The 132,581-nt window shown below is 33.9% G+C and overlaps 10 protein-coding genes and 1 pseudogene across 17 annotated transcripts in view; 9 read left to right on the top strand and 2 right to left on the bottom strand.

Annotated features, from left to right (window-relative positions):
- LOC147385547 (nifU-like protein 4, mitochondrial) overlaps window positions 1–3,113 on the top strand; it is a 5,354-nt gene extending 2,241 nt beyond the window's left edge. Inside the window, exons 3-4 of one of the 3 annotated variants that reach the window (XM_086422670.1) lie at window positions 233–408; window positions 2,574–3,113. In XM_086422670.1, coding sequence (XP_086278796.1) covers window positions 233–408; window positions 2,574–2,636 — 239 coding nt within the window. In that variant the 3' untranslated portion in view covers window positions 2,637–3,113. Of the gene's footprint in view, window positions 1–232; window positions 409–940; window positions 1,870–2,573 lie in introns of those variants that run through there. The other 2 variants (XM_086422669.1, XM_086422671.1) reach the window with 2 other exon arrangements.
- An 8,205-nt stretch (window positions 3,114–11,318) lies between these two features.
- Window positions 11,319–17,478, top strand: LOC147385548 (uncharacterized). Its single transcript, XM_086423028.1, has 14 exons — window positions 11,319–11,530; window positions 11,970–12,081; window positions 13,420–13,532; window positions 13,624–13,746; window positions 13,828–14,000; window positions 14,202–14,277; window positions 14,801–14,887; window positions 15,986–16,066; window positions 16,155–16,187; window positions 16,288–16,341; window positions 16,479–16,520; window positions 16,688–16,766; window positions 16,917–16,987; window positions 17,116–17,478. Exons 1-14 carry the CDS (start codon window positions 11,351–11,353, stop codon window positions 17,215–17,217), a joined length of 1,326 nt encoding a protein of 441 aa, XP_086279154.1. The 5' UTR covers window positions 11,319–11,350; the 3' UTR covers window positions 17,218–17,478.
- A 10,117-nt stretch (window positions 17,479–27,595) lies between these two features.
- On the bottom strand, window positions 27,596–28,521 carry LOC147385549 (zinc finger A20 and AN1 domain-containing stress-associated protein 4 pseudogene; annotated as a pseudogene). 2 transcript variants are annotated; one of them, XR_015172025.1, is made up of 2 exons: window positions 28,371–28,502; window positions 27,596–28,177 (listed from the first exon to the last, which is right to left on the bottom strand). The product of XR_015172025.1 is annotated as a zinc finger A20 and AN1 domain-containing stress-associated protein 4 pseudogene, transcript variant X2 (transcript). The 2 variants fall into 2 exon arrangements; XR_015172024.1 differs by having other exon boundaries at window positions 27,598–28,223; window positions 28,371–28,521.
- Window positions 28,522–33,610: 5,089 nt separating this feature from the next.
- On the top strand, window positions 33,611–36,739 carry LOC147385550 (UDP-D-apiose/UDP-D-xylose synthase 2-like). 2 transcript variants are annotated; one of them, XM_086423539.1, is made up of 9 exons: window positions 33,611–34,213; window positions 34,309–34,401; window positions 34,486–34,593; window positions 35,320–35,464; window positions 35,554–35,687; window positions 35,775–35,876; window positions 35,962–36,054; window positions 36,140–36,275; window positions 36,355–36,739. In XM_086423539.1, exons 1-9 carry the CDS (start codon window positions 33,953–33,955, stop codon window positions 36,462–36,464), a joined length of 1,182 nt encoding a protein of 393 aa, XP_086279665.1. In that variant the 5' UTR covers window positions 33,611–33,952; the 3' UTR covers window positions 36,465–36,739. The 2 variants fall into 2 exon arrangements, with proteins under 2 accessions (XP_086279665.1, XP_086279667.1); XM_086423541.1 differs by having other exon boundaries at window positions 33,614–34,213; window positions 35,350–35,464.
- A 3,050-nt stretch (window positions 36,740–39,789) lies between these two features.
- Window positions 39,790–43,861, top strand: LOC147385551 (uncharacterized). 3 transcript variants are annotated; one of them, XM_086424063.1, is made up of 11 exons: window positions 39,790–40,030; window positions 40,181–40,275; window positions 40,684–40,741; window positions 40,961–41,152; window positions 41,464–41,540; window positions 41,834–41,916; window positions 42,068–42,119; window positions 42,790–42,858; window positions 43,078–43,161; window positions 43,239–43,303; window positions 43,417–43,861. In XM_086424063.1, the coding sequence occupies exons 1-11, from the start codon at window positions 39,913–39,915 to the stop codon at window positions 43,526–43,528; spliced, it is 1,005 nt and encodes a 334-aa protein (XP_086280189.1). In that variant the 5' UTR covers window positions 39,790–39,912; the 3' UTR covers window positions 43,529–43,861. The 3 variants fall into 3 exon arrangements, with proteins under 3 accessions (XP_086280189.1, XP_086280192.1, XP_086280190.1); XM_086424066.1 differs by lacking the exons at window positions 39,790–40,030; window positions 40,181–40,275 and adding an exon at window positions 40,399–40,421; XM_086424064.1 differs by lacking the exons at window positions 39,790–40,030; window positions 40,181–40,275 and adding an exon at window positions 40,473–40,566.
- A 1,077-nt stretch (window positions 43,862–44,938) lies between these two features.
- Window positions 44,939–51,736, bottom strand: SKD1 (AAA-type ATPase family protein). The gene is made up of 8 exons (XM_086422744.1): window positions 50,761–51,736; window positions 48,427–48,532; window positions 47,442–47,640; window positions 46,254–46,322; window positions 46,082–46,156; window positions 45,737–45,835; window positions 45,442–45,597; window positions 44,939–45,353 (listed from the first exon to the last, which is right to left on the bottom strand). Exons 1-8 carry the CDS (start codon window positions 51,239–51,241, stop codon window positions 45,228–45,230), a joined length of 1,311 nt encoding a protein of 436 aa, XP_086278870.1. The 5' UTR covers window positions 51,242–51,736; the 3' UTR covers window positions 44,939–45,227.
- Window positions 51,737–59,419: 7,683 nt separating this feature from the next.
- Window positions 59,420–63,114, top strand: LOC147385553 (GDSL esterase/lipase At5g03610-like). Its single transcript, XM_086424379.1, has 5 exons — window positions 59,420–59,576; window positions 59,658–59,885; window positions 60,068–60,339; window positions 61,759–62,065; window positions 62,779–63,114. The coding sequence occupies exons 1-5, from the start codon at window positions 59,516–59,518 to the stop codon at window positions 63,000–63,002; spliced, it is 1,092 nt and encodes a 363-aa protein (XP_086280505.1). The 5' UTR covers window positions 59,420–59,515; the 3' UTR covers window positions 63,003–63,114.
- Window positions 63,115–68,409: 5,295 nt separating this feature from the next.
- On the top strand, window positions 68,410–73,629 carry LOC147385554 (GDSL esterase/lipase At5g03610-like). The gene is made up of 5 exons (XM_086424102.1): window positions 68,410–68,571; window positions 68,668–68,931; window positions 70,390–70,661; window positions 72,524–72,830; window positions 73,197–73,629. The coding sequence occupies exons 1-5, from the start codon at window positions 68,514–68,516 to the stop codon at window positions 73,409–73,411; spliced, it is 1,116 nt and encodes a 371-aa protein (XP_086280228.1). The 5' UTR covers window positions 68,410–68,513; the 3' UTR covers window positions 73,412–73,629.
- A 9,132-nt stretch (window positions 73,630–82,761) lies between these two features.
- Window positions 82,762–91,503, top strand: LOC147385555 (fatty acyl-CoA reductase 1-like). Its single transcript, XM_086423609.1, has 10 exons — window positions 82,762–82,889; window positions 83,404–83,504; window positions 85,722–85,927; window positions 86,731–86,831; window positions 86,928–87,120; window positions 87,464–87,625; window positions 87,720–87,801; window positions 90,324–90,590; window positions 90,724–90,854; window positions 91,101–91,503. The coding sequence occupies exons 1-10, from the start codon at window positions 82,811–82,813 to the stop codon at window positions 91,249–91,251; spliced, it is 1,473 nt and encodes a 490-aa protein (XP_086279735.1). The 5' UTR covers window positions 82,762–82,810; the 3' UTR covers window positions 91,252–91,503.
- Window positions 91,504–99,685: 8,182 nt separating this feature from the next.
- On the top strand, window positions 99,686–108,220 carry LOC147385556 (putative fatty acyl-CoA reductase 5). Its single transcript, XM_086423309.1, has 10 exons — window positions 99,686–99,812; window positions 100,292–100,392; window positions 102,626–102,831; window positions 103,637–103,737; window positions 103,834–104,026; window positions 104,431–104,592; window positions 104,709–104,790; window positions 107,041–107,307; window positions 107,441–107,571; window positions 107,820–108,220. The coding sequence occupies exons 1-10, from the start codon at window positions 99,734–99,736 to the stop codon at window positions 107,968–107,970; spliced, it is 1,473 nt and encodes a 490-aa protein (XP_086279435.1). The 5' UTR covers window positions 99,686–99,733; the 3' UTR covers window positions 107,971–108,220.
- A 788-nt stretch (window positions 108,221–109,008) lies between these two features.
- LOC147385557 (uncharacterized) lies at window positions 109,009–109,625 on the top strand. Its single transcript, XM_086423161.1, has 2 exons — window positions 109,009–109,386; window positions 109,434–109,625. The coding sequence occupies exons 1-2, from the start codon at window positions 109,009–109,011 to the stop codon at window positions 109,623–109,625; spliced, it is 570 nt and encodes a 189-aa protein (XP_086279287.1).
- The last annotated feature ends 22,956 nt before the right edge of the window (window positions 109,626–132,581 follow it).

The raw sequence follows: 132,581 nt of genomic DNA on the forward strand, positions 1-132,581 counted from the left end.
AAAAATATGGGGAATCTATTTTCTATATTAACTTTCAAGATTCAGCAATTAAAGGGAACTTGATAGCCTTGCTATTGTCCTTGTAACACTACTCCAAACTGACGCTTTGGTCTTAAGTCGAAGGTACCCCACTTTTCATGCTTGTATTTAGTATTATTATTATTCTAGTTTATAATGGCAAGTTAATGATTGAGCATGTATGGTCTAAACCAATTTCCCGTGGCTAATACAGGAATTACTCGAGTGTTCTTTGAATCAGATTTTATAACTGTAACAAAGTCAGATGATGCTTCTTGGGATCTTGTAAAACCTGAAATTTTTTCAACGATAATGGACTTCTATTCATCTGGAAAGTCACTATTTCTGGATACCAATGCTGCAGCTTCCGAAGACACAGCAATTTCTGAGGTATTCTTAAGTTATGGTCATTTTTAGAGTCTCCTTTTCCTTCGTAAGTTGATCTTTCTCACTTAAAAGAAGACTGTATAGGAATTTCCCGAACTATATGGTAAAAAAAATGATTATTTGATGACTAGTGGATCTGAAGAATTATGAAGATCCATATTCACATGAGATGTCATGTAACAATGGAAGAGTAAAGTTTATAAATCTTATTTATGTTTAAAAGAGAATTCTGGTGTATATTGGTCTATCTCACAGATGGTAACCTCTATTTCTTCTCTTACACACTTTGACATCTTATTTCCCATCTCTCAACATTGTGACCCTCCTGCAATATGCAGTGTATCAAGTATGAAATATAGAGAAAATGCTCTCATCAAATTTCTGACATCTCTTTGCTTTCAGGAGAGAAATAACAATATCTTTGGAAAATAACTGGTTTAAGGATGACAGTTATAACACCCTCATGTATGGGTATGATAATTGGCTCATTGTAATTTTTTTAATGTAAATTTCAAAATTGTGGACAAAAATGCAGCCAAGGACTCGTAGATGATACTGAAAATGGGGAAGCATGTGTAAGGGAGATTGATCTTTTAAGGTCGAGATTGTTCAGGAAACGTGTTCATCAGGACAACTTCAACCGCAATTTTTGTGATGCATTCATATGTTTTTTTGTGGTTTGTTTGGTTTCATGCTTATAGGCTCTGCCCATTTTTCTGAAGATAATTTCTAAGGTCTTCGAATGGATATCATTTTTCACTTTCAAGTATTTAGTTCTCAAAATCCTTATCGAGCATGAAGTTCTGGCCATTGTATAGGTATCATCTTTCACATCCTAAGTGGAAATTCATTCCATTTTGTATGATAATGAGAATAGGGAACCACGTTTTTTGCCATTAAGACTTCATTGGGTAAATCCAGGCCAGGTTTTGAAATCATTAATAAAAGAAATAACATGTCCATTTCTAAGTATAAAATAGATGCATACAAGAACATGAATAGTAGCAAAAAGTGTAGCACACAATAACTACAAGGATGAATCATACTGATAACACGTTTCACTTTCAAGTTAATTTATCAATCAAGCAATCACTGACCTCAGAAGTAATATCTCATGAAGAACCAGGACGAAATTGGGAGGCATGAGATGCTTATTTAGTGTACGTTACTTTTCTTGAGAGGCCCAAGAAAAAGGTCCTCCCAAGGCAATTCATTTTGTATGTGACCTCTTTGGAATAGTTCTCAAAAACATGAACCATATTAATAGAAGATGGATTTGGTTGGCGTATGGAAGGTGGGCTGTGGCGGTGTCAGAGTGGATATAGAGGGATCTCATACGCTAATTGTAATCTGGCAGAGTGGTAGTTGTATCAGAATGAAGAAATTTAAGGTGCTTGTAATTTTTAAGTTTGAATATTGTGAATGGTTTATGTATGATCCCAAATGGGAGGGGAATTTAGGGGATCTGTTGTTATTTCATCCGTGCCATTTGTCATCCTTTTCTTTTTTCTTTTTCTGTGTGTACACCAATGAATTGTGAACCTAATAGCTCTGAGCCTGCTAAAAGGAAAACATGCTGATGAGCCCACTCTTCGAAACACTTTTGGTGGTGGTAATTTTTTTTTTTTTTTTTGTTGAGAAATGATGATGGTGCTCTCACCCTATGACACGTGTGGGCGACATATGCATTCATCCAAACCACTCTACTTGTAAGTCACCCTTTGGATGTCCTATCCCACAATTTCGAAGGTACCAGCTTTCAAAGTCAGTGAAATCTGCAAATGTTGATACCATGACCTAAATTAAGAGCCCAACTTCATCGACTAATTACAAACCACTGACCTAGTTGTGTAGACAATAAAAATAAAAATGTTCATGAGTTCTATTTGTCGACCAAACTTTATGATGTTCTCAACATCAGGATATATCTTATCTTGGCAAAATAATGGTCAAATTAAAATATTTATAAAAAAAAACTTTATTCCAAATTGAATTCACCGTTGTCAAAAAGATTCTATATAAGATTGAGAATTTCGTTTATAAATTTATTTTTATACTACAAAGTTCCAGTATGACACCAATCAGTTCCCTAAAAGAAATTATTGCTTCTCTGTTTTTCATTTTTCCTACATTTGTGATTTACTTCTGAAAACCAACTACATGTGCAGGTGAATGTTGAACAAGAACTAGATAATGAGCAAGGGGCGACACTAACGGGCCAGATGGGTTGACACCCATACTATAAAGGTATGTTTGAACTTCAGATCACTCCAGGTACTATCGGTGCACAATGTCTTATGTTTTTGTTCCAAGTACATAGCAACATTGATTCAGCCAAGTTTTTTTAAGCATAAGATGGTGAATTGATGTCCACTTCAAATACATTTTGTTTATTTCGTTTAATAGTATAATAAATTAGAAAATGATCCACTTTCCCTGTACTAATTTATTATACTATTAAACATAAATTACATAACCATGATTTGATATTCGATATGTACTTCCATCAAGTTAAAAATATCGTCATGACTCATGCCCTAACTAGTGAGGTAGTGTTATCAAATATTTTAATGATTTTCCGTGGACTAATCCCTATCAACAAACACTAATATCCAAGATAGGGTCATATTTTATTTTAATGATTATCAAGTGAAAAGGTCGTTGTAATCTTTTCGCCGTTATTAATTTAGAGTTGTGTTGGAGTGACGTCAAGATTGTACCTTATATCACACATCGTAGATGCTGTTGACTTGTATCTTGATGAAAAGCATATATGGTTCATGTCAGGATGTGCGATGTGAGGTACAATCTTGAGGCCACTTCAGCATTATTCATTAATTTATTATGTGTCGAACATAACCATTGGTCCGACTTTGGTTTTTGAGAGAATGTTGTTTGATTGTTTTGGATAATTGGATTTCCTGATGGTGGGAGTTGCTTGCATTTGCACTAAAGCGTTAAACACCGTTTTCTTGTGGTAAGTGAACCAGTGACACCTCACACCTTGGATTGCAAATAAGAATGTCATTGTGGGATATATTTGAAAAGAGATTATGTGAGGAGATTAATAAAGTTGGGTATGGAGAGAGTTCTCTCGATTTTAAAGGATTGGATATAAATAGAACATTCCTTTGGATCTGAAGATAAAATATTTTAAATGAAGGAAGCTTCCTTGGGCTGGTTTTGGTTAGATGCCCATTTGATGTGATCTCCTCGCATAAGAGCAACTCGAACAGCCTCTTTACATGTCAGAGAAATAAATAAACTTCAAGTTAAGGTAGGGTACACAAGAATCGAGAAGAAGACTAATTCTTAGATTTCATTCTCTAGAAGTCTCTGGCATCGGATCATATTTTTAGATTCCAAAATGTGAGTTCGCGACGCTTATTAAGATTTGAGTCAATTTTCAACAAATGAAAATTTTGTTAAGCCTATTGAAACACTCAAAAACATTTATACTAGTTAAAATAATATTTGTCAAATTTTAATAAAATATGTTCTTTATTTTAAAGAGCATTGTTGGAGATGCTCTAAGCGTATATGTCATTAGAACTTTAAGGGTATGTTTGATTGCATGGAAAGTCACTTTCCATGAAATTTGAAATTTATGGAAAAATTGTGATGAAAAATAGGTAAGGTTGAAAAATCAAATTCTAGTATTTGATTTTACTTGGATAAAATCATAGAAAAATTAAAAGAGGAAAAAGAAAAAGAAGGAGAGGAGGAGGAGGAGGAGGAGAAAGAAGATGAGGGGAGAATGTGGTGGTGGTGGTGGTAGTGGCGAAGGTGAGAAATGGAGAAGGAGAAGAAGAGAGAGAGAGAGAGAGAGAGAGAGAGAGAGAGAGAGAAAAGGTGATCGGAAATGGTGATGACGATGATGAGGTTAGTGTTATGGTAGTGGTGATGAAAAAGAAGATATGAGTATGAAAAAATTGGGGATAGAACATAAGGGTGGGAAAGTGAAATTCATGTTTGGTGGATTTTTTGATTGAGGTGGAAATGAATTTTCATTTTCATGTGTAATCAAATACTTAAAAAATGTCATTTTTCATTAAAATTGATTTTTTAACCTCTTTTTCATGTGCGATCAAACATACCCAAAAAGCATAAAATTGTTGTTTTATTGATTTAAAAATTTTAATGTCCTTTTGAAAATCCTTGGCATACTCAACGAGGTTCCACTAAATGGATATAATCGTTGGTGGATTCATGCATAAGCAATCTTTGGTGGATTGATTGTCAGCCATTAAATTTAGTAGTATTTCTTAAATATATATAACTTCTATGGATCATTGACCAAATTAATAATATATATTTTTTAGGTTTATAGGGTTATTAAAAGACAATAAGAATATTATTAGATGCCTCACAATGCATTTTTCATGCCTTTAAGTGGGCTCGAGATAGTGAGTGAAATTGATTTGGACAGTTAACAATATTGAAGGACCACTTGGTCAATTTACTATATAGAGGGAGAATTTTCAATATTGGCATTTAATTGACAGGACAACTAGATGTTATACAATTACCACTCAACCACCCGACGTAGACCTACGTCGGGTGGAGTCAAGATTTTCTATCAGTCAAGGTTAAGTGCTAACATCGACTGATACTCATGGGTATCTCTAATATCGATCAAAATTGAAGGGTGTATCTCTAATATTTATCAGAAGAATCGTGACAAAATGACTCCTTCATGTGACAGACTCAATCAGTTCTCCTAATGTGACATATGTTAAAACTGTAAATCTATAATGCTCGAGATACATATTTGCCCATAATTATGGGGATGTGTAGTCATGTATCCCGATGAGTACAGATCTATGATCCTTGTACGTCACGTTGTGAAGTTGATTGAATATGCCACATGGGCGAGTCATTAAAATTGAGAGGAGGCTACATTATTGATTACTTCTGGTGCGGGGCTCCGCCATTAGTTTGAAAAATACAGGCTATCTAATCAAAATAGAGCGGTTATTGGAAAAAATATTAGTGGGGTTTACAGCCCCCACTTGTCCTAATGTAGTTTCGTCGTACATCTGACATAAAATTTACAATTAATTAACATATTTTATATAGATTCGAGCCCATAACTCATCATCGCACTCGATGGAGATAAGCAAACTTGATTCAGCTGACATGTACATCACCCCACCCAAATCGGTTTAAACATGTTATTTGAACTTTGGAGATTAAAACGATACTTTTGAAAGTCTGGTGCTTAGCAGAGTTTATATGAGCCCAAAAATGCTAGGAAATGTAAAATTAGTAATTTTACATTCAAAAAATAAATGTATGACAAAGAGTACAGATGACAAAGAGAAAGATCCAAAAGAACGTAAACGAATACATTGAACATAAATATAAACCCTTAAAAACCTTGACTATTGACAGATATGAGTCTGACCCCCCGAATACATTGAACATAAATATAAACCCTTAAAAACCTTGACTATTGACAGATATGAGACTGACCCCCCAAATATCTAACACAACGCTTTAATTGTTTGTCGGACATTTAAAAGTGTAGCAAAATTTAAGTAAGAAAAAAAAAGATAACATCACCTAGTAATTTTAAGAAAAATAAAAATAAAATAACTGTCACCTACAAATCTTTTCCAATAATTTTTTACTATTTTTTCGTGGAAAAAACAACCTAAAATCCCTCAAAGAGGGATTTATTCTTAAATACTCTCTAATTTTTTTTTAGCAATGTCTTGAAAGTCCAGCCCACTCTAGCTAGTAAACTTTTTTGAATCATGATAATCTGATTACCCCACTTGACACACTCAATCGACTCTCTTGACGTGACAAATTTGAAAACTGTAAATCTGTATTCCTTAGAATAAAAAGCTGCACTTCCCCATAAAAATATGTATATCGAGAGAATCACGTATCTTGAAGAAATTGTGTATTCCAAGGCGTATGGATCAATGATTCCCAGAGTTGTCACGTCAGGAGAGTCGATTAGTGTGCCTATGTGGAGTAGTCAAATTACCACGACTCAACTTTTTTTCTTTCTTTTTTTATGCCCTGCACTCCCTTTTAAATCATTGAGATACAAATTCAAATTATAGAGAAGAATAGTTCAAATCATTGAGATCAACACTTTGTAACCTTCGAGATCAATGATTTTTGTGAATTCTTATTTTTTAATTCGTTCTTCCTTCATCTTGTAATCCAATTATTGGGGTGATTCTACCTATTAAAAATTCTCAGATGATCAAATCACTCTTCAAACCAGTGAAAATTCTTTAAGAGCAAGTTCACATCGAAAATTGAATACCTTTGCTTCATCCAATTGTATCTTTTTATATATTTCTTAATTTCTATCCATGATTCCTGAGTACACATTTATTATTAAAGATTTTTTGTGCTAAGCTGATGATCCAATGGCATTAGACCATGTGTATCGAAAAAGCACTTAAAATTCAAACTCCTAACCGTTCAAAAATTTTCTCTCTAAATTTTTTACCACCAACTAATCACGTTTGTTTTTTCACTACAAGTGGCGTCATGCCATTGGTTCATTAGAAAATCCTTAACAGCAAATGCGTACTCATCATCCTTCAATCAAGGGAGTAATGCGCCCTTCGATTGAGAAGTTGATTGGACAGTTACAGAACCATTTTCCACAATTGGGCAGTTATAGATCCACAGTCGATATTCTTTCAAGTTAATAACTGATCCTTTGCTCTCATGACATCTGTTCATTTAGTGTTCACAAATTCATAAATACACGCAAAATTTGGCATTTAATTTGGGCCACGTCATCATATGTAACATGTAATAAAGCCGTTCTACCTTATGCCATCTCTGAACCGTTTCGGCTTACAAATCATTTTCATCCACTCCCACCATTTATTGTTTTGTCATTTACATACCCACCAAACAGTCTCTTTGATGATCTGCCACGTGTACGGTTCTAATATGATGGTATATTGTGACCCACCTCCCCTATCACCATTTATTGTTTTGTCATTTAAATCCCTACCAAACAATCTCTTTGATGACCTGCCACGTGTATGATTCTGATGTGATGGGATATTGCGACCCCCACCCCCACAATTATAAATCGTTGACTTCAACATTTCAATTTAAATGATTGATATTAACAATCTAAATGTTTAGATTAACAATTTGAATTTCACGTTTGATAGGAAAATGAAAGATTTTTTTTTTCTTTATGATTGTTAAGATGATGATATAAAACTTAAGGTGCATTTAAAAAGACATTATTATAGGAGGGTTCATTAAGTATTTTTTTTTTTTTTTAAGATAGTCGACAACGAAAAATCAAAGAAAATAGTCACCTGAGGGAGACTTCTCTTCATTGTAAATTGACTATGGCTATAATTCAAAAGTGTTGATTATTATTTCAGCCACCCAATGAATTTGAATGACTGATTTGAATGGTTGATCTGATTGATGTTTAATTATTGAGTTAAACAATTTATAATTGTTGATCTCGATGATTTAAAAAAAAATCGATTTTGAAATTTTGATGGAAGGGTGATCTCAATGATGTGAATTATTAATCAGAATAGTTTTGACTGATTCAGCTCATCATTTGATCTAAAAATTAGATGGGATTTAGAAAGAAGTCACTCTCAAAAAATGCATTTAATAATTTTTCCTTAATTTATATAACTAATACTTTTAAAAAATAATTTAAAAAATAGATTGCTTTTTTTTTTTTTTTTCCCACAGATAATGATGATTGGTTTGAATGATTCAAACGTAGGATTGGATTTTATCCTAAATATCATCATCCATATGTTCCCACAACCAATAAAAAAATAATTTGTATTCAACCTAAGTTTGGTGGGGCCCATTTGAGTCAGCAAAGGTTCAGTCTTTTCATGATTACAAAAGACAGCCGTCGGACCAGTAAATGGTGCTCAGTGAAAACAGAAACTTTTTTTGGACTTATCCAACCTCAGCCGACAAAGTAGTTGAGGCTCCCCCCAAACAAAGGGATAAGACACCAAGGATGAGATGAGATGATAAATACAGATTTCGTCGAGATCAGCATTAGGCATTTAGAAATTAATTTAATTAATTTATTTTTTTTTTTCATAAAAATCCCTATCAACTCAACCTTCCGTTTTGTGAGGGTTTAGGATATTGTTTTGAGTCTTGATAATATGACTTGTGAGGTGGCATACTCATTTGATTCTCTGGCGTGGACAAGTTTGAGAATTATAGATTTGTACACCTTGGGATACACGGCTCCCTTGGGATATACTATTTTATGGGAATGTGCAATTATGTATCACAAGGCATATAGATCTGTGGTTCTCGAACTTGTTATGTTAAGAAGTCAATTGAGTATGTTACCCATTGAGTCATATTATCACGACTCTATCGTTTTTCATATTATTTTATATAGAAGCACGTCGAAACACAAACTTCTTATTAAAGGTTTGTTACATGCAGTACAAATTAATCATTTGCAAAAGTAATAATAAAAAAATAATAAGATATATTTTAGGCTTAATGACATAATACAAATGATTTGTATAGGAAAAAACTATTCAATTTTAATTCCGTATTCTCTCCTTGTCCTCTCAATACTTTTAAAAATTCATATTTAATTAAATGATTAAATTCATTCTATAATAACATTTTGTTAGATAGGATTAGGGGTGCAACTTGGTCTGATTCAAATCGAGAGCTTTGAATTGGTTTGATTTGATTTATAATGAATTTCGATTCGATTTCGGATTAATAACATAAAGAACCAACCAATTTGATTTGATTCTTGGTTCATGTTTTGTAAGAATCGAATCAAATCAAGAATCGAAGTGTAGAAGATTTTTAGCCAAAAGTTATAACCAACCATTCAAAAGATCCTTATATTAATAAAATTATAAATAAATATTATTAATCTATTTAATAAATTATATCCATTTTTTTTATGAATAAATTAATTATTTTTCTTTATAGATGGATTAATGACATTTTTTGGATGGATGGGATTAATGACTTTTTTTTATTGATGAAAAGACTATTGATTTTTTGTTTTGAATGGATCCATTAATGATTTTAATTTTTTCTTGATGGATAGATTAATGATTCATTATATGAGATTACATATTCATATCTATTTATTTTTATTAAAAATATGTTGACTCAATTAGGTTTTTAAGTTATTGGCAATCAATAGAATCGAATCGAACCGAACCAAATCAAACTGAGTGAATCGCTCAGTTTGATTCTATGGCAATTTGGTTTTGTCCCGATTCTCATTTAATGGAACCGACCTAGGTTGGTTCAGTTTCGATTTGGCCTAAAACTGAACCAAGTTGCATCCCTAGGTAGGATACCTTATATTTTTATTTGGATTTGGGCTTCAAGAGGCATGATCAAAGAGGACCTTTTCTCAAGTGTAGTGAGCTCGGGTAGATGGGTCATGTGGGATTTTGATACATTGCCCACGAGATGAATTTCTTCAAGGTATATGTATTCTTTAGGGGAAAGTTATCTAGAGTTTTCTTATTTAAGAAAAGAAATTTGTTTTTTGCTAGAGTTATCTGGGATTATAAACTTGAAAACAAATAGTACTATCGGATTTTGATTTAATGCATTCTATATGTGATTTTTCTACTCTTTACACTATACATTTAGTTGTCAAAAAATTACGATAGTTTCATTTACTTGGTAATTGATGAAGAATAGTATAAATACCTCATTTTTCAATTTATTTGTCAAATTTTGTAATGTTAAAGTAACATTGAAATGTACATTGATTCTGACATTTTGATGTGGTGGTGCAAACATAATCATAAATAACTTTTATTATCTTAATGAAAAGTATCTAGGATTATGTTTGCACCATCTCATCAAAATGTACAATGGATGTACATTTTAATATTACTTCAGCATGGTCCATATTTTTATTCACAACTTTGACTTTAAGCTTTAAAATTCTAAATCCTCTAATGTGTTCATACATTGAGAACAAGATCTGACAAGTTCAAGATTAAATTTAGTAATGATTGACAAGACATGTTGAATAAGTAAAAATATAAATGAGTCGTAACAATTTAACTACCACATGACACACTCAATCTACTCTCTTGACGTGATAAGTTCGTGAATTCTCTCGAGATATACATTTTTATGAATAAATATAATTTAGTATCCCAAGGTATATAAATTTATGGTTCCTGAGCTTGTCGAGTCAATAGAGTCGACTGAATGTGCAACATGGGGTGTAGCTAGATTATCATGATTCAAAATAAAGTCATATGATAATATGACTATGGCACGTGGCATATTCAATCCACTCCTTGACGTGGATAGTGAAAACTCTTCTTTGCGTGAAAAATTGACTTCCACTAACTGCCACATAAGTTTCTACCACGTCAGCCAATAAAACTTAGAAAAAAAAAGAGGAAAATGTTGGAATGACATAGAGTATTTAGTGTGATTCTCACAAGTCTGATGTGAGATATGCATATAATCATTAATGTGTTTCATCGTGATACGAGTAAAAATCATTTACGATTATGTACGCACCTCCACGACAGAATTTAAATCGTACGTCACCCCAGCACTACACAAATAGGAAAAAACAAAAACAAACAGAGCGTGTGTTGTTCAGATCTTAAACCCTTTCTTCCTCGTGCAAAGCAGAGTTTTAACTCTCCACGTCGGAGAGTCGATTGAGTATGCCACGTGGGGGCGTCCTGTTATCACGATAAAAAAACTCATTGAACTACCAGCAAACCGAACGACAACAGGAAGTCAAACTCGGCAACTGAAGGCTAAGTCCAATACGCACGTACGAGTGTCCAATAATCGACAAGTGAAGGCACGTGTGTTGAATGCATCCAGCTCACGTGAGATTCGGATGGATCAAGTTGCGCGCCCTTTACAGGAGTATAAATATTTGTCCTTCGTTCTGTTCGTCACTTTTTCATCTCTTACAGAGAAGAAAATGGACTGGAAAAGTTACAGAGAACTAAAGCCTCTAGTTCATCTCTTGGTTCCTCTCTTCTTCCATTGGATCGCAGAAGAGATGACTGTTTCGGTTCTCGTAGACGTTACGACCGGGGCTCTCTGTCCTGGAGAATCGACTTGTAGCGAAGCAATTTATCTCACTGGTTTCCAACAAACGGTAATTTAATCTCTTTAACACTCTGTATCTGTTTTTTATCTAAATCTGGAAGTTCAAGATGTTGATCTTGATCTCTGTTTGGATGTTTTGTTTTTCTTTAATTTGATTTCTTAGAGAGTTTGTGTTCTTCGATTGGTCCGTACTGTTTGATTATTTGAAGAAGTTGATTAGCACTAAATTGTTAGGTTTGTTGATCTTAATTTATCCTCTTAATTAATCTCAATCAATCAATTAATTGGCCTTAATTAGTTAATTGCTCTTAATTTTGTCTGTCTGTTGGGGATTGGAGTGTTTTTTTTATTATTTCCAATTATTTTCTTATGGTTGGAACATTTTTTTTGTTGTTGTAAATTTCAGTAATTGACCTAGTCTGAGTTCCTCAATTGTTTTTATTTTTTATTTTGCTAATTGAGACTGAGTCATATCGGTTCACTTGTAGGTTGTAGGTATTTTCAAGATGATAGTGCTTCCTGTTCTCGGTCAGCTAGCAGATGATTATGGACGAAAACCTTTGCTCCTTCTCACTACATCGACGACTATAGTCCCTTTCGGTATGAATTTTCTCTGGATAATTCCATTTTTTTTAAAAATTAATTATTTAAAAGTCACAATACACTATATTAGTTCTGCATAAGTGAATTTTAACCGAACTTCTGGGGGAAAAAAAAAAGCTAAGGTTCTGTAAGATATATATTGAAAAATGATTTTTTTGCTAAGCAAGCAAAGTGTATTAAATAAATATGAAAGCTGATTACAAATCTTCAAGGGAATAATCCTATAAAAACGAAAGGATTTCAAAAAGAAAGGAATCTAAAACAATCACTTGTAAAAACAGAAAATAGGGTACTGGAACTGTCCTTACAAGCTAAAAACTCTTCAATAAGTAGAAATTGAAGATTTGTCTTCATCATCTGTGACAAGATTTATCTTCTTGATCTGAATTTCGTGGTAATCCAAGGGCCTAGATAGGACCAAGATTTCTTTTAATCTCTATTTACCCTTTTTTGATATTTTTCGGGTTCAGATTCGATATCCCATTCATCCACTTCTTCACAACAAGCTATCCCTGTGAGATCACTGATCGTTTCCTTCAACGACTCTTGGACTTCTCCATATTAGTGTTGGGTGAATATATATGTAGGTCCAACTCATGAGGTATGCTCCCTCACAGGAGTTGTCTTAATTCACATATTGATGGGAAAACCGTGTTTCTCCAACAATGAATACATCCTAAGCCCTAAGGTCTTCACACATAGGGCATTTATTTATGACATTTAGCAGAGGAGATCTATAGAATAAGGGAAATATTTTAAACCCTTTGCGGCTGTGGACCAGTGTTCCAACAGTCAAATTGATTAACATTATGGGCAGGCTTCAGCCATTGAACCAAGAAATAGTTTTAGTAGACAGTTGAAAATGTTATGGCCAACCTATTTTCCTTTGTCGAGTGTACAAGAGTATGCATCCCCAATCAAGTGGTTAGGAACTTAGGATTGTCTAGTGTATGCAAATTCTGAGCTAAGCCAATCCAGGAGACTACCATCTAGTTGGCAGTCCAGATTAGGGTGCAATCCACATCAATTGCAGAAAGAGATGGTATATACATCAAAATTGATGTGGTTATTTATGGGTTTTACATCTTTATTAATGGCTTACAGGTTGAGTATGTGAAACTACTCTACCATATGAATAAAGTATACACTACTAACCAGGCATTTTTGTGTTAAATAGTAATATGTGTGCTATTAGTATTCCATTTGTTCTTTTAATTAACAATTATTATACTATTCGGATTTCCAAATGGGGCTGCATATTGCTTTGTGGTTTATACTATTTAGTGAGATGTTTCTTTCTGTCTAAAGTGCTCATACTCTTGTTTTTTGTTTTAGCTTTACTTGCTTGGAATAAGTCAAAGGCATTTGTGTATGCCTACTATGTGTTACGTACAATTTCTTATATCATAAGTCAAGGAAGTATATTCTGCATAGCCGTTTCCTATGTGGTAAGAGTTTCTCCTCGATTTCTATTGAATTTGTTATTTGAGAAGTCCAATTATTGATTTAATAGAGATAACATATTTCCTGCCTTAGTAGGCAGATGTTGTGGAGGGCAGTAAGAGAGCCGCAGCATTTGGATGGATCATGGGACTTTTTTCTGCTTCACATGTTTTGGGAAATGTGTTGGCACGTTTTCTTCCTGAAGATTATATTTTTGAGGCATGTTCATTCAAAACTTTACAACTATTGTTTATGTCATTTCATATTTTGTTGATCTTACTGACAAAGCTGTATGTCCAGGTATCAATAGTTCTGCTGATCTTTTGTCCAGTTTACATGACATTTTTTCTAGTTGAGACAGTTAAAGCACCTCCAAGACAGGACCAACGTTCCCCTTATTTGACTAAAGTCCTCAAGGTCCTCCACGAACGATGTATCTCAATGAAAAATGCTGTAATTGTGGTTATTAGCAGGTTCGGTTGTTTGTCATGAGTTTCACCCTCTCTTTCTGTGTGTGTGTGCGTGTGCGTGTGTGGGTGTGGTGGACAGACAATTGCTAACTGAACAAGGTCTTCATCAAAAGAAGAATCAGAATTAATATACATATAGTTCTTTCAAACATAAACTGATTTAGATATTTGCTTAAAGCTAAAAAACTGCATTTTGCTCTGCAGTGGAACTCTTACACGCATTGCCTTTGTTTCCTTCTTCTATGAGTTGGGAATGTCTGGAATCAGCAATGTCTTACTGGTATGTTCCCTTTGTTGTCATTCTAACATATGGATCAATCTGTTACACTCTGTATCAATCCATTCAATGGAGGCATGATACAGGTTTTCAGTTTCACAACGTACTGCATGCCTACTAGATGTCCTCCGTTGACCATAACTTTGTTTCTTTATTGCACAAAATCAACTTTTGTGTTTTATACCAGACCTCACTAAAATTCTGCAAAGTTTGTTTCTAGACCATACGTAGTTGTAGATATCACTTCCTTCTTTAGTCTCTAATTTTTTTTTTTTTTTTTTCGTTTCTTGCTAAGACATCAATTTATCTAAGGGGTGTGTTTATTATTGGGTCTTTTGATCTTGCATTCTCAATTAAATTGTCAACCCAATGTCAGCCGAATTCAGTTGGGCTGATCATTATTACTTCAATGTTGCCAATGATGACTTATCTTGCAGATATGCAAAATTGTACTCCATTCTTAGGAAAGTAATAATTCACCTGAAATCCATAATTTGTTTTGACACGGACATAACTTCCTTTGCAGTATTATCTGAAGTCAGCTTTTGGATTCAACAAGAATCAATTTTCAGAAATTCTTTCAGTGGTAGGAATAGGCTCCATTGTTTCTCAGGTAATTTTCTGAACCTTAGTTATTCCAACTTTTTGGTGGAACTGCTATGGCTACACCTGTATATTTAAAATTGTGGGATTACTTTGTATTGATGTCAGTTTAGTCAACGTGGAAGGAGAAATATGATGCTCCTTTGTATTAAACTTTTGTGATATGCTAACCATGTGCCTGCATATATCTCTTGGTGCTTTCAAGGTTTTGAAGATTAAATGTGGTAGATCTATAATTCTTTTATGAACTCAACATCCTCATAAATGGCGCACATACAAGGGTTGCCACCCAACATGCTATAGGTTTAGGATTTTGAACCATCAGAGATGCACTCTAGGAATTCTTTACAAACTACAAGAATTCAATGGATTGGAACCTGGTACACTCCATTTTCAAAGTTTACCAGAGTTTATAAAACTGACAACTCTGTTTGAACTACCGGAGTTTCTCTAAGAAGTTCAATTCTATAGACCCTTGTGCTGGATAGCAAGATGTTCGAGCCATTGAGCTGTGGTCCACAATCTTCAAAAATGGACCCTATCTTCCCAGCCCACCCATACCGCACATGTCCTCGAACGTCTCCCCAGTTCTCATTCAGACCGTTGCCTACTCTTAGAGGGGGTGTAGCCCAAAAATAAATGAGTGGGGGATCTTATGTTTCAAATCTAAAGATATATTCGGAGAGCCAAGTGGATGGGTTTAGTGGTTGGAGAAAAGTTCATAAGCTAGGTAGTAAAAACTGATTACTAGGTAGCCTTGCTGTTCTAGTTTGGCACCATAGGGCAATGCTAGAATTGCATATTTTATTTCAGTTAGCTCATATAATTATTCAATCTCATTTTAATTCGGTCATAGATACCTGAGACTCTCCCCTAATTAATGTGGGCATCTTTCTAATTACAAAATGCTCTTTTGATCTCTCACATTCTTCTGTGATTTCAATATTTTCATTTTGGATTTGGATCAGTTTTAACTTATTTACCTTTTCTTTCTGGTTATAGTACAATTAGATGTTTGAGAAATGCAAAAGTAGGCCATTAACTCAATGACATTTTTATAAGCACGATCAATTTCTCTGATATTTTGTGGTCACTGATTTGCTTCTAGATTTTGGTGCTTCCACTAATGAACCCTCTGGTGGGAGAGAAAGTGATATTGTGCGTTGCCATACTTTCATCAGTCATTTATGTGAGTTAAAAACTATTTCAGATCTTCTTCAATAGTAAGTTTTGGTAGTGCAGCAGATCAAAGTTGAAGTCATATTTTCCTCTTGCAGGCACTACTTTATGGCTTGGCATGGGCACCTTGGGTATGTTCCTTCCTTGTTTGTCAATTTTTTTTCCACATTGATTCATTATCACACAGCTGTTAGCAGCCCCCATGAACTAAAACCACTGTCACTGATGCAGGTGCCATACCTCAGTGCTTCATTTGGAGTCATCTATATCCTCGTGAAACCATCTGTAAGTATCTTTTCTATATAGAAATTCTTTTGCCTCTTTCCCATAAAAATGTCCAATATAGCTCTTGTAAGATGCACAAGTACTTTCAGTTATCTTCAATCTTGATGTTTTTGGTTGATATCTCAATGTTTTAACAGACCTACGCTATTATTTCAAAAGCAACAAGCTCAACTGATCAGGTTTGTAACAATCTCTTTATTGAATGTTCTTCTGTTTGTTCTTTTTGGTTTGCTGGTCCATCAATCTGAGATTTTCCATTAGTTTTTCTTGTATTTTTTTGTTATACAATTCTATCGTGTCTTATACAACTCTCCTCCTCTGAATTTAATTTATATTTGTTTTACAGGGAAAAACACAAGGATTTATTGCTGGTGTGCAATCCATTGCGAGTTTCATATCGCCACTTGCTATGAGTCCATTGACTTGTGAGTTGATTTACTATTCTAATTATTAGAAGTTTATATATCGAATCTAGCCTGAGACACATTGAATGGGTGAATGTGAGTGGGTAGGGTAGAGCACACCAAAAAAAAAAAAAAATCGATTATTCTTCTCACGTATTGAAATTGTGCCAGCATTGTTCCTGTCAAATAAGGCCCCTTTCAATTGCAAAGGTTTCAGCATCTTGGTTGCATCAATTTCTATGGTAACTCTCTCTCTCTCTCTCTACAACCAATTAGCTTTAGTCTCATGAACCAGATGATTTCATTGGTCTATGCTTCTCTGTCTCTCTTACGGTCTTACCAACTAATTGACTTTAAACTCATGAACCAGATGATTTCATTGGTCTATGCTTTACTGTTGAAACCAGATGACTCCACAAAAAACCACACAGAAGAAAACATAGATGACATCGAAACACCACTCCTTTCATGATGATTGTCTCCAACATCTAACAGTTTGGCCTACAACTTTCTCCTGAACATCTATGTAAGATCCATTGTTATCCCCAGGAGGAACATAAATTACCGATCTTTGGATGTTGTTTTTTTTTTTTTTTTTTTTACCCTCTTTATAATTATCATTGCCAATTATTTTAGAACTTACATGTGACGATGTGATATTGTATATTTCAATGTATCAATTTGCAGCCTAAGGCCCTATACCACAAATACCAATGTCGAAGTTTATGGGTCCTCTGTTGGATAGGCCAGTCAAAATTTTCAGAAACACACATCAACACACTTGAATTAATGTTAGATTTTGATAATTATGATAATAATATTCCAAATCATCTCACTTGTAGTATCATTCTGAGTACTTCAAACATTGCTTAAAAATTGTAACACCTGCTATTACTATATATGTATAAGCATTTTTTTAGAAAATTTTAAATATTAACTAAGGTGATTTTATTTATAGATGAGATAGTAAAAGGATGTTTTTATAATTTTAGAAACCTGAAACCTAACGGATGGGTATAGGAAGTTGTGGGGTTGAAATTGTATTTCTTTTGACGAAAATATCCTTGATAAAATGTACAAGTAGGGGCAGATTTAATCTTTCAAATTACCTATTAGGCCTTCTCTCAATATGATAATGATAAAGATATAAGAATATATTTATATGTGACTTACGAATATGTGTGGGCGGGGCTGGGACGTAGACGTATTCTCCATTTAACAAGTAACGCTAATGCCCAGTAATCATTCTATCAATTAATTGAGATCGCTAATTCTGCTAGGGATGCAATGCAAGTGCAGTGTACTCGGGCTAAACTTTAATTACCATAAATTGGTCTTTATCGAAAAATAATGATAAAGACTTGTTGAAATACTTGGCGTGCGGATGATTTCTAAGCGATGCGTACACGTTGCAACAGAATCTTCATAGAGGTGATTAGGTGAATGTTATTGATTTTTGGTTAAAACGTGTCCTAAGGTTAGTGGTCCTCAGCGAGTATGGATTCATTGTACTGGAAGAAAATTCTATTTAATAATTTTCTGTCCTAATTTGGCCTTAATCGTTTTTGGTGTAAGAATTATTATAATAATGTTATTCCTTTTCCTGATTTGGTCGTTTAGACTCATGTAAAATGACTTTTGAGGATGAGAATGAGATCTTACGTTAGATAAAAATTGATGAAGAGAACAAGTACGGTAATGGGAGAAAGTCTCCTCAAAAGAGGATAAAAATGAAGACGAAATATATATCACATGAAAGAAGTAAATGATATAAATTTAATAATATTAAAAATAAGAAAAATCTGATACGATAAATGTTATTGAAATTCGGGTACAATAATATTGTTTTATCATTGAACTTGTATAGTTGCTCTAAATGCGCTATTTGTCAAAATTGTTCAGTTTTTGTGGGGAGTGACTCGCTAATATTTGCATTTCAGAATCTCGAGGGGTTGGCTCAATAATAATTTTGGACCGATGAGCGGTTAATGCCTGTAGGTTGTCAGTTAGATACCCAATATTCATCGGTTAATGTTCGTAGGTCTTGAGTTCGATACCTAGTATGAGTATTAATTTCTCAGGGGTCACCTAGGAGAGCGTGCGCCTCACTGACCTGGTGTGTGTGATGTGCGAGCGTTGCCCATGCCCCTAGAACTAGTCCTTGGACAAGACCAAGGTCTATGGATTGGGCAAAACCCATGTTTAAGCCCAGTCCATTATCTATAGGGATACCTGATTATAAATAAAAAAATATTTTCATTTGAGAGAAAAATTAACTCACAGACAAGTCGACCAATCAAACACACTCATGTGTATTGAAGGCATCCTCAAATTACAAAACTACCTTCATTAAGCTTTTGTGTAATTGGTCATCCGGAATTCTATGAAATCTCGGATCAATTTTTCTGAGCTAAAAAAAATTCTCCGATGGTGGAAGTTATGTAATAATCTTTCATGGGCCGTACTTATGCTCAGATGCCCATTCTAATTTTATAATGGAGTGATTTAGATATTAGGATTTAGGATGTCATGACATTCCCCTTTCCTTATCTTGATCTCCTTTTATTAACGTACTAATGCACATCTTTAAACCATATAATAATAAAAAATCCTTCATTTTTTTCTTCTCAACGTCCTGCTTTACCTTACGCTTCAATCTTAAGATTCTACCTATTTCACCTTTCAAATCTTTAAGAACAAAATAGAATTTTTGAGGTAGAAGATGATGGAATTTTGCATGTATGCTGGAACACACCTCCATGTCAGCCCAGTGTCTTGAGCAGTCATTCAATTACAATCATTATTATAAAATAATTTAAGTCCTTCAAAGTGAAAATTAGATATTTTCCTCACATATCACGTGCGTTCATAAGTATTTAAGGCATACCTAATTTACAAAAGAGTCGTGGATGTGTGCTTAGAGCAATAGATGCTTTTATCAAGATTTCACCATAGATGCTTTTCATTGAGATATGAGTGAGATCATCGATGAAAGCATCCATGGTTCTGTGCACACCAATGGCCCGCCGCCCACAATGTTACTTCAGCATTATTCTTTACAAAAATATACCTTCGTTAAGCTCTACGTGTCAAAGTGGAGAGAGAGTCCTGTTGAGAAAAATTCTCTTATCGAAAATGACGAGTTCCTGAAGAAAAAATCAAAGGACTCTTGGTTGGTTGCGTACAAGGGTATTTACGTCATTTTATCTTAATCTAAAAAGATGCGATCATGTCAATTCCCAAGATTACAAAGGAAAGTGTTGCCAAACGCAAAGAACAAAATTATCACACGCCAGGAGTCTACTCTACAGTCGCTCGATCATGAAATATAACTTTCAATTGAAAAAAGAACAAAATATACAAACTTCACATTTAACAGAGAAAACCACCAACACCATCACATATGACCCACCGACTGGTTCAACAGTAACAGTAGCTCAACTCCGTTATCTGAATAAGATTGAGATCTGTTATGAGCTAGAATTCGAAGTCCAGATTATTTGATGCATTGTTTGGTTGTTTCAAACTATGTTGTTTTATTTTAAGTGTTTGAGTCATTTATTTGATCGTATGTAATGGGCCATGTGGTCCTTTTGTTAGGTAGTTTGTTTCTGTAATGGTATGAATCAGTTGGGTTAGTTATGGGTCAGTTAAATTGTATGAGTTTGTTGGGTCAGTTATTTAACTTCCTAGTTAATGGGCTATGCCCATGTTGTGTAATGGTCAGTTATCACCTGGCCTATTTATGTTTGCTATTATTCAATCAAAAGGAAAAATCATTTATTCAATTACAGAGTCTGAGAAGGAGGCCTGGTAACCTCGAATTACCATAAAAACAATTCTGTCCTTTTGAGTAAATAATTTTACAAATATAACAGTTGTTAATGGGCTATGCCCATGTTGTGTAATGATCAGTTATCACCTGGCCTATTTATGTTTGCTATTATTCAATCAAAAGGAAAAAAGCATTTATTCAATTACAGAGTTTGAGAAGGAGGCCTGGTAACCTCGAATTACCATAAAAACAATTCTGTTCTTTTGAGTAAATAATTTTACAAATATAACAGTGGTATAAGAGCCTTGATTCTGCGACAATGGCTGAAGGTACTAGGCATGCGCAGATGACTGAAGCTTTAGCAGCATTGAAAGAAGAGAACACCTACCTGCGTGAAGAACAGGAGCGACAGAAGGAGATGTTAGCCGCAATACTTAAACAGATCAATAATCTGGCATCTAGGGAAGGTTCCTCCAACTCTCAAGTCAGTAACAATCCTTTATTTGAGGAAAATAGGGGAATTCAAGTTAGGTCCTTAAGGTTGGATTTTCCTAAATTTGATGGTACTGATCCGGATGAATGGATTCAAAAGGCACAACAATTTTTTGAGTATTACAAAACACTTGATGACCAAAGGCTTCAAATAGCTTTTTTCCATATGAAAGGGAAGGCCCTAATAGTTGGTTAAAAGAGTCCAGCCCAGTCCAATCTTGGGAAGATTTTATTGCAGCCTTAGAAGTGAGATTTGGACCCTCAGCCTATGAGGATCCTGTAGGGGAATTTACTAAATTAAGGAAAAATGGGACTGTAGAAGCATATCAGACACAATTTGAAATGCTATCTAATAAAATAACTGGATTATCTGAAGAGTTTCGAATTAGTACCTTTCTCAGTGGCCTTAGGGATGATTTGAGGATCACTGTCACCATGTTTAAGCCATCTACACTTTCAGCAGCCTTCGGTTTGGGTAGGTTACAGGAGGAAGAAGTGCTTAGGCGTGTAAGGTCAAATCCAAACAAGTTCCAAAACTACCAAAATATCAACCTAAACAACCAACCTAAATTGCCTGTACCAGCCCCTATTTTGAGACTTCCAGCACTTCCAAATAGACCCAACCTGAGACCTCAAACCTTTAATAGTCCTAGAAAAATCAGCTTTCCCATCAAAAAACTCTCTCCTACCCAAATGCAAGAAAGGAAGGAAAAATGTTTATGTTGGTTTTGTGATGAGAAGTATCATTTCGGACATAAATGTACCAAACCCAGGATTTACCTTTTAGAAGGAATGGAGGGAGAGGGAGAGGAAACCGAGGAACCAGAAAATGAGGAAGGTACTTTGTCTATGATAGAAACTAATGACGAGGAAGTGGGTGCATTGTTAGGAATCACCTTGCATGCTATTGCTGGATCTTTAGCCCCTAAAACTATGAGATAGTTTGCTGAACTTAATCACTACCAAGTCTTGGTCTTGATTGACACAGGAAGCACTCATAGTTTTATAGATCCAAATGTAGCAAGGAAGGCCAATCTGCAAGGGAAGAGAGCCACTTAACAGTTTAGGTGGCTAATGGTGCCACTCTTTCTTGCCTTGGTTATTGTAAGGCAGTTCCTTTGAAACTACAAGATTACACATGTAAGGCTAATTTATATGTGTTGACTCTTGGGGGTTGTGACTTAGTTTTGGGTGTTGATTGGCTAAGAGGATTGGGGTCAGTTTTATGGAATTTTTATGATCTAACTATGCGGTTCCAGTATGATGAAAAAGCTGTAGAGTTGCAGGGAATCAAGAGACCAGCAATAAATGTGACTGAGGAAGATGACATTGGCGACCTCAAGAAGGGAATAACAAAAGGAATATGACTGCAAATTATGGAAGGAAATGCTGCAAGTCTCTCTCCTAGCATTCCGGAAGCAGTACAGCAACTTTTGGACAGATTCAAAGGGGTGTTTGTTGAACCAAAATGGCTGCCACCTCCCAGGATTTTTGATCATAAAATTAAATTATAGGAGGACTGTAAACCTACATCTGTAAGACCTTACAGGTATCCGTATTACCAAAAGGAGGAGATAGAGAAACTAGTGGCTGATCTGATCAAGAATGGCAGCATACGGAGCAGCCAAAGTCCCTATTCTTCACCCGTGTTACTAGTAAGGAAGGCTGATGGAAGTTGGAGGATGTGTGTGGACTACCGTGCTCTCAATAAGGATACCATCAAAGATAAGTACCCTATCCCTAATATTGATGAGTTACTTGATGAACTAGGGGGTGCTGAAATTCTTTCAAAGCTGGATTTAAGGTCAGGATATCATCATATAAGAATGCATCCTGATGACATCCCTAAAACTGCCTTTCGCACACATGAGGGTCATTATGAGTTTTTAGTGATGCCTTTTGGGCTTACTAATGCTCCATCGACTTTCCAAGGGGTGATGAATGAAATGTTTAGGCCTTATTTGAAGAAGTTTGTGCTGGTATTCTTTGATGATATTTTAATATACAGCAAGTCAATGCAGGACCATATAGAACATCTTACACGGGTTTTGGAGGTACTAGAAGCGAACATATTTTTTACCAAGCTGTCCAAGTGTGTTTTTGGTAGCAAGGAAGTCAATTATTTGGGGCATCTTATTTCTAAGGAAGGGGTCAAAGCTGATTCCCAAAAATTGGCTGCTATGCAAGAATGGCCAACTCCTAAAAATCTCAAAGCTTTAAGAGGTTTTTTAGGACTAACAGGATACTACAGGAAATTTATCAAAGGATATGGAGCAATCGCGGCCCCTCTTACTTGTCTTCTCAGAAAAAATGCTTTTTCTTGGAATGATGAGGCACAAGCAGCATTTGAGGAATTAAAAGAGGCTATGGTAAGTCCCCCTGTGCTCAGATTACCTAATTTTACTAAAACATTTGTGGTGGAATGCGATGCTGCAGGAGAAGCATTGGGAGCAGTGCTGATGCAAGAAGGGCAGCCCCTAGCCTATTTTAGTCAGGCTTTAAAAGGGAGGAATCTGACTTTATCCACCTATGAGAAGGAATTACTAGCCTTGGTGATGGTAGTGAGGAAATGGAGGCACTACCTATTGGGACAGTCCTTCAAAATACGCACCGACCAGCAAGCACTCAAATATTTGCTGGAACAAAGGGTGGGAACTCCCTCACAACAGAAGTGGATCTCTAAACTGCTTGGTTATGACTTTACAATCGAGTATAAGAGTGGAAAAAAATAATACAGTGGCTGATGCACTCTCCAAGGTACATTACCCCGAGAGCACAAACCCAAACCGTACCCAAACACCATCCTTAAACACAGACCAACCAGAAATTACCAACTCCAACCCATCTATCAAAAATCTCAGTACAAACCCATCCTCCACAACAATATCCAATCAGAAATCAAAACAACACCAAATCCAAATCCAAGTAGTCAGCATAGTCCAAGCACAATGGATGCAAGAGTTAAAGAAAGCTTACCAACAGGACCCCATGTTGCAGCAGCTGATTAGCCACTACCATCATGGAGACATGGACCAATCTCGTTACCAACTCCGGAATGAGCTACTCTTTTACAAGGGTAGGCTACATCTTGGGTCATTGGTGCCCTTCCAGCAGCAGATCTTGCATCAATTCCACAGCAGTCCATTAGGAGGCCACACAGGAGTACAAAAAACACAAGCAAGAATAAAAAAGGAGTTTTACTGGCCTGGCCTAAGAAATGATGTTCAGACATGCATCAAAGAGTGTGATGTATGCCAAAGAAGCAAAGTGGAAGCCCTCCTTCCATCAGGATTGCTCCAGCCTTTGCCCATTCCTGCCAAGAACTGGGAAGACATCAGCATGGACTTTATTGAAGGATTACCTCCTTTAGGAGACAAGACAATAATTTTTGTGGTGGTGGACAGGTTAAGTAAATATTCTCACTTTATGCCTATTACTCATCCATACACAACTTTAACCGTGGCTAGGGTGTTCATGGACAATGTTTTTAAATTACATGGTTTACCACTAACCATAGTAAGTGATCGAGATCCTGTGTTCACTAGCAATTTTTGGAAAGAAATGTTCAGGTTATCTGGAACAGATCTGTTACTCAGTACAGCTTATCATCCTCAAACGGATGGACAAACAGAATCCATGAACAAAGTGCTCGAGTGTTATCTCAGGTGCTTTTCAAGTGACAGACCAAAAGATTGGGTTAAGTGGTTACCTTTAGCTGAGTATTCTTACAATACCTCAATCCATACATCAACAAAGGTATCCCCTTTTGAAGCTGTCTATGGTCAGCCTCCTCCTCGAATGCTACCATACGAGTCAGGAGCTACCAAAGTTCAAGCTGTGGATGAAGAGCTACGAAGCCGTGAGTTTATAGCCAAGCTCATCAAGGAAAACATACAAGAAGCACAAGCGAAAATGAAATATTTTGCTGATAAGAAAAGAAGAACTCAAGAACTCGAGATTGGAGACCTTGTATACCTCAGGTTACGACCTTACAGACAAATGACCGTAGCAATGCGAAGAAATTTGAAGATTGCACCAAGGTATTTTGGACCCTTCAGAGTTAATCGCAAGGTGGGTAAAGTGGCTTACGAACTAAATCTTCCTCCTGAAGCTAAGATCTATCCCGTATTTCACATCTCATGTCTCAAGAAAAAGCTAGGATAAGGAATTCAAGCTTACACTACTCTGCCAATTCTCACGCCCGAGAGATCTCTTGAACCAGAACCTGAGAAGGTACTTCAACGAAGGCTGAAGAGGAAAGGAAACACTGCCGGAGTTGAGGTCTTAGTGCAGTGGAGTGGAACCAATGAAGGAGATGCGACTTGGGAAGATCTTGACATTCTAAGGCGTCGTTTTCCTAACCTTGAGGACAAGGTTTTCTAACAAGGGGAGTTTTGTTATGAGCTAGAATTCGAAGTCCAGGTTGTTTGATGCATTGTTTGGTTGTTTCAAACTATGTTGTTTTATTTTAAGTGTTTGAGTCATTTGATCGTATGTAATGGGCCATGTGGTCCCTTTGTTAGGTAGTTTGTTTCTGTAATGGTATGAGTCAGTTGGATTAGTTATAGGTCAGTTAAATTGTATGAGTTTGTTGGGTCAGTTATTTAACTTCCTAGTTAATGGGCTATGCCCATATTGTGTAATGGTCAGTTATCACCTGGCCTATTTATGTTTGCTATTATTCAATCAAAAGGAAAAAACATTTATTCAATTACAGAGTCTGAGAAGGAGTCCTGGTAACCTCGTATTTTTGTTTGTTATTATTCAATCAAAAGAAAAAAGCATTTACTCAATTACAGAGTTTGAGAAGGAGTCCTGGTAACCTCGAATTACCATAAAAACAAGGGAAAATTATAAAAAAAAATCAAATATAATAATTATTTAACAAAAAAGTACAAATTTAATGAAAATTACGAAAAAGGTAATAAACCGGCCATGCAAGGGTCGATTTTTTTCTCTCTCCATTTTATTCTCCTTTTTTTTTTAATTTAAAAAAATCGGATTTTTTATACTATAACCGGCCATTCAATGTCCTCTACATTTCTCTCTCTTCTTTCTCTCTCTTTTTTGTTTTTTTAGTTAAACAAATCAAAAAAATTTCATTCCAACCGGCCATTCAATGTCCTATAAATTTCTCTCTCCTCTTTCTCACTCTCTTTTTATTTTTTTAATTAAAAAATCAAATATTTACATTGCCATTCAATGTCCGCTACATTTCTCTCTCCTCTTTTTCTCTCTCTTTTTGTTTTTTTAATTAAAAAAATCAAAAAAATTTCATTCCAACTGGCCATTCAATGTCCTCTAAATTTCTCTCTCCTCTTTCTCACTCTCTTTTTATTTTTTTAATTAAAAAAATCAAATATTTACATTGCCATTCAATGTTCTCTACATTTCTCTCTCCTCTTTCTCTCTCTTTTTGTTTTTTTAATTAAAAAAGTCAAAAAAATTTCATACCAACCCAATGTCCTCTAAATTTCTCTCTCCTCTTTCTCACTCTCTTTTTATTTTTTTAATTAAAAAAATCAAATATTTACATTGCCAGTCAATGTTCTCTACATTTCTCTCTCCTCTTTCTCTCTTTCTTTTTGTTTTTTTAATTAAAAAAATCAAAATTTTTTCATTCCAACCCACCATCCAATGTCCTCTAAATTTCTCTCTCCTCTTTCTAACTCTCTTTTTATTTTTTTAATTAAAAAAATCAAATATTTACATAGCAATTCAATGTTCTCTATATTTCTCTCTCCTCTTTCTCTCTCTTTTTGTTTTTTTAATTAAAAAAATCAAAAAAATTTCATTCCAACCGACCATTCAATGTCCTCTAAATTTCTCTCTCCTCTTTCTCACTCTCTTTTTATTTTTTTAATTAAAAAAATCAAATATTTGCATTGCCATTCAATGTTCTCTACATTTCTCTCTCCTCTTTCTCTTTCTCTTTTTGTTTTTTTAATTAAAAAAATAAAAAAAAATTCATTCCAACCGGCCATTCAATGTCCTCTAAATTTCTCTCTCCTCTTTCTCACTCTCTTTTTATTTTTTTAATTAAAAATGTTTACATTGCCATTCAATGTCCTCTAAATTTCTCTCTTTTTTTTTTAATTAAAAAAATCAAAATTTTACATTTTAACCGATTTTTTTATTTAAAAAAGTTAAGAGCAAATTCATCGGACATTGAATAATGGTCATTTCATTTTAAAAAAATTTCTGAAAAAAATTCAACGGACATTGAATACCTGTTTAGAATGTAAATTTTTTTTTTTAAAATTTAAAAAATAGAGAGAGAAAGAGAAAGAGGAGAGAGAAATTCAACGGACATTGATTGGTCGTTTAAAATGTAAAAATTCATTTTTTTAATTTAAAAAATAAAGAGAGAGAAATTTAGCGAGCATTGAATGCCATTTAAAATATAAAAATTCGTTTTTTTTTTAAATTTAAGAGAGAGAGAGAGATTTAAAGGACATGGAATGGCAATGAAAATATTTGAATTTTTTAATTAAAAAAATATAAAAGAGAGAGAAAGAGGAGAGAGAAATTTAGAGGACATTGAATGACCGGTTAGAATGAAATTTTTTTTTTTAATTAAAAAAATAAAAAAAAGAGAAAAAGAGGACAATTCTGTACTTTTGAGAAAATAATTTTACAAATATAACAAGATCAACCAAACATCATCACATCTTCTCCAGCTTTTCGGCTTTAACGACAGGATTGGCCTTCGCAATTACTTCCCTTCTAACCGCCTTGAAATCAAACTCGCACCCGTGCTGTTTCGGATACCGATGCGAGGAGCAAAACGTCGTTCCACATCGGCACCGAAACCCCATAAGTCCGACACGCTTCCGACACGTCGAACATCGGTTAGGTTGCGTTGCAACAGCTGGAACCGGAGGATCTGATGCAGTGGCGGTGGCGACGAGCTGTACAGGATTCTGGAGATCATCGGTGGATTTTTGAAGGATTATGTTGGGAGAGGAGAGTGATGAGGAAGAAGCGGAGAGAGATTTTTCGACAGCAATTTTGGCGGAGGAGGCTTGTTCTTCTTTGAGACAGAAATCTCTGTAACATTTAGAACAGAGATTTAGGCTTCCGAAGAATCCACAGTTGTTGGCACAAAGGCGGTGACCTGCAGGAGCCTCGCATCTGTGTTCTTCAGCCATCGTTTCTACCACACCTAGGGTTTCAAAATTGCGAAAATTGATCGGTTAAAAAGGATTTTTCTGCATAAAAAATCATAGATTTGTGTGAGAATAAAACCGAATCCGAATTGATGCAATAAAATCAGATAAAAATTAAATAAAAAACCCTAAATAGATCTAAAGAAATCTGAAGATTTAGAAAAAAAAAAAAGAAGATCGAAGAAGAACCTTTTCAAAGTACTTGGAAATATCTCTTCGAGTCTTTGTTGCCTTCTTTTCCTCTCTTCTATTTTTTTTTTTTTTCTTTTTTCAATATATATAAGCGTTAATTTAAGAGACAGAAATCTAGGCAGGATGGTTTTTAAACGCGGTATTTGGTCTCGTCTCGTCACGTTCACATTGAAACAATGGGTTTTAACCATTTAAAAAATCTGAAAAATTCTTTCAGAATTGATTCCTATTAAAAAAATGAACCCCTCAAAAAATATAAAATTAAAAAAAAATTCTTAATATACCTATCAATCAAATTCAAGGTAATTAAATAAGGGTCCCGTTCAATGACTAACTTTTTGACAAAATATTTTTCAAAATATGAGTTAGAAGTTTTGGAATGGGCTGATTTTTGGTGAGGATGATCTCTATGGTGAGGAAATCATCATCACAAAAAATCAGCCCATTCCAAAACTTCTAACCCCATAAAAAATAGTTTACAAAAAATGGACGGTCCATGATTTTTCAACTTGTAAACATGGGTTAGAAGTTTTGGAATGGGTTGATTTTTTGTGAGGATGATCTCCTCATCGTAGAGATCATCCTCACCAAAAATCAGCCCATTTCAAAACTTCTAACTCATGTTTTGAAAAATGTTTTGCCAAAAAATTAGCCATTGAACGCTACTCATTAAATAAAACACATGTTTCCTAAAAATTAGTATAAATTTCTAAAGAAAAAATAAAACAAATTATCAAAAATACATTTAAGTATTTATCACAAGAAAGTAATAATATCACTCAATAGCTATTACTTGTAAAAATAAAATAGAAAATTTCATTTGTAACTTTATTTTTTCGTAAAATTCAGTTGTCTCGGTTAACTCAGACGAGATTTTCAAAATCTCGTCCGATACAACTCGTTTATCTCGCGAGTTAATGTAAAATCTGTAATGACTCGGATATCTCGTTCGTCTCGGACGAGTTTTGCGAAAATATTGTCCGAGATGACTCGCATATCTCACGATATGCGGTTGTCTCATGACTTATTGTGAGTTGGTATCATTAGACTGTGATACCGAGTTAACTCGGGCGACACGTCTCGGTATCTGACGAGTTTAAAAATCATGGGCTGGAAGTCGAACGCCTTGTACCTTGCAAACTAAAACCACCCACTAGCGGTTTTTAAATACTAGTCTTACGAAGATTCCATGTGACTGTCTCTTTCTTCCCCTCTAGAACCTTTTCATTTTCCAATCAGAGCATTTATAAGGCCGCACAAGTCAAATGCCCTACGACTTTGGTGTTTTTTTATTGTACTACATCGCCTCTTAGAAATTTAGTAGTCCCAAGGTCGATACCGTCGCATGGTCCTCGATTTACACACTATAAGATAAAGAGGTTTAAAAAAAAAAAAAAGATCTTATAGATGCTCATTTGGTTCACGGGTCCTGCCCTTGTTAGCTATTCGGAATACAAAAAAATTTCCATACTTGAAAATTTTGAATTTTGTTCGATTTTGGATTGTAAAAATTTAGTCAAACATTCACGGGAAATATGCGGCATATATTTTATACGTGATTTATACATCCCACATAAAATAATTTAAAAACAAATAATTCAGTATATTTTGAAAGGAGTTAAACTATATAATAATATAATTATCACAATCCAATGATTTTCAAGTACGGAAAATTTTAATTATGTGAGCTATGACTTTAAAATCTAGAATACATGGCACACATATAATAAATTAGAATCCAAAAATTGATTAATACTCCCTCAACTTAAGTAATTGAGCAAACAATTAGGATATTTAATTACCAATCTAAAAATTCAATAAAATATTTACTAATAGTTGTAGTAAAATTCTTAATCATATAAGAAATAAGAGACACCTGCCTGAATAGGTTGTTGAAGAGTGGATTGGAGACAATGTAGAAATTGAGAAGTCCAATAGATGGAGGAGATTGGAGCTTCATTGGTAACTTAAGTTAATGTCATTTTTTTGGTTAAATATTATAATATTCATAAAAAAAAAAATTATTTTCTCATAAATTTTTTGAATGATTCAAAAATTCAGAAGAATAATACTTTTATTGAAGAAAAAAAAATCATGAATTTTTCACGAATGAAATGGTAGATTGCGAACAAGGGGTCTACCATGTTGGCCGTCTTAGCTCGAGGATTTATGTTTTTGTTTAAAAAAAAAATTAACAAATAAATTATTCTTTTCTTGGTAGAAAGACTTGAGAAATGGATGTTAAAATGGATTGAAGAAGGATGAAAAAGAGAGAGCATTTTTTCAATTAATTTAAAATTTTGTAATTTACATTTATATGGCACTCAATCATGTTTTTTTAGTATTCGATTTACTGGTCATAGATAGGTGGTCTTTCAATATGTCTAAACCTATGTTACAGTTCATATAGGTAGTTTCCTATATCGTATTTTGATCATTTATATTAGTTTTAGAGAAGAAGACCTAGGTAAAGGAGGTATGCCACTAGTTCGAAAACATAGGGGTATCTCTAAAATTGATAGAAGATGGAGGAATTTGTTATTTTTTAAAAGAATGTTTCTCTAATATTACAAGTTTATAGTTTGGCAAAGTAAGAGAACTCTATAGATATGTAAGTTTCATTTAAGAAACCTTTACACTACTTGAGTTTTGGAGTCACTTTCATTCATAAAAATTTAAGTTGTGACCAGCCACCTAAAAAATCCAAGTAGTGTGAAGATTTCTTAAATGGAACTTACATATCTACATGATTCACTCTTATTATGCCAAACGACGAATTGGTATAAAATGAATCAATTTGCAATTCGATTTGCTCAAGATTCTTGAAGGTTTCTAATTGAAATTTACATATCTACAAATTCGATAACATAGGTCCAAATTCATCTCGATTCAATTGCATTTGGGTTAATTTAGAGCAACTCCAATGCACTCAGGCTTTCATTCTGTATTTTCTTTCAACTATCGTTATATAGAGTCAGAACCCTCCAAAAGAACTCCAATGCACTCATGCTTTGGCTCTCAACTTTAAAATTTTCTGGAGAGAGGGAAAGTGCAAGAGGCAAAAGAAAATAGTGGATTTATCTCTTTCTACCTATTGATGATAACAAAAAAATGGTGACAGTTGTGACCCTTGTTAGCAATCACCCGTTTAATTCTAGAATAATTCATGAAATTTTTGTTTTTTTTTTCAACGAGAGTATTATTCTTCGAATTATTGAACTATTTTGAATAATTCACAGATTTTAAGTTTGAAAAGAATAAAACACGTTTTTTTATGAATTTTTATAAAATTCGGTGGAAAAAAAATACTACTATAACTTGTTGTATGTTGTAGAGTGTAACTTGTAAGTTGTGATGTGTAACACAAGTTGACTTTAAAACATGTATGTTTTAAAATTTTGGAAGAATCCACATTTTTACGTGACAAATGTTCTTTTTTATCTTAAAAAGAATTAATTATTTGTCCATTGACTTTGGTCTTCTTTTAAAAATCAATGGAACAATAACCATAATGTCCTCGTTATCACCACCATCACTATTAACATCACCAATTTCATCATCATCATCACTATCATATGGCCGGATTTTTTATATTCGAATTTTTGAAATGAAACAAATAATACAAGTATGAAACATATGCAACATATTTTTCATTTATCGAATTTTGGATCGAATTTTTGCAATCCAAATTAAATAGAACTTGAATTTTTTACGAATCAAATTTTTGCTATATTCTAAATTGCTAACAAGGGCTGTGACACAGATTGCTGTACTTGAATTTATGAAGACTGGTTTTTTGCTAGTATGATTGGAGTGAAAACCTTTTGAATAGACAAAAGAACTCCACAATAAAATGCCTAACAGAGATACCTCACAGAGACGCTCTTACAAGGCACTCTATGTTGGGTCCTAGCATATGTTAGGTAAGAATTGTTGTGTACGCATGTGATGTTTTCATTTTGTTAGGTATAAAATGAACCTACCACACGTGAATTTTACTACATTACTGAAATGTTGTCTTCCGTATGTTTTGAATTATCAATACCATTATTAATTGATGGGTCATGTTAAATGAATATATCACATGAGTTGGGATTTGTACGATTTTCTTGAAATACTATGTACAATTAACCTAGCCTAAGTCCTTATTCTAAGACATCATTGCAAAATCGAAGTAAAGATTTACCACCTCTTATGCAGGTTTTATCCTTGCTTTTTGGAAGGAGTCGTGATAATTTGACACCCCCTCTAACATACACCCTCTATGCCCCCATCACAAAATCATAAATCATTTGCATCAGGATACACAAGAAAAAGAATCTACATCATAAACATAAGGGTGTGTCATAAAATCATTATTTTTTTTGAAAGTTATCTTTATCCCTTTTCAATAGTGGCATATTCATCTATCCCTATGTACAAAATTAGAAGGTGACATGTGCAAACTCACATGTATCAAAAGAGTTTATCTATAATTTACAACATTAAATATTAGATAGTAAAAAAGACATTTCTATAATTTTGAAAATTAACCAACATGATTTTAGACTTGTGGACGGAAATTTTTTTGATTTTTTTTTAAATTTATCAAAATGACCTTTGATTATATTAAATTTAAATGTAAAGGTGGGAGGCATTTGTAGGATCCGAAATTTGGTGTCGAACCACTTCTACTCTGCCTTCTCTCATTATAATTGTAAAGATTTGACATGCCATTAATACAAAATTTTCACCAACATTTACAATTTTGAGCCAGGTTCAAGATAATGTCAAATTGGTGCTAAATTGGCATGATCCAATGAGATCACTTATTCGATCTGGACCTGAACATGAACATGATCCAATCGAATGTCATTTTCAGTTCAAAACTGATTCAATATTTGGTGTTTTCGATCCGATTTGATATGCTCCAAAATTCAATTTTTAGATCTAACCTAATCTAATCAGATTTGATTTGATAAAAACTATACATCTAATGTTTATATAAAATATGTAATATAATTATATGATTTACATTTTTTTTATTTTTGTATAATAGGATCGGGTCCTATCATATTGGGTATTATTGATCCAAACTGATTCGATGAGTTACCAAATCATATCCTTGTTGAATTGCATCTTTATCGTTACCCAAATCCTTGATTTAGATTTGAAGTTTTGGATATCCGTCATGATCCGATCCATTGTCAATAGTATAACTCTTTAACTATATAATAATAGAGATGATTCGATCCAGATTATTGTCCGATCCATCGGACCCATATCAATTGTGCACCCGTGTTCTTGTGAAGCACAAGGGTCTTTTGGTCAACATGACAAAAAGGGGTGGGGAAATTTATGCGGTTTAATTGATTGGTTTGTTATTTATAATCTAAATTTACTAAATTAGCCCTTCTGCATCATTTCCCGTTCCCGCTCGAATTTTTCTTTAAAAGGGAGTTAGAGAGAGAAGCAGAATAACCGTTAAAAACCGTTTTTTCTTTGTGAAAGAGCGAAAGAAAGAAAGAGAGATTCTTCAGAAACTATCGTTCTTCTTCGTTTTATCTTTGAAATCCTGTTTTCTTGAATTTAATTCAACAATGGCGAGGTTTGATTTGGAGGGGAAAGAGATTGCGCCATTAACAATCTGCTTGATTGGTGGTGGAGGATTCATCGGATCCCATCTATGTGAGAAACTCATGGAAGAAACTTCCCACAAAGTCATTGTGATCGATGTCTCTGAAGATAAGATTAAGCATCTCTTGAAGGAATCTTCCTCGTGGTTTGATCGTATAAAATTTCACAAGATCAACATCAAGCAAGATTCTCGCTTGGAGTCCTTAATCAAGACAACAGATCTAGTAAAACAAGAATAGTTTTATTGATGATCTCTTTATAATTCTGGTTGAAAGCTTAAGGTTTTTTGTTGATCAATTAAGGTTTTTTTTGTTTGTAGACGATCAATCTTGCTGCGATTTGCACTCCGGCTGATTATAACACACGGCCGCTTGATACGATTTACAGTAATTTCATCGATGCAATTCCTGTGGTGGGTTTAAATTCTAAAGTTTCATGAATTGGGTCTCATTGATTTGTTTTTTCTTCTTTTTCTTACATTTCTATGCTTATTTAGGTCAAGTATTGTACAGAGAGTAAGAAACGTTTAATTCATTTCTCGACATGTGAAATCTATGGAAAGACAATTGGAAGCTTTCTTCCAAAGGATCATCCTCTGCGTCAGGTATCGGGTGGATCCCCAATTTCATTTATTTTCACTGTTTTTAAATTTATCATAATTTTGTGCCATTTAATGACCAAATTCTAGTACATAAAATTCTTGTATTTTTTGAACTCTTCCTTTAAGCCACAGAGATCTTAGTTTGAATAGGTTACAAAGAACATATCTTGATTATAGAAAAAAAATGAGGGTTTGTGAAATGTTGTCTTTGAAATATTTCTCATATTTAAAATACAAACTGCAATTGAAGGGCTTCATATACAGATACATTTGATATATCTATTCGAATTGCACAAAAGAAGATTATAGTGTACATATTGTTGCGGAAAAACTCCCTTCGACTGATCAATATTGATAAACTATGAAGATAAAATCAAAGAAAACAAAGAACACAAGAGATTCACGTGGTTCGACAAAATTGCCTTCTTCCACGGGCGGTGATGATATTTCTTTATTGATGAAAACTGCAAAAATACAATACAACTTTTAGGATTTTTGAATTTGGAATATATATGGCATTCTAGGGCAAAACATGCATTTTTAATACGAAAATGCTCTCAAAAGTTGTACGGATGCACAAAAAAAAAAAAAGTCAATTCTGGGCCTGCCAGCCCCCACAGCCCCACCTACAGGATATCCTCAAAAAACTCAAGTTAGGGCCATAAACCAACACATATTATAAATGGACATTGTGATCCTTGACATCTTCATGGTTTTTTTTTTTTGGAGATAGAAATTGTTGTTTTACCTTTCGAGCAGGAGCCCAAATTCTGTATCCTCAAAGAGGACACATCACCCTGCATTTTCGGTCCAATTGAGAAACAGAGGTGGTCCTATGCTTGTGCAAAACAATTGATGGAAAGGCTAATCTATGGTATTGAGTTAATTCCCATAAAATATGTATTACTTAAAATGTATTTTTACTGAGATGTTTTGAATGACATATGCCTAAAACCTGTTTAGGAGAGGCGGCTGAAAATGGCCTCGAGTTCACTATTGTAAGACCTTTCAACTGGATTGGTCCAAGGATGGATTTCATTCCTGGTGTTGATGGCCCGAGCGAAGGAGTCCCAAGGGTTCTAGCTTGCTTTAGCAATGTAAATAGCCTACAACTTTCATAGAATTGTGAGCTTGTTTCTCGTGTTTGACGGAACAATTTCTCTCTAATTCTGTTTTTCTCTCAGAATCTTCTTCGAGGCGAGCCACTCAAGCTTGTGGATGGTGGACAGTCCCAACGTACCTTTGTCTTCATCAAGGATGCCATCGAGGCCGTTCTACTAATGATTGTAATTGATTCTTCTTCACTATATTTCCATTCATCTCTATGAATTACTATAAGCACTAATCCTTTTACAATTAATTTTTTTTAAGGAAAACCCATCACGTGCTAATGGACAAATCTTCAATGTGGGTAATCCCAAAAATGAAGTTACAATGAAGCAACTGGCAGAAATGATGATACAAGTATCCCCCTAAGACGCATAATCTTACTTTACTTCTTTATTATCCTTCATCCATCTTGTTAATTTGCATTAAATTTCACCTTCAGGTGTATGCAAAGGTATCTGGTGTGTCAGCTTCGGATCTCTGTACCACTGATGTTAGTTCAAGGGATTTCTATGGTAAAGGGTACGATGACAGCGATAAACGCATTCCTGACATGACCATTATCAATAGGCAGCTTGGTGAGTAAAACCTATTAAACCCTTTAATCTGTTGTGAATGTTAAAAGTGTCCTTATAACTGGTTTACTTCGAATGAAAGGTTGGAATCCCAAGACGTCACTGCCAGATCTTCTCGAAGAGACTCTTACGTATCAACATCATACATACTTGCAAGCAATTAAGAATGCTATCTCCAAGCCGTCTTGTTAACGACCCGCTGACCCTATTGATTCTTTTTTTTTTTTTTTTTTGTACACATTAAACTGTCTGTGAGATCTTCCCACATACAAGCGGTCTAAGAGGCCATTTTTGTAAGATTTGATAGAGGTTATGTTCCCATCCCATATGTTTTTTTCTTTTTCTGTCTTTCTTCTCCTTTGTACTTCTTTGTCGATCCTTTTTTCATTTTTATTTCTTATAATTCAGTATTATTGTGATCTTCTGTTTGAGTGATACCATTGATATAATAAGGTAATCGTTATACTTGTGGTATGATTTCTAGTGGATTTAATTAGAATTATATCATTCTGACCATCTTTGGTTTTGTTGATGTGATGTGGTTGAATATCTCATAATCAAAACTCAGAAGAGAGATCAAACATAATTTTTTTAGAATTTTTGGCAAAAGAGGTATAGGAAACATTGCAATTGTTCTACTAAAAGGAATTTCTTTTCGTACTTATAGAAGTGTAAATAAATTCATCCAAAAAAAACAAAGAAACAAGCTTTGTTGGTAACCTGTTGCTATCATAATTTACACGTTGAGGACAAGTATAAGGTTTAAAATAATGATATTTCTTGTTTATCCCATCAGATAACTATCGTTTTCTTTCTACATTATATCTTGTTTTCTCCAACATCCTATTATTGGTTTCACACCCATCCATTGAAATGTTTCTAAGAATAGCTTTAACTTTCTCTAAAACTCTAAATTTAGAGATAAAGATGCCTGAACCTAACTCCAACCGGTCTATATTTTAGAGAAATCCTTTCTAAATCACTATTCACGTATTCAAATATAAAGATCTTGAGAAATTTTAGAGGAACTCTCTAAATCGCTATTCATGTTTTTTAAACACCTATTTTATCCTCTTTTTATTTTTATTTTTTTATATACATATTATCTTTGACTTTTTTTTTTCATGAAATATGTTTTAAATATCATTTTTATCCTCTTCTCTTTTCAATTTTCTCAAGTGAATGAATAATATTTTAAGGATGAATAGTGTTTGAGAAGGGGTAAGTTGGAGTTTAAATTGATTAAAAAATTTAGAGAATATGCTAATTTGGAGGAAAAATTTAATAACGTGGGTTGGAGTTGCTCTAATGCCATAAAGGACAACTTTATCTGATGCCATGAAAGGAGAATTTATCTGATTTTATGTGGCACTTTAGCGAAGAGTGGTTTAGAATTCTGGTATTTAATGTGAAAAAAATCTAGAGAGATTTGCCAGGCTGACCTAATTGTTCTAATTTTATTATAAAAACTCTCTTAGTTTATCATGATTGTTACATAACAAACCTTACTTTATGAATCCAGGCTAGCATGACTAACATTGTAAGATGTCAAATATTACTAAGGGTCGTTGAGTCTATGTGAATTATAAAATAAGAAATCCAACACCACATCCTTCTAAATTACATGGGAAAAAATCAGATTCAACATAGCATTATTTCAAAAAAATCATTTTTGAGCTTGATAGAAGGTGTTGAAAATGGATGACTATTGAGCTCCCAAATTTAAAATTAAAATTCAACGGTGAAAATTAACACTTTTTTTTTCAAAGTACTTGAACTTTATTCCTTTATAACTCTGTGAAATCAGATTATATTTTCTCATGCAAAAAATAAATGCAATTGTGATCCACTCTAAAGTATGTTTAGTAACAAATTAGAATTTTGATAATATGACACAGTTTTTGGCTAATGCCCTTAACGTCATTTTCTCTTTCCCACCCATAGTAAAAAAAAGAAAGCTTTCTGACTTGATGACCTTGTGACATTCAAAAACATGATTTAATGCAATGGAATTGTAGAGGACAACATTATATGAATTTAATTTTAATAACATGGGATCAAGCTCGAAAAATGATATATATATATATATATATATATATATATATATGAATATTTTTATGAAATCTAAAATAATATTTTTTTAATTGTGATCCACTCCAAAGAGAGAATCTCTCCTTTGCTGATGTCATTCGCATCATATATATATATATATATATATATATAATATATATATATATATATATATATTATATATATATTAATATAAATATTTTTATGAAATCTAAAATAATATTTTTTTAATTGTGATCCACTCCAAAGAGAGAATCTCTCCTTTGCTGATGTCATTCGCATCATATATATATATATATATATATATATATATATTAATATGAATATTTTTATGAAATCTAAAATGATATTTTTTTAATTGTGATCCACTCCAAAGAGAGAGAATCTCTCCATTACTTATGTCATTTGCATCATGTGTCAAACATTTGTTAGGTTGTGAGCAAATGCGTCAAAACCACATCATATTATTAGCACTTAACAAATCAATCCCAGCCATTTGAATTATGATGTGGATCTGACTCCAAGATTTAATGGGTAAAAAACTTCAAAGTTCATAAAGTAAGATTCACTTCGAATTGTCATGAGTTTGAAATCCAAAGGGAGTTTTTGAAATGAATGCTAATTTTCTAACTAGAAAATATCCACTCAGTCAATTCTTGGCTGATATGGCACAGATACATAATCATAGAGCTTTTTTCTTCGTGATACACAATTGCACATCCACGTCAGCTGAGTATCCACAGAATGAAGCTTTCCAGTTAGAAAATCATTATTCTTTTGTAATAAATCTATGATAATATAAAAGCTTACAAAGAATATATGGGTGAGTAGCGCGTGATTTTGTTTGGTGCAAAATAAAAAACTTAAAACTTTCCACTTTTTGTACTAACCACCATTCTCAAAAAAATTATTATTATATTTTTTAATCCTTAATTAATCGCTATTATTATAATACTTAACAAAAATCCAAAATAAGAAACGCTGTCATTCGAATATTCGATGGGTTTGTGTCTCATTCGGAAATCAGACAGATAAAACCGGTAGAAACTGTATTTGATTGATTGATTGATTGGTCACAACATCAACAGACAAGTACGTACTCCAGTCTCGGATATTTTACATCCAACTCATTCTGGACCACGTATTTGGTAAACCTAGAAAGAAACCAGAGCCCCCCACGTAATCGGTAAAACTACCAACCAAGTTCAACCTCATTTAAAGATTTCTACTGTGCAAGCTAACAAATAATGTTGTCCCGAAAGAATTTGCCAAATGTCTTCGTTATAAAAGCTAGTAGTAGGTTAGTTAAATTACTATCAGAACTGTATGATCCTAACACCCTCAAGGGTAAAACGGTCAACGACCTTCTCATTTTAAATGTGTTTTTCCATCTCCCGCTGTACACTGTCCTTCCCCGACTCGACTGGTGGTTGAGGTCTTGAAATAAATAATAAATAAATAAATGTTAAAATAGGAAATAATGTATAGAAGTGTGTTAGTCTATAAAGCTTTTTAAATAATAAATAATAATAAAAAGGTTTAGATATCTTGAGATTTTGGGTAGTTCACCATGAACATGTGGAGACGAAAGGAGATCTTGAGATTGCTGTTTGTTCTGTTTTTAGGCCAGGTTGTTTCCTTCAACCTCGCTATCACAAGCTTTACGACATCTCTTTTGGCCAATCTTGGTAATAACATCCCTCACACTTTTCTTTCAAGTCTCAAACTTTTTAATAATTTATACTTTTAAGATTTTTTTTTTTCTTCTTTTTGACTTTTAAATCAAATTTGGTGATCTGGGGTGTGTTTGTTTGATCAGTTTCTGTGTTTGTTTGTAGGAGTTGATACCCCTCTTTCTCAGTCATTCTTCACTTATCTATCACTTGCTTTGGTTTACTGTCCCATTCTTATATATCGGGGTCAAAGGTTAATGGTAAATTATCCTTACTAGCTTCATAAATTCAGTGAAAATGAGATTTTTTTTTTTTTCTGAAAATTTATCCATTTTGTTATCCCAAATAGTGTAATTCATGGTGGGTTTGATTATCTAGACAGAATTATCTACAGTAGCAATTCATGGTGGGTTTGAGGATCTGGACAGAATTGAATGATGAACATGATTCGTTTACTTGACCCCAAATATTTGCAATACGGCTTTGAGATGATGGGTTTTATCTAAATGTCTAGTTATTACCTATCAATGTCTTCAAATAAGAAAAAATGGGTTGGATAATTTTCTCTTTTTAGTTGAAAAAAGAGAGGTTCTTTATCACCTTTTTGCTTTTTAAATTCAAATTTTCTTGATTCTTATTAAATGGGTTTCTTCTTCTTCTTCTTCCAGGTTCCATGGTACTGGTATGCCCTCTTAGGATTTATTGATGTTCTAGGGAATTATTTCGGTAGGTGATGCATATAATTCTGTTTAATTGAATTCTTTTGGTTGCTTCATGGGGTTTAATTCTGGCTTCCTTAACTTTGAAACAGAACAAAACAAAGTAAGAGAGAAAAATTGTTTAGATTTATAACTCATAGACGCTTTAGTCGATGAAAGAATTTCATTATTAGGAAGCTTTATTTTGGGATTTTAAGATTATTAACCAAAGAATGCTTTAATGCAGTTATTAAGGCTTTCCAGTTCTCATCAATTACTAGTGTGACACTATTGGATTGTTGGACAATACCATGGGTCATGATTCTCACTTGGATCTTCATAGGGACTCGATATTCCCTATCGCAGTTCTTGGGCGCAGCTGTATGTATCGTAGGCCTTGGTTTAGTTCTCCTCTCAGATGTAAAAGACACTGGTTCAGGTGACCATTTTTTTTTCTGGCTTTAAATTTTCTTCTTTCTACTTTTGTGTATCACTATAATTTTGTGATTCTCTTATTCTACCATATTTGTGACTCCCTCGTATTACCATTTTGATTTTTATCGATCACATGTAGTTTATATCTGATTTCATACTAACGTTCAAGTCGCAGTAAATGAGAACTTTATATATCCATTGATGGTCTCAATTCTGTTTCCATGGAAAGATCTTTAAGTTTGATTATAAATGATAATTTTTCTTTTTTTCTTTCTTATGATTTAGAATAATTCCCTCTTATTGAATATAATGCAGGAGGGAAGAAGCCTCTTCTAGGTGATGTACTTGTTATTGGAGGGACACTGTGTTATGCAATGAGCAATGTTGGAGAGGTTATTGAACTATCTTGTATTTTGATGTCTATTTCTTTAATTTTTTCACTTTCTTTCCTTTAAATACTAAAGAGGCATCTTAATTTTCTATCATCTTGATGTTGAGGTGAGCGACATTGGTTTAATATCTTTTCCCGTTGTTTTAAATTTAGAATGTTTGGTTTAGATAGTTAATTTGACTGGTTGGTTGTTGGATTGGCTTGTTATGGAGATGACATTATTTCATGGGCTAACTTTGTTTGTACATCAAGGAAGGATAAATTTCTATGCCTGTTTTTTTGCTATATATGCAGGAATTCTGTGTTAAGAAGAGGGACCGTGTTGAAGTTATATCGATGCTTGGAGTTTTTGGATTGGTCGTGAGCATATGTGCGATGTATCCTTTTCATGTTTGGAAAATTTATACTTGAGAGAGGGACTTCTATTTGCAATTAATTTCATTTGTTTAAAATGTGATCTTCATAGCTCACAACTTCACATTCGTTGTAAGTCAAAAGTAGTATTTTCATTCCATAACGATCTCTTAGATCTGTAACTGAGAGGAGGGATCTTGCAGAAGTCAAATGGTCTTCAGAAAGTGTAAGTAATCAACTGCTTTATAATTTTTTTTTTTTTTTTTGGATTGGTTACCTAGACTTGAACCCACGACCTCAACATTGTTTTGCAATGTACCATCTTGATATGATGGTTGTTCACTAAATCTTCTATCACCTATATTCCTATGAACACTAGATAAGGTAAGAGCATCCACATTCTAGAAATGATAGACCAAGCCAGGAATAAATGATCCTGATGTCTGCCTAAACTGGACCATCATTGCATAATAAAGACAAGGTTAACCCCAAGGGGTTGGCCTAGTGGCAAGCCGAGCCTTGATAAGCTCCTCAGGAAGAGTAGGTCAAGTGCTCGAAACCGGCCACGAAGCAATGAATTCCTTGGGGCCACCCTCCAGAGTTCGGTTGACCCTTGATTCAACCAGTTGCACGTAAGACTTAACAAGGTGGTGGACCGCGGAATTAGTCTCACCCACAATAAGAGTTTTAGAAATACTAAATGAACCATTTTAGTGAAACCAGAAACTTGGGCTACTAACTAGGAAGCTCCATTATGTGGGTTATTAGTGTACCTGGTCTGAAGTTATGGTGGCTTTTATTTTAATTTTAATATTTGTTTCATTTCTGTTCACATTACCTGTAATAAGGTTTATCATATTATATAATCTGAATTGTATTCTATTTCTGATTTTCAGATATTAGCTTTTGTTGGCTTTACTCTGTCAACCTTTATGTTCTACTCAATAGTGCCTTTTGTTCTGAAGGTCAGTTCAATTTAGTATAAAATTATTGGTGGAGCCAGTTCGATGATTAACTCTATTGTTAATGAAAAATGTTCATTAATCCGTCGATTAATATGAATTGTGGAGGACCTCTACTTGGTTTCCCTACTTAATTGGGGAGCTTTTCTACCAGAGAGGGACCGGCCTATGTATGGAATCCCAGGTCTGAATAATTCTCTAACGGGAGTATTTGACATACAGAGTGGAGCTGCACTGTTCAACCTCTCCCTTCTCACGTCGGATATGTGGGCAGTTGTAATTCGCATCTTCTTCTATCACCAGAAGGTATCCTATTAATTAACAACTTTTCTTCTTCAATTAAAGATTTAACATGGTAATTATTAATCATTGTGGGATTGCAGGTAGACTGGTTATACTACCTTTCTTTTGTTGTTGTGGCTCTTGGACTCATCATCTATGCTATAACGTACGTTCCATCTCTACCTTGCAAGACCTCTTGCATTTAAATCCCTACATACTTTATATCAATTTCTACATTTGTACTAGTAAACTATACCGATTCATGAATTTGTGTAACAGTGACAAAGATCCAGTCATCGCAATTGACATCGAAGATGGAGATAATAGTATCCAGTACCAAGCACTCAACCAAGAAAATGCTGTTTCTATAAAGGAGGTTGGGGCTACTTGAAGGGCGGCGAGCTGCTTGTGTAGTAAGGTAGAAAATTGCTGTTGTAGAGAGGCGCTTAAACCACTACACCAAGCTTTTATTGTGGGAGTGGATTGGTCTTTTAATAATACATACATGTTCTATCACCTTTGAACCCGGAACACATGTGAGGTTATATTGTATTTGTTAATAAGTTAGATTGCTACATAACATAATCACCAAGTTGATTAGGTCTTTCCCTCTGTTGATCTAACTTGATATATTATCGAGTAATAAGCTGTTTAGTTAGAAGAGAGTACCAGTGGAATTCGTTTACATCCAATGACAAGCCAGCACCAAACTATGCAAAATTAATTTCCTCGCACAAGTGATACCAAATCCATTATCCAATATATGATTTTTTTTTTATTTAAAAGAAAAAATAAAACACCCAAACATACCAAAAAGAAAATGATCCACAGCTTTACCAATACTTCTGCTAAAGTATACATGCTTACCGTTTGGTTGATCAAATTAGCTTCTCAGAAGACGTCTCGTGGATTGGGTTGTATATACTTGATAGACTGAACATAGCTTATACATGTGCATTCTGATTTTCTTTTTCTTGGAGAGCTAAGTATCTTTTTTTTTTAAAACGTTAGAAAAAAACCTGATGGGAGCTATGTTCGTGCATTCCTACTTTCCCCATTCAGGTTTGTGCCATTAGAGCTCCACACCCCTCTTCTAATTTCCACTTATAGCTAATGTGAGCTCCCAAGAACTTCATTAAGCAAGATTCAAGATCTTAAAAATATATGATTTCCAGCCAGTTCATTATAAAGGATTTAAACTCCCTCTTTAGAATTTACTGTCATCCTATTCCAACAAGTTTTAGAAAACTAGACAGAAAGTGGTGGTTGTGGAGCCACAGCAAGTCTGCTCACAAGTTGACCCATGCATTCATGACCTATGGCTTCACCCGCAGCAGCTTTATTTTTTCATTTTTATATTTTTTATATTTTTATGGACTGGGTTTTATTGGAGTGAAAACCTAGCACAAAAGAGCTCAAATAATGTGGAAGAATCTTGTGTACATTTGCCTTTCACTGAAGTTATTGCTAGCCATTGAACATGGACAAATACTTGATTCTCATTTGAATGGCCTAAAACAAAATTTTGGCATGAAACATTATCTTTATTACTAAACCAGACATTAAAAAATGGTGCATTTTCATCCATTTTCAAACACTTGATCATCAGTGAGGTTATATTCATTGCCATGAAGGAACAGACAATGCACATGTGCTGACTTGACAGAACCAAAACTAAAGAGTAAAAGAGGCCATCGATGTACTGAAGCACATTATCCAATAAATATGGGGGTCAGCAAGCAAGATCCTAAAGATGTTGCACGGTTGCATCACTGTAAAAGACATGCAAAACAACCTGGACTGATGACCCATGCAGGGATGGATACAATTTATATACACGTTTATGAAATTAACTATCATCATCATCCCCAACAACAATTTTATGTATCTGATTAAAACAAAACAATTTCAGGAATGTATCAAATCACAACACGTATTCCCCCTGCGTACAGGATGGGGAGTTTAGATAACCATTGCACTCAGTAGAAGCTACAAAGATGGACGTATTTCATTCAATCCAGTTTCAGTGAAAATACATTATAATACCTGTCCTCACAGTCACCGAGTCTTGTTATCCAATTTTGATTCCATCAACCCTCCTCCCCAAACTCCTTTGTGAATCTCTCATGCACTTCAAGGTCAGATTTACTCACCGTTGGCCTTTGTCTTGCGAGTACTTTATCAAAATCCGTTTTTGAAATTGGTGGTGGAAGGATCTACACAAGCAAGAAATTGTCCTTGAGAAACATTCAATTTTTTTTTTTTTTCCCATTAAATCTATCTAATCCCATCTATTCATACTACCTTTGAGGCAAGGCCTTTCGCTGCAAGCTCTTGCATGGTAATCTGAACAGCACCTGGTTGCTTTGGTCCACATGGTATCCACGTATCATCAGATTTCTTAATGAAGAACATTGCATCCTGAGTTTTGCGAACGGGTTCAAAGAGAACATCTTTAACCTGTCAATGAGACAAGGGCACTATGTAGCTAATCTCAACCGTCATTGCACAGGGCAGGAATACCATTTAAAAAAACAACAAATAAAATACAAAATAAACATGAAAGAAAATAAATGTTTTTAAAGGACAGTTCACTTACACAAACAGAAATATCTGAACCAGAGAATCCCTCTGTCCTGCGACCTAAATTCTCGAAGTCACTTTCGGTCAAGTTGTGAGGAGTGTCTCCTAGATGCACCTGCTCATAACCATCAAGATTAATGCTGGAGGTAAGTAAGATCAGAATGCAGAAGCTATAGCAAATTTTTGCCTTCCAAACTTAATGCATTTACCCACACTCCTAGGCATATTTAATGGAGAAATGAATGGGTGAAACAGGATTCATGTTACCAACCCAATATTTGGGAGATTGGTAAGGCATGAACAATGAGAATGATAAAGATAAGGACTTAATTAAGAAAGTATTTCATACAAGACATGGTACCTTGAACATGTGCTGCCTAGCCTTTGAATCAGGAAGAGGAATGTAGATCCGCTTGTCAAATCGTCGCCGGATGGCCTATGGTCCACAGACTATTAGTCATGGCTATACAATATGGATAAACTCGTAACCTAGAAGTACTATGATAAGCTTAAATATTCTCAAATTTCTTTACCTGATCCAGAGCGTAGGGAGTATTTGTGGCTGCAAGAACGAGAACTTTGTCATCATTGTGCCCTACACCCTGATACGTCAAAGAAAAAAAAAAAGAGCTAAGTTCAAGTTTGGAACTAAAGAAATTGAAAGGAGTCAGATAACTCACCTTTGTTCTCATGAAATTTCCACGAATTCTAGTTTACAACAGATAAGTATGCAACAGTATGAAATAATTTGAGAAGCTTCACTAAGCCTTGAATTTAAAGGCCATGTTCAACAATTTACCATTGAGACCAAGTAATATGCCATTGTAACCACAATTCAATCACAACAGCACTCTAGCAATCGCAAGGTGATGGATGGTCAATTGAAGCATCAGAAGCGAACCATAAGCCAATGGGTCCCTCCATGGTTTCAAATCTCATCTGAGACCAAGATGACTCAGGGAAATCGTCTTGGTATCGTCCATCAGCCAGACGGATAGACAAGGCGTCTCAACTGTGCAAAGTCTTGAGAGATAAATGGGATGACTCGGCTGAGTCAACTGGGATTTTGCTTATTTTAGTTAAAATAATTCATTTTTTTAGAATTTAAATACATATTATCTAAATAAAATATGATTTCATGATAAACATCTTCTAATCAACCTTATTTTATAAATAAAATTAAAATTATAGATATATATCGTCCGAGACAACTCGGTCTCGTCCATGAACAAGATGTCAAAGCGAGATTTAAAACCATGGGTCCCTCACTGATCAAACTACAAGATCATTGACTCAAATCATTTGGTGACTATTGCTAAAATGGTGGTAAATCTCATACATATAAGTAAACTTCTGTTTATATTATTCATAATCAGAACCTCACCATCACCAAAACTTAAGCCCAAAGATGTGGGGCAGGCTAAATGAGTCATGTTCATCCATTCAATTTTGCCCAGAGCCATGTCATATGTCATAATCAGAATTTATCAGTCCTATTATATCGTAAAATCCAGGAAATACTCGAGCTAATTTTTTTAAATCTTTTCTCATGTACACTAAAACCAGTACTTGAAAGATGGAACTGAAACCATAGAACATAATAGGTAGATCTTACAACTAAAAATCAAATCATTTAGTTATTGGCATCATCATCAGTTATAAAAGTCAAAGAAAGATTAAGGCACTGCCTTGTCAGCCACCTTACAAACTACCACAAATACCTGCATCTGTACAAGAAGTTCTGTTTTGATCCGTCGAGAAGCTTCACTCTCATTTCCTTCCCCACGCTGGCCACATAAGGAATCTATTTCATCAACAAAGATGATGGAAGGAGCACTTTCACGAGCCATTTCAAAGAGGTTTGAAACTAGCTTTTCACTTTCACCCATCCACTTCGAGACCAGATCTGAAGAAGAAACACTACAAGCAACAACAATTACTGAATATTAAGCAAATATTGACAGCATTCCAGCAGGACTTTTTCTTTTTAATTTTTTTTTTCAATGTTATGTGTCAGATACAGTAGAAATTCTTGGCCTAATGGCTAATGGTATACATTTAGATTTTTGCTAAGTGTTCACCGCAAGAAAATGTTTGCAAAGCATAAAAATTAATGACAAAAATCGATCCCCTGGCTACCATAGAAAAATAAAAAAGAACCAAGGAAGCTCCAAATTGGGAACCAAAGTTTCCTCCCTTGGTCACTTACCGCAACTAAAGGTTCAGTTAGTCCACAGGTAGAGCTGTGGTGGTTTTTATATATCTGTTCTTGAACTCCATATTATATCCATAATTCACAATCAATTAAATGAACTAAAGAATCATGAAGCAACTTTTTTATTATCAGTAATCATGAGGCAACTTACTAACGAAGAAGTTACACTCATCATCCTCATTCCACCTTTATAGTATAAAATTATGAAATATGACATTAATAGGACATCAAATAAAGCTCCAAGGACCAAGAAAAAAAGTAAATGAAAAATAAGATCCTAAAATTCAAGGTATTTTGGGACTAAGTTGATCAACACCCAAGTGAAAGCAGTTATGAAATGTCAAATGGTTGTTTAGATTATGTTTGAAAATTAACACTGTCGTAACCTTGCCTAACCAATCCCTTTGAAGGGCACCGATACCCAATGCAAAGGCCAATGACAACTAAATTATTTCCCACAAAATCAAAATATATGAAGATGAACAAAGTACCTGAAAAAGGTTGAGTCTGCTTCTGTTGCAACAGCCTTGGCTAAGTATGACTTTCCAGTTCCAGGTGGACCATATAAAAGGAAAGCTCTCCATGGCTGCCTCTTGCCTAAAAGAGAAAAAGTCAAATTAAAATATTAATTAAAAGATGGCACCAATGTATGACCTCACATCCCCAATCTGGACAAAAATGCTCAGAATGTGGTTAGGTAAGGATATCATAGAACTTATCAAAAAAAAAAAAAAAGTAAGGATATCATAGAGGTTGGATAACAAAAAAAATTTGGGTAGCGTTTGATTGATGAGAAAATAGATTTCCTAGGAGAATCTATGTTGGTATTTGATATCATGTGAGAAAATGTTAGAATTTACCAATTCTGCTTGGAAAAATATGTGTTTAATCATGATTCATGAAAATAAAGATTGAATTTTTCCACCCCAATGAGAAATCAATAGTGGGAGGGCCTGATAAATTTTTTTACTGCTTTGACTGGAAAATTGACTTCTCTGGGAAAATCATTTTCCCATAACGTTGTGCAATCAAACGTGCAGTGATTGGTGATTTTGCAGGAAAAGATACTTTCACTCTCCCGCAAGCAGACACTTTTTACTGTATTTTCTTCTCTTCATCCATTAACACTATCAAAGCAAAATTAAAGAACCTAGTTAAAATACTAGCTATTCTAATTACATAAGTTGAGATGCTACATAGGACATTAGTTCTACTTCTAAATGAGGCTACCTTACTTAAATTTCTTTCATCCTAACGATCTAAAAGTTCATACTCTTGTTTCATTTGTTGAGAATCATGTGGTATAGATAAATGAACATGACATCAACCCTATTCACACAACTAGGTACTTCACCTATAAAGAGATTGGCTCGCTGCCAGATGCACTGATTCCTCTTTCTAACAATTTCCAATTTGAGACCTCATCCTCCTCATCATCATATATGCCTTACCCAAATATTGAGCTTACTCTTGCATTGCAATACCAGGAACAGATAAAGGAGGGTTATGTTAGGTTGACACTTGGTGTAAAAATAATGTCTAGTCTCTTAACATGGGACCAAACAATTTGAGGCCTAAATTGAAAATTTTCTTGCTTCAAAAGCTATACATTTTTCTTTAGTTTATTCTTGCCACTGGACCCAATTCACTAAAGTTAATTGGATCAGTAAGGTCATAATATCACTACATATTGAAAACCTTAATGTCGAATAAATACTGTCAACTTATCCAAAGTGTGAATATTAACTTAGTTACTGACTGAATAAAACAAACTTAAACTTTTCACATAATAAAAAAGTGAAATGCATGGAAGCAACACCTTAAAGCTATAAAACATTCAACCTCATAAAAGACAAGAAAAAACACATATTCTAATTGTAAGCATGTTTATAGTGGCACTTCTTAAATTAAATATTATTATTTTGTCTCTTTTTTTCTTAGGTTGAATGAGTTCTAGGCCTTCTAAGGCATAGTTTTTCTTCTTCTTCTTTTTTGGAGAGGCAACTAACAAAGGTAGTAGTGTAGGGGCGGTCATGGTGGCATTGGTGGTGGTATGGTGGAGGTGACAGTGGTAGCGATGGCAATGGCAGCGATGAAAGAGGTGGTGGTGGCGGCAACAATGCTGTGGTGGTTAGAAGTGGTATTGGCAGTGGGCAACGTTGTGGTGATGGTGGCCATGGTGGCAGTGGCAAGATGCAGGTGGTGTCAAAATGGTAAAGATGGGTGGTGTTGTTGGTAGTGGCAGCCACGGTGTTGTTGACTCTAGTGGTAGCTAGTAGTAATGGAGGTGGTTATTAATGGTTTAAGATAGTGGAGCCGAAGGAGGAGGTGGGAATGGGAGATGAAAGGTGAAAAAAGATGATGATTTTCTTTGAAAATTGACATATCATCTAAAAATGGTAGGTTATTATTTTGTTCTCCCATTTTTAGGGTTTTGGACATAAGAATTTTGCACAAATTCAATATTTTTTAACAAAGGAAAGATATGGATTTTCTTATGTCTAGAAGATTCACATTTCGAAATGCAATTCATTTTTTTTATATATGAAACAATCAAAGCCCCAAGTGTATTCTTTTTCCCAGTATGAACTCTAATTCTATACATCACACTTAAGAGGAGGGCAATTCTTTTCTCCATATTTCCTCCTATTCCAAAATGGAGAAGCCTTCTAGAGGCATGAATCCTATTTCAAGATTATCCCAAATTGAATTATTTCTTCATTATTATCCTACTATTTCTGTATGAATCCTACTATTTCCCAGTACCCAAATTCACTATTACAAGAAAAACATAACTAGGGATTAGTTTGATGAAGAACACTTACCAGTAAAAAACTGTGGGAATTTGACGGGTAAGATAACTGCCTCCTGCAGAGCCTGTTTGGCACTCTCGAGTCCAGCCACATCATTCCACTTGATGTTCGGCTTCTCTCTTATAATAGCTGAGTTAAGGCCCGCCCTCAGCTTCGACTGCTCCGGATCCTCCCCATCCCCTCCTTCCCCATCCTTCCCGTCCTTGCGTTTTGTCTTAGGTCGTGTCGCAACCGCAGCATCGCCATTAGATGCAGGACCAGCTCCCCCATCATCGAGAACAGCACGGATCTCCTCCGCCCGTCTTAGGTACTCGGTGAACTTCTGAGTTATCGCCTCCTTAATCTTCGGATTCTTCTCGTACTTCAAATGGGTCCTGAAGTACTCCAAGGCGTTCATATAAAGGGGGAAAGCCTTACTGTAATTCCCCGCATTATCTTCCAGAACCGCCTGTTTCACGTATTCTATAGCTTGCTCCTTGAAATTACTATACATTTTCGGATTCTATCGAATCGCATAGAAAGCCAACCTCACCGAAACCAATCAAACTAAAAACCCTAAATTTCTTTAGAAAAATCCCTTCTTTAATTCTCTTTCAATCTTAATCAGGATTCCTTAATTAATCTCGTGAGATTGATAAAATTAATAGTTAGCCCTAATTCTCCAGTTCTTATAGTAATCTTTGAATCAAATATCGAGAACCAGAAATTTTGAACAAAAGATCAAAAATTGAGGACAACAGACCTTAAATTCGCGTTATCAAAACTCGTAAACCAATCGAGAGAAGTTGTTGGAAATCAGCCTGAAAACCCCACCTTTTTTTTCCCTCTCTCCTCTCCTTCCAATCCCTGCGCTTCGATCAGAATCCCTAAGAGAGATCGAAGAAGAAAATTCTAAGAGAGAACAGAATTGGAAGGAAAGAAATCAAACTCAGCTATTTAAGGGTTTCGTGAGTGCGGTTAGATCAAATGAGAGAGAGAGAGAGAGAGAGAGAGATGATGTGGAAAATAAAAGTAGCGCAGCCCCATGTTTTAAACTCAATCAGAAGCGTTGACCACCAATCAATCTAACGGCTGTAAGAGAAGCGTTGATCAAACGAAATCTCACTAGTGATATTTTCGTTTGATCAAATAAATAGAAAACCCGTACAATTTATTTTCGTTTTTAAATAAAGAGATGTTCGTTATAAACTTAAAATCATGATAACTACAAGTTTATCATATTTTTCAATCTCTTGCTCTAGAAGTTCATGGAGCCACCAACTCCACAATTAAGGTGATTCCAACTTTTTTTTTTTTCATAGATTTACAGATAATAAATGGCACATTTCAAGCTAAACATATAATAATCATAAATTCGATTTTTATGTACCGAAGGTTGTACACACCTAGTGTTGAAGGTTATTATGATTCTTAGATGATGAGTTGAGAGACTCAAAGAATTTGATACCTTAGCTGGTGTGAGATGTCTTAAGTATTCTTATTGGGCTTGGGCTTCCAGAGGCAAATCGAAAGTGCAGATTCCTTTTTTTAGCTTAGGGCATGGGCAATTTCTTTTTAGGTATTAATCTCAAGTTATGAGAGAAAATTAAAAGAGGGTTTGAACCCTTAGTATGAATAACTTGTACAAAACATTAGTAACTCACCGCTTTAGTCTACTCAACCATCTCTCCCAATTGAAAAAGGTTAATTATGTATTTTGAGGTTGTTCGAATTTTCATGTTTTTGTTCTTTTGGTTGCTTTGTGAGGATCCTTGCACATGTAAGAGTTCCCAAGGTTTAAGAAATTATAATCTTTATCGTTGATAGTGGATTGATCTCCCTCCTCTTCGTGGATATAGACAATTTGTCGAATCACATAAATCTTTGTATTCCTTGTTTGATTATTAGTATTATTATTATTTTATTTTTGTTTCGCTTTTGCACAACATATTAGCCATTGTCACATGGATTGGCCATGGCCCAAGACTTGCATCATATTATTAAGGGCGTAGAATGTAAATGGGTATGTACATTTCAATTGATTGAATTTGAGTCATCTTACCTTGATATATGTCCTAAGGTCCATAGGCCTAACTCAACCTTACAAAATCGGCTTGTAAGGTGAGGATTATTGTCACCTCAAATACAACACAAATTGAGCACCCCAGAATTGATGTGGGACTATTGTTCTAACACCCTCCCTCACGTGGGATGACCATGTGCAAAGCTTGGAAAACACTTCCGCACATCTAGAAGCAGTGATCCATCTCTGACACCATGTTAACCAACCAACTACTCCAAAAGACCGATATGTTAGAGGGGGGAATTGTGATTATAAGAGGGTCATGGGACTTAAATGGGGGGTATGAAAAACCCGAGAGTGGAGAAAAAGACACTCAACAATATGGGATTTGAAAATGGATCTTGATTCCATGCATCTTTGTCACTCATCCATAATGTGCCACTTGTAGGTGCATATGGATCAATTTTCGTCAACCATCCCTTAAATCGTTTGAATCATTTGATTGACCCATTATTCATGGCCTTGTGACCAATCTAAGAGGTAGCATTGTCTTAACAATGCCTATACCACAGTTCAACCAGGATGAAGAGTTTTTTAACCAAAATGGTTTGAAGGAATGGTTTTAGTTGACCCATCTCAATCAAAATGGTGTTTGGGTGAAGATCATAAACTGTTAGGCTGAACCCATTTGGCTCAAAGGGAAATTTTGTGTGTGTGTATGTGTGTTAAATAACAAAACTTACTAAATTATATAACGACTGCAAGAAACTGCCCTACTGCTAATCACTCTTATCATCCAATTTTGTTTTTAGGGTGAATTTCCATTTTGTGAGCTGAAAATGAGTTATTTACCATTCCAGTTAACTGTTCGTTTTGATTATCAAAATGTGAATGATCATGTTTTTGTTATAAAAAAAAAAATCAGAACGGTAACGAATTCGATGGTTTTAAAGAGACTATTTCCAATTAGTCACTTTAAGCCTTCGAATTTGTCACTTCAAACTTATGAAATAGTCACTTTAAAAACCTCTGAATTCGTTATCGTCCACGTTTTGATAATTAAATTGAACAGTGAGCCGGAATCGCAAATTCGGCAAAAGTAGATCTCTTTTTTGTAAATATCCCTTGTTTTTTTTATTATTTTCCTTTGGTATAAGAGCAATTTATGTCATTGTTGCAATACTACATAGTAGTACAATGTGGGGAACATTTCCACATTCGGGCTCTGTGATCTCAGTTCTAAAAATAAGTCTCAAAACTTAATATTCATCTATTGTTGTGTACTTGTGTTCCTGACCTGTGAAAATTAATAAATTTGAATACTGCTTCACTCAATCCTATTTTAGTGACAAGGAAGCTCGAGAATGCAGCAGTTCACCATTACAGTAAGAGCTTTAGAGGCTTATCAGCCATGATCACGCTTCGACAAGTAAACCTACTTGCAAGTAAGGTTTAGCCTTATATAGACTCCAATTGTAACAAGAACATGCTAGCTTCTGTGATTAAGATTCATCTTTCAATGTTTTGAAGGAAGCGAATCTGAATTTCTGTCTCTGAGATCAATATAAACTCTCCTCAAACAGGATGGTCTTGGGATTTCTTACGAGTCGGTTCCACCGGACACTTTGATAAGTTGACGAGTCATTTGAAATACGATGTGTGGTCATTGGCATTATGGGTATGGGCAGATATTATATGTCTTGTCTAGACATGGCAACATGCCTGATATACACGAAAACAAAAATCTTTTCCTCCATTTTTTTTATTTGCTCACTCTACATGTCCTAAGTGGACTAATGTTTTGAGATCACAGGAATTCGGCCTGAGGTGAAGTGCTTCGGTGACGAAGAATTTGGTAATGTGCCGTCACTGGAGAGCGACTCCCACATGCCAACTGCAATAAGTAAGTTTTGTTTTTGTGATAGGGAATTCAGTTTCTCAAGCTTTAAAAAAGTACTGTCCACTTAAAACCTAATTAAAGAGCCGAAAAATTCAGGTCAAAATCAGGGGAAATTTTGGAATTGGTTTTTGGATGTATAAGAAAAATTTGAGTATCACGATAAATGTACAACTGAGATGGATTTGATTGAGAGTTAGGTTAGCCTGATTAACTAGTCAGCTTAGATTAAACATTACAGATGGGGAAATTGAAATGGATATGGAAAAATTAGTTAGTAATGATAAAATTTTAAATAAATCCAATTGTAAAAATGTGTAAGTAGACCTATTAGACAATAAAACAAGAGAAATTCGACTGATATTGTTTAATAGTTTGCACCTAAGACCCACTACATCTCTATTAGACAAAAAAAAAATAATGTGAGAGGTAATGAGAGCAGACATAAAATACCAAAATTAACAGAAAACATGGCTTTAGAAGTGAAAATAACATATTTGTTCGCATACATATATTTGTGTCTAACAATGGAAATCTCAAATGCAGCCCGATGTCACGGCTCCAAGACATACATAGTGGCATAATGTTTGGCACCTCTATTGCTTGCCCCCCGTATTTATGGGGCTGCTGCAAACATAAGATCCGTACACCATTCTTGGAGTCCTACAGTCATAAAATCGGCTTTAACGACAACAGGTTAGCCTTTCATTCGATTAGTTATTCACTTTTATTGATAATATTTAACAAAAGTAAGTTAAAAAATGTCAACCCATGCCTGATGCTCATAGTCATTTGATTCATAGAATTCCTTTACTAAATCATTTGATAACATAGGAAACGCCTTATTGTAGGAAGGAAATCCTGCGACACCTTTTGACTATGGGTCTGGATAAATGGGACCAAATGCAGGCCTAGATCCAGGGCTTGTTGACAATTTTGATTACAGCGACGCTATTGATTTTCTTTGTGGTTATGGTATAACCCAGAACTAGTTTCAAAACTCTCTGGTGATTCGTGACAGTTTATCGAACTCTCACTTACACTGCTTACGTACGTAGATGCTTCGATGGGCACAATGGTCCAGCTGAGTTTAAGAAATCTGGGATGAAGAAGGTTTTTAAGGGTGGAGATCACACCAAACAATCCTAATTATGGGGAATTTGTTCTGGGTTCTATAACATGGAGTAATGGTACCCATGATGTTAGAACACCAAAATTCTAAATCTTTGAAAAATGTTTGATTGATCTTTTAGTTGTGTAGATGAATATTACATTTAAAAACAATGAATAACTAAAAGAAGAATATATATGATGAATGTGAGATTGATTCTGAAATGATCTCACCCTTCCGTGATGGATCTATGTACCCCTCCTATTGTTGGAAAATATCCAACCTGCAATCATGTGATATGAAATTAATTGAAGAAAATGATCATGATGAAAAACGAACCACAAACCTTAAATCAGGAAAAAACCATGGAGCCGCAACAATTTCACTATGCTCAATGCCAACCGATTTTTTTTTTTAAATTCTTTTAAGATGATTATAAATTATGAATCCTAGAGGAATGAGGTGTCATTTGGACCAGTGTGGGTCCTAATCTGAATCATCTCGATATTATTTGTGAATGTGAGCAAGACAAAATCCCAAGATTGAAAATCATGATTACACAAGTGATTGTGATGAATGCACCATGAATCCTCATCCTTGTTATACGCATTTAATTAATGAATAATGATTTTCTGACGCTCCCCTGTGACATACGTTACCCTTACGCCCCCTAACGTGACATGTCCTAGAACCATAGATCTTTTTCCTGGGATACACAACTGCACTTATTTATGGGGACATGCAGTTGTGTATCCCAAGGAAACAGATTTGTGGTCTAGCCCATGCCACGTCAGAGAGCATATGGGAGAGGATGGACTCTTAATTAATAGGTTATCCTTAAATGGGTAAAAGTTTGATTTGTTTGGAAATCACCAATAATCAGGCTCATATTAAATGTACAGGTACAATAAGGAGTGAACAGGAGACAAGTCCATTGCAGGTTCAACTGTTCATCAAGATCCCTCCATCTCAACAAATGGGCACTTGGTCTTCTTGCAAGTTCCACTCAATCTACATGGACACAACTTGCAAATTCATTAGTGGTTAAACATATTAAAAAGGGGTTTGTATTGTATTTCTTTGACCATATGATTGTCTCATTGTTTACTAAACAACGTAATCCACATGTCCCTTTTTTAAATGGTTGGTAGTAGGTGGCATGTGCAAAGGCACATGTTTAACAAAATTAGGATTTTTATATTATTAAAAGGTTATAATTACTTAGAGAAATATTTTAAATAGATAATCCAACAAAATATTTAATATATTGTAAGAGTCTTATTATAATTTAAAATAATAACTAAGGTGATTTTATAGAGAAGATGATAAAAGGACATTTTTATAATTTTATATAAATTAAAAACTAATTAACAGAATTATAACTTATAAGTAAGGGTGCCAATGGTATCTAATTAATCGGAGTTGATAAGATGGTGTTGGGTCTTTTCTATTAGAACTAATTAGAGATAGGAATCAATAAAAATTGAGAATCGAATTTGTTTATAGAGAATTTTTTTTGAAGGTTTTGTTTCTAGCTCCATTGATTTGAGAATCAAAATCATTGAGAAAAAATAGCGATTAAGACTCTTAGTTGTATCAAAAAGTGACCCATTGACACCCCTAGTTGTAAGGGTCATGGGATTTTTTTTTTAAAATTCAATTTATGAAATGACCTTGATAATAATTGAATTAAATATAAAAGTGAGGGTATTTTTTTTAATCTTTTTGGTGACATCAAACACTTATTTGACATTCTCTCATTATAATATTAAAGTGCTTAAATAATATGTAAAAAATTGGTTACAAGTCTTGAGGAATTCTCTTATGTAAAAGTCATGAAACCGAACATTGGGCTAAGATGTGAGAAATAAGTATAAGTTTCCCCCAGATTTGTTCAAATTATTAAGTATTAGAAATATTTGTTGAGAAAGACAAGCAATGTCTTCCCATTGGTAGTTTTAGCATAATTTCTTAATTTTTAAGAAAATAATAGCGTTGACGAGTGATAGTGTTTTTTTATTCTTATGTCAAAGTCATCAAACCGAATATTGGGATAAGATGTGAGAAATAAATACAAATGGGTAAGTCTACCCATTGACACCCTTAATTTGAGGACTTGAGCTTAGAAAAAGCCATAATTTTAAATAAAAAATTATATTGCCACACCAACTTTAACTTATAACACACCAATCCTTTGAAATCAAGCAACTATTTATAGAAAAATTTACCTGATGGACAAAAGTATTGCAATTTTATTACAAAATCTCCCCTAGAACTCTTATAATTTCAAGAGAACCTTACTTTATGAAGTTGGTTACCTACCAAACCTTACTTTATCAAGTTTGTTATTCATCAAACCTTGGAGTGGGAATCCATGTCACAATTGAAATTGATGGGGTTAATTTGTTTCTTAACATACCGTAGAGTGGATTGTAACCACATCAATTTGTGGCATCCAAAAGTATGATCTGATGCTATAGTGTTATAAGGGACAAAATTTCAAGAATTTTGAATTTTGAATTTTTTTGAAAAAAAATTAATTTTCACCATTGAATTTTAAATTTCGGAGTTCAGTAGCCATCCATTTTAAAGACCTTCGATCAAGCTTATAAAATAATTTTTTTCTTTGAATGTGGGTTTTTTCATGAAATCTAGAAGGTTGTGGTGTTCGATTGCTAATTTAATAATTCATGTGGCCCCAACGATCCTTAGTGAGATTTTAAATCTTACTAAGTTAGTCATGCTAGCCAAATTCATAAAATAAGGGTTGGTTCCATAATAAAATTGATAAAATGGGGGAGTTTTTGTAATAAAATTGCAACATATAGGTCTGCTCGAAAACCTCTATTATTTATATTAGATTGATGTATTATAAGTAAAAGTTGGTGTGTTAATAGCATCTCTCTTTCAATAAATTTTTTTGCCAAGGAGAAAATTCCAATGTTCAATTAAATTTAACCAATTAAATAGTGACATGTGGGAATAGAAATATAATAGAGAGATCTACACTGCAGATGTAACCCTTGTAATTTTATTATAAAAACTTACTTACTTTAATCGAATTTGTTATTTAACAAACCTTAGTTTACGAAGTTTAAGAATTAGGTTAGCATGACTAATTTAGTAAGATTTTAAATCTTACTATGGGTTGGGCTCACATGATTATCAAATTTGTAATCCAATACTACAGTCTTACAGATTTCATAAAAAAAAATCTCAGATTAAAATACAAAAATAATAATTTTGATTTTTGTCAGAAGTGTTATAAATGAATAGTCCAAAATTTAAAACTAAAATTCATGGTGAAAATTTATTTATTTTTTCAAAATTTTTTAGAATTTTGTCCTATATAATGTTTGTGGGTATCATATCATGATTTTAGATGCCACAAGATTTTTAATTAGATCCACTTCAAGGTATGTTAAATAATAAATTAACCCCTTGTATTTAAATTTTATGCCGTGGAACCCCACTCCAAGGTATGCTACGTACTATAAAGTTGATAAAGTAAGGTGTAGAGGGTATCAAAGCTTCGCAAAGTAAAGTTTCTTTGGAATTGTCAGAAATTCAAGAGGAGTTTTTAAATAAAAATGCAATAGTTAGGTCTGCTAGGTAATATTACTAAAACTCTCTCTAATAAAACCCTATCTCGAACCTCCCATCCACTTTAAATAAGACTGAGAGTTTGGAGTTTTTCGTCAGAAAAAATCCCTCAGCTCCTCGTAAAAAAATTCTCTCTGCAACACAATCTGCTTTCATGGAGAAACAAAGAAAACTTGCTTTCTCTCTATATGTCTTCTCCTTCGCTCTTCTCACAGGTTTTCCCTTCTATTTTTTATTTTTATTTTTAATTTTTTAATAGATTCTTATTTTATTTTATTTTTCTCTTGTTTACAAAGGAATTCAAGCAGTTCAAGGATCGTCTCATCACCATCATCACCATCATCATCATCATCATCATCGCCACCACATTGGATTTTCGAAGTTGTTTGTGTTTGGGGATTCTTATGCAGATACAGGGAATGGCGGGAAAAAAACTAGTTCATGGGTTGAGCCTTATGGGATCACTTTTCCTTCTAAACCTTCTGGTCGTTTCTCTGATGGTCGTGTTTCGACTGATTACTTAGGTGGCTTTCTCTCTTTCTTTCTTTCTTTCTTTCTTTCTTTCTTTTATGTGGGGGGAGGTAAAAGTTCCAAGGAGGCATTTCTAATATTATACATTAATAAGGGATGTAAGGATATATTCTCGTAAGTAATATCTATATTATATATAACTCGAGATGGTTGGTGGGGTTTGCTTCCATTGCAGCTTCGTTTATGAGAATAAAGTCTCCGATACCGTATCGGTGGAGAAAAATCGGGAAGAATCTGATACGATACGGAATGAACTTCGCGTACGGAGGGACAGGTGTGTTTGAAACGTTAGTTGCTGGACCCAACTTGACCACCCAAATCGATGACTTTGAAAAACTCATACATGATGGAGTCTACACCAAGTCTAACCTCCTCTCTTCCATCGCTCTCGTCTCTGTTGCTGGTAACGATTACACTGCTTATAATGCCAAAAACGGAACTGTTGAGGTAAAATCTTTCTTCTCTCTTTTCAGATCCTTTGATCAAATGAGCGGCTGAGATGAAAGGGAACGGTATTCCTTATTTATTGCCGAAAAAACACATAAACTAATTTGAACTATCGTGCGCACATGATTATAGTACAGATTTGGCGCACTTTTTTAGATTTTGATTTAGTCTAAGGAAAATGCTTAACATGTGCCCGCCCTATTAAATTTTTTTTTTTTTTGAGTTGGCACAGGAAGACGTGACATGTGAAAACGCACATACATCAAAAGAGTCGTGATAATCGGATTATCCCACTTGGCACACCCAATCTACTGTCCTGACTATGGGATACACTTTTTTTTATATATGGGAAAGTGCAACTTTATAACCCAAGGCCATATAGATCCATTGTTCCCCAAACTTGTCAGGTCAAGAGAGTCGATTGATTGTGCCACATGGGATAATCAGATTATCACGATTCATATAAAAAATAATTTGAATCGTGATAATCTAAATATTTCACGTGACACACTCAATCGACTCTCCTGGCGTGACAAGTTTGGGAGTTGCAGATCTGTAAGCCTTGGGATACATGTTTTTATGGGGAAGTGCAATTGTGTATCCTGAGACTTATACATTTGCAGCTCCTGAACTTGTCATGTCAATAGAGTCGATTGAGTTTGCCATGAGGGGTAATTAGATTATCACGGACTCCAATGATTTTCTTACTCACTTGAGATGGCATATGCATAGAATCATTGATTTTTTCCTCGGGATACACAAATTTATGGAGAGATGCAATTGTGTATCTTGAGGATAAAAATTTATGGTTCTATGCATATGCCATGTAGGAGAGTATGGGGGAGTATGTCAGATTATCAAGCCTCATAAAAAATATATAGTACAAAAGATATTTTTGTAAATTTCAAAATTAACCAACGTGATTATAAGGTCTTGCAATTTATAGGGTCTCTATCATTAACTGAATTTTAAAATTGGATCTGTACATGATCAAACGACATCTGACCTCTTGGGTATTCAAGCTAGCTATTTGATCCGTAAATCGTATATATGTTGAGAGTACCAAACCTAATTGACTATGAGCTAAGAAACTACCAGAGTTTTTTCATAGTTGGTTAAAGTCTGATAGTATTAATACCATGACATGGGTTCAAAAACCGCCTTCACCTAGTAATTACTAACCACTAATTCACTTGCTTATTGACGGGTAATTAAATTCGGGCTCAAAATTATTGGAGCCTAGTCATGGTTAATATAGCGAGTTACCCCCGGCTGGATCCAATAGGTCATGATAGGCATATTCAATGGTGAAACCCACATGTTTGACACATATATGTGACTTGTGAACATATGTAAATTGGTTTTCTATGAAATTCTTCCATTGATCTTACTTTGATACTTCAATCTCTTATGTTGTAGGGTTTGCCCGCCTTTACTACGTCTGTGGTTAATCAAATCACCATCAATCTAAAACGTATTCATGGCCTCGGAGTGAGAAAGGTGATGGTCATGGCCATAGAACCCATGGGATGTTTGCCTCAAGCCACTTTCTTATCTTCATTCCAAGATTGCAATGGAACCTTGAACAGTGCAGCTAGTTTCCACAACCTCTTATTGCAGGAAGCTGTAAAAAAATTGAACAATGGTAGCAAGGACTCGACATTTGTTATTCTTGATCTTTATAGTGCATTCATGTCTGCATTCAAGAGCCAAGGAGCTCATCCAGGTGATCTCTCCTCTCTTCTTTTAATCAAGTAAATATAAATATTGATCTTTTTGCATGTTTGATTGGGGTTCTTAAGGTGAACCTTCAAATCCAAGAATTGGAAATTGTTCACTATTTTGTCTTATAGACAATAGATGCCCCTACTCCATTTGAAAATTTGTATGCAATTAGATCTTTGAAGGGACCTGTCAAGAAATCCACTGTTGCACAATGCCTCTTATAAATTAAAATGAAAGATTGAGGGAGAATTGTCCTATTTTTTGATGTTCTTGGTGGCCAACAGGTTCCTATTTATAGAAATGTTATTTCAACTGAAACATCCATTATTCAATTTATTGGAAAATAATTGTGGTGTGAAACTTATTGGGAGCATTATCTGGCCAGATTTTTTGGAGGTATTATTTGGGATTGGAATCCAACCAAAACTGCTTGGTCCCACTAGCTAGGTACACCATTTCAGGTCTTACACCTGTTTGGCACTAGTGAGCCTATTTGCCGTCCTTTTGGACACATTAAGGGCCCATCCATTTTTGATGGAATACTTTCTTTATTTCTCTCATTCTTCTTCTTATTATTTTTTTAACTAATATATAGAAAGCCAATACTGATCTCAAGGAAATTTGTGTTTTTCCTCTAATCTCATCTGTCTATTTGATGGAGAGAATGCAAGCCTACTGATAGAAAATTTGATGGGTTTGATGAGTGTTGTGCAGGAAGTTTGATGTTTGAGAATCCATTGAAGCCATGTTGTATGGGTATAAGTGAGGCATACTCATGTGGAAATGTAGAGAATGGAGTGAAGAAATATGTGTTATGCGACAACCCAGAGTCCGCATTCTTTTGGGACATGGTGCACCCTTCACAGCAGGGTTGGCTTGCAACATTTTCAGGTTTGAAGGCTTTTCTTCACCAGCACCTCTACTCTACTCCTAAGTAGAGCATTGATTTTAGCTTTGTACTTGTACTTTAAGAAATGTCATTGTTTAAGTTGGTTTTTAATCAATGATAACTTTTTTTTTTACTGATTTACTAGAAGAATATGCTAGTCTCTAATATTTCAATCATTTTTCTTCCATGAATACTCCTAACATGTATTTCTATTTTCTCTTTTGGTCAAAATATAGTGTCCTAAATTTTATTAAAAAATTATGTAATTGAATTTGACTTTAAAATATTTACATAGAATAAATTTATCCATTTGTTTAAATTTTTTTGTAATGAAGTTACCTTTACACTTCTTTGATTTTTCAAAAACTACATAATCAAATGTTTTAAAATCAAAAGGGTATAAGTAAATTAAATTCATTAGAAAAACGTTTACACAAACCAATAAATTTATCCGGATGTGTAAATATTTTTAAAATCGCATCGAAATACGTAATTTGATCAAAAAAAGTATTTGTTTTCATATTTCATAAATTTAGAAATGCAAAAGAACCATTTGATTTGGTACCTAACGATTCGAATCTAGGAGTACTACCATGTGTCATCTTGACATCATGATCATGTCATTAAAAATGTCGAGAGATTATAAGTAATACTTGATTATGTGCAAGTGACCAGGATTTGAAAGGTCACTTAGGCAATCACCCAAGGCCCCATTATTGGAGAAGGCCCCAAGTTTTATTAGAAGCAGATCCTCCATAGCACACTTTGAAAGGTTAGAAGAGCGCCACATCAATGACAAAATTAGATCTCACCCCTTAAAATTTATTTTTAAAGACTTGGATCTCAATCAAAAACTATGTTTTTTTTATTATTTTTTAATCAGATCTAAGTCATGGTCACAAGAGGTTGAGATTTTAATTTTTTTTTTTTAAATACCTCTCCCATCCTTTGAAAATGTGTTGCGAGGTTGCTACTGGAGCTTGTGCTACAAGAGGAGTGATTGTTCTCACAGACCAACACCGTTTTGACATGTGGCACTGATGACATAAACAATAATAAGAGATTTTTTTCTCTGTCCTACTCATGGTAAAAAAATCAAAATTTCCTGATAAGATCATCTTGTCGCATTCAAAAATATGATCCAATACAAAAGTGTGGTACAGGATGAAATTCTATGAATTTCAAAATAATAATAATAATAATAAATTTAAATTTAAAAAGTTATTTTTTACCATTGTATTTTAATTTTAAATTTGAGTGTTGTGTTGTCTTCCATTTTCCACACCATTGATCAAGCTCGAAATTTTTTTTTCACTTTTTTTTTTTCGTTTTTTAACCATGAGATTTTTCATGAAATCTAGGAAGATTGTAGCATTCGATTGCGAATATGATAATCCATGTGGACCCCACAATACTTTTTAAGATTTGAAATCTAAAAATAAAGATTTCTGGGCAGTGGATGTGCATGCAGGAAAGAAAAAATATCTTATTATTGCTTATGTCATCAGCGCCAAATGTCAAAACGGTGTTGGATTGTGAACAAATGTTCTCACAGGGTTGGAAGAGAATCCGCTTCCAGTTTTATTTTGTTTTTAATAATTAATAATTTGATTTTAAAATTTTTAATAAAAACATTAATTTTTTATTTCACTTCCTCAAGCATTGGAATTGGGAAGGTTTGTGTCTACGCGACACATGTTTGTTGAGAAACAAACACATTGGACGAGGGGTGTCAATGGGTACCCATTTAATAGATACCAAATTGGAATCGGAACCAAATACCCCAGTTCTGGATCCCTTTTTATTGGAACCAATTGGAGCCGGGTCTAAAATGGAACCGAACTGATAGAAATCGGGACCATTAGGTTCTATCCAATGGGTACCCAGAACCGATTTATTTTGTCATTTCTTTCTATGCTATAAGATGATTTAAGGTATTTTTTATTTAAAAAATAAATGCATGTTATATAAGATTCTTCAAATTTTCATATAAATTATCAATTGTAACTTAAAACGAGTTAACCTACTGTTGATAATATGTTAATTTTAAAATGAGTTAAAATGACTTAAAATTATCAATTGTTGATAATATGTTAATTTTTTGAAAGAATATTTTTTAATTATAATGATGTGAAATATTTTTTTTGTCATTCGATTATTGAGAACCGGAATTGATGGGTACCCATGATTTTTAACGATTCCGGTTCTGGTTCAATTTATTATGGAACCGGACCTAAAACTGTAAGAATCGGAATTGAACTAATATAATGGTTATGGTTCTAAGTTCCTTAGGAACCAAACCAGAACCAACCCATTGACACCCCTACATTGTATTGCATATCATACTTTAAAACTATTTTTCTTGACACTCCTACGCAATTGAGATTAGATTAGTTTTTGTTATATTTCTCTTACATATAAAATTATTTTTCAATGTTAGATTATATAACTTTCTAAGATAAAATAATATGTATCTTTAATATATAGAAATATGTTAAAATTCTTGATATCTAACTAAATAAATTAAATTTGTGAATCAGATATAGATAAATTTATTATAAGAAAGTTTAATTTAGAACAACCATTCATTACTCGAGTAATGAATGATCCTTGTGATGATGACATATGGCGATGTTTAAAACATAGTCGTGTTGAAATCAATCTAGAAGATCTTCTTTCGGATCCTGGGTTGCGAATCAAAATTTTAGATTATAATTCTAATGATTAAGACAAAATTTGAAAAGCGTACTTACAAAAAGGCCCATGTCAACCTCGTGAACATAATTTCCCACAAAGAAAATTTGAGAAGGTGTCACGTCATTTCAATTCAACTTGGTTTGATTATTTTGAAAATTGGTTAGAGTATAATATTACGAAAGACATTGCATTTGATTTGTATTGCTATCAAATGCGAGTTGATTTTGAGGAGCAAGTTGGTGGCGATTTTTTCATTACCATGAGATTTACAAATTGGAAAAGAATAAAAGATTTCAAATCCATGTTAGAGGCTTAAATATCGCTTATAACAAAGTTTGGAGGAAATGTCAAGATTTAATAAACTAAAATCGACACATTGAATTTACTTTTTATTGACAATTTGATCAAGCTAGAAATGAGTATCGGATTTGTTTGATTACAATAGTCAATTGCATTCGATTTCTTTTGCGTTAAGGGTTAGCTTTTTAGGGTCATGATGAATCCGAATATTCAAGAAATCGTGAAAATTGTATTGAACTTCTACAATTTCTTTCAAATCATAATGAAATTGTTAAAAATATCGTATTAAAGAATGCTCCAAAGAATTTGAAGATAATATATTATAATATACAAAAAGATATCGTGCATTGTATTGGAAGTAAAACTATCAATACAATAGTCAATGATCTTAGAGATGATCTATTTTTTTATTTTGGTCGACAAATCTCGTGACGTATCAATCAAAGAACAAATGGTAGTTCTAATTCGTTATGTGGATAAAAAGGGATGTGTTATTAAGTGATTTCTCGGCATTATCCATGTTAGTGACATAACGATTTTATCATTGAAAGTAGCAGTTGAAGTATTATTTTCAAGACATGGATTAAGTATATCAATATTACATGGACAAGGTTACGACGGGACTAGTAATATGAGAAGAGAATTTAATAGTTTAAAAAATCTCATCATGAAAGAAAATCAATCAGTTTTTTATGTTCACTGTTTTGCTCATCAACTTCAGTTGATACGCAGTTGCAAAAAATCACAGTCAAGTTGCTAATCTTTTCAATATATTTTACTAATTTGTTGAATGTTGTGGGAACTTCGTGCAAATGTCGAGATATTCTAAGAGAAAAATGCACTAGTAATATTATTTAAGTACTGGACAATAGTGAAATTTTAAATGAACGTGATTTCAATTAAGAAACTAGCCTCCAACGAGCTGGTGATACACGTTGGGGCTCATATTATGGTACTTTGATGAGTTTGATTTTTTATGTTTTCTTTTATTGTTGACGTGCTTATAATTATTGAAGAGGATGGTACAAATTCTGAGCAAAGAGGTGAAGTAAGTACCTTATTAGATTTGATTTAATATTTTGACTTTGTATTTATCATGCACTTAATAAAAACTGTTTTGGGAATTTCAAATGAATTATTATAAGCACTGCAGATGAAAGATCAAGATATTGTAAATGCTCTAGTCTTGGTTAAAGTATTTAAGCAACAGTTAGAAATGATGAGAAATATTGAATGAGATTATTTACTCAAAGAAGTTTCTTCTTTTTGTGAAAGGCATGATATTATTATACCGAATATGGATAACATGTATGTAATTCAAGGGCGACCACGACGTAATGTTGAACAAGTTACCAATCTACACAATTATTGTGTTAAATTATTTTGTAGGTGTTAGATTTGTAATTTCAAAAGCTTAACGATCATTTTACAGAGGAAAACACCGTGTTACTTCTTTGTACAGGATGCTTGAATTCATGTGATTCATTATCTACTTTTAATAAGGATAAATTGATTTGTTTTGTTCAATTTTACCCATTAGAATTTTCTAACGTAGAACTTATGACACTTAATAATCAACTTGAAATTTATATACTTGATATGCGCTCTGACAATGAATTTTTACAATTTAAAATAATCGGTAGCCTTACAAAGGAGTTAATTGAGACAAAAAATAATGTTGTATATCAATTGGTGTATTTGATTGTGAAACTAGTTTTAATACTATGAGTTGTAACTACAACCATTGAAAGAGCCTTTGCAACAATGAATATAATAAATAATCGATTACGTAACCGAATGAGAGATCAATGGATGAATGATTGCTTGATTACCTATATCGAGAAAGATGTGTTTGATACCATTAATAATGAAATATTCATTCAGCGTTTTCAAAATATGAAAACTCGACAGGAATGATTGTGAAGATTTATGTATATGTATCAGTGATTAGATTTTTTTAAAAACGATATAAAAATTATGTATATATTACGAATTTATACTTTTTATAAGTATTAAATTACTGAAAATACATGTAATAAAATTTATTTTTTATATATTTTAAAAATTAAAAATTAATATTATTAATGAGTTCATAATTATCTTTATGAAAACAAAATTTTGACTCCGTCCCTAAGATCAATATTAAACTAATTAATGGTCCTAACAATCAACTTAGGAAGAAAAAAAATTCCTCACAAAAATCTAGGATCCACCACTCACTTGTACTCACGTGTATTAATGTGTTTTTAATTTACAAAATTACTCTTGTTAGTTACAAAACTACCCTTATATGCTTGACAGGCAAGCAATGAAGAGTCTTGAGAAAGATAATCTTGTAATTAATAAGGGTATTTTTATAAATTGAAAATATCATTTAATACACGTGGGTATATGTGATTGGTTGAACCAAGATTTATGTGAGAGAAAAAAAAGAAAAAAAAGCGACATCACTTAGTCGTATAAGATTTCCTCTCTCACGTCCGAAAGACATGACTTCATTAAAAAAAAAAAAACAAATTCTCACCGTCACACAGTTAAGAGTTCCTCGCATTGATTTGCTTTCATGGAGAAACAAAGGAAGCTCGTTTTCTCTTATCTCTTCGCCTTCGCTCTTCTCACAGGTATTTTTTTTTTCTTGTTGCTTTGCTTCTGTTTAATTTTTAATTTGTTAAAGTTATTAATGGATTTTTATGTTTTTTTTTCTTCAAAAAATAAAGGAATTAAAGCGATTAAAGGCTGGTCTCAAGATGATCATCATCATCAACATCATGATCATCACCTCCACCACCATCATCATCATCATGAGCATGACAAGCATAGTGTTTTAAGTTATACGAAGTTGTTCGTATTTGGGGATTCATATGCAGATACAGGGAATAACAGGAAATCAGCTCATTCTTGGTCGGAGCCTTATGGGACCACTTTCCCCGGTAAACCTGCTGGTCGTTTCTCCGACGGTCGTGTTTTAACTGATTACATAGGTACCTCTCTCTCTCTCTCTCTCTCTCTCTGCTTCATATAAAAATAAATTAATAAATAAAAAAAAAAGAAAAAGAAAAAAACAGTGACTTCGCTGCTTTACTTTTACTGGTTTGTTGTGTGTGATAGATAGTAGATACTGTGATTTGCTTTATCTTTATCTTTGCTTTAGCTCTCTCTCTCTCTCTCTGTAAGTCTAGGAGTGAATGTGTCTTTTTAGCTGTAAAATTTCATAATTGTCCTTACTTTTCAGTTGTTTTGTTCCTTCTTATCATGTCAGATCTGAATCCTCTATTATTACTGGTTTTTTATTTCATAACGTGATTTTACGTATTTGTGGGTTTGTTTGATTCTTTGTTTTTACAAATTAAGAAAATGCTCAAGTAACATTGAAATTGATATCGTTTCAACATTGCTGACGTAGATGTGTCTATATATAACATGCTTTTCATCGAGATACGAGTGAGAAACATCTATCTTTTTGTGCACACCAATGTCTCAGACGATGTAAATTTCAATGTTACTCCAAGACCACTCCTTCAATTATTCAACGCTGTCCACTTGTTCGACCCTTCATGGCTTTTTAACTGATGTAATGTTCCTTGACCTCAGTCCTCTCTAATAGACTATTATAAAACAACAAAAGTGATCTCATCTTCAATCTGTACCGAAACAAAATGATTTTCTTTTCAAAATCGGTAACAATTGAGTCTGTTGGACTGTTAACTCATGATCCAATCCATTAATATATTTTATATGGGCTCAATTTTGGAATTGGTTTATTTTTATTTTTATTTTTTGAGATATCTGTGATGAGGAGATTATCCTTACAAAAAATCAGCATAATCTAAAATTTTAATCCCATCAAAAGTAATTTGTAAATTGGGGGTAGAAGTTTTGGAATGAACTGATTTTTTGTAAGGGCGATCTTCTCACCGTAGAGCCCATCTTCACAAAAAAAAGAAAAAAACCAATTTATTTTGAAACTTCTAACCTGTGCATTGAAAAATGTTCTGCACAATATTTGACGTTATTTAGGGCCTTCGAACGCTCCCCTTTTATATGTATGTATTGTTATAGATGTATGTATAATTTTTTTTTACATGAGTCAAAAGATAATTAAAAATATATGGTGAATCATAAATTTCCTTTTATCTCTCTCTCATAGTCTCATTATTTCCATATCATTTGAAAGAAAAAAATATGCATGGATTTAATCTTTCTAGAGAACCCATAAATCAATCCGAAATCAACTCTATCATTGGTTTATGAACAGGCTAATTGGTAGTTTCTTAGCCCACTCGGAAAAAAAATGTTCGAACCCAACTGGGGTTGGAGTTTGAATAGGGTAGAGAGAACAATGAATTAAGTAATGGTTAAAGGTCCAAGGAGGCATTTCTAATATTCTATATTAGTGAGGGATGTAATAAATATAATTAGTGGGTTATTTTTTCTTGCAGCTTCGTTTGTGAGAGTTAAGTCTCCGATACCATATCGATGGAGAAAAGTCGGGAAGAATCGAATACGATATGGAATGAATTTCGCGTACGGAGGGACAGGTGTGTTCGACACGTTGGTAGCCGGACCCAACATGACCACCCAAATCGATTTCTTACAAAATCTCATACGCGATGGAGTCTACACCAAGCCTGACCTCCACTCTTCCATCGCTCTCCTCTCTGTTGCTGGTAACGATTACGATACTTATTTTGGCCACAACGGAGGTTTTGAGGTAAATCTTTCAACCATCCAACTAATATGACTAAACGGCTGATATTGAAGGAAATTCCATAGAGATTCCCAAAGATACATCAACTGCCATTACTTCTTTCCTTTGAGGTTAAAAAAGTCTTTTCAAAGGAGAGTGGGGGGAGGGGGTATTATTTTTGAGTAAGGTTCCCATACGGTGTCCCGTTTCTATAAATACGAACGGTGTCTACGTGGCAAATTTTGATTAGGAAATAAAAATTCGGCTGCGTGAACGATTGATTAGAGTCCAAGGTGTTTTAACAGCAACTGAATTAAAGAGTGCCACGTAGACACCTAACTTATTTAATAGGAACGGACCGCCTTATTGGATCCTGAGCTTTTTTTGTTTTTTTTTTTCTAAAATGAGCGGTGTGCTAACCTGCACCACTGCTTTATGCTTTCGGAAGTTGCTTTAAAGTTTCAATCATTGGTGTTGCTTTTAATGTCGCCCTGAATAAGATTGTGGCTTTAGAACATCTCTTTATCTTTAAAAAAAAAAAAAAATGAAGTTAATTAATTAATTTTAATAAAAGTAGAAAGATGGGGACACGTGTGCTAATATTATTAAAATTTTAATAAAGTACTTTTGATAAAGATGTAGATTCAGAGATATCAAGGGTATTTTTGTAATTCTGTCTTCTCTAAATTACAAAACTACCCACATAAATGGGTACTTTATGATTCATGAGTTAATAGCATAGGAGTATTTATTTTGGGGTGAGAAAGAAATGGTTTCAAAGGTTATATGATGGAGAGATTTGGAGCACTTTGTGATTTTTCTTTGATATATTCTCAGTCACTATCATGCACCCATTTAAAAAATGAATAATGATTTTCGAACTAGAAAGTCTTCACTCGGCTGACGTTCCACCGACACTGAACCATATATATATTTTCTTAGGATACATGAATGCTAATCTCCATAAAAGATGTGTGTTTGTTGTGTATCTTGAGAAAATATATCTATGATTCTCTGAAACACATCAGCCGAGTATTGACCGAGTGAAGACTTTCTAGTTAGAATAGTAGCACTCTTTAAAAATTATTGAGTATCGGTATTAGAAGATTGTAAACTTTCGGTGTCTATGATTGACGGTGAGTTCTAGTCATTGACTTGAGCATTTTCTTGGTCAATGGTTTCAAAACATGGCCCATGGATGGCTAATTTTAAACCCATGACATAAAACCCAAATCCAAAATAGCTAAAAATGTAGATCAACAAAGGGGTAATCTGAAATTCATGGGTCAGACGACCCAGCATAGTGTGCCATGTGGCACTTGGCTTGGCTCCATGATTAACTTTATTCTAAAATTGGATCCAAACCTCATCAAATAAGTTCTGCCATTGTGGTTGCTGTTGTTTGGATGTAGAGTTTGCCTTAGGACGGTTAGAGGGCTAGTGAAAAAACTAGAAAAAATTAAAATTAGAATGGATGCAATCGGAAAAGTCCAGGAAAAACTTTAATTGTTGTGAAAAAAAATCGATTAACATAGTTTGATCATTTTCTATAAAAATGGATTACAATCCTATTTTGAAGAAATATTCAAGTTGAGTGTCCTAAAAGAAAAAGAGGGTGACGGTGACCTCAAAAAAAAGAAAAAAGAAAAAAAAAGAATGTAGATTTAGATAGTAAAAAGTAAAAATTAATATGAACTCACTTTCAATGACAGAAGATTTGGCTTTATAGAGTGAAATGGAGGAATCTGGCTTGTTTAGTCATCCAAAATTTTTTAGAGTAAGGTTTTGCTATTGTGATATTTTGACCATATGGAATTTGTTATTTGGTTCTCTATGCATTTATTCCATTAATCTTTCTTATAATACTTCACTCTCTTATGTAATAGGGTTTTCCGGCCTTCAGTATGTCTCTGGTTAATCAGATTGCCTTGAATCTAAAACGAATTCATGGACTAGGAGTGAGAAAGGTAGCTGTCACAGCTCTTGAGCCCATGGGATGTTTGCCCCAAAGCACGGCCGCATCTTCTTACCTACATTGTAACGAAACCGAGAACACTGCCGTGAATTACCACAACCTCTTATTGCAGAAAGCTGTGGAGAAGTTGAACAATGATAGCAAGGACTCAGCGTTCGTAATTCTTGATCTTAACAGTGCGTTCATGTCCGCATTCAAGAGCCAAGGAGGCCATCCAGGTGATCATCTCACCTTTATTCTCTTAATTACCTAAATAAATATAACTGTTTTGCATGTCTGATTTGGGTTTAGATGGTGAACCTTTTAAATCCAAGAATAAAACATATGGGTTGTTATATAAGAAATTCTCTATCACATACAAAGTTGGATCCATAGTGGATGTCAATGGGCCAGTCCGGGTTGAGGCTTAAATGTATCCATTTTTAAGTGGGCCTAAACACAGTCCAAACCCAGTCATTTATTAATCGGGCTTAACCAAACTTTAGAAAAATTTGAGTTCAAACCTAGCCCACTTGTAGCTTGGGAATTAATACTACCAAATAGTGACAAAAAGATTGAATCGATTTTTGATGTGAGTTGTGCAGGAAGTTTGAAGTTTGAGAACCCATTGAAGCCATGTTGTGTGGGTATAAGCGAGCAATACTATTGTGGGAATGTAGACGAGAATGGAGTAAAGAAATATGTGGTGTGCGACAACCCAGAGTCTGCCTTCTTTTGGGATGCAGTGCACCCTTCTCAGCAGGGTTGGCTTGCTACCTACTCAGCTTTACAGATTTCTCTCGACCAACTCTACTCCTAACCTCCTACTCTCTCCCTCTCCACTTGTTACTGGTTATGGAAACATAAACAAAGTTATTAATTTTTGTTTCATATTTTCAGTGTATTTTGACTTCTCCAACTTCGGTGGTTGTTGGTTTTTGGGTTTAGCTTTTGTACCAGTAGTTTTGAGTAGTGGCATTGTTTAAGTTGGCCCTTTTTTTTTTATTATCAATAATAATATTTTTGTTTTTCAATTAAAGTAATTGATTTAGCAAAAATGGCTGCATTGCCATTCAATAATTCAATTATTTCTCCTCCATAAAATACTCCCTCTTTTTTTTTCCCCTAAAAAAAAATGAGGATTTTGTTGCCATGCTTCAATGACATTTTTGAAGGAGTTATGATAGACGTTCGTGATCTGTATGCGATTAGCGTGGCAATGGCACAAAACCATAGATCTTTTTCTTCGGGATACACAAGGAAAAAGATCTACAATTTTGTGCCCTTGCCACGTTAGCTGGGTACAAACTATGTATGTATCAGCACATTGTTTTTATCATTAGTCTTTTTTAAATAATATTCTAAAATGTTATTGTAGAGGTTTTTACCTAATCGTACCTTGAATCCCTCAATGCTTTAATAGTGATTCCTGTCTGATATGCAAGTGATATGGGACTATAGCCCTCATCCACTCAGATACCATGTAGAAGCCCATGCACCTAACTCATCCTCACAAAATCGGCTTATAAGGTGAAGATTGCCCCAAGTTTATATATAGCCTAAGGTCATGATGCCCAGGTAATGATGCCCAGGTAGTGTGGGACTATCACTCATAGTACTATCACACATCCATGTTTGCAAAGTGTGAAACGGGGTCAAAGTCACTCCAGCATCAGTCTTTCCTAATTATGTTGGATTGAATGTATATGATATATGAAAAATCCTGACATTGAAATTGACAACGATTCACACATTGCTGATGTGGATGTACATATGGAGCTATAGATGCTTTTCATTGAGATATGAGTGAAAAGCATCTATGGTTTTGTGCTCACCTCAACGTCAACGATGTGTGAATCAATGTCAATTTTAATGATACCTGGTTGGTTGTAAATCTTGTTAAATAAATGCAGAAATAGAGATTAAGAAATGGACTTTGGGTAAGTCGAATTCGTTCCACAGGGACAATGAAGATTCAAAGATTCATTCGGTTAGAAACCAAAATAGAATTAACAACAGATTTTTCTTAAAAATAAAATTGATTTGTTGCACAAATGAAATGAAAATTATTTGCAATTGAAATTAAAAACAGAAAAGAAAGATTGAAAATCTAAGAGAGAGAGATTAGAGAAGTTAATCAAACCTTTGCAATTAATCCATAATGTAGATAAATTCGGAATATAACTCAATCCATGGAGCAAGTCATTGCTCATGGATCGGACGGTGGAACAATTAAATCCTTAAGAGTAATCAAAGGATATTCATGAAAACACTAGTATGATTGAGATTGCCCAACTCATCTTCTAATTTTTCACATAGCATAGCCATTCTTGAACTTATCTAAGTAATGACTATCTAAGTTGGATTAGAATTATAAGTTGGATTACCTTAATTAGAATAGAATTTTCAGAATTAAAACATGTAAACAAAGCAAGAATTTAAATCTACACTAGAGGGATTAATTTGCTATGGTTTCCTTAACTTCTCTAATGAGAATTTAGCCAATCATTGCAAGCATTGTAATTGCAGAAAAATAATAAAAGAGAAAAGAGAGAATAGGTGAAAAAGATGAAGATGATGATCGATCTGAAATTCTTCTTTTATAGCTCTCCCAACAATTACACAAACAATGAATGGTTCTCTTGATGTTCTCACTACACTCAAGATCTCACCCAAAGGAAAAATTACAGAGAATTAAAAGAAGAAAAACCAAAAATTATGGAAGAAGAGAAGAGGAGAAGAGCCCCTTCCTTTGAAATCAACCTCCCAATTTATAATGTTCATATTCGGATAATCGGAGTGATTTGGCGGATAATTCGATTCGAATGACCCAATCAGTTACAACCACCGAAGCTTCTGTGAAAATCTCGAGGGCCAATTCCTCGAAATGACCGCGGCGCGGTCATGGCTAGTCGCAGCGCGGTGACGTGATGCCCAAAATCCTCGAGATTTTGTCGGATACTTCCTTTTTGCTCGCATGTTGTAATAGTAATTATTATTTCCTTTGTTGATTTCCGAATGAGCCATTTTCACCTGAAATTAGTAATAAACTATTGTTAGCCACATTAATTTGGGATTAAAATAAAATTTATTATTATTTTAAGGGAACTAGTATTTATACGATGGTAATCTCAGTGAAATTACGGTCCCAAAGTGAGATTATTGGGACCTTATCAATACCTCAACACGACTCATATTATATTCTACACGTTCCTTGCCATATATATATATATTTTGGTGAAAATGCAGAAGAAGAAAAAAAATTGGTGAAAATTTATGTTGGTGTTGTGACTTTTAATTAACCAAAACTATCAAGAAAAAGAAGACCAACATTAACCCAAAGGTTTGTGGACATTGTGTAAAAGATAATCAACTCCTAAAAATGATCAAAAGAAAATGAATTTTCTTAAAAATATTTGGAAAAAAAAATGATTTTCTTTTGAAATTTCACAATCATACATTTGCAAATTGATTGTGCAATTATGATTGATTCATCCATAATAAGAGCCTAAAAGGAAAACTTATTTCGTATTTTATTTATTTATTTTTCAAAAAAAAAAAAAAAAGAACAGATAAGTAAGACGTTGACAACAATTAAACTTGACAAAAACAAGTAGTTGTTTGAGTATTACATAAGATGCAATGTAATAAAATGTACTGTGCTACACGGTATCATTTAGACTAGATTTGAGTACCTAAGAGATTGATTTAGATTATGATGATGATTAGGATCAATAATTTTCTAGATTTTGGAATAATTAACTCGTATCCATTAATGTTTTCTATTTAAATCCATGAGGGTTTTATTGTAATTCATCCCAGAGAAATAAATCTAATAGTAGATTTCTTCAGTAGTGCATGGTTCACCTAGCTAGCAACCATACAGAGTCTTCTAGTCCTTGTATTTCACTTCTTTGGTCAATGGTTTCCAACCTAGGCTTCTTTTCCATCCGTATAATAGACAGTTGCACCGCTTCCACTGCCTCCCTCGTGGCATGGTGGCGTTGTGGGGAAACTTAGACATCTACTCGTTGTTTGCCTGCAATCTATTTATGATGGAATGTGTATTTGGATTTTTTAGGAGGAAACTGAAGAGTTAATATAATAAAAGAAGAGATGATCAGAGAACACCCCCCATGATCATGAACTTGTATATTCTACAACTCCCACAAAGCCAAGTCCATTCCCTCCCTATCCCTTATCCCTTAAGATATTAGAATTATTTACATCACTTCCTTTACAATCAAAGATATATTCATATTAAAATTATAGAACAAAAAACACACGGTATATTGGTAAAAAATAATTTTTTCAAGGTCAATTTTCATTTCAAATTCTAATTTCCAAATTGTATTTATGCACTTTAACATGTGCCCTAGTTAACAACACTCAAATAAAAATAAACAAGAAACACATGAAGAAATACATGATTTAGCTGATTCCGATATGCTCAGCAGCTCAAGTCCATGGCAAATAATACAACAACAACAAATTAAACTTCTATCACATAAATTTAATCAATAAATCTATTTAATGCTTATATAATCCCTAATCTATTTAAGACTAATGATTTTTTTAACTCAACCTGACAGTCGGACTCAAAAATCACCAATGCTTCATGTGCAAAGAGTTGTAGATTCTTTCGTTCAGATAAACAATTGTATCATCGGGATACACAATTGCAGATGGCAGATCGATTAGGTTGATTGTGTATCCCTAGGAACAAAATCTACTATTTTTTGCCCATGCCACATTAGTGAATTTTTGAATTTGCCAATCAGGTTTAGGGGTGTCAATGGGTCGGTTCCGATTCGGTTCCTATGATATTTGGAACCATAACCTTTATATTTTATCGATTCTGATTCTTGTCGATTAAGTATAATCAGAATCGAAATCATCAAAAATCACAGGTACCCGTCGGTTCCGATTCTCAATAATCGAATGAGAAAAATTATTTCAAAATCATTATAATAAAAAATTTCTTCTAAAAAATAACATATTATGTGTAAAATATCAACTTAATAATAATTTGTTCCACTAAAATAATGATTTAATGATTTTTATTTTCAAATAATAGAATGTATTTCCTTTACAAGTAATAAATTTAAAAAGAAATGACTCATCTTAAACTCAAATATTTAGTTTATAAGAAATTTGAAGAATTTTATATCATATATGTTAATTTTAAAATATAAAATTACCTTGAATCATGTATAATGTAAAAATAAATGATAAAATAAATCGATTCTGGATATCCATGGGTACCCATTAGATAAAACTTAATGGTTTCGATTCTTATAAGTTGGATTCCATATTAGACCCGACTCCAATCAATTCCATTAAAAAGGAAATGGGAACCGGAGTTTTCGATTTCTATTCCCGGTGAATGTGTACCCATGGACACCCCTAGTCGAGTTGAATTCAAAAATCAACACTCTCTATTTAATGCATACCATAGGCCTTAAATCTGTCTCCACGGAAGAAGCACGTGTAACAATTATTTATTCCAACTCATCCCATATTCTTCAGTTGGTACCAGTTTGGTCTGTCGTAAAAGGGGTCTTAAAAAATTAAAGTGCAATAAATACGCTATAGAAATTAAATTTTATATAAAAAATGCCCATAAAAAATTACTTTTTATCAAAATACCCTCAGATTTCAATTTCCTAAGTTTATTTACGACACTTTAGAGCACACATTAACAAAATCCGTCATAAAACTTGTAAACTTTATTTTCAGGACCTTTTGCAATTTAAGTGCTTTGTAGTAACTCCAAAGTAATAATTGTTACTTAGTTTTTAAATATATTACAAAAAATAATTTTATTAATTAAAATATTTTATGTAAATTTTTGTAAAGATCTGCCAAGAAATTTTAACAATATTATTTCTATTACAAATGAAATATTTTATTGGTATTTATGACCTTTTTACAAATTACCAAAATTCAATTACTCATAAGATAGAATGAAGGGAAATTACTAATCTTTCCCTCATGATTTGGGAAAGACTCATACTGGAGTAACATTGAAATTGACATCATTTGGTAAATTGGTGTGCATAGAACCATAGATGCTTCTCACTCATATCTCGATGAAAAGCATTTATGATTTTATAGACACATCCATGTCAACAATGTTTGATACAATGTCAATTTCAATGTTACTTCAGCATTTTCCTTTGGGAAAACACCTTATTATAAAATGGGATAAATTTAGACAATTTAAAGAATGAATTATACATTTGTCACTAAATTTTTTAATGGGTAATAGAATTTGATGAAACCTGACTCGAGCATAAAAACAGAGTATATGGATTAAGTCAACTCACATTTAGAGATAGAAATATCATACATCAAGGGTATTTTCATTAAGATTAGCATCATCATGAGAGTCGAGGAATGGGAGTTTGCTAACTTTGAGAGAGTTTTCCAAAACTTCAAAAATGTAAATTTTTTTTATAGGTTTTATTAATATTTATGATAAATTGAATCCCTTCCCTTGTGAGAAAGACCACTATTTTCAGAATGGACAAACTACTTCCATGATTTGGGTGAAAAGAGGTTCCCTACAGAGGTAATTGTGATTATCAATATGTAATTCGGCCAGGCTCTCTAGTGAGTCATCATTACCTAATCTATCATTTTTATTTAATTTTAATTGATCTTTGGAGCATGTAATCTTGTAATCGAGTTGTGCACGAATGGGATATGATATTTTCGTATGATTTCATATCTTGTTCTTGATCACGCGATACCTGTACTCTACATCAAAATGTTAAAACTACTTTACATAATAAAAAACACTCTCATCACAAATTTCATTAGGAAAGTTTCTTGAATGCACCTTGTGGCTGATAAGGTCCCAATTATTCGATTTTGGAACCGTAATTACACTAAGATTACCATCGTATAAATGTTAGTTCCTTTAAATAATTGTAAAATTAAATTATTTATCCAAATTAATAGAGCTTATGAGATATTATTGTTAATTATAGATAAATAAAGCGCACGTAGAAGTTATCAAATCACGAAACAAAGACGGTTACAATGTGCGAGCAAAAAGGAAGCATCCAACAAAATCTCGATGAATTCGGCCGCTACGTCACCGCTCCGCGGTGGCCCCCTAGTGCTTTGCGGTGATCTAGAGTCATCTTGCCTCTAGATTTATACAGAAGTTTCCAAATACTTTGGTGGTTGTAACTGAATGGGTCTTTCGAATCAAATCATCCGAAAAGTCAACTTAATAACCCAATTACGAATGTTATAAATTAGACGGTTGATTTCAAAGAAGGGGTCCCCTCTTGAATCCCTCTTGACCCTTTTCTTCTCCCTAATTTCTCTGTATTTTTCTTAATTTTTCTTTTAGAGAGAGTGTTTTATAGTAGTGAGAGGATCAATAGTTAATTGTGTTAGTTTTTTCCCCATTAGTTCTTATTGTAATTCTTTGGAGAAGTCATCAAAGAAGGAATCAAGTTTCATCTCTGTTTTACATTCTCTTTTTCATATACTATCTTCTTTTATTTTCTTATTGTTGCAATATGATCCTTGCAATGATTGGTTAGATCTTCTTTAGAGAGATCAAGGATGCCGGAGCAAGTTTATTCTATTAATGTTGTTTCAATTCTATATTTCTGTGTTAAATGTTAAATCTGTGAATCTCATTATGATAAGATCATTTAACTCATGGTTCTAATTCAAGCTTTAATGAGTATTACTTAGATAAGTTCAAGAACATTCATGCTCTGTGATGAATGGAAGCATAAGATCGAATCATCTTCCGATCCATGAGCAATGACTTGCTACGTGGATTGAGTCATATTTAGAACGATTTAGCATTATTGGATGACTTGTGATGGTAGACTTGAATTCTCTAAGCTTTTTCTTCTAGTTTTAATCCCTCTTTTCTATTACTAATTTTCATTCTTTGTGTTTAACAAATCTGTTTTGTTTTTAAAACCAATCTGTTTTCAAACTCTGTTTTGTTTTTAATTCGAATGAATATTTGAATCTTCATTGTCCCTGTGGAATGAATTCGACTTACCCAAAGTCTATATCTTAATCTCTATTTTACACAGCAAGTTTTACAAACGATCAGTGGCATCGAAAAACATCATCGTCTGTTATGAGAATGTAGAGCAGATGACTTAAATGATTTTTTAAAAGGTAATTTCTTAGGATTGGATTAAATTTTATATTTTGCTAGTTCAGTGATCAAATATTTTCAATGTCTTTCATCAAGATAGATAGAGAATATTTTATTTTCGTTAATCTAATCTAGGCCATAAAACCTATCTGTTGTAATTTTATTACAAAAACTTTGTTTGTTGATTGAACAAACTTTACTTTATGATTCATGCTTACCATGACTAATGTAGTAAGATTTCAATGGTGAAAATTAACCTTTTTATTATTATTTAAATTCTGATAATTTTGTCCTTTATAAACCTGTGACATCAAATCATGTTTTTCGTTGTCACAAAATGATAGGGTTAGAATCCACTCCAAGGTATGTTAAGTAACAAATTAGTTTCGTAAATTTCAATTTTATGAAGTGGTTCCCCACTTGATGGTTTACTCGGTAAAAAACTTGATAAAGTAAGGTTTTTTGGGTAACAAACTTCATAAAGTAAGGTTCCCTTAGAGTTTTTTTAAAATAAAAATGCAACAGTTGGATCTGCCAGGTAAAACTCTCTCTCCAGGAATATATTAAAAGAGTTGTGATAGTATGACTCGCCAGGTGGCATACTCAATCGACTCCCTGAAGTGGACAAGTTCAAAAACCGTAGATCTGTACGCATCTCGGGATATTTTTTTATGGGGAAGTGTAATCGTGTATCTCAAGGTGTATAGATCTACAATAATCAAATTTGTCACATTAAGGAGTCGATTGAGTATGCCACACGACCGTCATATTATCACGACTCATTATAGAAGGTTGGTGGGAGTACAGGGAATAGTTGGACATTGCATTCAACATTGTGCTGACAAGGCAATGTATTGTATAGAAAATAATTGATTTTTTAACCTGTATCTTGAGAAAGAAATTTATGATTTTTTATGAACTACCACATCAGCACAGTGTTGAATGCAGTGTTAGTGTAGCACAACTCATGATCCTTATTAGTAATCTCCTGTTTAATTCTTGGAAAATTCATGAATTTTTTACTTTTTTCAATGAAAGTATTATTCTCCGGATTATTGAACTATTCCAAATAATTCACGCATTTCAAGTTTAAAAAGAATAAAACGTGTTTTTTTTTTTATTTATACAAATTTTACAACTTTTACAAATTTTGATAAAACTCGGTGGAAAAAAAAAAAAGATGCTATTGTAACTTGTTGTATGTTGCAAAGTGTAAACTTGTACATTGTGACATGTAGCACAAATCAACTTTGAAGCAGCCAAGCTTCAAAATTTTGGAGGTATCCACTTTTTTACGTGCCAAATGTCCCTTTTATCTTTAAAAAAATTAATGACACGGCCCTCTACATTTATTTGAGATTACGCCTTAATTTTCTAAATTGATGATTTGTCCCTTCACTTTGATTTTCTTTTATAAACCAATGAAACAATAACCTCAACACCTTCATTATCACCACCATCATTATTACCATCACCAATATATCATCAACTTCACCATCACCATTAACATCACCATCACTATTATATTTAAATTTTTTTGAAATGAGACAGATAATATATATATGAAGCATATGCCGTATATTTTCCATTTATTGAATTTTTTACTGAATTTTTGCAATTCGAAATCGAATAGAACTTGATATGTGCCATGTTCCGAATTGCTAACAAGGTTCATGAACATCTTTACAGACACCGTACTGGATCCCGAGTCTTTATTACAAACAAGGCCACCTTGTAAATTGTCTTCAATGAGGGGCAGTGTCCTGGATCCCGAGCCTTTATTTATTTATTTATTTCTTATAAGAAGGCTCGTGGTACACTGTCTTCAATGAGTGTGGAAGCTGCCGCTCAAGTGTCCCTATTGTCATTCCTCAAAATTATGGGAATGAAGGTGGTGGGGGTATTAATGAGTTACAACAACTTGTCATCTATATACCTTACCTTAATGAACTTGAGAGTTCTTCCTCCTTCACTTACTTATATAAATCCATGGCTTAAACTGCTTATCTATACAATACTCTCTGAAGTCTGAAGAAGTGGTTCGTTTGTTTCTTTCCTTCGTTACTACTTACTACGATGGAGTCAGGTGGTTTTATGAAATTTCTAGAAAATAGAACCATTTTAATCACTGGTTCTACTGGCTTTTTAGCCAAGGGTACTATATTTACCTTTTTCAACTCTATATATCTATCTCTTACATTTCATGTATGTGTTTTCTTCTAGGGTGAATTATTATTTTGTGAGTTGAAAATGAGTTATTTACGATTCTGACTAACTGTTCATTTTAATTATCATGCAAAACTTGAATGATCACGTTTTCGTTAAAAAAAAATTTCAGGAAAATAACGAATTCGGAGGTTTTTAAAGTGACTATTTCGCAGGTTTAAAGTGACTATTTCCCAGAATCGTCAGTTTTAGAATAGATATATAGATGTGATCTTGCCATTAAATACACACATGATTTATTTTTCATCAGAGAGATGGTCACTTTTATAAATCAGCCAGATTGTCACATTTAGAATAAATACCAGTAATCTCATGAGTGAGATCGTCACTTTAAAATAATAATAAATACCTGTGATCTCACTATGCATGTTTTAGGAATTAAAATGAACACTGAACTGAAACAGGAATTTTAACAAAGAGTAGCTTTGCTTCTTTGGATGCAGTTTTCATGGAGAAAGTACTTAGGCTGCAGCCTCAAGTTGAGAAGCTTTTTTTACTATTGAGGGCTGAAGACAACGCATCTGCTACACAACGGTTGCGAAGCGTATGTGTAAACCCCACTAATTTATTAAAATAAATAAAAAAGGGTAAATTACTATTTCGTGATCAACTTCGATGAATTTATGATTCCCGCTCACTGTTCATTTTAATTACCAAAATGTAAACGGGCAACGACTTCAACGGTTTTAAAGTGACTATTTTGCAGGTGGAATCGTAAATTCGTCAAAAGTTAATCACTTTTGGTAAATATCTCCATAAATTCAATAGATGTTTGGTAGTAAAGAGAAACACTGAGATCCAACAATTTTCTTGGGATCCATTTTGTTAGTTCAGCCGATGTTAGATCGTACCAACCTTGTTTTTGAGGCTACAATTTTCCCAACTACTTATATAAAAGGGTCCAGATACATTTCCTCAGGATGGAGGATTGAAACCCTCCTCCCACACCTCAATACATGCTACATGAGCCACAATCCAAATGATTAATATCTAAAATATATCTTTTTAAAATTTCCTTGGATTATGACTTACGTGGCATGTGTTGAGGTGTAGAAGGATGGTTTCAATCCTCTACCCTGGGTGCATGTGATTTGGATTCCATATAAAAATAATGGTACTGGAATGACCTCAAGATAGTACCTCACATCTCACTTTCGTGACATGGAAGTGTGTAGGAACCATAGATGCATTTTATAGTGAGATATGAATTGCAATCTTGAGATAACTTTAGGATTATTCATATAAAAAAGAGAGTTGGAATCGAGAGCGGTGTTCCATTCTTATAACAACTTATGATGTCTACATGGCTCGTTTTGGTTAGAGATTAAACATATGGGGTTGAGTGCAATATAGAAAACAGTATGGTTAAGAATCAATATGTTTAAAATTCCTATTAAAACGTGCCATGTTGACATCATTCCTATTCTATAGGACTGTGACATTGTATTTTATCCTAATTCTATAAATAAAAGTCGAGATCCAGAAAGGTCTCTTTTTAATGGTAACAAACGATGCCTACATAGCACATTTTAATCAGAGATTAAATATATTGGGATGCGTGCAACATAGAAAAGTTAAGAGGGACGAGAACCTTTGTTCCGTTTTTCCTGTAGATCTCTGTAACTCATCTACAATACAATATTTCATTCCATTACATCACATTGAAGTAAAATAACAACTCAGTCCTCTTGGACTCATGGTTTAGCTGAGATTTAAAATACATATTAATAAATTGTCCCGATCCCAATTCTAAATAAAATTGTAGGATGATCAACTAATTATCACGTTGGTTAACCCAATCCACAAAAAAAAAAGAGGTTTAGGACCTTGTTATTGAGCTAACAAAGGTAGAGTCGGCTTCAAAAAATTCTAATCCATTAAATCCGGGCTGTTCCTAGGCCTAACAATTAATGCCCAACCTAATCGGGCTAGCTACTAAATTTTTTATATGTATATTGTTAGCTGTATGATTCTTTACTAACATACAATAAAATATATTATAAAATAATAATTTTATTTCCATTTCTATTTAATTTTTAATTAAGATGATTTGATTCCTATTTTATCGAAAAATAATATCAAAGGGCTCTGAACAACTTTGGAGTTTAAATTTATATTTTTTATAACATCGAAAGATTCAACTTAACCTGGTCCAACCTCATTAGGAAAGGACACGGCGGTTTTTTTGTTTTGTTTTGTTTTTTTTTTTGGTTTTTGGCTAAATGAGCAAAGGATTTGATAGGTTAAGGAAAATTTACATGGCACGCTTACTTGACATAGGGCCCATGGGGCACAATGTGAAAAAAGCTCAAATTTGACGGCCTTAGGTAGTCAAATTTCATAAAACTCGACGGACCAAGGGGTTGAATTGGCGTTGAATTTTTCATTGTCAAAATTTTTTTTCGACGGCCTAAAACTATCAAATTAATGAAGGATGGGAGAAATTCGACAGCCTTAAGCCATCAAATCTGGGAATATCAAGAATTTCGACGGTCCTAGACTGTTAAAATTCAGTTTCTAAAATTTGTAGGCCTTGGCTGTCAATTTTTTTCTGTCAAATTTTCCAATTTTCACGTAGTGGGGGGTTAGGGCTAGTCTATAGTACAACCCATCTCTTTAGGGTAGGATTAGGGCTCTTGCAGCCCGGCCCATACCTGCCCTCTACTGCGACCATCTTAGCCGTATGATTGGTTATCCATGGTAATGTGATGGAAATTCTCTTAGATTCCAAGCATGCTTAATCTTGTTTTTATTGTCACAGGTGATGGGGAAGGAGGTTTTTAAGATTTTGAGAGAAGAACATGACAAGGTGGGTTTCGACACACTTATTTCGGACAAGGTGACTGCTGTTGCAGGAGATATCTCCTTAGAGAACTTGGGTATACAAGACACAACGTTGCGAGAAAAGATGTGGAAGGATATCAACTTCGTCATCAACGTAGCTGGGACCACCGCTTTTGATGAGAGGTAGTAATGGTTTTGTTTATGACTAACTCTCGTGGTCCCCCGTCCCACCTAAAAATGTACCCCATTTTAATAGGACTTTTCAAGCCTCATCCCATGGTTAAGGCACTCCGTCTCGGTCAACATGAACATTAGGATTTGAGGAAAAACACAGATTTTCTCATTCTACTCTTCTCGGGATTAATATGCTATTTCCTTAGGATACATTTTTCTTGAAAATCTCTGACATCCCAACCGTCACGTTGATGGAGAGCCTCAACCAGTTGTGAGGCTAGTATTTTGGTAAATAGAAATATGGTCAATACAGGTAGTAATGATTATTTTATGACTATCATTCCTGGTCCCCTGGCCATCCTAATTAAAAAGGCACCCCCTTAAAAGGTTGATATTTTCATAGTTTAATTTTAATTTTAATTTTAAATTTGGGAGTTTGGTAGCGGCCCATTTGCAACACCTTAGATCAAGCCCAAAATAATTTTTCTTTTTATATTTTTGGTTGAGAATGAAATTTTCGGACTTCGGTGTTGGATTGTGAATATGCATGGTCGTCCATGTGAATCCAAACATCCTTAGTAAGATTTGAAATTTTTTCGAGTTAGTCAGGCAAGCCTTACTCATCAAATTATATATTTTTCCTCACCACTAGTGTTTATTATGATCACAAGAATTAGGATTCAATTATTAGGAAAGTTTGATTCAGTAAATTTTCCTTGGCAATGGGTAAATGACCAGCATTAGCAGTCAGTACAAGTGACACTATTCTCTCTCTCAGACATGCATAACTTTTTAAGTGCATCTGCTCGTAGATATGATGTGGCCTTAAGCACAAACGCAATGGGAGCTAAACATGTGTGCGAGTTCGCTAAGAAATGTGTTCAATTAGAATTACTACTCCATGTTTCAACAGGTGAGTTGGTAGTTTACTTCTATGAAGACATTTGTCACAGAAATGCTGTTGTTTGAGGTGCAAAAACAAATTAACAGTGTGGGTACACTTGTTCAGCTTATGTTACGAGAGAGAAGGAAGGACTCATATTAGAGAAACCATTCCGAATGGGTGAAATATTCAATGGAAGCTCAAGCTTAGACATTGATTTAGAGGTCAAATTGGCTCAAGAAAGATTAAAAGAACTCCACAAAGAGGACATGACGGATGACTCCGTAAGATTTTCCATGAAAGAATTGGGGATGCTACGGTTTGTTATTAACCCTTTTAATTTTCTTTCATTCCAAAGTGATGAGTTTTTGTGTGTGTGTGTGTGTGTGGGGTTCGGTTTCATCGTCTCATCCATGCCAAATACTAAGTCATCTTGGACGAGTTTTCCAATAAGTTTGAGACGTCTTGTTCAACAATGAGAAAAATGAACATGGGATTTTAAATCTCGTCCAATACATTGACTTGTCTGTCCATCTCGTCCATGCCTGATACTGAGACGACTTGGACTAGATGTCTTGGTCTCGGACGAGTTTTGAAACCATGCTTCTGATGAATCATTTTAGATGAATCAAACCATGTGACGTACATATTGTGCATATTAGTGCAAGATTGCATGGATGGGCAAACACCTATGTATTTACCAAGGCAATGGGAGAGATGCTTCTTGGGCAGTTGAGGGAGGACCTACCCCTCGTTATAGTCCGCCCAACCATCATAATAAGCACCTATAAAGAACCATTTCCGGGTTGGATTGAAGGTTTCAGGTAAATGTATTAAACATGTTACGCACAGTCATACGTGAGATAGGACTATATGGAGATGAATATATAATTGATGTTATTTTTTTTTTTTTAACAGGACTCTTGATGTTGTGGTTGGTAGTTATGGTAAGGGGAAATTGAAACGCTTCCTAGCAGATCCTGAGTTAATAATGGACGTGGTAAATTAACTCTAGATGCTTATTATTATTATTTTGTTAAAATTTTCCTGCTAAGCAAACAATTGATGTAACTGTAGGCAAAGGTGAAATCCAAGGGCTGGGATAATAGACGTATTCCGAGAATGCCTTACGTATCTCTAAGATAGTGAGATTAGATCTCAATCCCGCCCTCCCCCCGTGCCGAGCCAGGATTTTGCTCATGTGGGAGCAACCAAGGGCAGAAAAAATTTTGTAGGGACAAGTAAGAGTGAAGAAAATAATTGTGAAGGCAATTAAGAGTGGAAAAATAATAATTTGGGGGAGCAATAGTGACAGATTTTTTTATCCGCCGTTAAAATCTATTGCAATAACACATTAATCCATAGAATTTGAAAACTCTTGTGGGGGCAAGTGCCCCCACATCCTCCACTCTAAATCCGCCCTCCACCTTAGGCTCAATCTTAATTTTTGCCTCATAGAAGGGGCACAGATCTAATCTCACTATGAATTTTGATGACAACTATTAATTTTAGAATAATGGTGGAGTGACCTCAATTCACACTTTGTTGAGGTGGAGGTGTGTATGGAACCATAGAAGTTTTTCATCGAGAAATGAGTCGTGATAATGCCCTCCTTTGCCATATGCCCCCATCACAGAACCAAAGACCATTTGCCTCGGGATACTCAGGAAAAGATTTATGATTCTACGTATCCCAAGGAAAATGATCCACAATTCTGTGATGAGGGCGTATGTCAATGGGGAATGGGGAATGGGGAATGGGGGGGGGGGGGGGGGTATTATCTTTTCTCTTCTCCCTTTTTGAAAAATTGCCCTCCAACTTTATTGTCTTTCCTATTCTGTCTTCAATTTTAATGAAAATATCCTTTCAACTTTTTATATTACCTTCCCTCTTGTAAGTCTCTTTTCCCCAAATACTCTTACAACTTTATTGTCTTTCCTCATCAACTCCCTTAATGTTGGCACGAGCATTATTTAGTGCAAAATTTGTGTTTGAAAAAAAAATCTTGAGATGTGACCAAACATGATTTTTTTATTTTATTTTGTTTGGTGAAGATCTGAAGCCCCATTATACTTGGGAAGTCCATGGACTAACTCATCTTAACCAAACCGGCTTGTAAGGTGAGGATTGTCCTTGGTTTATATATAGCCCAAGGTCATAATATCCGATGTGGGATTATTGCTTACACTCCCCCTCACGTGTAATGTGTCTCTTAGATCCTTGTGGTTACCCACTTTGATACCATATAGACACCCATCCTCACAAAACTAGATTGTAAGGTGAGGATTGCCCTCGGTTTATATATAGCCCAACGTCGTTAGGGGCGGAGCTAATAAAGAGCTTGTGGGGCAATTGGCCCCATAGAACTTTGAGAGAGTTCTTAATTTTTAACTAAATACATGCCTCATTTGCCCCCACGCACTTATCTCCCTCCTTATTTGCCCCACCCCATCACCTCCCTCCAATCCAAACCCCCCCTCTGATAGTTACTAAGATGACATTGTCTTTTGATTGGGCCTTTTCTCATGGACTAATTGGAAAAGACCTAAAGAACCTTTTCTTCAACTTCCAATAAAAATTCTTTGAATCCTCCACAGGCCACCAACACCCCTCCAATCGCGGTGCATAAAAGAAATGGATGTCCCAAACCGTGTACTTAGTGTATCTTAATGCTACCAGCATCATTTTCAACATAGCTATCCAGATTAGAAAAGATGTACATGTAAATTCTTTAAATAGTTAATACGACTTAAACAATATTTTAAATTAACCATCAATGAATTTTGAAATCAAGCAATGAATAATTGAATCAATGGAAAACAAAATAAAAATTACCAATCATAAATCTACTTACCTTATGCCATCGATAAATATTCATGGATTTCTTTAATTTTTAATTGCTTGACATATGGTGTGCTCCTTTTCTCAATGGATTCAAGCTTGATTGATCAACAAGTGATATTTTTCTCTCATCTCTCTTACTTAGAAAATGGCGTGTATTCTTGAAGTAATTAACTATCCAATAATCTTTACAGAGTATGTTGGAAGAGGGCATATTCAAATTATATTTTCTGATTCATCAAGAAATTAAGAGTAATACAACTCTTATATTTCTCATATTAGCTTCTATTACGATTTTTGTCAGGATTAGAATTTCGAAATGTGTGGAGCTTGGCTAGCCTGACTCTAAATTAGTAAATATTGAAACGGATACATGGCTGGGCCAGTAATTTCAGCCTCATATGTAACCCGTATAGTTGTTTCCCTCATTTACACGTAGAGAGATGCACCTATATCGTCTCAAGAGTAGTGGCAAGATTTTCTGTAGTAAAGTGGGGCCTCTTATAGATCCAATATTATGAGCTTCTACTAATGCACACCAAGAATCATCATAACCTAAATAGTCTCGAATTTCTATGTTCGTAGTTTTTGGGCCCAAAGATAAAGTTGTTAAATTGGTTGGATTTCATATTTTACAATAACCAAAATTTTAATGTTTCTAATAACGATGGTGTGATACAGATCCCAGCAGACATAGTGGTGAATGCTATGATAGTTTCTATGGCCACATATCGTCTTCAACCTGTCGAAGTAATCTACCATGTGGGCTCTTCTTTACAGAACCCTTTGAATCATACTGATATCGCAACTTGGGCCTATGGATACTTCTCAAACAATCCATTAAGAAACCAAAATGGAAAGCCCATCAGTGTTTCCAAACCTCTTCTATTTCCCACAGAGGCCAGCTTCCACAAATACATTTATCTACATTTCAAGCTACCACTACAGGTAATATTAATAAATAACCCAGTACCCAGTACATTAATTACGGACAAGCCCGTTCCCTAAACTCGATCGGTTATAGTACTACTTTATTAATCTGAGTCAACTCAGTACTGTTGGTGGATGTTGGTGCTTCTAGGTTTTGCATGCAGTGATGAATGTAGTGTCTTTCAAGTGTTTGGAGGATCTATACAGCAAACACAACCGAAGGTACCAGTTGTTAATGAGATTCTTCGAACTATATCTGCCCTTCGTCTTCTTCAAAGGAATGTAAGTTAAATAACCTTCTGAGGACTATAGTTTTGATATTCAAAATTTTACTTCTTCTATCTTTAATTTGGAAAAATCAATTACTAATTAAGCTCATTAATTAGAACGAACCTATTGGCCTCTAGAAGAAGACCATGTATTCATTATATAAAGATGGCCATTCTTGTGGTACCCCATAAGAAGCTTATACCATTGCATCAATCTTACTCAAGTATTCTCAATTATAATAGTGCTTTGGCTTTTCAGATTCGACAACTCAAACATCGAAAAGTTCAGATTAGTTATGAAGGATGATGAAGAGGAAAAGGCATTTCAGTTTGATCCAAAGAGCATCGATTGGGAAGACTACTTCATGAATGTTCACTTCCCAGGCTTCACAAAATACGTTCTTAAATGACAACTGATATGTATGATGCACGTTTGTAGTGCCGTATTTTCTTATTTAAACTATATATTTTTATTCTGTTGTGGCACCTGCAAGAATAAGACATGTATTTGGATATTTTCCTTCCAACTCCTCCCTAGTGGCGTGGTGGGGAAACTTAGACATCTACTTGTTGTTTGCCTGCAATCTGTTCATGATGGAATGTGTATTTGGCTTTTTTAGGAGGAAACTGAAGAGTTTATATAATAAAAGAAGAGATGATCAGAGAACACCTTCTCATGATCATGAACTTGTATATTCTACAACTCCCACAAAGCCAAGTCCACTCCCTCCTTATCCCTTATCCCCCAAGAATATTAGAATTATTTTCATCACTTTGATTCTTCCTTTACAATCAAGATATATTCATATTAAAATTATAGAACAAAAAACACACCTTATCTTGTTTTTACAAGGATTGCACATGGGCCAGGTAGGCCCACTATTTAGGATTACATCACTTTAATTCTTTCTCCATTTTTTACAATTAAGATATATTCATATTAAAATTATAGAGCAAAAAACACACGGTATGTTGGTAAAAAATAAAATTTTCAAGGTCTCTTCTTTACAAATTCCAATTTCGAAAGTGTATTTATGCACTTTAACGTGTGCCCTAGTTAACAACAGCCAACTAAAAATAAACGAGAAACACAAGAAGAAATACATGATTTACCTGATTCGGATATGCTCAACAGCTCAAGTCCACGGTAAATAATACAACAACAACAAATTAAACTTCCATCACATAAATTTAATCAATAAATCTATTTAATGCCTATATAATCCCTAGTCTATTTAAGACTAATGATTTTTTTCACTTAACCAGACAGCCGGACTCAAAACTCACCTGTCATGTGCAAAGAATCGTAGATTCTTTCATTTGGAGAAACAACTATACCCTCGGGATACACAATTGTAGATGGCAGGTCGGTTGTACACAATGTATTTTTTGTTATATAATTTTAATATGAATATATCTTAATTGTAAAGAATGAAGAAATAATTAAAGTGATGTAATCCGAAATATTGAACCTACCTGGCCCATGTGCAATCCTTGTAGAAATCAATTACTTTATCGAAAATTTTTGTGCTCTCATTTTTCAAAGCTTAAATACTTAGCATCTTCCATGCCCAATTATTTTTGAGTGCTCTAGATTAAATTAAATAGTATATAATCCGATATAATAACTTGAGTGTAGACTGCTTTATAAGTACTTGTTCTTTGACCCTTTGTGTAATGTGAGTAGGGGAGAATATTTTTCTAAAAGAGATCGAATTTGATTTGATCCTATAAGTTTTTTATTCCTTTTTCATCGAATTTCTCTTAGTTTCTACAAAAAAATTTCCAACAAATTCAACGTGACTCTTTTAAACTCGACATGGAAAAAAGGGCTAAAATTCGACAGACCTCTGTATTGAATTCACCTCATTTTTCACATGGTGGTTCAAACTACAAATCATTCAACCTAGGTTAGGCCTACCATGATTTTCCTATGCCTTCTTGGGATGACTGACGATAATATGTCGTGTATTTCATGGTGGGTACACTTTTGTGACTTCAACTTCGAGGGATAATGAAATATCGAAATTTATTTTTTGAGTCATACTGTTAACTTCCAACACTTGACTGATCATTTGTCCAAACTTTCTAAAGAGACGTGATACTAGTGGTCTGCATCCAAGATAGATTAGGTGCACGAAACCATAAATGTTCTCCCAAACCTTGGCAGACTTGCCTCAACCCATGTTTTTGGTTCTCCATAAAACAAACAGTGAAATGAGAGAGTACTCTCACGATGTGAAAATTGAAAAATTCGACAAAAAAAAATTGACGGGCCAAGACCTACGAATTTTAGAAAATGAATTTTGACATTTTAGGATCATCGAAATTCTTAATGTTCCCAGGTTTGACGGCTTAAAGCTGTTGAATTTCTTCCATCCTTCATTAATTTAATAGTTTTGGCCCATCGAAAAAAAAATAAAAAATTGACAATGACAAATTTGACGCCAATTCGACTCGTTGGTCTATCGAATTTTATAAAATTTGATGACCCAAGGCCTTCAAATTTTCACATTGTGTCTTAGGGATTCTCAACAAAAGGGATCCCTAAAAGATAGTACCCATCTCAAGAAAATCTGTTTTTTTTCCCATCATCTAAACCTCAAACGTTGCTTGAGGTTAGAAAAGTCCAATAGTAATGTGGGTCTGTTCAATTTGAACACTTTCAGCATCAGTGAGTTAGGCTTTCCGCGACTCATCAGTAGTGTAGGTTGATTGAATAGTCATTTAACCTTATCTTATTTAAGTGGTTCACAGGTGCCATTTCTTTCGCCCTCCATCCATCCACTAATGAGCTACAAATTTTCTAGAACATGTGTGTTGTCACATGTTGAGGTAGTTGGGAAATTAATTATGTCAAATTATAGGCTTGATAATTAATTAGCTGGTCCAACTCTAAATAATAATAGATTTTCTATCTCATGCGTGGCACATTAGTAGCTCAATTTTATTTATGTTGCAAACTCTTAATAATTTTAACAATCAAATTTGGAAAATAATAGAAGAGTTCTATTATTTATCAGTTTTATTGATCAGTTAGAAATCTTAATTGGAATAGAATTTTTTTTTGTACTCTTTATCTCTAACTTATAAATTGAGATTATTGATTTATTTCTTCGCATCAATAAGGCACCTTATTTATTCTTTGTATTCTCTGTTCACAAAAGCTTCCGTGACCCACATTTCAAACATTGTGATCCAAATTGGGGTTTCTTCTTCCACTTTGACCCCAATTTGAGGGGAAGTATAGGAAATCATATGCACATCAAGACTGCCTATACATGAAAATCAAATGAAATTCAAGTTCAAAATAATGTCAAATCATAACTTTGGCCCAATTTTATGTCTTGTAACTAACAACAATATATTTTATGATCTTTCTCTCCTTGTAAACATTGTAACTATTATTAAGAAGCTCTCCATCAATTATGGTAATCTTTACTATGTATAGAAAAGTATCATTTATTGACTAACCCATTGGGAATGACCTACAAAAACCATGGAATGAAGGAGATTGCCTTGTTCCTCCTTAAATAAATAATCTTGAACCGCAAGGCACACATAGAATCTACTAAGCAAAACAAAATAAATGACTCCGAAATTCATACTAACTATTATTAATAATACTGAATAAAAAATATTCATTATAATGCTTTTAGTAGATTCTTAATACTTCTAATTTAATTCTACCTTGTACTTATCCAATAACTTACTAACGTACCCAAAAGAAAATATCTTTCAGAAATAAATCTAATAGTAGATTTCTTCGGTAGTGGGTCACCTAGCTAGCAACCATAGAGAGTCTTTTAGTCCTTGCATTTCACTCTCATTAATGGTTTCCAATCTCTTTCCCAAGCTAGGTTTCTTTTCCATCCTTATAATAGACAGTTGCACCGCTTCCACTGCCTCCCTCGTGGCGTGGTGGCATTGTGGGGAAACTTCATCTACTTGTTGTTTGCCTGCAATCTGTTTATGATGGAATGTGTTTTTGGATTTTTAAGGAGGAAACTGAAGAGTTTATATAATAAAAGAAGAGATGATCTGAGAACACCCCCTCATGCTCATGAACAGATTAACATGTATATTCTACAACTCCCACAAAGCCAAGTCCACTCCCTCCCTATCCCTTATCCCTTAAGAATATTAGAATTGTTTACATCACTTTGATTCTTCCTTCACAATCAAGATATATTCATATTAAAATTATAGAACAAAAAACACACCTTATCTTGTTTCTACAGGGATTGCACATGGGCCAGGTAGGCCCAATATTTCAGATTACATCACTCTAATTCTTTTTATCATTCTTTACAATGAAGATATATTCATATTAAAATCATAGAATAAAAAACACACGGTATGTTGGTAAAAATTAATTTTTTCAAGGTCATTTTCATTATAAAGTCCAATTTTCAAAGTGTATTTATGCACTTTAACGTGTGCCCTAATTAAAAACACCCAAATAAAAATAAATAAGAAACTCACCGATGTGTCATGTGCAAAGAACTATAGATTCTTTCATTTTGATAAACAATTGTGTCATCGGGAAACACAATTGTGGATGACAGATCGATCAAGTCGATTGTGTATCCCAAGGAACATAATCTATTATTCTTTGCCCATGCCACGTCAGTGAATTTTTGAGTTTGCCGGTCGGTCAAGTTGAGTTCAAAAATCAACCCTCTCTATTTAATGCTTACCATAGTCCTTAAATCTGTCTCCAGGGAAGAAGCACGTGTAACAATTATTTATTCCAACTCATTCCATATTCTTCGGTCGGTACAGTTTGGTATGTCGTAAAAGGGGTCTTAAAAAATTAAAGTGCAATAAATACACTATAAAAATAGAATTTTATATCGAAAATGCCCTTAAAAAATTACTTTTTATCAAAATACCCTCAGATTTCAATTTCAAAAGTTTATTTATGACACTTTGGAGCACTAGTTAACAAAATCCGTCATAAAAACCTGTATACTTTATTTTCAGGACCTTTTGCGGTTTAAGTGCTTTGCAGTACCTCCAAAATAATAATTGTTACTTAGTTTTTAAATATATTACAAAAAATAAATTTATTAATTAAAATATTTTATGTAAATTTTTGTAAAGATCTGCCAAGAAATTTTAACAATATTATTTCTATTACAAATGAAAATTTTTTATTGGGATTTATGACCTTTTTACAAATTACTAAACAAAAATTCAATTACTTAGTAAGATAGAATGAAGGTAATTACTAATCTTTCCCTTATGATTTGGGAAAGACTCGTGCTGGAGTAACATTGAAATTGACATCATTCTTGAAATTGGTGTGCACAAAATCATAGTTGCTTCTCACTTGTATTTCGATGATGAAAAACATCTATGGTTATACAGACACATCCACGTCAACAACGTCTGATACGATGTCAATTTCAATGTTACTTCAGCATTTTCCTTTTGGAAAACACCCTATAATAAAATAAGATAAATTTAGACAATTTAAATTATGAATTATACATTTTTCACTAAATTTTTTAATGAATTATAAAATTCAATGAAACCTAACTTGAGCATAAAAAGGGAACATTTGGATTAAGTCAACTCACATTTGAAGGTAGAAATATCATACATCAAGGGTATTTGCTGCATTAAGATTAGCATCATCATGAGAGTCGAGGAATGGGAGTTTGCTAACTTTTGGGAGAGTTCTCCAAAACTTCAAGAATGCGATTTTTTTTATTATAGGTTTTATTAATATTTATGATAAATTGAGAAAGACCACTATTTTTAGAATGGACAGACTCCTTCCATGATTTGGGTGAAAAGAGGTTCCCTGGGGAGGTAATTGTGATTCTCAATATGTAATTCGGGCTCTCTTTACTAGTGACTCATCATTACCTAATCTATCATTTTTATTTTATTTTAATTGATCTTTGGATCATGTAATCTTGTATCGAGTTGTGGGATATGATATTTTCGTATGATCTCATATCTTGTTCTTGATCACACGATACCTGTACTCTACATCAAAATTTTAAAACTACTTTACATAATAAAGAACACTTTCTAATTTCATTAGGAAAGTTTCTTGAATGCACCTTGTGACATTGAAAAACATCATCGTCTGCCATGAGAATGTAGAGCAAATGACTAAAACGATTTTTTTAAAAGTAATTTCTCTTGATTGGATAAAATTTTATATTTTGCTAGTTCAATGATCGATTATTTTCAAAGTCTTTGATCAAGATAGATAGATAATATTTTATTTTCATTAATCTAATTTAGGCCATAAACCCTACGGAGCTGAGATGTTATTTGGCAAATGTGGCAATCCATGTGACTCCACAAGCCTTTTTAAGGGTGGGAGTGTGACTCAATAAGTGACACTAGCCAAACTCTTAAATGAAGAGTCGTGATGAATGCACACAGTCATGGTACATGGTTAGGTATGCGACCGACGTGGAAAGGGCACAGAACCATAGATCATTTTAGGGACACACATGAAAAAGATGTGGGCTTTGCATCCTTGCCACGTTAGCCGCGTACCCAACCGTGTACCAAGACTGTGTGCATTCATCATTATTCTTAAATAAAAGCATTATTAGGACTCAAGAGCATTATAGCAAGGATATTTTTTTCTCACAGATTTTACATGTTCTCCATGACACGGCAAGTCTAACAAGGTAGTTTTGTAGATTAGGGATGCATTCAATACATGCGAGCTCATGTGATTTGAGGATCTTGGATGGTGTGAGATACGTGACGAAGAAGAAGAAGACTGGGAAAAAAAAAACAGCACACCCTTCTTTATTTCATGGAAAAACTCATATTAAAAATCAAGTTTTAGTTTTGATCATCTTTTGGTTGCCACAAAGTGATGTGATCAGAAACTTTTCTTACTAACTTAGTAAGAGAATATCCTTCAACATTGAACCAATGTATGTAGAAGAGGTGTTTTTTTTTTTTTTTGAGAGATTTACTGTGCACATCTATCTATTGCAATTTTATTACAAAAACTCCATTTGTTCCTTGAACAAACTTTACTTTATGAATCATGCTTACCATAACTAATTCAGTAAGATTTCAATGGTGAAAATTAACCTTTTTTTTTTAGTTATGATAATTTTGTCCATTATAAACATGTGACATCAAATCATGTTTTTTGTTGCCACAAAATGATGGGCTTAGAATCCACTCCAAGGTATGTTAAGTAACAAATTAGTCGCATAAATTTGAATTTTATGATATGGATCCCCACTCGAGAGTTTACTTGGTAACAAATTTGATAAAGTAAGGTTTGGTGGGTAACAAACTTCATAAAGTAAGGTTCCCTTGGAGTTGCCAGAAATCCAAGAGAGCTTTTGTAATAAAAATGCAACAATTGGGTCTGTCGGGTAAATCTCTCTCTCTAGGAATATATTAAAAGAGTTGTGATAATATGACTCGCTAAGTGCCATACTCAGCCAACTCCTTGACGTGGACAAGTTCGGGAACCGTAGATCTGTACACATATCAGGATAAACTTTTTTATGAGGAAGTGCAATCGTGTATACCAAGGCGTACAGATCTACGATTCTCGAATTTGTCATGTCAAAGAGTCGATTGAGCATGTCATGCGGCGAGTCATATTATTATGACTCATAATAAAAGGTTGGTGAGAGTACAGAGAATAGTTGGACACTGTGTTCAACATTGTGCTGACAAGGCTATATATTGTATAGAGAATAGTTGATTTTTTAACTTGTATCTCAAGGAAGAAATTTATGATTTTTTATGAAGTACCACAAAAGTGCAATGTTGAGTGCAGTGTCAGTGTAGCACGTCTCATGACCCTTGTAAGCAATCTCCCATTTAATTCTTGAAAAATTCACAAATTTTTCATTTTTTTTTCAATAAAAGTATTATTGTCCAGATTATTGAACTATTCCAAATAATTCACACATTTTAAGTTAGAGAATAAAACGTATTTTTTTTTTTTTTTTTACGAATTTTATGACTTACAAATTTTAATAAAATTCCATTGAAAAAAAAATGCTACTATAACTTATTGTATGTTGCAAAGTGTAAACTTGTAAGTTATGATATGTAGCACAAGTCGACTTTGAAGCGGCTATGCTTTAAAATTTTGGAGGCATCCACCTTTTTACGTGACAAATGTCCTTTTTATTTTTAAAAAAATTAATAACATGGCTCTCTACATTTATATAAGATTACACTTTAATTTTCTAAATTGATGATTTGTCTCTTCACTTTGATTTTTTTTATAAATCAATGGAACAATAACCTCAATGCCCTCATTATCACCACCATCATCAATGTATCATCACCATTAACATCATCAATTTCATCACCACCGTCACTATCATATGTTTAAAATTTTGAAATGACATGGATAATCCACATATGAAGCATATGCCGTGTATTTTCCATTTATCGAATTTTTTAACGGATTTTTGCAATCCAAAATGGAATAGAACTTGATTTTTTGCCATATTTCAAATTGCTAAAAAGGTTCACGAACATCTTTATAGACACCGTACTGGATCCCAGTCTTTATTACAAACAAGGCCACCTTGTAAATTCTCTTCAATGAGGGGCAGTGTTCTGGATCCTGAGCCTTTATTTATTTATTTATTTATTATAAGAAGGCTACTTGGTAAATTGTCTTCAATGAGTGTGGAAGCTGCCGCTCAAGTGTCCCTATTGTCATTCCTCAAAATAATGGGAATGAAGGTGATGGGGGTATTTAATGAGTTGCAACAACTTGTCATCTATATACCTTAATGAACTTGAGAGTTCTTCCTCCTTCACTTACTTATATAAATCCATGGCTTAAACTGCTTATATAAACAATACTCTCTGCAGTTTGAAGAAGTGGTTCATTTGTTTCTTTCTTCGTTACTACTTACTACGATGGAGTCAGGCGGTTTTATGAAATTTCTAGAAAATAGAACCATTTTAATCACTGGTTCTACTGGCTTTTTAGCCAAGGGTACAATATTTACCTTTTTAACTCTATATATCTATCTCTTATATTTCATGTATACGTTTTCTTCTGGGGTGAATTACTATTTTGTGAGCTGATATTTTCGATTCTGACAAACTGTTCATTTTAATTACCATGCAAAACATGAATGATCATGTTTTCGTAAAAAAAAAAATTCAGTACCCTAACGAATTCGGAGGTTTTTAAAGTGACTATTTCCGAGCATCATCAGTTTTAGAATAAATATATAGAAGTGATCTTGCCATTAAATACATACATGATTTATTTTTCATCAGAGAGATAGTCACTTTTATAAATCAGCGAGATTGTCACATTTAGATAAATACCTGTAATCTCAGTGAGATGGTCACTTTAAAATTATAATAAATACCTGTGATTTCACTATGCATGTTTTAGGAATTAAAATGAACACTGAATTGAAACAGGAATTTTAACAAAGAATAGCTTTGCTTCTTTGGATGCAGTTTTCACGGAGAAAGTACTTAGGGTGCAGCCTCAAGTTGAGAAGCTTTTTTTACTAGTGAGGGCTGAAGACAACGCATCTGCTACACAACGGTTACGAAGTGTATGTGTAAACCTCCCTAATTTACTAAAATAAATAAATAAGGGTAAATTACTATTTCGTGATCAACTTCGACGAATTTACAATTCTGGCTCACTGTTCATTTTAATTACAAAAATGTGAACGGGCAACTACTTCGGTGGTTTTAAAGTGACTATTTCACAGGTGGAATCGTAAATTCGTCAAAAGTTGATCACTTTTCGTGAATATCTCCATAAATAAATTCAATAGACAGCTTGGAGGTAAAGAGAAACACTGAGATCCAACAATTTTCTTGGGATCCATTTTGTTAGTGCAGCCCATGTTAGATCGTACCAACCTTGTTTTTGAGGCTACAATTTTCCCAACTACTTATATAAAAGGGTCCAGATACATTTCCTCAGGATGGAGGATTGAAACCCTCTTCTCACACCGCAATACATGCTACATAAGCCACCCTCCTCCCACATCTCGAGGGATTGATGCCTAAAATATCTCTTTTTAAAATTTCCTTGGATTATGACTTACGTGACATGTGTTGAGGTGTGGAATGAGGTTTCAATCCTTCACCTTGGGTGCATACGATTTGGATTCCATATAAAAAGAGTCGTACTGGAGTGACCTCAAGATTGTACCTCACATCTCACTTTCCTAATGCGGAAGTGTTTAGGAACCATAGATGCATTTTATAGTGAGATATGAATTGCAATCTTGAGATAACTTTAGGATTATTCATATAAAAAAGAGAGTTGGAATCGAGAGCGGTGTTCCATTCTTATAACAACTTATGATGTCTACATGGCTCGTTTTGGTTAGAGATTAAACATATGGGGTTGAGTGCAATATAGAAAACAGTATGGTTAAGAATCAATATGTTTAAAATTCCTATTAAAACGTGCCATGTTGACATCATTCCTATTCTATAGGACTGTGACATTGTATTTTATCCTAATTCTATAAATAAAAGTCGAGATCCAGAAAGGTCTCTTTTTAATGGTAACAAACGATGCCTACATAGCACATTTTAATCAGAGATTAAATATATTGGGATGCGTGCAACATAGAAAAGTTAAGAGGGACGAGAACCTTTGTTCCGTTTTTCCTGTAGATCTCTGTAACTCATCTACAATACAATATTTCATTCCATTACATCACATTGAAGTAAAATAACAACTCAGTCCTCTTGGACTCATGGTTTAGCTGAGATTTAAAATACATATTAATAAATTGTCCCGATCCCAATTCTAAATAAAATTGTAGGATGATCAACTAATTATCACGTTGGTTAACCCAATCCACAAAAAAAAAAGAGGTTTAGGACCTTGTTATTGAGCCAACAAAGATAGAGTCGGCTTCAAAAAAATTCCAATCCATTAAATCCGGGCTGTTCCTACACCTAACAATTAATGCCCAACTTAATCGGGCTTGCTACTAAATTTTTTATATGTATATATTGTTAGATGTATGATTCTTTACTAACATATAATAAAATATATTATAAAATGATAATTTTATTTCCATTTCTATTTAATTTTTAATTAAGATGATTTGATTCCTATTTTATTGAAAAATAGTATCAAATGGCTCTGAACAACTTTGAAGTTTAAATTTATATTTTTATTAAAGTCGAAAATTTCAACTTACCCTGGTCCAACCTCATTAGGAAAGGACATGGCGGTTTTTTTGTTTTGTTTTGTTTTTTTTTTTTTTTTTTCTAAATGAGCAAAGGATTTCAAAGGATACGGAAAAATTATATGGCAGGCTTACTTGACTTAGGGCCCATGGGGCACAATGTGAAAAAAGCTCAAATTTGACGGCCTTAGGTAGTCAAATTTCATAAAACTCGACGGACCAAGGGGTTGAATTGGCGTTGAATTTTTCATTGTCAAAATTTTTTTTCGACGGCCTAAAACTATCAAATTAATGAAGGATGGGAGAAATTCGACAGCCTTAAGCCATCAAATCTGGGAATATCAAGAATTTCGACGGTCCTAGACTGTTAAAATTCAGTTTCTAAAATTTGTAGGCCTTGGCTGTCAATTTTTTTCTGTCAAATTTTCCAATTTTCACGTAGTGGGGGGTTAGGGCTAGTCTATAGTACAACCCATCTCTTTAGGGTAGGATTAGGGCTCTTGCAGCCCGGCCCATACCTGCCCTCTACTGCGACCATCTTAGCCGTATGATTGGTTATCCATGGTAATGTGATGGAAATTCTCTTAGATTCCAAGCATGCTTAATCTTGTTTTTATTGTCACAGGTGATGGGGAAGGAGGTTTTTAAGATTTTGAGAGAAGAACATGACAAGGTGGGTTTCGACACACTTATTTCGGACAAGGTGACTGCTGTTGCAGGAGATATCTCCTTAGAGAACTTGGGTATACAAGACACAACGTTGCGAGAAAAGATGTGGAAGGATATCAACTTCGTCATCAACGTAGCTGGGACCACCGCTTTTGATGAGAGGTAGTAATGGTTTTGTTTATGACTAACTCTCGTGGTCCCCCGCCCCCCCTAAAAATGTACCCCATTTTAATAGGACTTTTCAAGCCTCATCCCACGGTTAAGGCACTCCGTCTCCGTCAACATGACCATTAGGATTTGAGGAAAAACACAGATTTTCTCATTCTACTCTTCTCGGGATTAATATGCTATTTCCCAAGTACACATTTTTTTTTAAAATCTCTGACATCCCAACCGTCGTGTTGACGGAGAGCCTCAACCCGTTGTGAGGCTAGCTTTTTGGTAAAAAGAAATATGGTAGTAGTGATTATTTTATGACTATCATTCCTGGTCCCCCGGCCATCCTAATTAAAAATGCACCACCTTAAAAGGTTGATTTTTTCACAATTTAATTTTAATTTTAATTTTAAATTTGAGAGTTTGGTAGCAGCCCATTTGCAACACCTTGGATCAATCCCAAAATAATTTTTTTTTTTTTTTTTTTTTTTTTTTGTGGTTGAGAATGAGTTTTTTGGACTGTGTCGTTGGATTACAAATATGCATGGTAGTCCATGTGACTCCTAATATCCTTAGTAAGATTTGAAAACTTTTCCAGTTAGTCAGGCTAGCCTTACTCATCAAATTATATATTTTTCCTCACGTCTAGTGTTTATTATGATCACAAGAATTAGGATTCAATTATTAACAAAGGTTGATTCAATAAATGTTCCTTGGCAATGGGTATATGACCAGCATTAGCAGTCAGTACTAGTGACACACTATTCTGTCTCTCACACATGCATAACTTTTTAAGTGCATCTGCTCGTAGATATGATGTGGCCTTAAGCACAAACGCAATGGGAGCTAAACACGTGTGCGAGTTCGCAAAGAAATGTGTTCAATTAGAATTACTACTCCATGTTTCAACAGGTGAGGTGGTAGTTTACTTCTATAAAGATACTTGTCACAGAAATGCTATTGTTTGAAGTGCGAAAACAAATTAACAGCGTGCGTACACTTGTTCAGCTTATGTTACGAGAGAAAAGGAAGGACTCATATTAGAGAAACCATTCCGAATGGGTGAAATATTCAATGGAAGCTCAAGCTTAGACATTGATTTAGAAGTCAAATTGGCTCAAGAAAGATTAAAAGAACTCTGCAAAGAGGACGTGACAGATGACTCCGTAAGATTTTCCATGAAAGAATTGGGGATGCTACGGTTTGTTATTATACCCTTTTAATTTTCTTTCATTTCAAAGTAATGAGATTCTTTTATTTATTTATTTTGTGTGTGTGTGTGTGTGTGGGATTTAAGACTTGTGTAAGAGATCAAATTAACAAAAACAGCTTCTGATCATGGTTTTAAAACTCAGTTTCATCATGCCAAATACCGATTCTTCTTGGATGAGTTTTCCGATAAGTTTGAGACATCTTGTTCAACAATGAGAAAAATTAATGTTGGATTTTAAATCTCGTCCAATACATTGACTTGTCCGACCATCATGTCTGATACCAAGACGACTCAGACAATACGTCTCGGTCTTGAACGAATTTTTAAATCATGCTTCTGATGAATCATTTTAGATGAATCAAACGTTTTGACTTACATATTTTGCATATTAGTGCAAGACTGCATGGATGGACAAACACCTATGTGTTTACCAAGGCAATGGGAGAGATGCTTCTTGGGCAGTTGAAGGAGGACCTACCCCTCGTTATAGTCCGCCCGACCATCATTGTAAGCACCTACAAAGAACCATTTCCAGGTTGGATTGAAGGTTTCAGGTAAATGTATCATACAGGTTACGTACAGTCATACGTGAGATAGGACCATATGGAGACGAATATATAATTGATGTTATATATACATGCGTTAAATAATGTTTTTTAATTTTTAACAGGACTCTTGATGTTGTCGTTGGTGGTTATGGTAAGGGGAAATTGAAAGGCTTCCTAGCAGATCCTGAGTTAATAATGGACGTGGTAAATTAACTCTAGATGCTTATTATTATTATTTTGTTAAAATTTCCCTGCTTAGCAAACATTTAATGTAGATACAACCCTAACTGTAGGCAAGGGCTGGGATAATAGACGTATTCCGAGAATGCATTATGTATCTCTAAGATAGTGAGCTTAGATCTCAATCCCGCCCTCCACTCCCCCTTTGGCTTAATCTTAATTTTTGCCTCACAAAAGGGGTTCAGATCTAATCTCACTATAAATTTTGATGACAACTATTAATTTTAGAATAATGGTGGAGTGACCTCAATTCACACTTTGTTGAGATGGAGGTGTGTATGGAATCATAAAAGCTTTTCATCAAGACATGAGTCGTGATAAGTTTATGCCCCCCTCTGCCATATGCTCCCATCACAGAATCGTTGATCATTTGCCTCTGGATACACAAGAAAATATTTATGGTTCTATGCATCCCTAGGAAAATGATCCAAAATTCTGTAATCAGGGCATATGTCAATGGGGAATGGGGAATGGGGAATGGGGGGGGGGGGGGGGGTATTGTCTTTTCTCTTATCACCTTTTAAAAAATTTCACTCCAACTTTATTATCTTTCTTATTCTACCCTCATTTTTCAAGAAAATATCCCCTTCAACTTTTTATATTACCTTCCCTCTTATATGCCTTTTTTCCTCAAATACTCTTTCAACTTTATTGTCATTCATCTTCAACTCCCTTAATGCTGGTCCGAGCATTATCTAGTGTAAAATTTGTGTTTGAAAAAAAAATCTTGAGATGTGACCAAACATGATTTTTTTATTTTATTTTGTTTGGTGAAGATCTGAAGCCCCATTATACTTGGGAAGTCCATGGACTAACTCATCTTAACCAAACCGGCTTGTAAGGTGAGGATTGCCCTTGGTTTATATATAGCCCAAGGTCATAATACCCGATGTGGGATTATTGCTTACACTCCCCCTCACGTGCAATGTGTCTCTTAGATCCTTGTGGTTACCCACTTTGATACCATATAGACACCCATCCTCACAAAACTAGATTGTAAGGTGAGGATTGCCCTCGGTTTATATATAGCCCAACGTCGTTAGGGGCGGAGCTAGTAAAGAGCTTGTGGGGCAATTGGCCCCATAGAACTTTGAGAGAATTCTTAATTTTTAACTAAATACATGACTCATTTGCCCCCACGCACTTATCTCCCTCCTTATTTGCCCCACCCCATCACCTCCCTCCAATCCAAACCCCCCCTCTGATAGTTACTAAGATGGCATTGTCTTTTGATTGGGCCTTTTCTCATGGACTAATTGGAAAAGACCTAAAGAACCTTTTCTTCAACTTCCAATAAAAATTCTTTGAATCCTCCATTGGCCACCAACACCCCTCCAATTGTGGTGCATAAAAGAAATGGATGTCCCAAACCGTGTACTTGGTGTATCTTAATGCTACCAGCATCATTTTCAGCCTTGCTTTCCAGATTAGAAAAGATGTACATTTAAATTCTTTAAACAATTAATACGACTAAAACAATATTTTAAAATTATAACATCAATGGATCTTGAATCATGCAATGAATAATTGAATCAATGGAAAACAAAATAAAAATTACTGATAAAAAATCTACTTACCTTATGCCATCGATAAATATTCATGGATTTCTTTAATTTTTAATTGCCGACATATAGTGTGCTCCTTTTCTCAATGGATTCAAGCTTTATTGATCAACAAGTTATATGTTTCTCTCATCTCTCTTACTTACAAAATGGCGTGTATTCTTGAAGTAAGTAATTATCCAATAATCTTTACAGAGTGTTGGAAGAGGGCATATTCATATTTTCTAATTCATCAAGAAATTACGAGTGACAACTCTTATATTTCTTATCTTAGCTTCTATTAAGTTTTTTGCCAGGATTAGAATTTCGAAATATGTGGAGCTAGGCTAGCCTGACTCTAATTAATAAATATCAAAACGGATACATGGCTGGGCCAGTAATTTCGGCCTCATATGTAACCCGTATGGTTGTTTCCCTCATTTACACGTAGAGAGATGCACCTATATCTTCTCAAGAGTGGTGGCAAGATTTTCTGTAGTAAAGTGGGTCCTCTTATAAACCCAATATTATGAACTTATACTAATGCACCCCAGTCTTCTACTAATGCACACCAAGAATATCATAACCTGAATACTCTTGAATTTCTATGTATTTAGTTTTTAGGTACAATAACCAAAATTTTAATGTTTCTAATAACGATGGTGTGATACAGATCCCAGCAGACATAGTGGTGAATGCTATGATAGTTTCTATGGCCACATATCGTCTTCAACCTGTTGAAGTAATCTACCATGTGGGCTCTTCTTTACAGAACCCTTTGAGTCTTACCAATATTGTAACTTGGGCCTATGGATACTTCTCAAACAATCCATTAAGAAACCAAAATGGAAAGCCCATCAGTGTTTCCAAACCTTTTCTATTTCCCACAGTGGCCAGCTTCTACAAATATACTAATCTACATTTCAAGCTACCACTACAGGTAATATTAATAAATAACCCAGTACCCAGTACATTAATTACGGACAAGCCCATTCCCTAAACTCGATCGGTTATAGTACAAATTGATTAATCTGAGTCAACTCAGTACTGTTGGTGAATGTTGGTGCTTTTAGGTTTTGCATGCAGTGATGAATGTAGTGCCTTTCAAGTCTTTGAAGGATCTATACAGCAAACACAACCGAAAGTACAAGTTGTTAATGAGATTCGTCGAACTATATTTGCCCTTCGTCTTCTTCAAAGGAATGTAAGTTAAATAACCTTCTGAGGACTATAGTTTTGATATTCAAAATTTTACTTCTTCTATCTTTAATTTGGATAAATCAATTACCAATTAAGCTCATTAATTAGAACGAACCTATTGGCCTCTACATGAAGACCATATATTCATTATATAAAGATGGCCATTCTTGTGGTACCCCATAAGAAGCTTATACCATTGCATCAATCTTAATCATCAAGTATTCTTAATTATAATAATGCTTTGCTTTTCAGATTCTACGACTCAAACATCGAAAAGTTCAGATCAGTTATGAAGGATGATGAAGAGGAAAAGGCATTTCAGTTTGATCCAAAGAACATCGATTGGGAAGACTACTTCATAAATGTTCACTTCCCAGGCTTCACAAAATACGTGCTTAAATGACAATTGATATGTATGATGCACGTTTGTAGTGCCGTATTTTCTTATTTAAACTATATATTTTTATTCTGTTGTGGCACCTGCAAGAATAAGACATGTATTTGGATATTTTCCTTCCAACTCCTCAATATTTGTTATGTATTACTAGAAGATGTTGTTTGAAGGAGCTGATTGGAGATGCTCTAATTAAGAGGGGGAAGACTATATATATTTGGGGCAAAATCAAGGTTAATTATATTGGCAAGAAGCTAAATAGAAGGGCCTTTGAGTAATTTTCTGCTAATCTCTGGTTGGAAGTCCTTTTTTTTTTCTTTCTAAAATTAAGAGGAGTTTGGAATAAATGTTTTGAGATTTTTCTATAATTACTCTTTTATCAAAATATTAGGACAAACGCAACTACATGCCGCTGTCTTAAAGTTGATGACTGGATTTTCTGTTATGGTATTTCTAATTAATCAATATAATAAAACACAATGGTAAACCTCACTTCCTTTATCTCCCACGTAAAAAAGGATTTGAAATTTAATCTCACTAACTTGTAACATAATTATCTTTTCTCTTCCACCCCTTTCAAAAATTACCCCCTCTAACTTCCTATATTACCTTGTCTATTCTCTCATCATTTTCCAATGATATCCCTCAAACATTGTCTCATTCTTTCCTGCCTTTTTCAATAATACCCTTCTAATTTTATTATTATTCCTCTTATACACTCTTAACCCCAAAGAAGATGCTTGTGTTTGTCAGCCATAGCTGTATTAGAGGTGTAAAATATATTTCCTAGATTCTATTACTGATTCTTAGGGAGTCATTGGTTGGAGAATATTTTTGAGTAAATGTAAATTGATTGTAAGAATATTTAGTTTCCTTTTCTTGTAGAAATAGGTGTATATATATATCTCCTCTGTTATAGAAAAAATATGAAGGAATTTTTTCCAGAAATGCTTAGTGTCAACATGGTATCAGAGCAGATTCGATCCTAGAGAGAAAGGGATTTTTTTTCTGCCATACCAAACCAGAAAAACACTCACTTTCACCTTCATGGCTGAACCTCCACAAATTGTTGTTCACCAAGACAACACCGCATTCCCCACTGGAATCACACTAGATGAAACGAATTACTCACTCTGGTCACAGTTGATGGAGATGCGTATTGGTGCTCGGAATAAAGTCGGGTATCTCACTGGAGAAACAAAAAAACCAGCGCCTGGAGATCCCAACCTTGGCATTTGGATTACCGAAAATAATAAAGTCAAGAGTTGGCTTATCGATTCAATGTCCCCTCCTTTGATGCAACGATTTATTCGTCTCTCCACAGCAAACCAAATTTGGGTTGCTCTGTCAAAAACCTTCTATGATGGATCCGATGAGACTTGTCTCTTTGAACTGAACCAAAAATTTTCTCCATCAAACAAGAAGGTCGGCCTCTATCCACATACTATAATGAACTTTGTGCTGTTTTTCAGGAAATTGACCACAGGTCCATTACACAAGAAGGAACTGTTGAAGGAATCATACAACTACATTCTGCAATGGCTAGGCTACGAGTCCACATTTTTCTAAGTGGACTTGACCCTGAATTTGATCAGGTCCGTGGAGAAATTCTGAGGAAAGAGCCAAAACTTGATCTGGAGAGCAGCTATGCATATGTACAATGAGAGTATCAACAGAAACAAACAATGGGAGGTTCACGTATGATTTCAGAAAATTCTGCTACGGTGACTAATCGGACTCGACCCGGAGCATCACTTGGGTCTTCTAAAACTCGAAACAATCAACTTGGAAGATCTGGTGGTTTAGTGTACACTCATTGCGGCGAAACAGGCCACTCAAAACAGCGGTGTTATGAAATCATTGGTTATCCAGATTGGTGGGATTTCACGAAAAAACCAAGGAAGCAGATACTCGGGAAGGTCATAGTAGCAAATACAGAAGAAGAAACTCTAGTAGCCAAACCTTCAGCAAATGTCACTCTTCCAAGTATTATCGGTAAAGCATCTGTTTTGTCAACAAATTCTAAGAATAGTACTTGGATTATTGATACAGGTGCATCTGATCATATGACAAAAGATCTTGGTCAGTTACAATCCATTTTGTCTTCACCTCAAACTGTCATATCCACAGCCAATGGTAGTACCTCACCTGTTACGGGAGAGGGACCTGTTACTCTATCCAAAACAATCACTTTAGACACTGTACTTGTTGTTCCTTCATTAGAATATAATTTGTTGTCTGTTAGCCAGATTACTTCTAAACTATCATGTACAGTTACTTTTTGGCCATCTTATTGTGTATTTCAGGACATTCGAACTCGGAAGATTCTTGGTTATGGTGTTAAACGGGGCAAACTCTACTATTTGGATCTGACAAAAGATGACAACCCAAAGGCAAATAATACAATAAACTCGGGTGGAGTAGACAAGGCTCGAACAGCTATTTGGTTGTGGCATCGAAGATTAGGACATCTTTCTTTTAGTTACCTTAAAAAATTGCAACCACATTTGTTTTCAGATGTAAGTGCTTCAGATTTTAAGTGTGAAGTTTGTGAATTGGCTAAAAGTCATCGCGTGCCTTATTTACCAAGTCTTAATAAGAGTTCTGAACCTTTCATGGTAATTCATTCGGACGTTTGTGGACCTGCACGAATTCCTTCTATTTCAAAAGCTCGTTATTTCGTTACTTTTATTGATGAATGTACTCGTATGACTTGGATTTCTCTTCTTAAAAATAAAAGTGATGTATGTGAAGCATTTCAGGAGTTCCATAGTATGGTTTACACTCAATATCAAAAACAGATTCGAGTTTTTCAAACTGATAATGGTAAGGAATTCGTGGTCATGCCAACCCTTGGAAAACTTTTGAGTAGTCATGGGATTAGACACCAAACTTCTTGTACCTATGCTCCAGAGCAGAATGGTTTGGCAGAAAGGAAGAATCGACAAATTCTGAAAGTTGTTCGTGCCTCACTTTTTGGCATGAATATGTCGCGGTTCTACTGGGGAGAAGTTGTGAAATCCTCATGTTATTTAATAAATCGAACACCATCCAGAGTAATTAATTTCCAGACTCCGCTACAGAAGATGCAATCATTACTTTCCATTCCTCCGTTACCAAATCTAGAACCACAAGTATTTGGTTGTACAACGTATGTTCATGTTCCCAAAGTTCATAGAAGTAAACTTGATCCATGTGCCAAGAAATGCGTTTTCGTGGGCTACTCAGATTTTCAGAAAGGATATCGTTGTTATGATCCTTATACCCAAAAGTTACATGTCACTCTAGATGTCTCCTTTCATGAAATGGAGCCATATCACTCAGGGGGAGTTTCTCAAACTTCTCTTCAGGGGGAGAGTGGTATTGAAGAGAGTTTTGAAAATATCCAAAAGGGTAACGATGAATTTATTGAATTAGAAGAAGGAAATGAAGATGATGTCCAAGGCCAGAACTCTAGCACAAACAAAGAAACAATTCCTGACACTCTTGATCAAATAGTAGATATCCCAGATTTGCCTTTGTTAACACCATCATCTGAAGAATCAACCGAGCCCGAGTATGTCATTCCTCAGGTAACCTCACAACCCATACTGAATGAGTTGAATATGATTCCTCATGTTCTTGCAGAAAACATAGCTCCTAGGTATCCACAAAGAATAAATAAAGGAGTCTCAAAGAAACAGTATGAACCTGATCTCAAGTCTAACACTAAATATCCCATCAGCAACTATTTATCTGACCATAGATTGTCAAAATCATATGCATTTACTGTTAATCAATTATCCTCTGTCCCTATTCCTAGTAGTGTGCAGCATGCTTTGACCGACCCAAAGTGGACAAAAGCAGTAAATGAAGAGATGGAGGCCCTACAAAAAAATGCTACCTGGGAACTTGTACCTTTGCCTAAAGGAAAAAAGACAGTCGGGTGTAAATGGGTGTTTACAATAAAAATTAAAGAGGATGGCAGCATAAACAGATACAAAGCAAGATTAGTTGCAAAAGGATATACGCAAAAATATGGGGTGGACTACCAAGAAACTTTCGCACCAGTAGCCAAAATTAACACAATCCGTATTCTCTTATCTATAGCAGCTAATTGGGACTGGCCACTACAACAATTTGATGTTAAAAATGCCTTCCTGAATGGAGATTTAGAAGAAGAAGTATACATGGACCTACCTCCAGGAACAAAACTTTCAAGAAATGGGATGGTCTGCAAGTTGAAGAAGTCATTGTATGGGCTGAAACAATCACCAAGAGCTTGGTTTGGTAGATTCTCAAAAACTATGAAGTTGTTTGGTTATAAGCAGAGTAATTCAGATCATACTCTGTTTATAAAAAATAATGCAGGACAAGTAACAGCTCTAATTGTGTATGTTGATGATATTATTATTACGGGTGATGACTCGTATGAAATGAAGGCATTAGAAGAATATTTGTCCACAAAGTTTGAAATGAAGAATCTTGGTCATTTGAAATATTTCTTAGAAATTGAGGTTGCAAGATCACAACATGGAATTTCTTTGTCACAAAGAAAGTATGTGCTTGATCTTCTAGCTGAAACCGGAATGCTTGATTGCAAACCAGTAGAGACACCCATAGAGATGAACCATAAACTCGGAGAGCTTGCAAATCAAGTCCCATCAAACAAAGGTCGTTATCAGCGTTTGGTTGGAAGATTAATATACTTGTCACACACCAGACCTGATATAGCTTATGCTGTAAGCATTGTAAGCCAATTTATGCATGCACCAAGTGAAGAACATATGAATGCTGTATATCGAATCCTAAGATATTTGAAGAATTCTCCAGGTAAAGGTTTGTTATTCTCGAAGAATGGCAAACTTGATATTGAAGGATACACAGATTCAGATTGGGCAGGAGACCAAACTACTAGACGATCCACCTCTGGGTACTTTACATTTGTAGGGAGAAATCTAGTCACGTGGAGAAGCAAGAAGCAAAGGGTTGTGGCAAGATCAAGTGCGGAAGCAGAATTTCGAGGTATGGCTCATGGTGTATGCGAGTTATTGTGGGTAAAAAATGTACTAAAAGATCTAGGGATCAAGCATCTAAAACCAATGAACTTGCATTGTGACAACAAAGCAGCCATTGAAATTGCTCATAACCCTGTACAACATGATCGCACCAAACATGTGGAAGTTGATCGTCACTTCATAAAGGAGAATCTTGATCGGAAAGTGATACATTTTCCATTTGTTCAGTCTGAAAATCAATTGGCAAATGTTTTAACAAAAGCTGTTTCAGAAAAGATGTTTAACACCTCATTGGACAAGTTGAACATGATAGACATCTATGCTTCAACTTGAGGGGGAGTGTCAGCCATAGCTGTATTAGAGGTGTAAAATATATTTCCTAGATTCTATTACTGATTCTTAGGGAGTCATTGGTTGGAGAATATTTTTGAGTAAATATAAATTGATTGTAAGAATATTTAGTTTCCTTTTCTTGTAGAAATAGGTGTATATATATATCTCCTCTGTTATAGAAAAAATATGAAGGAATTTTTTCCAGAAATGCTTAGTGTCAACAGTGTCGTATGCTAGGGCAAACTGTAGTTTAATAATATAGAGAAACTTCACCAGAAGTGACTTGAACATGACAGTTTTGATAATGAATTTGAAAATTACATTATTTTTTCCAATAGAAAAAAAAAGATTTTAATGTTAAAATTATCTATTTTTGATGTTGAATTTCTTCAACTAGTGATTTCCACATCCGTTTTCTTACTTTTCTTCTTAGAAATTGCAGATTTTTAGAACTGTAAACTATTATAAATTCCAATACAATTCTTCGATGAATTATTGAGATGGAAAGAAAAAAGTGAAATCCTAAGGTTTAATATTTAATATTGGTCTCCCAAGACTGAATTTTTCTTACAAACACGTGGGGAATAATATCTTTGTTAAGAAAAAATAGAGCAATTGAACTAAAAAAAGAATTGAGAAAAGATTAAAAAAAGTGCAAATCGAACAGAGAAACACACATATTTACGCGGTTCCCTCAAGATTAAAATACATCCATGGATCACATATTCAACTATGAAGAGAAAACTCACAATTATAGATTATCTTGTTTCATCGAAAAAGAGAAAATATATATATATATCTTAGGAAAACATAATTGGGGTTTTACATAGTACTAGTTCGATCAACGGGACATGTGGATTTATTAACTTTACCTATTTTTTTACTAGTACCATCAGGCTCTACAAACCACAACAATCTTCTCATATCAAACTTTCAGTTTGGGGTAGGTGCACAAATTTGCTATTTAGAAATTAATGTGCTAAGTTGATGAACCATCATAACGAGCACCTACAAAGAACCATTTCCCGGTTGGATTGAAGGCCTCAGGTAAATGTATCTTATATGTTAGGAAAATGCTGAAGTAACTGTAAAATTCACTATATTACGAAGATAATATATGTATGGGTGGCATTCGGATTCCCTAAAGAGAGCCAAACATTTTTTCAATGTATGAGTTAGAATTTTTGGAACGGGTTGATTTTTTGTAAGGATAATCTTTATGATGAGGAGATCACTCCCACAAAAAATCAGTCCATTCTAAAACTTCTAACCCCATCAAAAGTGGTTTACAAAAATCTAACGATCCACGATTCTTCAACTTATAAACTAGGGTTAGAAGTTTCGAAATGAGCTGATTTTTTGTGAGGATGATCTCTTCACCATAGAGATCATCTTCACAAAAAATCAATGCATTCCAATACTTTTAACCCCTATTTTTGAAAAATATTTGGCATAATGTTTGGCTCTCTTTAGGGCCTCCGAACGCTTCCCTATATATATAGTCATGCCAACGTGACTATGCCGGACAATGCAGTAGAAATTTTCCTAATGTGGAGGTGAACCAGATATTTTTCACCTATATCTCAAGGAAAGGCATCTATGATCTGTGGGTAGGTCCACATATGTAGAGAGTCTTATGCAGTGTCATGCATAGTCACTTCAACATTTTTCCCATTGGAAAATTTCGAGACATTGAAATTGACATCGTTTCACCCATTGATGATGTGGATGTGTGTAGAGAACCATAGATGATTTTCATCAAGATATAAATGAGTAGCATCTATGGTTCTATGCACACTAATGTGTGAGACGATGTCAATTTCAATGTCACTCCAGCATGAATCTTTCCTATAATACATACATGCTTTAACTACTATTTTTTGCCAATGACTATTGATGTTGTTGTTTGTAGTTATGGTAAGGGGAAATTGAAAGACTCAATAATAGATGTGGTAAATCAAATAACTCTCTCTCTCACAGGCACACACACAAAGTAATTATATATGGGTTGGGAATTGGGATTGGTAGACACATGGAAGGGGAGCTCATAAGTTCACTCACAATCCCAACCATATAAACATAAAATCCAACGGTTGAGGAAAGATATTTATCTCGAGAATCGATTACATATGTCTAAGATTTATCTTGATCATTGACTCATGAGAAAAGACACATGATCACAACCATAGAGACCTAAAATCCAATGATTGAGATTTATCCTCGAGATTCATATTATCTAGAGATTTATATATATAAAATAAAACACAACTGAGTTGAAATAATTGTGTGTGTAACAAGTGTCCCATTATCTACAATTTTGCTGGTTAGACCTCCCATCAAGCTATAGTGTCATGGGACCCACTTTATTTGATTTATTCTTCACCTCCTCAAATTTTATTTTATTTTCTCTTTTACCCCTATAATCCACTTTATTATTTTCATTTTTTATCCCTTCAATTTCAAATTTTCTAATAATACCCTTTCAACTCTATTTTTTCACTTTTACCCCCTTAACCCGAAAAAGGATGTCCCATCTGACTTTATTATATTTTTTATTTTATCTATTTAATGCACTTTATTGTTTTTCATCTCTTACCTCTTAAATCTTAATTTTTTTTTATAATACCCCTTTCATCAAATTATAGTTTCTTAGGACCCACTTTATTTATTTTTATTTATTCTTCATCTTCCTAATTTTACTATATTTCATCTTTTACCCCTTTAAACTTAAATTTTGTATAACAGTTTTGTGGGTTAAATCTCCCATCAAATTATAATTTCATAGGATCTACTTTATTTCTTTTATTCTTCAACTCTTCTAATTTTACTATATTTCTTCTTCTACGCCTTTAATCTATTTTATTATTTTTCATCTTTTACCTCTTAAATCTCAATTTTTTTTAATAATACCCCTCCAACTCTATTTTTTTTACTTTTATCCCTTTAACCTGGAAGATGATACCCCCTCCTCTAACTTTACTATATTTTCTCCTTTATCCCTTTAATACACTTTATTGCTTTTCATCTCTGACCCCGTTAATCTCAATTGTGTTAATAATACCCCTTCCATCAAGCTATAGTTTATTGGGACCCACATTATTTCATTTATTATTCGTCTCTCCTAATTTTAATATATTTCCTCTTTTGCCCTTTTAATTTCAATTTTTTATAACGATATCCCTCCAACTTTTTTTTCACTTTTACCCCCATTAACCCAAGATGGAATGCTCATGCTGTAGGTACAAGTGGACTCTAGTATATATATATATATATACACACACACTCACATATGAGAGTTTTCCCATGCCATCCTCTATGGGCTTGGGGGTAAAAAAGAAAAATAATATAATTGGAGGGATATTATTTTAGAAAAAAATTGGGATTAAAAGACTGGAAAAAGAAAATACTAAAGTTTAAGAGGTATTATTCAAAAAGAGGAAAGAGAGTAAAGTTGGAGGGATAATATTGGAAACAAGTAAAAAAAAGGAAAGATAATAAAGTTGGGGGTATTTTTTGAAAGACGAAGTTTAGAAAAGGTAGAACCTATCCTCGAGATGCATTGTTTATGAAGTATAAACCTTCAAACAAAGAGCGTGAGGTTCATTGTATAAACATGAAATCTAATGGTCGAGATTTACATGTATTCAAATTATGCAAATCTCAAGGATACTTATTTCGAGGATAAATCTTAACCGTTGGATTCTATTTTTACATGGTTGGGATCTAGGTTACCCAATTCGTTGCTACTAGTCTAAACCACAAACGGTATGAAAGGAACCAGTTCATGATACAGTTTGCAGTGGGTTCGTAATATCGAGTGAACCATGAACCCATCAAATTTTGGTTGGGTATGCCAGACCAAAACATTTGGTTTAACAAACCAAAGCATTAAGTTCGATGAACTAAATAATTTTTTAATTGGTTTTGGTTACCCAAACCAATTTATTATATTTTTTTATTGTTCATTTTTAGATTTTAGATTTTTTTTATTAATTTATTTTTATTTAACGTTGAATTTTTTTTAACATTATTATTGTACTTATAACTTGTATATTTGAATTATATATATGCACTCGCGAACTAAGCTAGCTAACCGATCTAGGAAAACCAAATCAAATCAAGAAACGAATTTTCTGTACCTACACACCCCTACAAACTAGGTTTATTCTAGAATAGCAAACCACAAATCAAGGAAACATAGGTTGGGGACATGTATTCTTTCCATGAGTCATTCTTCGTGAGTCAACAAATCCCAACATTGTAAACATGAAATCCCACAATTGGATTTATATGGATTTTGATAACATATCTTAGGATACTTATCTGAAGCATGGATTTTGACAGTTGGATTTTGTGATTAAACGATCAGGATTGTGTATTTTTTCTTCATGATTCACCGAACATGTATATTTATTTTAAGCCTCACATTAGTTTACATTTGTGCGAGAAGATTTGTGGGTACAAATACAATTCCATGCCGATTCCACTTCCTCGCCTAACCTGATTTTATTGTGAAGATTCAAAACAAACCACAGGTTTTTAGAGAAATTTCGTCTTCGTCATCGTCATTAGAAAAAACCTCCCACCGCCCCTTCAATTGTGGTGTATTAGAGAAATAGATGTCTCACTCCCAACCATGGTTCAAAATCTTATTAGAAAGAACCTTATGATCCGAAATATAAATCAACAAGAACACAAGAATCTCACAAGACACAAGATATACGTGATTTGGACAAAGCATCGACCTACGTCCACGGGTGAAAACGACGATTTCACTATGATAACTAAAGAAAAAACTAGGTTAGAATTTCTCTCTACCTCTCGTATATCTCTCTTACCCCTTTAGGGTTTCATCTCTTACCCTTTATATACTTAGGGTTACAAAGAGATTAAACAAGTCGAATCCAAATCCAAATCAAATGCACTTAATATTTTGTCTGGGGCCTTCACCCCCTGTTAAACAAGTCGTTAATGGATCATCAGAAAATCCAAGTTGAATCCACAACAACTCTCCATATACAAGAATAGAAGACATAACCCGACAAATCTCATTTGAAATCGATGTTTCAATATTTTCAAAAATCAATACATACCGATATTTCAAACTTTTAGTTTACATTTAAATAAGAGTCTTTCACAAGAGCCCGTGGTCAAGGGAAAAATTTTGGTCTTTCAAAAGACTACCCTTCGGCACCACTCCAACTATCCAGTCATCAAGGCCTCTCTCTGCTGATCTGTATTTGGGATAAAATCATTGAATCTGTCTTTGTTTCGATTTTCTCTTTGTTTCATCTCGAAACATATAAAAAATATAACTTTTTGGTCAAAACATCTCAAAACGGCAAGATTTTGAACCATGCTCCAGCCACGTGTTTTGCGTGTCTTGATGCTTATAGAATCATTTTCAACATATATAGCTTTCAATGCTATATAAATTCTAGATGCTTGTCTTCAAACATGTACATGTAAATTCTTAAAACAATTAATGCGACTCAAAAAAATATTTTAAAACCACGCATCCATGGATCTTAGAATCATGCAATTAATTATTGAATCAATAGAAACAAATCAACTTTCCTTGTGCTATTGATAAATCATTCATCCCTTTAATTTTTAATTGCCAACATATGGTATGCTCCTATTATCATGGATCCAAGCTTGATTGAGAGATAAACAACTTATATTTTTCTTTCATCTCGCTTACATACCAAATGGCATGTATTCTTGATACTAATGAACTATCTAGTAACCATTATAGATAGTGTGGAAGGAGAGGGACAATATTTTATATTCAAATTATATTTTTCTGACCCATCAAGAAATTGCAAGTGACAACTCTTGTATTTTTCATATTATCTTGTACTAAGATTTTCATTGTGATTAGAATTCTAAAATACATATAGGTATGCTAGGATACGAATGGACTTTCTATCTTTTTAGTTATTGGGCCCAAAATCAATTTTTCAAATGGGTTGAATTTCATATTTTACTATAACTTTTTTTTCTTTTTTCTTTTTTCTTTTTTCTTTTTTGAATTGGTTTCGATAACAAAAATGTCATTGTTTCAAGAGATGGTGATATACAGATCCGTGCAGACATGGTGGTGATTTATATGCTAGTGTCTATGGCGTCAATCTGTGGAAGTCATCTACCATGTGGGCTCTTCTTTTCTGAATCCTGTGAATTATGCTAATCTTGTAACTTGGACCTATCAATACTTCGTGAAGAATCCCTTAAGGAATCAAAATGGGAATCCCATCATCGTTTCCAAACTTTTTCCATTTCCCACAATGGATAGCTTCTACAAATACACTAATCTACGTTATAAACTACCAGGCATAGCTACATTTTCCTAAACTCGGTCATAGTACGATTTAACTGATCTGAGTTAACTCAGTACTTTTGGTGGATGTTGGTCCTTCAGGTTTTAGGTGCAATGATGAAATTAGTGCCTTTCAAGTCTTTGGAGGATCTATACAGTAAGCACAGCCGAGAGTACCATATGTTAATGAAATTCTCCCAACTATATTAGCACTTCCTCTTCTTCAAAAGAATGTAAGTTAGGCCCTATTTGCATACAAAATAGAAAGCAATTGTGGAAGAAAGTGGCTTTGAGAGAAAATAACTTTTAGAAAGAAGTTTTCTTTTACTTTTTTGTTTTCAAAAATATTCAATTTAAAAAAAATAAATAAATAATTGAAACAAGTTTTTTTAACTTTTCAAATTAAAAAAAAAAAAACAAAAAAAGTTACTTTTTTAAATATATGGCTCTGTATAACCTTCTTAGGACTACAATTTTGACATTTGAAATTTAGTTCTTCAACTCTTAATTCATTATATTCAAAGTTTTAATTCTTCAACTCTTAATCCATTAATCAGAAGAGAAATGTGTGAATAATTTATTAATGTGTGTTAAACATCAGTTATTTATTATTTAAACATATAGTCCTACGATTCCATACTTCCCACGTCACGCTTGCATGTACTAGTGAGCAATGCATTGACGATCCTCATTAACCTAGGTCACTCATTCTATTTATATTTTAAGACCCTAATCCCTAGTACTTCCTATTGTAGAAGATGCTAATTGATATATTAAATAGAAACTTTCTCCATGTCTGTTGGGCAAAGGGCAAAGAATATTAGCCCGACCATGGAGTATTGGAGTCAAACTGACGAGCCTTACCTTATATCTTTTGGAAAATTTACTTACCCAAAGCTTAGAAGCAAACCTATTGGCCTCTAGAAGAAGCATTTGTACTCATTATATAAAGAGGCACGTATTGTTGCAACAATTTTAGTTTTCTCAATTATAATGCTTTGCCTTTCAGATTGGACGCCTCATCATAGAGAAGTTGACATTTGTCATGAAGGATGATGAAGAGGAAAAGGGGTTTCAGTTCAATCCCAACATCATCTACTGGGAAGACTACTTCATGGATGTTTACTTCCCAGGCCTCACAAAATACGCATTTAAATGACAATAGGCTTGAATGATGCACGTTTGTAGTACTGGTACGGTGGTACCTACAAGAATAAGATACGTATTTGGTTATTTCACTTCCACTCCTTTATATTGTATTATGTATTATTTATTTGATATTTGGTTTGAATAATTAAAGTGGATTATCCGAGAGAAGATGAAACATGGGAGTGTGTGACTTGAATTATTGATTGGCCCATGCAGAGATATTATCGTGTGGTGAGTTAACAACTTGTGAGACCCTATCCATTCCACACCTCTCGACTCCCAAAAAATAACACCCTCCTCACAACTAAGAACTAAAATTTTAAACTTTTTTTTATTTTAAATTTGGATCCTCACTAGAGTGCTGGGGTGTTATTTGACCAAAATGGCAGTCCACTAGGCCCCCAAAAAAAATTAACTACGTGTTTGATTTAGGCTTGTCCACGTCATGGAGTCATTTGAGTATGCCACTTGGCAAGTCATATTATCAGGAATCTTAACCAAAACTAATAAGAAAAAGATGACCAAAATTAACCTTAAGAGGTTTGTGGACGCTTGTATGAGAAATATTTTCTCAAGATAATCAATTCCTTCTAAGAAACAGATCAAAAGTGAATTTTCTTAAAATCATTTTCTTCTGAAAATTCACAATCATATATTTGCAAATTGAATATTTCATGATTGAGCATCTTGTAATTTTTGGGGAGGGAATTTTTAAAAGAAAAATCTAAATTAAATAGTATTTTTAATAAAAGATACGATTTTTTTCAAAATTACAAAAACAAACTTGGAACAATTATTGAATAGTTATTTTTTGGCAAAACTTGAAAAACCTACCATTGAATGGAGAGTTTTTCAAAAATTGACTCGGTCTCATTCACGGATGAGTTGAGATGTCAAAACAAGTTTTAAAACCATAGTCTTGAGTCTTTTTTTTTTTTTTTTTTTTTAATATCACGGGTATCCTCACCCTTCAGGTGGAACTAATCCCACAATCACACGCACCGCCCCCCTTGGAAAATCTTAAAACTCGTTTTGATGTTTCTACTCGTCCATGAACGAGACCGAGTGATGGTTTTAAATCTTGTCCAAGTCAATTTTTGAAAAACCTACTCTTTAACGATAGGATTTTCTTGCTAATTTGAAAAACCTGCCATTCAAGTGTAGGTTTTTCAAGTTTTGCCAAAAGAAAAAACGGCTCTTCATTAGCCGCTCCAAGTTAGTTTTAGTAATTTTGAAAAAAATCATATTTTTTATTTTAAAAAAATATTTAGTTTATTTTATTTTTTATTTTTTAATTTCCCCTCTCTTTGTTTGCAAAGTAAGCCAAATTGTATTTATAAAGCAAGAGATACAAAGGGAATTAAAACCCTTAATTTACAAGTCTGAATTGAGGGAGACATAAAAGGGAAACTCATTTCGTTTTTATTTATTTTTTGTTTTTTTAACAAAATAACAGCAGAAAAGTACAACATTGGCAACAATTAAACTTGATAAAAACAAGTAGTCACCACTGTTGTGGGTCACCTAGCAACCACAGAAGGGAATCTTTTAGTGAGATCAGCTGGGGCTGCTTCAAAACCACCTGTAGATTTAACATTGCACCCTCCTTGCAATTCACTCTCTTCCTCAATGGTTTCCAACCTTTTTCCCAAACTAGACCTCTTTTCCATCCGTATGATACGCGGTGGCACCGCTTCCACTGCCTCCCACGTGGTGGCGTTGTTCAGCAACTTAGACATCTACTTGTTGTTTGCTTGCAATTGATCTGTATATGATGGTATATATGTATGTGTGTTTGGATTTTTGAGAAGGAACAAGGGTTTATATAAAAAGAAGAGATGATCAGCGAACACCCCTTCATGCACAACTCCCACAAAGCCTAGTCCACTCCCTCACTATCCCTTATCCCTTAAGATTAGAATCATTTACATCACTTTGATTCTTCCTCCATTCTTTAAATATATATATATAGAACAACAAACACACCTTATCTTGTCTGCTCAAATGGATTGCACATGGACCACGTTGGACCCATAAGGAAACCTGTTCGGTTTTGAAGAGTCCTTTCTAGATAATGGACTAATATTGGGCCTATTTTTGGGCAAATGGTATAAATGATGGGCCTAAACTGGCTCAGTGAGCCTCTCCAGCATAGTAAAAGGAAAGGAAAATTATGTTCTCACCCCTAAATTTGAACCAAGACTAAAAGAGTCGTGACAAATGGACTCAAAAGAGACACTCAAAATTCACTTAACTGACATGGATCATTTGCCTTAGGATATGCATAACCATAAATCTTTTTCTTATGTATCCCAAGGCAAATGATCTACGGTTCTGTGATGGGGCGTATGTCAGAGAGGGGCGCCATATTATCACGACTCAAAATATAAATATTGGGTTAGTGTACTCACAAGGCATAAACAACACATAATTTATTAAAGAATAATGCCAAGTGACCTCAGGCTAGAACCTCATATCGCACTTCTAGACATGAAAGCTGATAGGAACCGTAGATGCTTTTTCACTCGCATCTCAATAAAAAATTGGGCCTAATGGAAGCCCATAAGATATTGATATTATTAAAGATATTGGATCATGTTCTAATCTAAATTGATTGGTGTAGCCGATAGGTCTTATCCTCCAGAGAATTTAGTGATTTAGCAATCCAACTTGCTCTAGATGTTGGATTGGTGCTCTATACATAAAGAATCTTAGTGTCTATGAATAATAATAATAATACAATATAAAGTTGGTCCAATATGCCCAACCACCCCAATGGGAGGGCATTTTTTTCTTTTAAGTGGTGATATGGTTAGGTACTATGTATAATTCTGGGAGATTATTCTCTGTCCCGCTTTTCGTTGGAGAAAATGTCACCCTGGAATCTCTGCAAAAAAAATTCAGGTATATGTAATGGGCTGGACTTAAAAAGTAAACATCGGCCCATATATATCTTTTAATTGGACCTCAGGACCAGCACAAAACCCTTTTTTTTTTTTTTTTTTTTACTTTCAATGTCCAGTAACAGTCTTTCAAAAAATTCCATTTTCTCGGATATTTGGATTAATGTGTACATAGCTTGATGAGCAAATAATATATCTCAGATCCTCTGTAGCCTGTTTCTTCTGTAGCTCTATACACGGTTGAGGATCTAAATTTAGGTGTTCAGTGACTGTCCATTTTTAAATACTTGATCTGACCAAAACAAAATTGTTTTTAGAATTTTTTTTTTTTTTTTTTTTTCAAATCTGATAAACCGTGAGTGGAAGTCATAAAAGAGGACTGAGTTGTTATTTTTTTTACAATGTGATGTTTTGTGGACTGTAATTGGAGCTACAGAGGATCCGTTCCACTAACGAAGTGGGTTTCTACTTTATATTTACTATTATAATGAGAGAGAACAGAGTAGAAGTGGTTCTGCACCAAATTTTGGATTTCATTAATGTCCCCACCTTTGCATTTAAATTTAATATAAGGAGGGTTATTTTGGTTAAAAATCAAAAGTCAAAAAATCAAAAAAAAAAATTGTAATCCATGACTATAAAGAATCACATTGGTTAATTTTTAAAATTATAAAAATATCCTTTTTAGTATGTAATATTTACAAACCCTATAATCAATGTTTTAATTACAGATCAGCCCTTTTTATAGATGTGCATTTGTACATGCCACCTTCTATGTTTTTTTGATGAGTAATTGGTTTCTACTTATGTGAGAAAACCTCTTCAAGATCTAAAGGGACTGATCAAAAGAGTAATAAAGTGATTGAGGTTGAAATTGAGGGTTGGCTGTTGTCGAATTGCCATCCCAGGTACAGTAGCCTTGTTCTATCTAATATTTTTTTCCTTTTGTTTAAAAACCTATTTTTTTGGTATATCTATATGCTTTTCAGTATGTGATGTATGATTGCATAGTTTTGCGTGTCTTAAAAAAATAAAATGTAGGCGCTTCTCAACTGTATACTATAGTTTGAGACATAAGGGAATAGGATTTTGAATGTAGCATCCATTCATTTACGGTGTGGTTTAATAATAAAATCACTTATGATATTTATTCATATTTATATAATGGGGTATAATGTCACAAAACATTATTTTTTACACAGTAATATATAATTTCAAGAAAGTCGGGCATAACAAAAATGACTTTTCTAACCTCAAGCCACGATTGAGGCTTTCCATCAACAATGTCATTGGGATACACATTTTCCTAGGGGTACGTTTCTCTTGCGAATCCTTAGCATCCCAACATGCAGTCATCTTGATGGAGACCCTCAACCCATGGGTTGAAGAAAGCATTTTTTTCATCAATCACCTTACCATCTTATGGTCTTAGTCATTTTTTTGTTAGAACTCTTCGGGTGAACTTCTCTATGATTTTAGATGAAACCTTGTGGAGTTTATTATGGCATTTTAATGAAAGATAGGGCCTGCAGCACCATACCTTCGGATGATCATAAAATTGTGAACGGTTATCAAAATTGATATCTGTAGTAAATTTTTATTTTTAGCCTTTTAGGGTATGTATTTTGGATTTTTTACATATTTTAGAAAGTAATTATTATGTATTTGATGTTAGTAGAAATACTTTAATAAAATTATAATTTCTTACTGGTTTGTGAAACTACAATATTTTGGTAAAGTATGGTGGTTGTATGAAGTGGAATCAATTTAGAATTCTAGAAGTCCATTTTTTTAAGACATTGTAAGGTGTAAACTTCATTATTATGATTATATAATTTCAATTTTTTAGAGAATTTTTTCTCTTTGTTTGCCTTGTGTACTCAAAGTCTGTCCCCCACGGAAGAAACATGAATTTTGTCTTACATGTACTATCATTACATTATTTAACTAAAATTATAGGAAAAATCATTAGATTGAAACCTTTGATTCGATTTTCTTAAATAATTCGATAATGAGGCATTTGATTTGATGCAACTTCAATAAACAGACAATTTATTATTGCAAGCCGAATCTGAGATGGAACGACAAGATTTTTAGTAATTGAGAGAATACCAATTTTTCTCATGTGCAATCAAGTAGCCTTGATCGTTAAATTAATTAATTTAATCAAGGTAATGAAAATTCAAGATGAATAATGATGAATGCAAGTGATCTTTAGTACGTGACTGACATGGCAAGGGCACTGAATCGTAAATCTTTTTCCTGTGCATCCCGAAGAAAAAGATCTATGATTCTGTGCTCTTGCCACGTCAGTCACGTGCATTCATCATGACTCATTCAAGAATTACCTCGAGCATTGATTGTCCAAGTATTATTGTTATTAATGAGAGAAAACCAAATCTACTCTTTAAACTTCACCGAGTTCCTCCCTTCATGAGTAGTTGGTGTCTCACATCTTACCACATCACCCACAGACTTTGAAGGATATATATAGGTAGTTAAGTCTCATCTATTACACAAGACTTTCATTAATTTAAATTATTAATAAAATAAAATAGAGAGCAACAAAAGAAGGAATTATATAAAGAGGCTGACATAGCAATGTCGGATTCCCAAAGAGACGTGTTTCACACAATCTACTCATGCCAATGAAATTATAAGGTTGTGCCGTTGTGGATACGATTCATACTCACCGCTAAAAAGAATGAATGAAAGAAAAGATACTAAAAATTAAATATTGATAAAATATAGTTCGGCCTGCTTTCAGAGACATGTGATTTGAAATTTATGAATTTTTATATAGAAATCTTAACGCAATTACAGAATCTTCATTTAGTTTAGTATCTCAAAAAAATTCTAATGTGGATATAATAAAGTCATAGAAGGATGCATGGGTTTGGGTTTGGGTTTATGGATTTTATCTTCTAACCCATGTTTCAGATATTTATATAATTTAGTGACACTGACATGAAGGGGAATAAGCATCTGTACAAGCTATGTCTCTATCTTTGTCACGATTTGGATAGAGATAAGAAAATGTTTGGCTCTAAACAATCAACCATCCAACAATACCAAGCTCTCATGTCACTAGATCTGTCAGCATAGAAGATATAATAGTTAAATGAGTCATGATAATATGGCTTGCTAGGTGGCATACTAATCAACTCTCTGACAGCTCCCTCGGGATGTATTTTTTATAAGAAAGTGCAATTGCGTATCCGAAGACATATAGATCTATGGTTCCCAAACTTTTGCACTTCAGAGAGTCGATTGAATATTTGATTTTATTTTAAAACTTTTGGTTTCTTGTGTATTTGATTTTATATACATCTTTTGACTTGTATTGCCAAAAAGAAGCGATAAACATAGGTAGAAAAATATTGTCAAGAAATGATTAAGATTCTGAGTTATAGATGATATTCATCCTGAATGAATGTTATTGATTTCATATCTATTTCCTTTAATCAACTATAAATGAGAAAATTATAATTATTAATATTCAAGAGCAAGTCATTCATACATGTTATTTGCTTATGACATAATGTTAGTTGGTAAGATTGGTGAGAGAATCAATATATCAAAATTAGAATTAATACAGAGTTCACAAACGTTGGAATAAGTAGTAGATTAAGATGGAATAAATGACTAGAAATTACACCATAGAAAGGAACGAAAAATAAAAGATGATGATAATGAAATGTCCTGGCGTGACCATTTTCATACATTGATTTATTATCTATATGTATCAAAATATTGATGAGGATCTATATGTAAATTTGATTCATGTTTCAAAATGATGTTAAACTTGTAAGGGTAAACACTTCATAACTGGCATATATTTTAATAAAACTTAAAATGAAAAAACTAATGTAAGACAATCATAAAGGTGATCATCTTTAATTTATAAAGTTAAATATTGGGCATTCAAATAATAAAATATGTTCAGAAGGATTTAATACTTTACATAAAAGGAGACTAATTCTAAAGGAGACTGCTCTACGTGAAAACTGAAAAATTCAACATAAAAAATTGATGGGCCAAGACCTACGAATTTTACATATTGAATTTTGACGGTCCAGGACTGTCAAAATTCTAAATATTTTCATATTTGGCGGTTTAGAACTGTCAAATTTCTCCCATCGTTCATTAATTTGATAGTTTTGACTCGTCGAAAAAAAAATTGATAATAAAAAATTCGGCACCAATTCGACCTTTTTGTCTGTTGATTTTTATGAAATTTGACGGCCCAAAACCATTAAATTTAAACTTTTTTCACATTGTACTGATATATTTATTTGTGAGATTTACCTACATTCGAAATGTCTAGATAAAGAGCTTATTAATAATGATTTGATCGAAGAGTGTTGTTCTCACAACCTAAGTTCAAAATCTAATTAAACCCACCTTCACAACTCAACTCCTGACCAGTAATTTCGTGCTTGTTTGAAAAAAACAATAAAAATTAAAAATTAAGATGTCCGCCCAATCGGAATTGGATAGAGATCCATTCAAATTAAATTCAATCAATGACTTATGGTCTGGATGGACTGTTTGGGTTTTGATAAAGCTTTGATATGCTATCCTTATTGGGTTTTGATGGGATTTAATTTTTGACACAATTGAATATTATTTGATTGGACTTTTATATTAAAAAAATAAAAATAAAAAATTGAAGATTGAAAAATGATCTCATCTAATATATGATTAATCGTATCTGGATCTGATCAGATCAGGTCCCAAGCAATTTGTCCTATTCTGTTTCTCTAGGAGTTGTTTGGATGTATGAATTTAATGCGTAGTGTCAAGAGAGAGATATGGGCTGAGTTATCCAATGATGATTGCCGACAAGAGGATTATCGTTAGGGATGACGTTTTCAACATACGAGTCAAACAACTTAAACTTTACAAAAAAGATAGAGGACTACTAATTCTTTGTACTTTAATGATGGATGCTTGTTTGGAAGCCCAGTCTATCAAGTATCCCACCTCTCTCTCTCCCACTCTCACTCCTAGTTTTTTTTTTTTTTTTTTTTTTTTTGTTCTTTAATGATAGAAGCGTGTTTAGGTCGCTCTCTAGTCTATATGATCTCTCTCTGGCTGCAGCCACCAGCCAGCCATGCAGACTTTTCACGAATCAAAGACCACATGCCTCACCTGATGCCTTATCTAATCTAAAGACCTCGCCTCAAGACTCAGACCCAGCGTATACACAAGCATGCACTCTTATTCCACTGTCATTTATGACAGGTTTGTACTGAAAGAAGTGAAACTCATCGAGGGATGAGAAGACAAACTCAATTTCTCTCACCAAATTTGAATTGACGAGAAACAAGTTGAGATAATTTTGAAATTTTAAAATATCTTAAAATAGATTTAAGGAATGATAAAATATTTTAAAAAGATTTTTCTCACCTTCTGTCCATTGTGAAAGGAAATTCACTTTTTTTTTTCTTCTCTCCCCACTTAACAACTCAAATAAGAGAAATGGAGAGAAACTCATTATTTTCTCTTCTCTTCTCTCCATTTCTCTCAATCCAAATATAATATTAGAGTTTTTCCTTGTAATAAAAGTTATAACTCATTGAAGGCCCATAAATATGATAAAACAAGACATCAATGCCAATAATGTATAGGGAAGATTAACTCCTAATCCAATATTTTAAGATATATATAATACGTTTTATATATATATATATATATATATATATAGGGTCAAGATTCGTAGACATGTAAAGCTACGTGTTTGACTTATATGGGAAAAAAAGATTCGGAATGGGTTGATTTTTTGTGAGGATGATCTCTATGGTGAGAGGATCATCCTTGCAAAAAATTAGCCTATTCCAAAACTTCTAACCTCATCAAAGATGATTTACAAAAAATGGATGGTCCAAAATTTTTCAACTTGTAGACATGGGATTAGAAGTTTCAGAATGGACTGATTTTTGGCAAGGATGATCATTTCACCATAGATATCATCCTCAAAAAAAAATTAGTCCATTCCAAAAAAATTTGCCCATATAAGACAAAACACGTTGTAACTTTATGTGGATACCGATCCTGATCCATACATTATATATATAACATGTTACATGATGAAATCTTCACCTAGGTGGATTGTTAAGTTTAAGGGTGTTGTGTAAAAATAGCTTGTAATCTATTGGGGTTAGGTTGAGCTACGGAAGTGCGGAGGACAACACCCTTAAATATTTTAGGATTTCAGAAAAGGTAATTATGTGATATTTTCTTAAGGATTTTCTTTTTTCAAGGATTCACATTTTCACTATTCCTGTCTATACTAGAGATTTGTCACACCCCAAACGTGTGACTTTAATTAAAACATGCTAAGTTTAGATTTCTTTTTAAATATGATTTTCACAAAGTATTGGGAAAAAAAAAATCCTTTACACTAAAGTAATAAGTAATAGAGTTTCGATAGTTTGAGAAAATAATTTAATTGACTTAATCAAAACAACTCGAAATGGAATGTGCCATACATCGTTGGAAAAATAATTTAATCATATTTTAAAATAAAATATAAAACAACTACACTTTAGAAGATTTTATTTAAGTTATTTAAAGATTTATTGAACCAAGGTATGTTATTCCCTTGATGACAAAACTGTCACATTTTAAAGATTAGGTTACTACGAACAACACACGTAATATTTTTGAAAACAGCCAAAAATTCTAAAAAGTTAACATTTAGATCTAAAACTTTCATGTTTAAAAAAAAAATTGGTTCAGACACTAAGTGGATCTAAATCCCGGTCAAACATTGACTTTTGCAAAATTCCAATTTTTAAGGTAATTAAAAAAATTCATAACTCTTAAACTGTAAGTCCGATTTTCGCAAACCATACCAACTTGGCTTCCTATTTTCGCCCACCATCCAACCCATAATGGGTTTCAGACCCATTACAAAATTTATGGGTGAAAATTTTAAAACGGTCACCATCTATCCATTAGTCTTATAAACGGTCAAACATTATTCCAGTTTAATCCAATTAATGAACTACAATCAAACTAAAAGTTTCAAACATGAGATAAAATAAACATAAAATAAAAAATAGATCTTAATCTAAAGGAAAAGTCAGAAAGTAATTAAATCTTCAATTTTTGCCTCCATTCAACGGAATCGCTCCTTGATCTGAAATGTTGGGTATAAAACATTGTAAGTTATGAAGCTTAGTATGAAAAATCACTATTTCTACACGAATAACATGTTACTAACATATGTACAATATCATATGAAATAAAGTCAATAATTACGATCTTACATAAACCAATTTTAACTTTCAATGTCGGTACTCACGACCTAGTTCAAACATTCATCACACATGACCTATCTCATTCCGAGATCTTCTCCGAAGGTTTTATGGACTACAACCCAAGGACTTCCATCCTATTTTATTTTCAAGCTAAAAACTTTTTTATAGCATCATCATGTAAATCAATGAATATAATAATAACATAATATTATTTTAACCACATAATATCATAATATAATTTAATCATATAATATTACGACATGCATCATCACATGGAATTTGTAAAGAAAGTGAACCTACTAAATTTTTTGAGATTTAAATATGTTGAATTTTGTGATGATTGAAGAGTTTCTTTCTTCTTGACGGGGTTAAATCGGTGGAAGGGCTATGTTTTGAGCTCACAAAATTTCTATTCTATCTTACAGAAGGAAACAATTTAGGGAGATGTTATAATTTTGTACGATGGTAAGAGTCTACATAATCCCCCTAATTTATAATTTTTTTCCTTGAACTTTTAAATTTTAAAACTCTCTATTTTTGCTCAATGACATTAGGGTGATTACTACTAAATTTTGATTCAGTGAATTGTGTCTCATAGTTTTATCTTACAACAAAAAATCATGTCCTTCTATTTTATCTAATTAAAATCCCAGCTATTGATTTTAAAATAAAATTTTGATAATTAATAGATAAGATTAAATTAAAATTTAAGATGTTTTAGAATTCTTAATTTTCTATTTGATTTTGATCAACAAAGGAATGCCATGTGGCAACCTACTATAATTAATTTGAAAATCATCATCCAAGATTTTTTTTCTTTATTTTTCCAACAAATCTCCCTTTTATATTTTTTACACGAATAGGATTTCTAGATAAATCTTAAATACACTTCATCTAAGAAGATCTAAGGGTTGTGAACCAAAGACTTGTTGTAGAAGAAAAAATCCAAACTTCCACAATTATATCTCCAAATTTTGTTAAGTTTGGGGATCTTTATCTCTTCCTAAAATGACTCTCAAGTCTCTCATAGGATTTCACGACCCAGAATCCTTGATTAGATAAAAATAAAATAAAAAGGTCATTGGACATTGACTTGACCTCGGTCCAACGTCCAAAACCTTAATTCGCATTTAAATAGATAGGATAAAAATACCATTTTTATTTTTGCTTAAAAATAATCTAAATATATAATTAGATATTAGAATCTAATATATCTTCATTTTTGACGATTGCCTTGACACGTGGTTCAAGAAATTTAGAAAAAACTCAAAAACAATAGTGGGTAAAGTCGTCCAGAAAATTTTCATCTCCTAAATTTTTGGAAACTTGATATTTTTTGTAAAAGTTAATTATAAACAACTTTTGTTCTTTTCTTAACACAAAACTTCGACGTCTCAATTCCCAAAAAGCCAAATTATTATAATTAAAATGACGATTACGTCCCCAATGAAATAAAACTCTTATTTGTTTTATCGTTTCAAGTCTACGAATCCAACCCAACATACTCTGATACCAAAATACAACTTAACTTAATATTTTAAAAGAAAAAAAAAAACTATTGAAATACACTCGTGGTTGAAATTATCATTTTGTCTCTAGTGAAAAACGAAGGAAATTATATAAAAAAGGAAATTCATACTTACCAAAT

Source organism: Akebia trifoliata, chromosome 14 (assembly GCF_017979445.1).
Source record: "Akebia trifoliata isolate Shusen 1 chromosome 14, ASM1797944v1, whole genome shotgun sequence".
Taxonomy (NCBI): domain Eukaryota; kingdom Viridiplantae; phylum Streptophyta; class Magnoliopsida; order Ranunculales; family Lardizabalaceae; genus Akebia; species Akebia trifoliata.

Excerpts from the sequence above, each read along its gene's own strand:
- LOC147385548 (XM_086423028.1), top strand. The coding sequence starts at position 11,351 with ATGGACTGGAAAAGTTACAGAGAACTAAAGCCTCTAGTTCATCTCTTG. Across the intron at positions 13,533-13,623 it reads GCATAGCCGTTTCCTATGTG|GCAGATGTTGTGGAGGGCAG; the intron begins GTAAGAGTTTCT and ends CTGCCTTAGTAG. Across the intron at positions 16,188-16,287 it reads GCTTGGCATGGGCACCTTGG|GTGCCATACCTCAGTGCTTC; the intron begins GTATGTTCCTTC and ends TCACTGATGCAG.
- LOC147385553 (XM_086424379.1), top strand. The coding sequence starts at position 59,516 with ATGGAGAAACAAAGAAAACTTGCTTTCTCTCTATATGTCTTCTCCTTC. Across the intron at positions 59,886-60,067 it reads TGTTTCGACTGATTACTTAG|CTTCGTTTATGAGAATAAAG; the intron begins GTGGCTTTCTCT and ends CTTCCATTGCAG. Across the intron at positions 60,340-61,758 it reads CCAAAAACGGAACTGTTGAG|GGTTTGCCCGCCTTTACTAC; the intron begins GTAAAATCTTTC and ends CTTATGTTGTAG.
- LOC147385550 (XM_086423539.1), top strand. The coding sequence starts at position 33,953 with ATGGCGAGGTTTGATTTGGAGGGGAAAGAGATTGCGCCATTAACAATC. Across the intron at positions 34,214-34,308 it reads TAATCAAGACAACAGATCTA|ACGATCAATCTTGCTGCGAT; the intron begins GTAAAACAAGAA and ends TTTTGTTTGTAG. Across the intron at positions 36,055-36,139 it reads TGGCAGAAATGATGATACAA|GTGTATGCAAAGGTATCTGG; the intron begins GTATCCCCCTAA and ends TTTCACCTTCAG.
- LOC147385554 (XM_086424102.1), top strand. The coding sequence starts at position 68,514 with ATGGAGAAACAAAGGAAGCTCGTTTTCTCTTATCTCTTCGCCTTCGCT. Across the intron at positions 70,662-72,523 it reads GCCACAACGGAGGTTTTGAG|GGTTTTCCGGCCTTCAGTAT; the intron begins GTAAATCTTTCA and ends CTTATGTAATAG. Across the intron at positions 72,831-73,196 it reads GAGCCAAGGAGGCCATCCAG|GAAGTTTGAAGTTTGAGAAC; the intron begins GTGATCATCTCA and ends TGAGTTGTGCAG.
- LOC147385556 (XM_086423309.1), top strand. The coding sequence starts at position 99,734 with ATGGAGTCAGGCGGTTTTATGAAATTTCTAGAAAATAGAACCATTTTA. Across the intron at positions 103,738-103,833 it reads ACTACTCCATGTTTCAACAG|CTTATGTTACGAGAGAAAAG; the intron begins GTGAGGTGGTAG and ends ACACTTGTTCAG. Across the intron at positions 107,308-107,440 it reads ATTTCAAGCTACCACTACAG|GTTTTGCATGCAGTGATGAA; the intron begins GTAATATTAATA and ends TGGTGCTTTTAG.
- SKD1 (XM_086422744.1), bottom strand. The coding sequence starts at position 51,241 with ATGTATAGTAATTTCAAGGAGCAAGCTATAGAATACGTGAAACAGGCG. Across the intron at positions 47,641-48,426 it reads GCAGACTCAACCTTTTTCAG|TGTTTCTTCTTCAGATCTGG; the intron begins GTACTTTGTTCA and ends TGTTGCTTGTAG. Across the intron at positions 46,157-46,253 it reads CTCCCTACGCTCTGGATCAG|GCCATCCGGCGACGATTTGA; the intron begins GTAAAGAAATTT and ends TGTGGACCATAG.
- LOC147385551 (XM_086424063.1), top strand. The coding sequence starts at position 39,913 with ATGAACATGTGGAGACGAAAGGAGATCTTGAGATTGCTGTTTGTTCTG. Across the intron at positions 42,120-42,789 it reads TCAAATGGTCTTCAGAAAGT|ATATTAGCTTTTGTTGGCTT; the intron begins GTAAGTAATCAA and ends TCTGATTTTCAG. Across the intron at positions 42,859-43,077 it reads TAGTGCCTTTTGTTCTGAAG|AGTGGAGCTGCACTGTTCAA; the intron begins GTCAGTTCAATT and ends TTTGACATACAG.
- LOC147385557 (XM_086423161.1), top strand. The coding sequence starts at position 109,009 with ATGGCTGAACCTCCACAAATTGTTGTTCACCAAGACAACACCGCATTC. Across the intron at positions 109,387-109,433 it reads TTTCTCCATCAAACAAGAAG|GAAATTGACCACAGGTCCAT; the intron begins GTCGGCCTCTAT and ends GCTGTTTTTCAG.
- LOC147385555 (XM_086423609.1), top strand. The coding sequence starts at position 82,811 with ATGGAGTCAGGTGGTTTTATGAAATTTCTAGAAAATAGAACCATTTTA. Across the intron at positions 82,890-83,403 it reads TACTGGCTTTTTAGCCAAGG|TTTTCATGGAGAAAGTACTT; the intron begins GTACTATATTTA and ends CTTTGGATGCAG. Across the intron at positions 90,855-91,100 it reads TTCGTCTTCTTCAAAGGAAT|ATTCGACAACTCAAACATCG; the intron begins GTAAGTTAAATA and ends TTGGCTTTTCAG.